Genomic DNA, 139,796 nt, shown 5'->3' with positions numbered 1-139,796 from the left:
ATGCAGATTCATCCAAAATGGCTTAGGATCTGCTATATAGTGAATACCATGGTGGTGATAAGGTACGATCGGTGAAACTTCAAAATCTCATAAGTGAATTTGAATATGCTAGAATGAGAGATTGTGAATTGTTATCTAGCTATCTTACTCATTTAAATGAGATGATTAATCAAATGAAAACATTTGGAGAAACACTTTCAAATGAAAGATTAGTGCAGAAGGTGTTGATTAGTCTAAGTAATGCTTATGATCCTATATGTCTTGTGATTGAAAATACTAAATGCCTAGAAACGATTGAGCTACTAGAAATTATTGCAATTTTGAAAAGTCAAGAGCAGCGTTTGATTTACATTCCTCTTATGCAACTGAGAAGGCTTTTGCCTCTTTATCTGTGGGAAACAATGGACAGAGTAGGAGTAATACTCATCAGGTACAGAAAAATTGGAATCTGAATGGTAAGAAATGGGATTCAAAGTCAAGGTTTCAACAAAAACCATTTGGCACATCTGCACAGAATATGAGCTCATCACAACCTATGGGTCAAACAGGTGCAAAACCTCAATGCAAAGTATGTTCCAAGTTTCATTTTGGAGAGTGTAGACAAAAGAGGAAACCAAAGTATTACAATTATGATAGATTTGGTCATTGGGCCAGAGAATGCACTGCAGGAAAGGCTACGCAAAAGGCAAACTCAGCAAACCAAATGGAAGTGACAGGGAACCTCTTTTATGCAAACAATGATATCTTAGAGACAAATGTGAATGTTCATGGGTCACTTGCATTTTAGAGGGCTCAATCAGTTAAAAGATAAAAATATGGTACATGACTTGCCATATTTAGAATAACACAGTGAAGTATATGAAAGACGTCAACTTGGAAAACAGCACAGAGATGATTTCCCAAGAGAACAAGCATGGAGAGCTAGTGCACCACTGGAGTTAGTGCATATGGATCTTTGTAAGCCTATGAGAACTGAATCTATTGCAAGGAACAAGTATTTCATGTTGCTTATTGATGATCACACTAGAATGACATGGGTGTATTTTCTCAAACACAAATCTGAAGCCCTATGTTGTTTTAAGAAATTCAAGGCTATGACTGAGTTACAATCTGGTTTCAAAGTGAAATGTGTGAAAAGTGACAGAGGAGGAGAGTTCATGTCTACTGAATTCACTCAATTTTGTGATGATTTAGGTATTCAAAGGCAAATTACACTAGCTTACACTCCTCAACAGAATAAAGTGGTGGAGAAAAAAAATATAACAGTGGTGGAAATGGCAAAATCAATGTTGCATGACAAAGGAATGACATACTACCTATGGGTTGAAGTTGTTCATACTGCAGTTTACATCCTCAATAGGTGCCCTACAAAATCTCTGGACAACATCACTCCATTTGAAGCTTATTGTGGAAGAAAACCAGGAATAGCTCACCTGAGAGTATTTGGTTCAATGTATTATGTGCATGTTCCAACTAAACTAAGACATAAACTTCAATCGAATAGCACAAAAGGGGTGTTTGTTAGATATTCAATATGTGAGAAAGGTTATAGAGTATTGATCCAAACTCTAGGAAACTAATTTTGTCTAGAGATGCTATGTTTGATAAAGATTCAAGTTGGGATTGGAAATGTAACATCCCACATCGCCCAGGGGAGTGGATCATGTAAGCCTTATATGTATATTCTCATCTCTACCTAGCACGAGGCCTTTTGGGAGCTCACTAACTTCGAGTTTCATTGGAATTCCGAAGTTAAGTGAGTTCGCGTGAGAGCAATCCTATGATGGGTGACCCACTGGGAAGTTCTCGTGTGAGTTACCAGAAACAAAATCGTAAGGGTGTGGCCGGGGCCCAAAGCGGACAATATCGTGCTACGGCAGAGTCGAGCCCGAGATGTGGTGGGGCCTGGCCCGGGATGTGACCGGAAGTCAACTACTGAAAGTCAATTTCAGTAACCTACTTAGAAGGTCAAAGTGAAGATGTACCTAGAGTGAATGAGATTGAAGAAAGAGCAGCAACTAGTTATGTTCCACATTTAAGAGAATTAACTAGTAGTAGTCAAAACATCACTGATGTCACCCAGTCTTATGATCATAGACCTTTGAAATTGAGAAACTTGAATGATGTTCTTGCTCAGTGTAATCTGTGCATACTGGGACCAGAAAAGTATGAGGATGCTGCACAAGATAAATCTTGGTTGAAGGCAATGGAAGATGAATTATACATGATAGAAAGGAATGCCACATGGAAGCTTATTGACAGGCCAATGAACAAACCAGTTATTGGAGTGAAGTGGATGTTCAAAACTAAGTTGAATTTGGATGGTACAGTTCAAAAGAACAAAGCAAGATTGGTTGCAAAGGGTTATGCTAAAAAACCAGGCTTAGATTACAATGAAACTTATGCACCAGTGGCTAGATTAGACACCATCAGAACAGTCATCGCATTGGCAGCACAAAAAAGTTGGAAATTGTTTCAACTTGATGTGAAATCTACATTCCTAAATAGAGTATTGTAGTAAGAAGTCTATGTGGATCAGCCATAAGGTTTTGTAGTGAAAGGGCAAGAAGACAGGTTTACAGATTATACAAAGCTCTATATGGTTTGAAACAAACACCTAGAGCCTAGTATGGGGAAATTGATACTTAATTTACTAACTGTGGTTTTGTAAGGAGTCAAAGTGAACCTACTATACACACCAAGACAATGGGAGAAAGTGAGATATTAATTGTCTCCATTTATGTGGATGACATTGTTTACACATGAAGCAATGCTTTGCAGGAATTCAAATAAGACATGATGATGAAGTATAAGATGATAGACTTGGGTCTTCTACATCATTTTCTAGGAATGGGGATGATTCAAACAAATTTAAGCATCTTTATTCATTAAAAAAAGTATGTCTCTTCTTTGTTGAATAAGTTTGGTTTGAATGAGTGCAAGTCTGTGACTACACCACTTGTGGGAACTGAAAAATTGAGCAAGGATGATGGAAGTGAATCTGCAAATGAAGAGCACTATAGAAGTGCTATGGGAAGCCTGTTATATCTCACTGCCACCAGACCTGATATTATGTATGCATCTAGTTTACTTGCTAGATTCATGCATTGCCCCCACTAACAAGCATTATGGAATTGCAAAAAGGGTACTTAGGTACATAAAGGGAACACTGGATTATGGTTTGGAGTATGTGAAAGGCAAAAAGGCAGTCTTAATTAGATATTGTGATAGTGATTAAGGAGGATCAATTGAAGACAGCAAGAGTACCTCAGGCTATGCCTTTTCTTTTGGAAGTGGAGTGTTTTCGTGGGCTTCAGTGAAACAAAGTTGTGTTGCTCTTTCCACTGCAGAGGCTGAGTACACAAGTGCTTCTGAAACAACTGCACAGGCTATTTGTCTCATGTTTGTAATTGAAGATTTTTGGGAGCTACAAACTGAAACAACTCAATTGTAGTGTGACAACACATCTGTAATTACTATCATCAAGAATCTAGTGTTTCACCAAAAGACAAAGTATATTGATATAAGGTACCACTTCATCAGGGATGCATTGCAAGATGGAATAATTGATCTGGTGTACTATCCTACAACTGAACAATTGGCAGATATATTCACCAAATCCTTGACTAAGGATCGATTCAACTACCTCAGGAATTTGCTTGGTGTCAAATCAACTCAAAGCTTAAAGGGGAGTGTTGAACTATAAGTTATGAGCTGATTAGTTTTAGTGAATAAACATGAGTTAATTGTGCGTCCACTTATGCTTAAGATTGCCAAGTGTAAGGCTAAAATATGTAAGGCCATGAGTGTCATGTGTGATGATCCTATCTATTACATAGATGACCTAGATGAATGGTTGAGATCAATTTCTAGAAAGAATGATCCAGCTACGCTTTTCTAACTGTTTTTATTCCTCTTGCATGGTGTGTGTGAGAGTGAGAGAAGAAAATATATGGTGAATATTCTTCCTCTGTGATTTGCAGAGTGAAAAGCAGTAGCCATTTCTCGTTGTTTTTTTTTTCTTCTTCTTTGATTCTTTTCTTCCAGAATTATCAATTCAACAAAGCTACTCTTTTACTTACACTTACACATCCTTCATTTACCTGCAAAACAACACAACCAGATGCTTCAAGTTAACTTCATCTTATCAAGAATTGAGTGGAAAATAAACATTCACTAAGGAATAGCAGACAACCAAACAATACAAAGACATTCACTAGATTACAAATTTAAAGAGTGAAAGGAAGTAAGGCAAGGCCTTACTGAGACCAGACAGACAAAAGTAAAGGGTTTTTTTTTTTTTTTTAGGGAGAACCAAGTAAAAGGTTTAGGATATAGAAAAGAACACAACAAAGTCAAAAGTAAAATTACTATTCTCTTGAGGTGTCCCGCATGTGGGTGCACGAAGAGACACGTGTGTGTGTGCCCTACGAAACGCGATAACACATTAGGAATAAACCTAGTATCAAACTTTGCTCTCTAATATCAAGTTAAACAAATAATTTGGGTACGTAATAATTTATCTTTCTCCCTAAAGATGGCATTTATAGTAAAACAAGATGCAAACCTAAAATGAACGAGCAAGCCAAAATAGAGGAGGAGTAATCTTATAATATCGTCCTATTTTCTCACTCTCTGCCGTTTAACATCATGCACAATTAATGTATATAATGTGAAGTAAGTGGTAAAAGTGGCTTCCCACTATCGAAGACACTGCCAATCATGGTTCTTCAATTTCAGTGGTGTCTATCCCCAAACCCCATGTAATGAAACCTGAGAATCTGCTTTCAATTTGGTCCTTAATACTTCTTCCAACTCACCAGCCAACACACGATTCTTTTGGAAAGATTCATCCTTGCTACGTTGATGGGGCCACCGGATGAATGCCATAGCAAGATCCTCGCCTATTTTTCAAAATGATTATTTATCTTTGTACATAGACTTTACTTGTAGAAAACAAACTGATCACCACCACTTGCCATTACAACCACTAACCTTACATTATCAGTGTCATTACCATCACATCATTACAACCATTTTCGCCCCCGCAATCATCATAACCAGCACCACCACCACCGTTGATGCCACCACCACTACCACCTAAAGAAAGTTGAGATTCCACCAAAAAACTAATTGGCAATTTAGGGAATAGCTCAACTCTTTATAGGCCCTTGGATGGTTTGATCCCTCACAGATGTGGGACTTTATCCTTGCATTCTTACACGCCTCTTCCAGTGTGGTGAATTTTAAAGCCTAACAAGTGTACAACACAAATTGAGTGACGTGTAGTACGTGTGGTTGTTGAGCTTCACACGTTCTGCTCTGACACCATAAAGAAAAAGTTCCACCATAAAACCAATTGACAATATAAGGAGTAGCCCAACTCCTTAGAAGCCCTTGCATGGTTTGGTCCTTCATTGTTGTGGGACTTTGTCCTCACATTCCCACCACCATAACCATAACCACAACTGCCACCACTAGCACCACAATTACAATTGCCACTAACATTGTTGTCATTATCATCGCGACCATTACAACCACTAGCACCATAATGATAACTGCCATTACCACTAACATCATCGTTATCATCGCAACCATCACCACCACAACCACCACCCACACCATTACCAACATAACAACCACCTTTACCACCATTGTAACTGTAAACATGAAATTTCCCAAAATTTCAATGCCTACAGTGACACGCCCGACCCTGATATTCTCCAAACACCAGGGTAGGCACGTGCTGGCCGACACCCGAATGTGATGAAGCCATATTAGGATGCATGAGAAATAATAAATATAGACAAAACTTATAAATTTAAATACAATGAATATGCAACTTAGGAACTTGTTCAAAGCATACAACTAACTAGAAAACTAAAAAGAAATAATATAAAATTGAATGAGCAAAAGAATGGGTTATACACCGAGGAGGACTCGATGATGCCGATGCGGAAGTGCATTGACGCTGGGATTGTACGCCTCAATTCTAAATCCTGAGGGGGCACAAAACAAATATGAGTAGACCAAGTTGATATATAATACTGAAACAATTGTCAACATACTAACCCCCAAAGTTTTATGAAAACTCAATAGTATAATATGTAATAGGTTTTCCGAAAACCCTAGCATGCCATAAAACTTCCATGAAACATATATCGAAAAATATGCTAAATAATGGTATCATGTAATAGTATCTCAATACCAAAGCCACCAACCTACGCTTGGCCTAAGCCAATATATGAGTATCATCGCCCTTAGGCCGAACAATGACCACTAACAAAAACATTGAATATATATTCTTTCCAACATAAGTATATATATCTCAAAGACATCTTCATAGCATATAGTCATCCATCATATATACTATAAAAAAGTGTAAAAACATGTTCATAAGTAGTATATAGTCATCCATCATATATACTACAAAGCACACAAGTTTGATAAAATATGGTATTCCAAAATATTCTCCGTAAGCATGATAAACATCAAGTGTAAATCTACTTTACTCATAAAACGTAACCATTAAACCATATTTTTCATGTATGCATTTCTACTAATAAAACATGCATTTTGGAAGGGGTCCACTCACAGATATTTCGTCGGCGAAGAGCCACGCAAACTAGCGAAGACGGAAACGCCATAATAATCGCATCTAAGCACATAAAGAGTCCAATTAATAAAACTCTACCATAATGGTTGAATTTGGGAAAACGGGTGTCAAAAACAGATTCAGGACGTTGAAATTAGCCTAGAAGGGGTCCAGACCGAAAGCCCAAAAAAGCCAACAAAAAGTTAACGTTGATCGGTTTATGGTCAACGATCAAAGTCAACGGTCAGCGTTGACCGAAAGTCAACAATCAATGGGTCGGTCAACGGGTAACAGGTTTGGGCCTAGGCTTATGAAGGTTCGGGCCTAAAGGTTCAAAAGGTTTTGAGTTTTGGGCTAAAAGGTTTTGGGCTTTAGGCTTGAAGGTTATTGGTTTGGGCCAGCCAAAGGGCCAAGTTCCATGGCCCAAAGGATCTAGGTTGGGCTGCCAGTTTTAGGCTGGGTTCAAAGGGTCACGGATATGAGTTTCAGGGTTTTGATCGGGGTGACCCGGTTTTAGGCCAATGGGTTGGCCAGTTTTCTGGGCACATTTCAAATGCCCATAACTTTTTCAAATCAAGTGATCCAAACATGAAAGTTGAAGTACTCAACGAGACAAAGAGAATGATACCTTGTACGACGGCTAACTCGTCGTGGTTTGGCTAGAAATCGCCTTAAAAGTGACGGAGGTCACCTGAAACTGGTAAACTTTAAAAGGTTATAATTTCCTCATTTCTTAGCCAAATTGGACCCATAATAGGTCAAAATGAAGCCTAAGACGAGAGGAATAAGATTATACCTATTTGGAGCCAAAAAGTGGCCAAATATGGCAGGAAAATGCATGCAAATTCACGGGTCTCGTCGAAAAACTGGAGAAGAGTCCCCTCACTGTTTATGGGTTTGTGTGGTTCACATAGAGGGTGAGGGATGATGGTGTGCAGCTGCTGTTGTTGTTATATTTGTGTGTTTTCCTAGAGAGAAAGATTAGAGAGAGTGCATGAGAGAGTTAAGAGAATGAGAGAATGAGAGAGAGATAGAGGTTGAGTGTTTTGGGCCAGGGACAAAACAAGGATGGGTGTCATGCCTCGATCCCGACATGTGTCCAGGATCGACACGTGACCTCGCCAAGTATCAGTATATCTAACATACCCCGCCTTCGGGATATGGGCAAAGCATAACTCAAGAATTAAATCACCTATTAATTTTTCGTATGTTTTATGGCTGCATCTAACATCCTCGTTAGTCTGCCTACGTACCCTAAACAAGGATCAAGCCATTCGTAGTTCGTCATTCACTCCACTCGAACATTCATCGCATATCTCACTATGACTCAATATAATACCATAATTCAAGCATGTAACACCTTAAGAAACATTCAACGAAGCACAATAATATTCTCTAGTCATCTTGCCATTCACTCACACATATGCATTCCAACACCATCCAATAATCACAACAATCAATAACACATACAATACCTTGAAATGCAGGACTAGAGCGACGCAATTCGACCGAAGCCTACATCTCTAAAGTTGAAATCAAATCCAAAGAACCAACAAGTCAAATGATGTGATTTCGGACCACTCAATGAAATCCATCAACATCGGGTTTCGGACCACTCAATGGAACCAAAACACCAAGAGGGATTCCAGACCACTTAACAAAATCCAAACCTAGATACGGTTTCGGACCACTCAACAGAATCGCAGAGTAGAAGGGATTCCAGACCTCTCAACGGAATCCGAGTGGATACAATTCTTAACCACTCAACCAAATCTCAGAGTACAATGGATATCAGACCACTTAATAAAATCCATGGCAGGATACGATTTCGAACCACTCAACGGAATGGTGGATCACGAGGGATTCCGAACCACTCAACGAGATCCAAACAGAGCAGGGAACCAGACCACTCAACGGAACCCCAACGGATACCTAGTTCCGGATCACTCAACAGAACCGAGCGGAAGGCCAAGGGACATATCAACGGCTCGAAGAAACAAAACATGAACTAAGTGCTTAATTTACAAAGGCACAACGAAATGAACAAAACACAAGTACTAAATTAGAACGGGTCAACAAAGCGAGAAATGAAACAATGAAATGGGTTATGAAACAAGCTTTGAAACAACAAACCCCATGATAATGGGTTAACAGTCCACTACTAGCCCTCATATTTCATCACATCATACCAATCATGCAAATCAAATCTTATTTCAAGTATGCACATCAAATTACTTTTCATCGAACAATTCAACAAGCAATTCAAATCACATATCACAGATATCATCAATACACAATTCAAATCACGTTTAATAAACATAGATCAATGACTAATCACATTTCAATAGATTCACATTACAAAATCAAGTGATATCCACAAAGGTTATTAACTATGAAATCAAGATAATAACTATATCAATATCACATATATTAAAGTCCCTCATTGAGTCTCTAGTAATACTAATTTTAGTAATTTAATGATTCGAAACATGTTGACCAAAAGTCAACTCTCCTTCAACAGTGGGGTCCACACCCTAGCTATTCAATTCGGAAGATCCACACATCACATTTTAGATCCATAACTTCCTAAGATTCTCATTATATTCATATAACAACATACTAAAATTTCATTACGATCCATTGGTTGGATGTACACCAATTGCTAAGACTAAGTGGCGGTCAACGTTTAGTTTTCCGAACTTAGAAATCCAATTCAGGAAGATCAGTACGTCAGATTCCCGATCCGTAAGTTTCCATGGTCTTCAAATATTATGTACTATAACATATCAAAGTTTGGTGTCGATCCAACAATCAGATCGTCAATTCATATAAAAATCAAGTGACGGCCAACTAGGCGGTCAAGTACGAAACTATGTTAAAACATCAGAATTTCACTAAATAGATGTCAAATATGGAATCGGGGCATCAAATTTAGCCTTGGATGATCAGGTGGGGTCTCGGCCCATGCGCCGTCACAGGTGGTGATCGGTCACCCCGACTAGCCAAAAAATCTAACTAATTCCAAAAATGACCAAATTTTATAGAAATGTAGAGTTCAATGAGAGGAACAACTTTCATACCTGGGCCGAAGTCCAATTCGGCCGGAAAACACCTCAAATCTCCCTTGATCCATCTGAAACCTTGAAATGGTGAGCTTTGATTCGTCACATCCGCAACTCCGCCGCTCCCAAACTTGTTTGGGCTTTGTTCCTGGGCTTAATAAGATACTAAAGGTGGTGGTGATCAATGGCAAGGCACCATCGCACCCACTGGTGCGGGTTTCACCAAACTAAGGCCAATTCTCATCCATTTTGGGGTGGAAACTGAAGAGGGAAGGCCAGTGTGAAGTTTCCAGGTGATGGCTCGGTGAAAATCGTCGGAAAAATGATGGAAAACCACCGGATATTGCTTCGGGTCAAAACCAGGCCGTGGCGGGGGAAACGAGTCGCGCGGTCACCTAGTTTCCCCTTCTCTCCTTTCTCTCCTTTCCTTTTTTCTCCTTCGTCCGTTCTCTTTCTCCCTCTTTTCTGATTGGCCCCCTTAATCCCACATTCCTCTTCTTTTAATCCCAGCCATCCATCTCTTTCCTTTCTCCATCATAGTCATCCACGTGACGCTTCCAGATTTTCTGGAGCATTCTAGAGTATGGTCAAATAACCATTTCACTCATAATTTGCTCGCTCGTAACTTATTCGTTATAAATTCGTTTCACAAACGGTTTATACCTACGCGTTCGTGAGATCGAGCTCTATTCAAAAATATAAATTGTGACCTCAAAATGCTTACGGATTTTAAATAATTAATTTCCAAACTTCAAACTTCGTAACTAGTTTAATTAAAATCTAAATTCAAATAAATTAATAAATTCCTGAAAAATAATATAAAATCTCAATAATACAAATACGTATATTATAGCAATGAAATCCAGGAACGAGATTTCACAGTGCACCCCTTTTGGGCACACCTATTAAGACCCAAAAATAATATTTTAAACAAATATCTCATAACCCAAATGAATTTACCACAATACCCTTCTGTTCCGAAAAAATCTAGGTCGGGTTGTTACATACAATTACATATATACCAAGCGACCACACTCCACTATAGACACCAACATAATACCCTTACAATTGTTAATACCATCACCATCGCCAGCCCCACTACTACTTCCATCGCTACCATTTTTGTCGCCACCACCTATGACTACAACTACCAACATTACACCATCACCACCACCACCATTGCGACCGCCAACTATTTTGCAATTGTCACCACTATTGCTATCACCAATGCTACCTCTACACCCCAACCACCACACCTTATTATTAGCACCACCACACCACCCTCTCCAACCACTATCCTTAATACCACTATCATTGCCAACCCCACCCCCACACTATGTCTATTTTTGTTACTACATACAATTATATCACTTTTCCATTAAAATTTACCAAATACTTTTACATCACTTTTTTTACTCACAACACTTTTAAAAGTAAAATTTATCAAAAACCCAACTGCTTTAATTTATAGCTAATTATTCTTAAACACAGCAAAAGCAGTATTTTTGAAAAACACAGCAATTCCAAACTGAATGTAAATCTGAAAAGATTAAGAGAATGGAATTTAGGTGAGAGAAAATAAGTTTCATGGGGAACTTAGTTGTAAATGGCAAAAGTACATACATTATAAGAGTTGCGTTTTGTATAATCAAGCCTTGGCAGCCAATATATCAATTAATCAATCAATCAACCTGTCTCAAGATCTGAGTTTGTAATAATGGTGTTTAATCCGTTTCGGACAAGGATTGTCTGTCCTCCACTTCCGGTGCCCTCCTCGTGTCCTCCTGTTTGTGTGGTCACGGTTAAGCTACGTCAACATTTTATATTACTATTCATTTTTGTCTTGTTATATTTATAAAAATAATAATATAAAATATTGACGTAGCTTAACTGTGACCACACAAAACAAGAGAGCACAAGGAGGGCATTGGAAGTGAAGGGCAGAAAATCCTTGTCCATCTGTTTCAAGCATCTAGATGAACAAGTAGAAAACCATTAAGGGGAAGCACCAAGATGAATCTCTAACCACAACCATTTCTTTCTACTGCAACAGACCGACGATATTCCGTCGAGCAGCCCCACTGCTAGATCTTTCCCCCATACTTTTGGCAATCGTTGGACCCTCCACTGTTATATATACAGAAGAAATTAAAGAACCCAAAATTGTTATAGTTAATTTTTAGGGGCTATTAGAGATTAGTCCTTACTAAAGATAATTTTTAGAAAATAAACTAAGAGCTTTTTAGTATCTAAAAAAGATCATTTATTTCAATGCACCATGACATGTTACCTATACAACTACCAAAGTTTTTCCAAGTATTTACATGTCTGCCATCTTTAATGTTAGAACTAGGAAACGTACGCCCCCTTTCTCAGAATCGTAACAGTCCAAGCCGCTTTAATGTCGTGATTTCAACGAGCTGCAAAACGGACGACCCCCACTCTCTCTCTCTAAATCTCTGATTGCACCTGTAATCAATGAAAATTTTCAAATTTTCAAACAGGCTGTTTACTCTCACAAAACAGTATTCCAGTTGTTGTAACCGTCTGGACCCTTGCTCTATGAAAATCTGTTTGAAGCTACGATTGTTCGGCTTCCTTGATTTGCTGCCTGGAACACCACGAATCATTTGTAAGCTACTATTTGTAATTTTCTGTTGTCGTAATCATAAGCTATATGGTGTGGAAAATGTGTTAAATGCATTCATAATCAACACACCGGTTGATACATGTATATCTTGTTGGTATGGTTTGCATGTATTGGTCCGATCAGTGGCGGAGCTAGGAATTTAAGACAATGGGGTCAAAAAATAACTTTCAAAAATCGATCATACTTTCATTCATAATTGTTCACGACGTGTTCTCATATTTTGGAAACGTCGTATTACAACATCATTACTAAAAGAATCATATACATCTTTCTCAATGTACACAACCAAACTATCATTCAGCCATTGATCACCCATCCTATTACGATGTGGATTCTTCACAATTTTCATCACCGAAAAAGCTCTTTCAACTGAAGCAGTCACAACAGGTAAAATCAATGCTAATTTCACTAGCAAGTACACAAGGGGATACTGTCTATCCCTCTTTGTCTCCACCAACTTTTGTGCAAGGTTATTAATTCCTTTCAACGCAGAAAATTCATTATGCAAACGCATATCAAATATATAATTCTTCAGTTCATCTTCAAGAAGTGTGAGCTCCATATCAGAAAAATCCTTTGGATAAAATTCAGCAAGTCGAACTAACTTTTCAATGTCAAAAGCTGAGAATGAGTCATCTGGGCTTAAGCATGCAACACAAAGAAGCAACTCTGTACTTGTCTCATTAAAACGATTGTTCAACTCTTGAAGTTGCTTATCAATAACATCAATAAAGAGATCAACACGGTAGTGATGAAGGTTTGTCAATTTTTCTCTTAAAATACCTCTCCATAACTGTTTTAAATAATACCAAAAAGAGTCAACAACATAATATAACTAAATTATACTACATCTACATTCAAGAACTTTTTTCATGCCCGATGTTATAAATGGATATACGAGGATGATACTCTGCCCCTCTCAGACCTAATTCTAAACTGGAATTACTCTTAGACCTAATCCTTATTTTATTCATAACTGAAATTGAATGAAACCCTAAAAATCACAAGAAATCTAAGATAACAAAATTAACAATGATTGGAAATTTGGAGTGGAGGTACCTAAGGCTGGTTCGGTATGGGATACCGAACCGAAAACAGCATATCAAGTCCCAAACCGACTATTTTCGGGAAGGAAATCTGAGGACCGATCCCAAACCAAAATTTCGGTATTCCTGAAGTTCGGGATTCCCGAAATATTTTGTGTATTTCGGGATTTCCCGAAACCGAACCTGCATTAAAAATTTAAAATCAGAGACTGGTGAATCGATCAAAATTGAAGGTCGAGAGAGAGAGTGCAAAGATAGTCAAACCTTCGTCTTTCTCCTGACCTGAGCCCCCAATTTGAAACCCTAACCTTGATTTGAAACCCCACACATATAAATAATCGCTGGAGAGAATCAGAGGTGGGGATGAATCAGTGGTGGTGGCCGGAGTGGAGAGAGTTTGTCGAAGTCTGATTGTGAGAGGATGGGTGGGTCTTTGAATTCGAGAGAGGAGAGACAGAAAGAGTCTGAGATTTTGGCGAAAGCAGAGATGGAGACTTAGGCGAAGGCAGAGATGGAAGAGAGTGAGATGGGAGAGAGTCTCTTCTTCTCGGAACCTCGATCATTTCCATCCGAGAGACACTTTGTCCAAGGAGTGAGTCTTTAGACACATTTCTGCAACTTTCCTTATTTTAATGTTATATAATAGGCTACGTTTGCAATTTGCTTGATTGTAATTTAGACAACACACAACAGTCATGTGCTTTTCTGCACATTTTGATTATTTTAGTAATATATAATTGATATTGCAGTTTGCTTTTCTGCACATTTTGATTATTTTAGTAATATATAATTGATATTGCAATTTGACTTTTCTGCACACTTTGTTCTTTGGCATGGGAAACTTGAAATTTGAATGGATATGGCGCCAGTGCTATGGTGGAGTCGCGCAAGCAGACGGAAAAGAAAACCTCAAATGTGTTGTGGTGGACCAACTGTTGAATGTTAAAATAGAAAAAGTATTAATTAAAAATTATTTTTTATTTTCTTATATATTGTTGCTGCTTAGCCGAAGAGTTTACATGTGGGCTCACATGTTTCATGTTGGGTCACCCAACTTGAACTTGGGTCAATATTTCTTGGCAATGTGGCCCACGCAATCAAGATTGCTATTGTGACTTTCTGTTGCTGGAGCTGCTGCAAAGCTGCTGTTGCAGTGCTATTAAAGGGGTCAAATTTTTATTTAAAGGGACAAATTACAGATCCATTGGGGTCAAGGGAGCCCAATGCCCCCGCATTGGCTCCGCTAGTGGGTCCGATAAGTTTCACTGTTTTAGCAAGAATTGATTTTTTACAATGCACACCATGTGTTTGTTAAAAGGCCTCTGCGGAGATTTTGTAGTTGTTGGTTCTTGTTTTATTCGGTACAGTCATTTAGGTCCCCTCCGTTCGGTACGGTCATTTAGGTCCCTTCCATTCGGTACGGTCAATTCGGTACGTTTAGTTAGGGACTTTCCATTCGATATGGGTTGTTAGGTACACTATATCGTTTTGTTGCGTTCGATGAGGGTATGGCCTGAAGTCTTTGCTGACTGTGCAATGCCATCCTATATGTTATTGTAATGTTTGGACGGTCTATTAGGTTTGGAATGGTCAGTTATGTTCGTTGTGTATGTTTAGGTCTCTTCTATTCGGTATGGTGAATTAGGTCCCCTCCATTCAGTATGGTCAATTAGGTCCCCTCAATTCTGTATGGTGAATTAGGTCCCCTCCATTCGGTATATTAATTTAGGTACGTTGCGTACGTTTAGGTCCAATCTGGTCTGTTTGATTTGGTAAGCTCAATTTAGGCACACTTAGGAATAATTATGTTTATATTGTAGGTCTGAACAATTCAGTATGAAAAAAGTTGGTACCGTTTGTAGTAATTAGGTTTGAATCCACCTGATGACTTATTTAATACATTGTGTAAGCCCTGATGCTTTTCCATACTGTATGAATCCACAGGTTACAGGAATTATGGCACGAAAGAGGAGGAATGAATATTCATTCCTACAATATAGGTCTAACATGGGGATTTTTGCAGAAGCCTACAAAAAATTTCAAAATCATATCAAACCTATCCACCTAGAGCTTATGGAGAGGACACCATTTTGGGGTTTGTTCAAGACATACAGAGAAGGCATTGCAACAGATGATGCATGGAAGAACGACTACGATGTTATTGATATAATAGAGACATATAATAAGAATCTTAAATGCTTTGATATAGGTGGTAAGCGCTTGACGATAACAGCTGCAGATATTGCTGCCATTTTTGGATTACCTGATGGAGGCAAAACAATTGAGCATGGGACACGATTGTCAGGATCTAGGATGAAATTCATTAAAAGAAATTTTGGCAACCTTGAAAGGTTGACCAAGACTGCTGTGGAAAGTAGGATGATTGAAGCTTGCAAAGGTGGCTCCAAATATGATCCTAAAGACTTTGTTCGTCTCGTGTGTATCTACTTTTGCGTAACTCTCCTATTCTGCAACACAAACACCATAATATCTTGGAAACTTGTGAGTTACTGTGAAGATGTAAACAAAATGAAGGAATATGCATGGTCCAATGCAACTGCAGATTTCTTGGATAAATCTCTCGCAAAGAAGAGCAACTATGTAACTGGTTGTGTTGCAGCTCTACTTGTAAGTTGTCTTTGCCAACATTTCAATATATCAGTTACTTTGATTGGTTAATTGATTGATTGATTGATTTAATTATATTTTGTTTGTTTAAGTATTGGTTATGTGAGAAAACCCAAATCATTAGCCCAATTCATGGAAGGGAAAACATGACCCCGAGGTTCATTCGTTGGAATTTGGCAGCACTACATGAGTTCTTGGATGAGGTTGACCTACGAACAATGGAGGTACAATTGCTAAAAACTTGTTTTCTATTTGTATAATCATTGGGTCATACTTCAACATCATCAATTTACAAAAAAGCAATAGTCCATATACTATTGTGAACTTGTATTGCAGCCATATGAAGAATCAAGTGAAGATGTAAATGCAATACCAGAGACATCGGAATATGTAACAACACACCGACTTCACACCTCGAACAATTTGGTACTCAGTTCAAGGCATCCCACAACAAAATCAGCAGCTGTCATCACACCAATCACGTACCAGAAGACAAGAAATAGTATCACCACTGAATGGGTTGCAATGGGCAGTAATGGGAATGAAAGAGTCTGTGTTGAAGTCACACCAAATCATACATCTGAGAACAAAGCACTTGGTAGCATGAGAAGTTCTATATCAAGCAAGATAGGTCCAAGTGATTTCCCCAATTGGACATTAATACCATCCCAAAGTTTTGACAACAATGCAAGTGAGGCAGCCCAACCTTTGATAATGGTCACCAACATGGAGAATTTGCAAAGGGAGAATGAAAAACTGAAAATGGAGTTGTCCAAATTGAATATCAGGTGTGAGGTTGCTGAAGTAACTGCTGATTTACTGTCCGAATCAGTCAACATTGCTGAAAGTTCCCTTGAAAAGTTACAAACTGAAAAAAAATGTACTTGAAGCTGAGAACCACACGTTAAGAAAGGAAATTGCGGGACTACGTAATGGTGATCTTGAAATTGGAATGCCACCACAACGATCCATGGTAAGAGGACTAAAAAATAAACAACGAAAGAAGGTGGTCTTAGAAGATTTTGAATGCAAACCTTTGGTCAAAAGGATACCACCGAACCGTTCAAAAGGGAAGTGTGATGGGTGTGCACCTATGAAAAAAAACATTGGTCTCATTATTGGAGAGGGAGGTGTTGGTTATAACCAAGCCAACTTAATCAAAAAGAGGAAGCATGAACCTGTTGATGACTACAACAACAAAACAAATGGTACAAACCAGAATGAAAATATTCAAACCATGGTTGAGGACCGCAAAAGGAAAAAACCAATGGCTACACTGAACCCCTCACTTGACATATTGAATAATAATGTTGGAAAATGCCTAGATGGAAAAGACATTGAGAAACTTGACAAATATCTTAGAAGGACTTCGTCCAGGTGAGTCCACATTTATCTTAATTGTTTTAATGCCATGTTGCATGCACTTTATATTTGATGGAATATATTATGTCAGAAAGTATTCACATGTTTGTTCATATGGTTCACCCAAAGTGAACCGTTGTGGGAGGGTGATATGGCTGCTGTATTCAAACAAAATGTTGAGTTCTTACTAAAAGAATTAGGACTGCGCACCTGTGTAAGTTTATCTATTTTAAAACGAGTTAATACATTCAAAGTAACCTATTACTGGTTGGCCTTTATAACTAGTTGAATTGATTTTCAACATGACAAATGTACGCAGGCTATCGATGCATTTTCTAAGATACTTTCAATCCGCCAGTCACTAGATCCAACAAGGAAAATGAAATCGTTGTTTATGCCCACACATTGCTGGGTAAGAGTATGAGTCATATTTATTAATGGTTGAAAGTAAAAACTGACATGGTTTTAGTTGTCAATACCAAGGATACAATGCATCTTTCCATAATTTTCTGCTTTTAAGTTTGGTCGTTCCAGTGGTTGTTTAGCTTTACTCAATTAGGTCAGATTCACTAGTTTGAATTTGCATACAGTTGGTATCTTCTGTTTTTGTCTTTCATATTTTTTAGATGAATTCATACCATTAATATAGCTTACTCATTATTGATTGTAGGAATACATGATACGTGGTCATATCCAACAACTAGAACAAATGTTAATGGATATGTTGATACCAAATCTCGGAATGAGTGATTTCGTTTTCATTCCTTTGAGGCACTAAACTGTTTGGCATTTCACTCTGATGGTCCTTGTAACAAAGGAACGCAAATGGCATCATTACAATCCATTGACAATTGGGGACAAATTAAATGACAAGTGCTACCAAGATGCTCAGAATATGGTAGGTAACAACCACTTCAAATTTGTTTGGGATATTTCCTTTAGAACGTAACATTAACATCGGTACTTGGGTTGCAGCATAAGACGGTGACTGAATTTCTAAAGCGAAATCAAGCAAATGAGAGGTCGGCTTTAACAACAGGAGTGGTAGAAAAAGTGGTTAAAAGGAGAGGGAAAACCATAATAGTGAGGGAGCCATTGAAAAAGGGGGAGAAGGAAACATATAACTTTCTGAGCCATGCAGGTACAGAGTATCCCTTTTCCTTGAGCCCAGTTTGTCCATAACAGGGTGAATCATCGTACGTGTTCTAAATTCTCTTCCCTTTGAAATTGTTTTACTATGTACATGTATTAGTGTTTGATATTCATTTGATGACTCTCAGGGTTGACTGTGCTGTGGCTATTATGTACTACATGCAACATTTAGCAGAGGGATGGCCACTAAAAGGCATTTTTGAGAAGGGTGAACTTACAATGATGAGGGCAAAGATCATAAGCATGATGCTAAATGCACCGGGAGGGAGAGGAAGGAAGTAGTTGGAGCCTTTGTAACCAAAAAGAATAAGTAGCTGGAGTTCTAGTTACATTTCATCAATGACAATAGTATGTTAGTTTTCGACATCTTTATTGGAACGAAAATTATTGTAGTTTGTTTTTTTTTTTTTCAATTATGAATTAACATTCACGAATGTACTGATTAATGATTCCACATCTGGTATGAATTAAATTTCTGATTTCATGATTTGATCAATTAGTTTGGAGTTAATTTTGGTTTGTACCTACAGGGTGCTTAATGACGTCGAAAACAATGAATCGGGATTTCTTAACTATTGATTAGCTGAAATCAAGGGATTTCTTAACCATCGAAAACAGTAAAATGAAAAGGAAATTCGTTTTAATTAGCTGAAATCAAGGGATTTCTTAACCATTGATTACAGTGATACAAAGGAAATGACAAATCTCTAATAAACGTGGCATTATGAGACAAATTAACCATCTGCAGAATATGAGACAAATTAACCATCTGAAGAAAACAAGGGATTTCATTAACCATTACAATCAGCCAAATTGTGGGCACAATTAAATAGATTTGCCATTTGTTGTTTCGTAAAGGAAATTCATAACCGTTGTAATAAAAACGTATCGTACTCATTATTGACATTCCGAAATTAATCAACCATGACCATTGAAATTCACACAACTTAATCATTCGTGAGCCATATACACTGAACCTATATGTCCGTACCTCAACTTTGAAGGGCGACACAGATTGGCGTTGTCATGGACGACACCAATTAACCATTTTTGCAATTGGAGAACTTACGTTTGCTCGTTTCTCTGAGCTTGTGAAGGTGTAGTTGAATTAGTTCAGAAAACTATTATTTTCATTCGTACGATTTGGTATCAACACTTGTGTAGGTGCAGTTGAATAGGTTCAGAAAACTAAAACGAGACACCATTTCATTTAAAAGTAAATCTTTATTCCAAACTCTTTATTAATAACCAAATGGAAACATAGTTCTAGGAGTAACACAACTAAAATCGCTGAAACAAATATAGTTCTATGGCATAAAGAAAAATTGAAAAGATAGGCTCTCAAATTTGGGCTTGACATGTGCGAGAATTATGCCGCCTGATTCGATGACACTTCCCACATGTTATTGGCCGTGATTGTTCGCCAATTGATTTCATCCTCCTAAGCTTTGGCCTCCCAGATTGTTTTTTGGTCAATGGTGGTTCCACAACAATTTCTTCATGTCCGTCAATGTCAGGCTTATCAATGTTCGGAATTTGATATATTGGGAAGGAGTACGAAGACTTGTCGTATTCAGCGGTGAAGAAATCTTCAACATAGTCATAAGGATTTCCGTCATCTTTGATAATCGCAGCCACTGCATGCTCACACGGAAACCCTTTGACTTGACCTACTAATTTCCCAATGCCTGCCAACTTCCAAAACTTGATTAAGGCGCTCCTCCATATCAGGGCATAGAAATGTATTCCAATTGTGCGCTGCTCGGAACCGTTCAGAGTTCATCTCCATCATCTTCACTCTAATACCATCAACCAATTGATAAATTGGCAAAGATCGTTCTTCACATATCCAAGAATTAAAAGATTCTGCAACATTGGACCACATTTCTCCGTACGTATAAAAGGTAATGGTGATTAACGTATGAACCTCATTCCATAACCAAAGATGAAAGAGAAAATAAAAACTGAAAAATACCCGTACCTAGCACCTTCAAAAAACGCATTGGACCAATTTTCTTTTGGAAGACTATCCAAGAAAGTTCTCATTACGGATCCACCTTCATCCTTTAGAACCCTTAGGTGCATATCAAATGCTTCTGGGGTAGGTGCATAAGCACACTTGCAAAACAAATGCACAATATAGTCCCTGAAAATTTTGCCACAAACAGTAGGATATTTACTGAAGACATTTCTTTTCAAATGTTCCAAACAAAAAGCATGATGAGAAAGCGAAAAAATTGTAGCCACAGACTCAAGCAACCCCTTATTCCTATCTGAAACAAAAGTAATTGTCCGTTCCTGCGGTGTCAACATATAGGACAATTGCTCCATGAACCATGTCCAATTTTCTTCATTCTCAAGATCAACCATGGCAAAAGCGAGCGGGAAAAACCCTGCAAAAACCAAGCAAACTCAATGAAAAAGTAATAATAAAGATAAGATAATAAATACACTAATTAATTGCACAAAAAATATATAATTACCTTGGTTCCCATTCTTTCCGGTAGCTGCGAGCAATGTGCCTTTGTAATTATTTTTAACAAAGGTACCATCTAGAAACAACAAAGGCCTACAGAAACGAAATCCTTCAATGCAACCGTAATAAGAGATAAATAATCTCTTAAACCGATGACTATTTGGCTCACACTCTAAGACACAATGAGAGCCCGGATTATGTTCCTTGATTGATTTGACATACCATGTCAATTGTTGGTACGACACTGCCTCGGCACCATGAACCAATGCCTTTGCTTTCATTCTCCCATACCACGCATTGTAGTATGAAATATCCAAACCATAATTTTGTTTGAAATTTTTTACGATGTCAGTAGGTTTGATGAGAGGATTTGACCTAATCTGATCAGCAACTATGGATGACACAATGCTCGAGTTCATCATTTTGCTTCTACGCTCCCTAATACGACCACTGCATGTGTGATTGTTATTTAACCTCCTAATATAAAAATAGCCATTAGTACGACACACCGAGGCATAAACCCGCCAAGGACACCCATCTAGCTTTTTGGTGCATGTTGCAGTGACCCTCTCCTTATCATTCTTTACATAAGAAAACTTGAAACCTACCTCAACTGCATACTTCTTCAATTTGTCTCTAAACTCTGCTACACCACCAACAAACTTTTGGCCCACGTTTGATATATATGATCTCCAAGGATGTGATAGATACATTCTCCCACTAAAAAGGTCGTACCCAATGCACAAGGCTCCCGCTTTACGCATGGTCTGGGAAAGGTGAATGTCGGCTAGCCTTACCCCCATTTATGGAGAGGCTGCTCCCAAGTCTCGAACCCGAGACCTACCGCTCACGAAGGTACTTGACATCGCATCAAGTGCGACCTCTATACATTCTCCCACTAGGTGCAGAAAATTTCCCTAAGAACTCACGGTCATCAGCAGGGATATTGCCCTCCGCCACAAAAGAATTTCTGCATTCGCATATGCTCCTGCCTCAACTATCATGTGATCACTGATATTCATATCAATGCTAGTTTTCTTTTCATTAATCAAAAATAGATGCATCAATCGGACATCCATATCTGATTGTATCAAACATGATGGATGCCCGGGGGCAGCATAAGTAAGATCAAAAGTACCAACAACCAATTCGTCAAACCTCGAACAAACATGTGAACAAACCTCGGCGAATGAAGTGTTCCCAAAAATTGGGAAAGCTACAGTTTTTCCATTGTGGTTACACCTGCCAATGATGGCCAATTCCATTTCTCCTACAAACAAATAAAACATAAAAAAAAAGTGAGTACAATGAACTAACAAAAACTCTCACTAATGCACAGATTAGTAAAACTAAGCCACCAAGTTCCCATGTGAGGGATCATTTAAAAAACAATTCACTTGAGCATTTCATCAAACACAAAATATGCATTGTGTAAAAATCATGTGAACCCCAACACAAATTTGATCAAAGTTAAATCCATGTTTCAACTATTTGAAAAAAGTAAAATTGAAACATTTGAGAGAAATAAAGAACAACATTTTACAGTTTTCAAAACTTACCCCAACTGGTCGGAATTGGTCGGAATTGGTGCTGAAAACCCGAACGAAAAATAGTCTAGTATGCACGAATCACCAGTGAATAGCACAACAACTGCTTCACTTTGATTTGGACCCAAGAGTTTATATAAGAAAATTCTAAAAATCAGGATGATTACTATGAATTGATAATGAGACAATCCAACCAATAAAGAAAAACTGATTTTCGGGATCAATATATAGAAAGGAAGCGTGAACATCGTCATCAGCAGAGAAAAAGGAAAAAACTTCATTGAAGCCGGAGATGGAGAGATGAATCGTAACTGATGCATAGGCGAGGGATAGAGGAATCATAACGGGCAGAGACGCGAGGAATCCTGAACTACAAAACGATTAACCACTTATCTGTACCTAAGGGCAATATAGGTAAACTAAAAATATAATAAATTTGTAGAAAAATAATTAAATATGACATGAACTATATAATCTGACGTGGACATCAGTCAAAGAACTATTTTAAGTTTTTAATCTTCAATATGGTATTATTGAAAAGTTAATCTTATTTAAAGATAAAAATGAAGTTTTCTATAATTTTTATTCAAGCAGAGAAAAGCAAAAGTAGTTAATTCAAATTATCGTATATTGCTATTAATGTAAGTAATATATTAGCACACTTACCACTAGTACTGGGAGCAAGACTGCTGGCAGTTTTAGTAGAGTTGCCTTCCAATTGACCGAAAGCTTGAGCTTCTGGTGATTTAGGATCCAAATGCAAAGTTCTGCGCGCATTCAGTAATTCCATGCCAACCAGAAAATTAAGCAGAAAAAATAGCGTGTCAAAATTAGAATACTACTGCAAAATGGTATGTATGTATGTATATAAAACTCGAAATACTTATGCACGTACGTACCGGGACACTTGGAGACATTGGCAGGGGCCTTGCAAACAGCAGGCAGACCTAAAGCAAGCGTTACATTCATCTGTAGACCGAGTTCAGGATCGTTGCGATCTTTAATTATAACACAAAGGCACTTCTTATTGTTGTTGACCACTTGTTTGAGACCAGTGCAACAGTCTGGTGTAGGAGCCTTGGCTTGACGTCCAACGTAAGGCAGACACGTGGCCATCCCTACCAACTGCTGTGTACATTCCTCTCCGTCTTTTGCTGAATCTGCTGTTGCAAAGCTTGCTGTATAACTTGATGTCATAATTAACAGGACTAGGACCAAGTAAGCAAGAGATTTTTCAGTGTAACCGTCACACGATGTGGTACACCACGTGTCTTTATATAAATTGTGGGTTATATGTGTTAAAAGGTTAATAACATAAAAATTAAAATTTTCCACCACTTGCATAAAAACAAGTGGTGTACTATCTATATTTCCGTCACAACTAGAGTGTATTGGTGGACTACTGGTGGTGTGGCCTTGTTGGATTTTTGGATCGACGGGTTCGCGGGTTCCACTCTAACAATACGATACTATATTAGATTTTTGGATCGGCGGGCCTGCGAGATCTTACTCTAACAACACCGATACTATTACAATTTTATTACGTGCCAAATTTATAAAAATTAAGTTTTATCATAACAAATATCAGTATTAGTTAAAGTGATGTAATCATATTTAAATCCCATTATTTTCTTTTCATCCATCAACGTAGGATTCCAACAGACCTTTGGGTTCATCCAACAGGCCTTTGGGTTCATTCTTTCCAATGGCCACTTCCATTCCATAATTTTCTTTCAAGGCTATTTTTCAGCGCTGATGCCACCATGACATCGTTCAACCATATTGTCGACATCATGCACAACACATCTTATTTCATTAAAAATAAAATAAAAAATAAAAAAGACTTGACAGGGTTGTGGTGATACACACTTTTTTTTTTTTTTACACTCATGTTTTATCTTGTGTATTGTTTTTTTGTTTGATTTATTGTGGCGATACACACACTTTTTTTTATTTTATTTTTTATTTTTTACACTCATGTTTTATCTTGTGTATTGTTTTTTTGTTTGATTTATTTCATCTAATGGGAACACAAATAATAATAAATATTGTGAGGCTAAAAATAGTACGAAAACTTTTTTTCTCAAAGTGTACTTAGTTAGGGCTAGTTTGATATCTAGTTCACTTTCAGTTTCTAGTTTTAATATTTTTGTGCTTAAGATATGAAAACAATAAATAGAAAAAAATATGGTGAAGAAGGATGGTGATAGGAAGGAGAAGAAACAAAGAAGGAGAAATGAATCTTAAAACTTAAAACAACACATAAAATGATTTTGGTTTTCATTTTGTGTGTCTCTCTTACATTATGTTTAGATAAGGGAAATAAACTTTGAAATTTGAGTAAAAGTCAGAATTTATAAATTGACATGCACAAATTCCTTTGTTTGGATCCATAACTATAGAAACTTAGAATTTCTACATTGAAAAAAAACTTGAAATTTGGGATCTCCAATTCCCAAGTTTAAATTCCATGTAAATAGGTGTCATTTCTCAATTTCTATGATTGAGAGTTTAAAAATAACAAATTTCATATTCAATTCCATTGTTATTTTATGTTAACCAAACAAGAAAATTCACAAATTTTAGAAAATAAAATCTCGTCATTTCAATTTCCGTCAATTCCTTAGTAATATTAAATTTCCTCATCCAAACTATGTTTTTACATGTTTCTCACCATCCTTCATCCACAATTCTATTACTCTTATGTCTTTCATGTCTTTCTCCACTATCTCTAACACAAAATGACAAGAATGAAATGGTTATCAAAAGAGTCTTTAGGTGGCATGGTTTTCAACCGAATCAGTAGCAAATGATTTTGGTTCGTCTCTCATCATCCTTTTTGCCTCGATGAGTTCTTCCTTCCTCTAGTTCTTATTTATCTCAAATTCTAACCATCTTGTTCGCTCAATACTTCTCTCACTTTCGACCGGCGACATAATTTAGAATCATTGAGCCAGATGGTGGTCTTGAGTTTGTTGTGTTTTGTAGTATCTCTAGAGGAGCTTTTTCAGTGTGCTTTTCAGGGCTCTTGGTCTTTGTATTGGTTGTGAATCTCTTTGACTGAGGGGTGGTTTGGGACTGAGGTGATTAAAAAAAAAGCACCCATGAAAAAAAGCTGTGAGGGTTTTAGGCGTTTGGTAAACTAAAAAAAAAAGGGCTTATTTTGGAAGCTGCTGTGAGAATAAGCTGAAATCAAAGGAAAAAGCTGAAGCTGCTATTTGCAGCTTTGGAAAACTGGTTTTTTTTCAAAGCACACGGAGCTACAATGCTCCTCTAATGAAAAGACCCACTATCAGACTGCTTTTTTTTTTTCAAAAGCATTTTTACAAAAAAGTTTACCAAACACTCTGCTGATTTATTTCACAGCCGCTTATTCTCACAGCACAGCCGCTTATTCACACAGCAGCTTTTTTTCAAAGCACAGCAATACCAAACCAGCCCTGAATCTTAGGATTTTGCCCCTCTCGTGAAATTTCTCATGGTTCACTTTTATGGGCTTGCTCTGTCAAGCTTTGGAATTTCCCATGTCCCATTGCCCTTGGATATGGTCAAGTCGAAAATTACTCAGACTAAAACTATTGGCAAGCAATACATATAATTGAGATAGGTCATTTACTTTTGCACTCAAGATCCTTACATGTACCATCTAACCGGCTAGAATAAGGGGGAAGGGCTGAGGGGGTCATTTAAGAGTCGTTAAATGTGTCTAGTGATTTATATCGAATATTGACTTCATGTGGAATCGACTTGAAATTATCCATTACAAGATTAAAGCCCCAAAGAGCTCATAGAGAAAATGAAATAACCGAAGAGCTTCATATCCGATTGAATAAGAAAGCAAAAGGATCAAACAAGAAGAAAACAATCCCCAAAATATATATATTTTGGTCCACATGTATATCTTCTTCCAAATCTCTCCCAAACAAATATAAAATCCTTCAAAATCAACCTTTAAATCCCACTCTTGATGACTAAGGCCTTCTGAAATTTCATGATCTACTAAAGAGCTCATAGAAAGAGTAGAACTTGATTCGTTGTAATTAGAACACAATAACAATATAAATTCACTTCATTCCTATTCTTAGTCTATGTTGTTAGTGAACAATTTAGTGGCATGAGTTTTCCCATACCAACTTCTTACTTTTCCTATTCCTAGGTTATCCGATCACTTACTTCTCATTAAAACTTACTTTAAGTAAACATGCCCTTAATGAAACAAACAAACCTAAATCTACAAATAAAAGAAAATCTAAATATTGTTTTATGCTAAAAGCTAACTTAAGAGATAACCTAGAAAATAAAATGTGATTATGAAATTGTCATAATACATTCATATTTTGTCCTTCTCCAACATAAACAACCATAAAAAGAAGACAAAAAAAATGATATTGCATCAACAAAGAAAGAATAAGCCTTCACACATCTCCTATACAACAATTGATGATACAATATAAAAACAGTCTACCTTCTTTAACTCTCATTCCAACCTTATTGTGTTGCACCATGTTCTTAACTATTTTCTTTATTTTCTGAGACACCCTTTAAAGATTAAAATGGACCAAATCCAACAAAATCAATGTAGTAAAAAATCAAAAATTAAAAACTAAAAACTAAACACGACATGTCGTTGTATAGAAACTGAAAACACGTGGTCATGGAATTGTTTTGAGCCGCTAAGATCGATGTAGCAAATCTCTTGAGTTTAATTCGAAGCTCAAGCACGGACGTCCGAAGTAAGACAAGGACTCCACCCTCCACTCTCCGCTCTCACTCTCAGGCTTCGCTAGGGCTAGGCTAGGGTTTCTGAGAATTGGAATTGTAATTGGAATTGGGGCACAGAAACAGCAGCAGCATCAGCAGCTGCAGAAGAATATGGCATCCACCTCCTTTGCACTCTCAGCTCTCTCAATATCACCCTCTTCTGCCTCTCAACCCCACAGAAACCCTATCGCCTACTCTTCTCCCTCCCTTCCCCGCCATCTTCCCCCCTACAACCTATCTACCACTTTTCTCGGCTCAAGGCTTTCCATTCGAATTCCGAATCTAAAGCACATGGCTTCCAAGCCTCGGACGGCCGTCGCCACCGTCCTCTTCAGCCTCCCAACAGCGTAAGTCTTCATCTCCCAAGTGGTGGTTTTGTAATTGTACCTAGATTAAAGCCCAGCCCATCTTAGTGGTACTGTACTGATTGTTTTGTTTTGCAGGAAGCCGGACAGGATTTCTACTGGGAAAAACTCCAAGTGAGTTATTAGTTTCATTTAATTGCATTTCTTGTGTTTCTTCTTTCTTGTGCGTGCCTATATGTTTCCATGTGAATGTGAGTAGTGAGTTATTTATTGAATTTGGTGTTTAGATGGTCCGCCAGAGCGATAAAGTCGTTTGCTATGGCTGAATTGGAAGCAAGGAAGCTTAAATATCCCAATACAGGGACCGAAGCACTTCTCATGGGGATTTTGGTTGAGGGTTAGTCGGCTTCTTTCGAGCTCATTCTCGTCCTTATTTGTGCTTCCATGTTGTTTCATTTTTTATTGATTTTTTGTTATGAAATGTTAAAACGCTGGTAATTGCCCTGCCTTCATAGAAGTGGCTCCTTTTGTAGATAACAAAACGGTTCTGTGTAAGTAATGTGTTTGCTAAGAGAACGTGTGCCTGCACTTTAGCATTTCGAGAAGTATGAATGGCTTTGAACTTGTCACTCATGATTTTATGATTTGATGATGCTGCATCTTGGGTTTATGGAAAAACCACAGAGGAAACAATATTTGTATTTTCTGTCAAGGGAGTTGATTTTCCCACACCCTTTTTAGCCTCCCGCAAACCCCTCTTTGTTTCTAACCATGATATTGAATCAGTTAAACTGAAACAACGAACATGATTAAATAGGGTTGTGTAGGAAGGGATAAAAGGGTGTGTGTTTATGATTTCCCTTCTTGAAAAATGGTATGTTTGAAGTCTTTATTATGGTTCTTGTTATCTTTACAGAAACCAAGAGAGGAAAGCTTGCTCATTTTCAAATCATAAACAAAGAGATTGACTTTTGATACTGTTCTCAGTCTTATTTCTACTTGATCTTTAACATTAACCTTTATCTGGATGAGCTTTGGTTCACTGGATCATAAGTTGTTTATTTCAAGAATCTTACCATGCTAAAGACTCACCTAGCAGCTCCTTCAGTGGCTTCCATGTGCCCTTGCCTCTTTGTCATCGTTTGTTAAGTGTTCTTTATTATTTTTTTTTGTGTTCATGTTAATCAGATATATTACTTTTGACTTCAGGAACAAGCCTAGCTGCAAAGTTTCTTAGAGCTAATGGAATCACGCTCTTCAAGGTTCGAGATGAAACTGTAAATTTACTTGGAAAATCAGACATGTACTATTTCAGCCCTGAGCATCCTCCATTAACTGAACCAGCTCAGAGGGCCCTTGACTGGGCTTTTGATCAGAAACTAAAATCAGGTTGGTAAATTTAGGTTCAGAAAATCTAGTGATGGTGATTTTGTGGTTCTTTGAAATCTAGGATTGTCATCAGTTTCCACCTTTCCCATGTAGACATGTATGCTCTCCATGCATAATTGTTTGGTTGGCTAGTGCATTTTTATCCTCACTTGTTATTGAGATTGTCTTCTCTGATGCAGGAGAAAATGGGGAAATAACAGTAACTCATCTGCTTCTTGGGATTTGGTCTGAAAAAGAGTCAGCAGGTCACAAGATCTTGGCGTCCCTAGGTTTTGATGATGATAAAGCTACAGAGCTTTCCAAATTTGTAAGTTTTAAGCTGGATTTTCTTCTTGAGTAGTTTTTGTTTAACGACTGCTAATATGGCTATTATTTCATACAGATGGATAAGGATTATGATCGTAGCTTTAAATAAGGTATAAGGAGGCAAAAACGCCCCATTCTTCAAACAATTGCTTGCTGTCAAACCTTCTCCTACACAGCCTCCAAAAGATATCGCTTCCTGGTGCTTTTGGTTCAGAAGTACGTCTGCATATGGTGTGTTTCAGGATGGGGATTCGCAAACAATTCATGGAATTCAAAAATTCCATGCAGCCCTTGCTACTCGTGGCCCCATTTTAAACAATCTTTTTTATGTGTACCATAACTTCCCATACGACAACATACTTAGGACTTGTCAAGTTAGCTAAGTGTGTTTCATTATCTACACTTAAGTTCGAATTATTACCGCTTGCATTTAAACCTCCCAAGTGGAGCCAATTAGTAATTTGAGCATGCGATCAATAATGTAGGAGAGGAAAAGGAGTGCAAAAACTATTTTTCTAATTATACCATGTGTTTTGCACATGGTCCGCATGCATGGTAATAAAACCAACAAATGTCATTGCATGAGTAATTTTGCCACTAGGTGTAAATCTCAGGTGCAAATTTTTGGTGGAGTTTAAACGAAAATCGTGATGTTAGCTTTGACGTTCTGGTGGAGCTTGATTCTTTTATACCCACCTCCTCCTCCTCCTCCTTGTGCGCGGCTGTTTATGCCTTTAATTTCTTTTTTCTCTTTTCGCTTTTCCTTTTTCTTTTGCTTTTATCTAATTTCAACCATGATTGATAGGCTGATAGCCAAGCATTTGAAGAAAAAGGGAAACCAAAATGCATACTCGCAGCGAAGAACCGGTAGATCAAAATTCCTACCTCATGGACTCACTTTTTTCTTAAAAGAATCTGCAAAATTAATTTTTCTAAAAAAGAAGAGAAAATATACTTTGTATAAAAGTAGGAGCCCTCTAAAGAGGAGAATTTGCTAGTGCCTAGTGGCCAAGATAAAAAACAAACATTATCATCTGCCCTTGTAGTGTATATGCTTTTAGCTACCACAAAAAAAAAAATACTCACCGAGCATAGGGAATCCCACTTAGTGCCTCGTCATTTTACATGTTATCATAAAGATAGGCGAAAATTTGGTATGCTGGCTACGAGAAAATTTTCATTTTCCTTTTTCTGTGACTAGCTACTAGAAACCTTTTTTTATTATCGATAACAAAAGTCATCAAGTGGTGTGCCAATCTACATGCTATAGCAAACGTGGACAACAAAATTGATATGTTCCACATCTGGTATATTTTATTAAAAACTAAACTCACGTGGTACAATTAGTATCATTGAACGCCAAGCGACCAAGTGGTTACTACCGCAACTGCTACCACAAAAAATAACCCACCTTGTTGGCTGCAGTTGCAATCTCCCAACCCCTCTGATTGTCACCCCGCTTGCACCAAATGACCACCCCCAAAAATTTACTTCTTGTCTTGAAGGCTCGACCAGCAACCCTATTGCCGCCACCACCATGAGAATCTGTCACATCAGTTTTCTTCTTCTGGATCTAGAACTTAGAACTCGTTTGAACGTGCTTTTAAAGTTGTTTGTACCATACTTGACCAATCCCGAAACTACTGAGCACCGGTCAACGTTATACCGTCAAGGACCCAGAAGAGTTTCCCTCCAACCAGAAGGCTAATCACAGCGCGACATGTGTCGACATCAAAAGCCAATCATAGCGCAACACGTGTCAAGATCAGAAGCCAATCACAACACGACACGTGTCAAGATCAGAAGCCAATCACAACACGACACGTGTCAATGTCAGAATGAAACTAGAAACTCTCTTCTATAAATAGAGATCATTCTCTCACAATATTTCCTAATGTCATTTGTACTAAATCATTCACTAGTACTCACTAAAGGAGAGCTTGAACCTATGTACTTGTGTAAACCCTTCACAATTAATGAGAACTCCTCTACTCCGCGGACGTTGCCAATCTGAGTGAACCACGTACATCTTGTGTTTGCTTCCCTGTCTCTATCCATTTGCATACTTATCTACACTAGTAACCTGAGCAATCTAGCGAAGGTCACAAACTTAACACTTTCTGTTGTACCAAAGTCCTCACCGATTTTGTGTATCAACATTTGGCGCCGTCTGTGGGAACGACACTTATTCCCACTCTCTTCAGCTTTGTCAAGCTGGTTTTCACCATTCGTACACTCTCTTTTGACCAGGCATCCCTTTCCAACATGGGGAGCGAAGGAAGCCACAACACACAGAATGACACCCCACTTGCACCTAGTGCGAAGCAACGAAAGAAGGAAGGAAAGAGGGTTGGTCCTCAAACTAAAGTCGATGAGCTAGAAGCTCAGAACAACAAGATAACAATGAAGAATGAGGTCCTCCAGGAGCAGTATGAGAAGCTATTTGAGATGCTCCACGAAACTAGGCATGCTCAAACACGCGAGCTCGTTGCCTTTATGGACATCAACCATCATCTGGGTGCCCTCCAACACGGAGGGTCACCTTCCTTCGACATGGGTATCCCTAATGAAGAGCGAGCTAATCATCAAAACATTGATCAACATGAGACATCTTTCAACCCAGCTGCTTCGACCCGAAACAGGAGAAGTGGAGGAAGACATCTTCTTGCAGAAGGGTTGGAAGGATTGAAAGTCGTTTGTCGTGACTGCTGAGACTTCCTAAAGCAACGTCGAGAGAATCCCCTCCACATATGCTCGAAGATCAATGACCCAATGATTTCTGAAAGACTCGGTCCCCTCCCACAACCCAGGCCATCTGCAAATCTAGGGAAGGAACGACAGGTCCTAGAGGAACATGAAGGTACAAGGGACTCTGAGGTATTCCGACCGACTCGCCCTAGAAGTCAGTACGGCGAGTCCATGGAAAAATCACACGCATTTGCTCAAACTTTCCTACTTCCAAGAGGCAATGGAGACTTACGAAAGAAAATCTCAATGGTACATGACTCCATTCAGGACCCCCTTGTCCTACAGCTCATTGAGGAAGTAAACAAGTTAAAGGCCAAACGTCAGGCCGAGATACCTGACTGGAACCAACCCAGGCCTGGCCCTCTCACAAGGAGGATCCTCGACATCCCCCTTCAAGCAAAGACAAAACAAAAGCTTGGTTTACAACTCTATACTGGAAGGGAAGACCCAATTGAACACCTTAACCTCTTTGAGTCCACCATGGCATATCGGATGCACACCGACGAAGATCGATGTCTTCTTTTCCCCTCCACCTTCTCTGGCGGAGCTCTAAATTGGTATTGCCGTCTTCCACCTGAGACAATAGACTCATTTGAGGAACTGAGGAAACTGTTTGTCTCTCAACATATCTTCCAGACCGATCGCTTGCATTCTGTAGATGACTTTTACACTATTCGCCAAAAGCCGGACGAGTCACTACAAGAGTATGCTGGTCGTTTCAGCCATAAGTATTCTCGCTGCATTGAGGCAGATGATAAGACTACCCTTAAGGCCTTCACGGCAGGCCTACGTGATTGTTTCTTCAAGTACATGATCAATGCCCAACACTTGGAAGACTTACTCTGAGGTGATGGCACAGACTTACAACCATGCATATGCCGAGGCAAGGACATATCAAGGGAAACCCCCCCACAACCACCCCTTATCAGCAAGTAGGGAGTGGAAGCTAAATCCAACCAAATGAGAAGACCTCGACCTTCCAAACGGCAACGGTGCCTTCCCCTGCCTTACTTAATACTTTGCCAAGTCAACAGACATATCAATCTCAGGGCAAAAGGAAAGATTTTCATTCTCAACAGTCTCATTTTAGTAAAAGGAGTAAAGGACACTACCGCGATAACCAAGGGTATCACCATGATAATCACCGACCCCGGGTAGACACGGGAGCTTCGGTCAATATCATGTATGCTGAAGCTTTCAGGGCACTTAATGTAGCTGAACGCTTGCTCGATCGCTCGATTTCCCCTTTGATAAGCTTCTCCGGTGATATCGTGCAACCTTTGGGGAGCATACACTTACCTTTCACCATTGGTATAGGCCCTTACACAACTACCATTACCACTAACTTCCTGGTGGTTGATTGCCCAACGGCATACAATGTCATTTCCAGATGCACATGCTTCAATGATCTCAATGCCATGGTATCCACACATATGTTGTTAATGAAATTTCCAACCCCCTATGGCAATGGTTACATCAGAGGAGATCAACTTAGTGCAAGATCATGTTACAACACTTCGGTCAAGCAACAGCACCTGCAAGTGCCCAAGGAAACCCTTTCTATACATGACCAAGTCATAAAGACCAGCCCAGACGAAGCCAACTTGGATCTTCACGGTGGCAACAGTCAACCCGACGATCCTCGAGATGACTCTTTCACCCAGCAAGCACAGCCCGCTGAAGAGTTGGAGAAGGTTTCTATCTCAAAAGATTATCCGGATCGCATGGTGAAGATTGGCACCACCTTGTTACCACCCATTCGGTTGGCATTGATCTCTTTTTTGTAAGAGAACACTGAGGTCTTCGATTGGTGGTATGAAGACATGCCAGGCATCTTTCCCGATATCATCTGTCATCACTTAAGTATTAACCCCAATACCAAGCCAGTGAGACAAAAACGAAGATCTTATGAAGTTGAACGGTACGAGGCAATGAAGGCAGAAGTTGAAAAACTCAAAGGCATAGGCTTCGTCCGCGAAGTTAATTATCCAACGTGGGTAGCAAATGTTGTCATTGTTAAGAAGAATCCGACTAAGGAAAGTCTTCGTATGGAAGAACATCATTTGCAGATTCGGCATTCCCAATGCAATAGTCACTAACAACGGGGGACAGTTCGACAACAATAAGTTCAAGATGTTCTGCTCTAAGTTCAACATCAACTTATGTTTTGCCTCCCTAGCTCATCCTTAGTCTAATGGACAAGTTGAAGCCATCAACAAAATAATCAAACGAACTTTGAAAACCAGCTTGGACAAGGCTAAAGGTTGTTGGCTGGAATTTGTACCCTAAGTTCTTTGGTCATACCGCACTTCGTATCAGTTATCAACAGGAGAAACTTCATTCTCACTTGCCTTTGGTACAGAGGCAGTTGTCCCAGTTGAGCTTGAGCAAGCAACGTTCCGAGTCTAAAACTACATGCAAAGCAAAAATGACAAACAACTTACCCTCAACTTAGACCTAGTCGAGGAACACAGAAACCAGGCTCACTTGAGGAATTTCGCCTACAAGCAGCGCATCTCCAACTACTATGACTCCAGGGTCAAACCTCGTTCTTTCAAAGTGGGGGACTGGGTATTGAAGAAAAGATTACTTTGCGATAGAGTCCCGAGTGAAGGAACACTTAGTCCAAACTAGGATGAACCGTTTGAAGTCTTTGGCATCAATCGCCCTAGCTCTTACAAGCTTAGAAGCTCCGATGGCAAGACCCTTGGCCATCCATGGAATGCTGATCACTTGAAGTACTATTACAAGTAAACTCACATTGTACAAGTGTTAAGCTTCAGCCGTTCGGCATCCTATGTAACTAAGACTATTTGGCATGAATTCAATAAAAAGGTGATTTAGACAACTCGGTCCTAATCCTCTTACATTCCTAGCAATGAAACACTCAGGTTCAAAGCTTCAACATGAATGCTTCCAACAGGAAATCAAGTCTAAGTATATGTCAACAAGACTATACGAATAAACAAACAGTACTGGACATAACTAGTACATCCAAGTTATGGCTTATATCTAAACAAAGGATTTGCTCAAACATAGCCAGGCATTTATCAATGATAGTGCAAATACTTGGTAATTAACAACAAACTCGTACATCCAGAGTACATGGCACAAGCCACACAAACAACAAACTAGTACATCCAAAGTACATGGCACATGCCACACAAACAACAAACTAGTACATCCAGAGTACATGGCACAAGCCACAAAAACAACAAACTAGTACATCTAATGTACATGGCACATGCCACACAAACAACAAACTAGTACATCCAGAGTACATGGCACATGCCACACAAACAACAAACTCGTACATCCAGAGTACATGCAGAAAAAGAGGGCACTACGAGTCATCCTCATCTGAGGCCGAACCCCTAACATTATCACTCTGCGTTTCAACCCCATCGCCATCACCACCTTCCTCAGCATCTCCAAGACCATCCTTACTTTCCTGAAACTGCTCACTGATACTAGCCTTATTATCAGAGTCATCATCAATACTAGGATCAACTGTGAGGACGAAGGCTTCACCCTTTTGTCGGTACTTATCCATCTCATCATGGTACTTTCAGATAATGCTTCCATTGTCGTAACGCTCAAGGACTGCCATCAATTTCCTTTTCTCAAAATTAGCTACTCGGATGCAGTGAGGTCTATCAGCATCATGAAAGGCCTGGGAACCTAAGAACTCCTGCACAGCAGCATCCTTCTCAGTTGGGATACTCCTCTTCAGCCCAGAAACCTCAACCAAGGCACTATCTAACTCCCCTTTAACCTTGAAAACCTTAAGGATGGATGTCTCCAACTGTTCCTTAGTCGCTTCCAATTGTTTCTTGAGCCTCACGTTCTCACCATTCCGCCTCTTCAAACTCTCAAAGTTTTCATCCTTAAGGCGGATGGCATCAGCCAAAGCTTTGCTCATTTTTCTGGCGTCATTCACAAACTGCTTATTCTCTTTAAACTTTGCCTTGTACCGTTCGACTTCTCGTAATCTGTCATCGTACTCGGTCATGACTTACAAGACAAGATGATCGTCACTACTAGGAAAAAGAGGGGAGAAAGCAAAGAAATAACAAAGTAACACTTACATAAGAAGATAGCCTCATCATCCGATCATGATCTGATTCGTTCTCATCTAGCGGCTCGCCAAGCTCATCAACAGTGGATCGACATCCTGCCTGGCAATTATTGACATATATAAAACTAGTTGGCTGCATGGCAACCCTTAAGTCCTTCCAATGAATACTACCAACCTCTTCCTTGTACTTTCTCTTACGGCTACAGCTAGGGCCACTTTCTTGGTCAGTAGACTCTATGGTTGGAGGAAATATGGGATTGATGGTAGGAAGATGAGGCAACAATCGTCTCTTCTTCCCTGCAACTATGGCAGCAGCATACCCGATGGCCTCAGCTTCAGCTTTCTTTGAGGTAGCAATCTTGAGGACCTCCTTTTGCGACTTAGATTTAGGGGTTGGCCTCACCCGATGCTTACGAGCTTCCTTGTGAAACAAAATGTTGTCTACGGAAACTAATATGGGTGATTTCCCTTTCTTGGCTTTAGTCTCCCCTTTTTTGCCCACTTTCTTCACTGAACAAGAAAAATCAAAGTAAGGAATGCAACTTTGTAAAAGAAAGAGGGGGCAAAATGAAAGACACAACTTACTTGCTCGTCTCTGGCACTCCAACACTAGGGGCTGGAAACCGTACTTTCGAAATAAGGGTCGTAGCCTGCCCAAATGTCTATCCTCTTTGGGCACCCTCAACACCTTCTCTACGTCAGCTAACTCTCATCCAGACAGCTTGATGGTCCCTCGTGTCACAACAAATAGCAAATAATGCAAACAATGGATACATTACAACCTACAGTCTGGAAGTGAGTAAGAACACGTCGCTCAAGCATGACACCTTTAGCATACTCCCAATCATTATAAAGAAAGCACCAACGGTTTTTCCAAGTGCAGAACGCCTTTTTCTTACCAAAGACAATACGCTCTCTCTCACTACGACATGCACACTCGGCATACCCAGTGCATGCTTTCATCGGGGGCATCTTATAGCAGTAGCACCATTGATGAAAGAAATGCTCACCTAACCCACATTCCATCCAAATAATATAAAACCCAATCAAGGTATCTCAAAAACCAAGGTAGAGTTGACCAGACGCATATCCAACGAAAGACAGCATCCGTTGCAACCACGGGTGCAAAGGCAGCTTCAACCTTAAAGTCAATAACATCTGGGTATAGAATATAACATAACCCTTGGGTGGTTCAGAGGCCAATTCTTCATGATGCACCAAACACATTCCTACACTACGGGGGACATGACTGCCTTAGGGCCTCATGTTGCTTTTCGTTATCTAACAAGTTTTGCACTAAATGGTCTGCTGTGAACTCAGAGCGAAATATGGGTATGGCGTCACAAACAACCCCCTCACCCACTGACATGAAGGAGGAAGAACCAATATTGGCTAAAGCTTGGCAATTGCGAAGATCACCCAATCTTGAATTTTTTGTACAAGACTCCAACATTGCAAGCTCAAACCTAGAGTTAGAGTTAGGGGAGCCCCCATCACTAGGACTTCCAAACTCTGACATCTATAACAAACTGAAACAAACTCTATCACCACATGAAAGATCGAAACATAAGGAAGTTCCTAGGGTGTGGAGAGAAGCTCAATCAGTTCATTATGTTCTCAACTAAATACATGAACACTCAAACAATTCAACAAGAATAAAAACATGTGATCTAGTGGAGAAGACTACCAACCTGAAGATGGTGCAAAGCAATGCCAGAATCCTTCTCAACTATAAGAGCACTCTATCTCCAAAAATCACTACAAAATGAGCAAATGAAGACAATGAAAAGAGTGGAAACTTCTCATTCTTATAGGGTTCAACATGGCCAAAGAAATTCAAAATTCAAACCATGAGAAAACCGCACATGGAAAGTCTTCAAACTTCCACACAAGCTAGGGAGTTTTCAAATTTCAAACTTGCAGCACCCCCTCTCCCTCTTAAAAAAAAAGAAAAAAAATGAGGAGGTGAACACATTAGCTTCATCAATTTATGGTGCCAATAAGAGCTTCATCAATGGAGGGCAACCATAATTCTCGAAAGCTTCACACACTCTTGATCAAGACAGTGTGAAGCAAAACCAATTTATGGTGCCAACAAGAGCTTCATCAATGAAGGGCAACCACAATTCTCAAAAGATTCACACACTCTTGATCAAGACAGTGTGAAGCAAAACCAATTTATGGTGCCAACAAGAGCTTCATCAATGGAGGGCAACCACAATTCTCAAAAGCTTCACACACTCTTGATCAAGACAGTGTGAAGCAAAACCAATTTATGGTGCCAACAAGAGCTTCATTAATTGAGGGCAACCACAATTCTCAAAAGATTCACACACTCTTGATCAAGAAAGTGTGAAGCAAAACCAATTTATGGTGCCAACAAGAGCTTCATCAAAGGAGTTCAACCACAACTCTCAAAAGCTTAACACACTCTTGATCAAGACAGTGTGAAGCAAAACTAATTTATGGTGCCAACAAAAGCTTTATCAATGAAGGGCAACTACAATTCTCAAAAACTTCACCCACAAAAGCTTCACCAACAAAAGCTTCATTAATGGAGGACAACTACAAATTCTCAAAAGCTTCACACTATCTTGATCAAGATAGTGTGAAGCAAAATCAATTCATGGTACCCAACAAAAGCTTCAACTCCAAAGTTTTACCTACAAAGCTTCAACTCCAAAGCTTCACCTACAAAAGCTTCAACACAAAAGCTTCACCCACAAAAACTTCAACACAAAAGCTTCACCAACAAAAGCTTCATCAATGGAGGACAACTACAAATTCTCAAAAGCTTCACACTATCTTGATCAAGATAGTGTGAAGCAAAATTAATTCATGGTACCCAACAAAAGCTTCAACTCCAAAGCTTCACCTACAAAGCTTCAAATCCAAAGCTTCACCTACAAAAGCTTCGACACAAAAGCTTCAACACAAAAGCTTCACCCACAAAAGCTTCACCTACAAAAGCTTGACCCACAAAAGCTTGACCTACAAAAACTTGACCCACAAAAGCTTGACCTACAAAAGCTTGACCCACAAAAGCTTCACCCACAAAAGCTTCACCCACAAAAGCTTCACCTACAACGCTTCAACACAAAAGCTTCACCTACAAAAGCTTCAAACTATCTTGATCAAGATAGTGTGAAGCAAAATCAATTCATGATGCCCAACAAAACTTCAACCTCAAAGCTTCACCTACAAAGCTTCAACACTAAAGCTTCACCTACAAAGCTTTAAAAAAAAAAAATATATATATATATATATATATTTTTTTTTTCTTTCGGAAATTCGAAAATTCAAAAATTCGGAAATTCAAAAATTCAAAAATTCAAAAATTCAAAAATTCAAAAATTCAAAAATTCAAAAATTCGAAACTTCGAAAAAAAAAATTACTAAGCCTCCTCTTCTTTGGGCCTAACAACTTTCATAACAAATATATACGAAGAAGGATTTTTGGGCTAGCACTTAGAAAGGAAATGCCTCATTCGTCAACTCCTTCGACCGGAGACTTGGGGGACTCTTACCATATGCTACTACACCTTGATACTCGGAAGTCTCACGACCACTCAGTGACTTGGATTTTTCAAGTCTCCAAACGAGAAGTTTTCCTCACTCGGGAAATTAAGGAAACACTACCTCAACCTACATGCTTCACTCACAAAGCTTCAACATACAAGCTTCAACAAAAGGAAAAATTCAAAGAACTTAGTGAAGAAGTCATTGGTGTATCTAACACAATACGTTGAAATGAAGCAAAGCTTGTTTATTGATATCTCCGATAAGTTACAAATATGTACATATACATGAATCAAAATACACAAACAAGAGGAAACCTTCACAAAGGTTGCTCATGAGAAGTCTCAGCAGTTGGCAAAGCCCCAGAAAGAGGAGGCACCAGGGTGATTATTCAGAGCCTTAATACTAGGCAGAACCTCAAAAGGAGGAGGCACCGAAGGTTGATCATTTGGAGCTTCATTACGCGGTACAACCCCAGAAGATGAAGGCAATAAATGCCTTTGGAACAAACCCACAAACCTCTGATGATCAAGTAAAATCTGACCATCAAATTCCTGCAACTGGTTGAGCTTCCTCTTCATGTTTGTAGCATAGTCATATGCGAGCCTATACAACTGTTTATTCTCAAGCTTGAGCCATTTGATATCCTGTTTAAGACTTATCACTTCAGCCGCCAATGATTCAACTTGGCGGGTTCGAGCAAATACGCGTTGGGCCATATTAGACACAGAACCTACACACTGAACACTGAGAGCCAGAGAATCCTTAACAACCAACTCATCAGACCGTTTTGGAAAGTAGTCTGTTATTTTTTGGAGTGAGAAGGTTCCTGGCCACCACCGCAGCGGTCATATCATTCTTCATCACAAAGTCCCCAACGGTAAGAAGACCAGTAGAGGATAAGAAGGATGGGCGACATATGTTGTCTTGAGAAGGCATGACTGCCTCCTCACCAAAGTTCAAGTCAAAACGAAGGTCGGATAGGCCAGACATTCTCAGAAATGATGAAGAAGAAATGATGTGCAATAAATCTCTGAAGTAAGGGGAAAATTCCTACAAGCAATAACTTTCTGAATGTACTTCTTGCACACAATTGGTGCCCTTATAAAAGAAAGGGCAATAGGGTCGTTGGTTCAAAAATCGAAGAGGCACCACTCTCCGGATTCCGAAGAGGCACCACTTTCTACACGCAACATCAACTCCTTGGGTACCACAGATAACTTTGCCAAAGATCTCTGACAAAGTTTAGACACATAAATTTTGAAGGTCCAGCTACCCTACTATTACCCACAAGGGTAAAAGAACAACACCACTGCTTGATAACTAGAAAGTCCCAATGTGTGTCAACCTCCGTGCTCCGTGGCAAGGCAGAATGTCAAAAATGCCTAACCTTTACTCACATTCGAGAAAACACTCCCAACAAGATTGTTTGCTCAAAAATCGAAGAGGCACCGCTCCCCGAATCTTAAGAGCCAGACTCCCAACAGGATTACGTGCTCAAAAATCGAAGAGGCACCGCCCTTCGAATCTCGAAAGCCAGACTCTCAACATGATTACTTTCTCAAAAATCAAAGAGACACTGCTCTCTGAATCTCAAGAGTCAGACTCCCAACAGGATTGCTTTCTCAAAAATTGAAGAGGCACCGCTCTCCGAATCTCGAGAGCCAGACTCCCAACAGGATTACGTGCTCAAAAATTGAAGAGGCACCGCTCTCCGAATCTCAAGAGCCAGAGTCCCAACATGATTACTTTCTCAAAAATCGAAGAGACACTGCTCTCCGAATCTCAAAAGTCAAACTCCCAACATGATTGCTTTCTCAAAAATCGAAGAGGCACCATTCTCTGAATCTCGAGAGCCAGATCCCCGACAGGATTGCTTGTTCGAAAACTGAAAAGGCACTGCTCTCCGAACTTCGAGAGCAAGATTTCCTTGGATAAAGCTTGTCTGCAATCTTCACACGCAACATCAACTTTCCAGATACCACAAACCATTTTTTCAAAGTGCTCTGACAAAGTTAAAACACGTGAAGCATGCAACTCCTACTACATTGCTATGACCAAGAAGGGTAAAGGAATAACATTACTACTTGTTGTTAGGGAGACTCCTATATATGTCGACCTTCATCCTTCACAGCCAGACAGACCTGCAAATAAAAAAAATGCTTAACTTTTCTTCACATTTGAGAGGGCACTCTCAGCAGAGTCTCTCGAAATACTCAGCTTATTTTCCTCCCGATAATACCTCTGCGAACAAGCCACACCAGAGCAAGAGTATCTCATATCATTAGGGTTAAAAGCAAGAGTATCTCATATCATGCTTTTTCCTTGTCTTTTCCTTTGGCCTTGTTCTTACCTGCAAGATAAAGAGAAAGAGAGCAATCAGTCAGCACTTGGAATCAAGCTTCCAGTCAGGAACTGACTGCTTGGAACCCCTTGCCTGATTACTTACCTGGCATTACTCTCGAGTACTCATCTTCAACATCTTATGCTTCTAGAGAAGATACCACATATGCCTGAGGAACAAATAGGGCAAGTGAGAAGGATACAAGGAAACATGTGGAGACAAGTGTAACAGAACACGTGCCGATACATCCACTACTTTGTCAACAGCAAAAGTATCCCATATCATCAGGGTCGAAAGTACTCTAGATTTGATGAACTTGTTTTGACCCTCAAATTCTTGAGTCAGCCTTATACTCTATAGGAAACCAGAAAACCCTTCAACCCAGTTCAAGAATAAGTATGTGGAAAGTTACTTCTTCAAAAGCAAAAGTATCGCATATCATCTCTTCTCTATTTGCTTCTACTTATCCTTGTTGCTGTTTACGAAACAAGGACAAAGTCGAACCTCCGATCCAGGTTGCTTGCTTGGAAGTCTGATTACTTACCTTGTCTGTTATCTCATTCGGTAAATCTCCTAGCTCGGCGACTTGGGGTACTCCTACTATAGGGTTTGTATCGCACTTGACCAAGCCCGAAACTACAAGTAAGCTTCAAGTGAAATTGATACATTACCTTGTGCATCTTCATCGGTTAAAGATACCACCCCTGGATAGAGGAAAAGTACTTCCAGAGAATATGCCACATATACATATGAGACAGATAAGGCAAGTGAAAATGATACCACACTTCGGTACTTAGAAGTTTTGTGATTACTCAATGGCTTGGATCTTACAAGTCCCTAACCGATGAGCTTCCCTCACTCAGGAACTTAGGGGAGCACTATTTGTAACATACTTGACCAATCCCGAAATTACTGAGCACCGGTCAACGTTATACCGTCATGGACCCAGAAAAGTTTCCCTCCAACCAGAAGGCCAATCACAGCACGACACGTGTCGACATCATAAGCCAATCATAGCACGACACGTGTCAAGATCAGAAGTCAATCACAACACGATACATGTCAATGTCAGAATGAAACTAGAAACTCTCTTCTATAAATAGAGATCATTCTCTCACAATATTTCCAAATGTCATTTGTACTAAATCATTCACTAGTACTCACTAAAGGAGAGCTTGAACAAACCCTTCACAATTAATGAAAACTCCTCTACTCCGTGGACGTAGCCAATCTAGGTGAACCACGTACATCTTGTGTTTGCTTCCCTGTCTCTATCCATTTGCATACTTATCCACACTAGTGACCTGAGCAATCTAGTAAAGGTCACAAACTTAACACTTTCTGTTGTACCAAAGTCCTCACCGATTTTGTGCATCAACAAAAGTGATTGAAAACGCTTTTGGTGAAAATATTTTTAAAACCAATCATTAGTAAAAATGAAACTAAATTCTGGAAAAACACTTAAAGTACTTCCTGGAAGAAGCACATAACTGTGTTTCTTGCAGAAATCACTTTAAGTGTTTTTGGAACCAAAAAACATTTTCTCTAAAAACGATTTCAGTCATTTTAAAAGTACATCCAAACGAGTCATAAATCACCATGATCTCAAAAATTAAGCTCTTTGTTTTCCTTTCTTATTTGATTTATCAAATTTTTTATTATATCAATTAAGAGCTGAATACCAATTTCATGATTTTAGAGAGAAAATTTATGAAAACTTTCAGATTTTCTGGGTTAATGAGCAACGAGGTGAAGAAGAGAGAGAGAACTTATTAATTTAAGGGTAATGTTAGGGAGATTAAATGTGTAAACTAAATTTGCAAACTAAATGATGTGTCACTAATAATAAATAAGCATGTTAATCAACACTTAACTAATAATCTAACCATCAACTTCCATGTCATTTAGTTTACAAAATTTAGTCTATACATTTAGTCTTCTTAGCATTACCCTTAATTTAATTACAATTTTTTTAAATGAATTAATTGGGAACTATACAACATTTACTCTTGGAGTGAGAAATCCACATGCTTAATGTGTCCAGCAGCTAGACTTGGTTTTTTTGTTTTTTGTTTTTTTGTTTTTTTGGAAACTGGAAATATATTACTAGGGCAAAGATGTTAGAGAGCTACAAAGAAAGCCTACACCGAGACCAACGAGGAACAAAGCAACAAAAAACAAAGCAACGAAAGGGATAGGGAGAAAGATACTAGATCCAAGTTCAAGCGTTGCCCCTTCGACTGCCATAATAGATCAAGGGGGACAAGGTAAACCATCTTTATTAAGTACATGAACCAACGAAAATGGAGGTTTGTTAACCCAAGTGATATTGCACATCTCTGTGTTGTTTCGCGACGCCAAAGTATCCACTACCATATTGGCTGATCTTGGAACCCAAGACCAGCAACAACCCTGGAAAGACTCCCCTATCCGTTTAATTGTCGCTAAGGTAGGAAAGGTCTCCCATCTGCCATTTTCCAACGAAGTTGATACGGATGAAATCGAATCCTTCGAATTAGATTCAATGATTACCCAACGGTGTCCCAAAGCAGCAGCCAATTCACATCCTAGCAAAATAGCCAAAGCTTCGGTCGTGGCTGCATTTGGAGCCTGGACCACATACCTTACGGCAGCCACGAACAGAGCCATCGCACCCCTAATCACAATCCCCACAAAACCATTCCACGATGATACTGTCCAACAAGCATCAACATTAACTTTCAGGAAAAGGGATGAAGCTAAGTAGCAATGGAATGAAACCAATCCACCCATGAAGTAATCCCAAGTCTATCAACTTTGTAATTGAGAATTCCGCCAAACCAGATAGTCTCCACCCAAGGGCATAATAAGAGGAGATGTTCAATAGATTCCTCTTGACTATTACATATCAAACACTTCGGTGATAGGGCTGATTTTCATATATTCTCCATCATAGCCAGGGCATGATAAGCAATTCGCCACATAAAGTTACGAAGTTTTGGCGGGGTTCTCAACTTCCAAATAATTTTCTAAATCTGTCTCGATAGAAAGCGAAGAGATGAGGGCCGTTGATCCACTAGGGAACCCTGCAGAGACCTTGCCTAGTGATACCCAGACTTGACCACATACAACCCATTCTTGGTGGACGGCTAAACAAGTCGATCGTTCCTCCTAGGATCCCCAATGTGTGTAACCAATATAACATCATTCTCCTCCACCGACAAGAACAGTTGAAGGAAACTTATGTCCCAAAAACATAAAGTAAGACTGATAAAGGGCATCACCCTAGTATCCCTAATCACTACACCTCCCCACTAGGCATTGGATAACCCAACGGAAGGGAGAAAAGCCACTTATCTACCCACAAGTGAACATTACACCCATCTATGATTTTCCAGTGCGACCCATTCATCAACAGATCCCTACCTACCAAAAAACTGGTCCAAGCCCAAGAGGCCCTACTTCCCTGTTGAGCATCAAAGAAAGAACAATGTGGAAAGTATCTAACTTTGAGGACCAATACCCATAGAGAGTTTGGGTTAGAATCAGCCTTTAACACTGTTTAGCAAGTAAGGCATCATTAAAATCATTAAAGTTCCTGAACCTCATACCCCCATCTTGCTTCGAGAGACCCAAAGTGTTTTTAGACACCCAATGAATTTTCCGCTCCTTACCAACTGTTTCCCACCAAAACTTGGAGATTAGAGAGTCCAACTTATTGCACACCGCCGTCGGGAACTTAAATAAATTCATAGGGTATGCTAAAATCGCTTGAGCAACCACTTTAATTAATACCTCTTTGCCCTCTTGAGAGAGAATGCTTTGCTTCCACCCTTGTATTTTCCGCAAAATAACATAAGCAAGACCTTGCCACTTTGATCTTCCCCACATGGCAGGAACACCAAGGTATGTTCCCGGAGCGGAAACCATAGGCATATTAAGAACTTGTCCCAGCTCCATCGACACTGCCATCGGCGTATTGGCACTGAAGAAAACGCACGACTTTTGTAGATTTACTACTTGGCCCGAAGCCGCACAATAATCTTCAATGATTTTGACCAGATTACAACAGTTCATTCTATTGGCCTTCAAAAATATAAATGTGTTATCGACAACTAAAATATGTGATATTATTGGACCATGCGACTTCATCTTCACCCCTTCCAAATGCTTTTGCTCCACCTCCGATTAAAGCATCCTGGAAAGAACATCATTGACCAATAGGAACAAATAAGGAGATAAAGGATCCCCTTGTCATAAACCTTTTGAATGAGCAAACTTGTTGTCCGGTTGCCCATTAAGAATTACCACAAAGCTAACCGAGCTCACACAACCCATGATAAGCTTCCGCCAACTAGAATTAAACCCATCTTCTCCATAACAACATCAAGGAAATCCCACTTCATCCGATCATATACTTTATGCATATCCAGCTTAATGCCAAGCTCAAACTCACATCTTGTTTTCCTTAGTTTAAGGAAATGGAATAGTTCGTGAACAATCCCTACATTATCTTGAATTTGTCGTGAGAAAGATGCTTGATGGTGGAGCGAACTATTTATGTGGAGGAGGAATTACAGGACATCCCAGTTGAGTATTAGGATATGTGGGAGTTCATAGAAGAGGTCTCTGAGCATGAAAGGGATGCATTGTTGGCCTGAAAAGAGGGAAAGTCTTCCCAAGGTGGTGGCGGCCAGCCTTCCACAGCCACAAATTCACCATGATTTACATCTTTTGGAACTACTGTGGTCTTCGGTCGGACATGGTAGTGTAAGCCTTTCATGGGCTTATTCGGAAATATAGGCCCTCTATGATTTTTCTATCGGAAACTAAGATGAAGGATCATAGAATTGATGGTGTGAGACGATGAATAAGGTTCAAAGACGGTTTCAATGTTTCCTCAATTGGTAAGTCTGGTGGATTGAGCCTATGGTGGGATAACCAATTGGAAGTTTACATCAGTTTTTCTTCAAAGCATGTTATTGATGCTCGGGTGTGAACAGTAGGGGAGTCTCAATGGGTAAGAGTGATAGGGGTCTACGACACTGCTTATCGGGGAGAGAAAGCACTGCTTTGAGATTGGATGAATACTCATTTCAGCCCCTCTAATATTCCTTGGCTGTGTGGCGGCGATTTCAATGAGTTTATTTGGGATTACGAGAAATCTGGTGGAACAGTTGTTTTGTATAATAGGCCCCAATATCTGGCAGATTTTATGAACACGGTGGAGTTGGTTGATCTCGACTTCAATGGCCCCTCCTTCACTTGGAGATGTACTAGAAATTAAGAGCTGGTGGATGAAAGGTTAGATAGAGGGCTTATCAATCAGTTATGGCAAGTTTCTTGGCTGCATACTATGGTCACACACGGTACTGTTTTGGGTTTGGACCATTGCCCTATTATCATCCAATGTGATCCCTGACAAACTGCTAGTCGAAAGTTATTCCGCTTCAAAGTTTTTTGGGCAAAAGAGGAGGAATGCAAAAGGTTGGTGAAAGGTTGCTGGGACCGTCCTTGCGGTGGTGATGCGTTGGATCAATGGCAAAAAAGGATCAATGATTGTCGATCTCAGCTCATTACTTGAAGTAGAAGGAAATTCAAAATGAGGGAACAGAAAATTACGGAGCTTATGTCCAAGCTTGGGGAGCTTCAAAAAGATTGGGGAGCACATATTGATGAGATTCATGAGAAGACAAAATTGATTGATAGGTTATCGGCATAGGAGGAAAGCTCTTGGCAACAAATGTCCAGGGTTAAATGGCTTCGTGAAGGAGATGCTAACACCAAGTTTTTCCATCAATCCACCATGCAACGACGGAGGAGAAATCATGTGATGAAACTTAAAAAGGAGGATGGTAGTTAGGAGGAGCATCTGAGTCGAGTGAGGAAGCTAATAGATGACTATTTCTAAATCTCTTCACCTCTACAGGGATAAGGGAGTGGGGACCAATATTGGAGTGTGTAACTCCGTCAGTTACCGACAACATGAATGAGTCCTTGATGTCTTCAATCTCGGATGTGAAAATTAAAGAAGCAACGCTGCAAATGGGCGGTCTCAAGGCTCCGGGACTTGATGGTTTCCAATGTGTGTTCTATCATTCTTTTTGGGAGAGTATTAAGGAATAGGTTAATGCTCTGTTTCAGATGCTGGAATTTGGGGAGGCTAATCCTCGCCGACTCAACGCAACTCACATTGTGCTTATTCCAAAAGTTCAAAATCCGGAATCTATTTCCCAGTTCCAACTGATTAGCTTATGTAATTATTCTTATAAGATCTTGGCTAAGGTTTTGGCTTCAATATGACATGACATGTGTGTCAACTGCAAAAAATGTTCAATACTTGAACTTAACTAAATATGTATAAAGAGTTGAATTACTCTTAATAACATTATATAATTGTACGTTGGAGAATGGATTATTACAAATGAAAATATAACGAAATAATATACAATACATTAGACGTAAGAATTTCACTACTGATACCACTGAAACTTTTGTAAAATTCAATACATTAAGTGGTTGAAATAATATCGATGATGTTGATTAATCATAATAAACCTAAAAATTTATCAAATTGTGACAAAACCTCAACTTTCCTCTTCATTAAGAGTTGGACTTGTGTCGTGAATTGGTTTTATTGTTCATGTACTCACCTTGTACACGAGAGAGTGAAGCAGAATATGAAAGCCTCTAGGGAATGGGGATGGAGAATATCAAAAAGCAAAAGAAGAAGAGTCAGCTTTCTGCTTTCATGCATCATCTTTATTAGCCATATTCTTTTGCTTTGCTGAAGCTTTTTCAGCCACCTCTAACAGCGGATCTGAACTCCATATTAATATGGTGAATGAGATTTAAAGATGCCCCCAGTGACCAGTCACAGATATATTTCCCCACAATATCGCCCTTTATTTACACATTAATTAATACTAGGTAGACTAATTGTTTAAACTAAATTTACAGATTTTATGATATGTAACCAATAAAAAAATAAACACATTAATCGAAATTTAATAATACAATCATCAACCATCACATCTTATTATTTATAAAATTTAATGATTTCCGTAGCATTATCCTTACACATTAGAATGCATGCAACTCTGGCCCCGGCCCCTGCTTAATAGTTTGTTTTCTTCTCCCATTGTACGTATAAAAATAAATAATGCATTTCCATGCACGAAGGTAAAGTCCTCACATCACATTAAGTAGGGACTTAGATTATCTGTCCTCCCATGTCCTTCTCATCCCTTCCTATTTTTTATGATCACGGTTAAATCACGTTAACATTTTACATTAATTTTTTTACAAAAATAATAAGACAAAAAGTAATGAGAATACAAAATATTGACATGACTTAACCATGACCACAGAAATAGGAGAGGATGAGGAGGACATGGATGGGGAGGGCAAACAATCGAAGTCCATTAAGTAGACCATCTCTATGGCACCTACTTAGTACTAGTTTGGTACTAATGTGCTTTTATAAAAACTGGGTATAAAAAATTGAGCTCAAAAAGGTATTTGGTAAATACTTAAAAACAGTTTACTTAATAGAATCAATTTTTTTTTCAAAACACAACAATACCAAACCAGCCCTTAATTACCACTACTACATGTAGACACAAACAAAATCGCAATCGATCAGTGATCACTGCGTACTATATATAGCCGAGGCAACCGCAAGTCTGCAAGTCTGCAGGCAAGACAAAAGATAGGTAGCCAGAGAAACGATTAGAGATTTCTACACGGAGATGTTGTCACAGCTGTGGTCGTTGCTGGGGCTGCTGACAGTCCTCCAGAATGTGCTGCCTTCCCAGCTGCTCTCCCTCCTCCACTCCCTATACGAGTCCCTCCAAGACATGCTCACCCCCTACTCCTACTTCGACGTCCCCGAGTTCAACGGCTACTGCGGCGTCCACCTCAATCACCTCTACCGCCACGTCAACCTCTACCTCAACTCCCTCGTCAACGCCAACGCCTCTGCCAGTTCTGCCACCTCCTCCTCCTCCTCATTCAATTCCCGCCTCACCCTCTCCCGCTCCAACTCTTCCAACCGCATCTCCTTCACCGTCGCCCCCAACCACTCCGTCCACGACTCCTTCCGCGGCCTCACCCTCTCCTGGACCCACCACGTCGACACCGTCCAAGACTCCCTTGAAGAGAAGCGCTCCTTCGTCCTCAAGCTCCCCAAGCGCCACCGCCACGCCCTCCTCCAGCCTTACCTCCACCATCTCACCGCACGTGCCGAGGAATTCGAGCGTATCTCTCGTGAGAGGCGGCTCTTCACCAACAACGGCCACGCCTCCTACGACTCCGGCTGGGTCTCCGTCCCCTTCCGTCACCCCTCCACCTTCAAAACCCTCGCTCTTGAACCCCAACTCAAGAACCAGCTTACCGGAGACCTCACGGCGTTTGCCGAGGGCAAAGAGTTTTACCACAGGATGGGACGCGCGTGGAAGCGGGGTTACCTTCTGTACGGCCCTCCCGGTTCAGGCAAGTCGAGCTTAATTGCTGCCATGGCCAACTACCTGTGCTATGACGTCTACGACCTCGAGCTCACCAAGGTTTCTGACAACTCGGAGCTGCGAGCTCTGCTCATACAGACCACCAACCGCTCCATCGTAGTCATAGAAGACATAGACTGCTCCCTCGATCTGACGGCTGACAGGCAGCAGCAAATCATCTCCAATTCAACTTCCAAGGCTAGACTGAGATCATCGAGGAAGCAGGCTCAGCAGAAGCAGGACAACGACGAGCAAAACGGCGGAGGGAGAGTGACGCTGTCGGGGTTGCTCAACTTCACGGACGGCCTCTGGTCTTGTTGCGGAGATGAACGCATCATAGTGTTCACCACCAACCACAGGGACAATGTGGACCCGGCGCTGCTGCGCTGCGGACGCATGGACGTCCACGTCAGCCTCGGCACCTGCGGTCCCCTCGCCTTCCGGCAGCTGGCAAAGAACTACTTGGGGCTCGATGCCCACCCTCTCTTCGAAGCAGCGGACGGGTGCGTGAGGTCGGGCGGGGTACTCACGCCGGCCCAGGTAGGAGAGATTCTGCTAAGGAACAGAGGGGATGCTGACGTGGCAATGAAGGAGGTGGTGTTGGCGATGCAGGCCAGAATCAACTTGGGTGTTGGTGGGGGAAGCCGAGATCAACTAGCGGAGCCTTACTCATCGTGCGATGATCAGACGGTGAGGATGAGGTCATCGTCACCGGAGAGCGTGCTGGTGGGAGTGGGTGGTGGGTCACCGGAAAATTGGGTGACGTCGTCACCCCGGGGGATGGGGAGGAAGAAGAAGGCGGCTGCTGGGGCTGAAGCTGAAGGGGATCAGAGCAGCCAGAGGATGAAGATGAAATTGTTAGTGAGGCTTAGGTCTTTGACCAAGTCCGACTCCGGAAAGAGGGGAGTCTGACCCTCCGCTCCTTTCGTAACTCCATCATTTGTTAATTAATTAATTATCTAGTAAATTAGTTTTTTTTTTGTTTTTGATCAAATGATAGATTTGTTATATTAGAGGGCTGATGGGATTTGAATTCATGTCATGGTGTATGAACAATACTAAAATTTGATGAAGTTTAGAAGAAAGGGTTTTTGAACATTAATCCTTGCAAAAGATTAAAATTTAAAAAAAAAACCTGGTGCTAGATTAAATATTCAATTTAATCCCTTGAATGTATTTTTATCAAAATTTACATTCAATTTTTGTTATTTAATGTGTATTTTTATTTAATCTCTCCATATTAAATTTTAATTTTATTAATATGCACATATTTAGTTTTTTTTTAATTAGAAATGAATGTAAATGAGAAAATATTAAAAAAAAATTGTGATACAAAAATATATAAATACATAAGTGTTCAGAAATGATTGTGCCAAAATATATAAAATTGACTTTTTTGTACCGAAATATTTGTATCTACATGATTGTACCGAAATATATCATAATGAACCTAAATTTATGTACCAAAATGTATTATATTGAATTAATATACCTAAGTGTCAATACCGAAATGTATGTACCTAAATGTCAATACCGAAAATGTATGTACCTAAATATCAATACCAAAATGTATGTACCTAAATGTATTTACCGAAATATGATAATTGAATTAATGTACCTAAAATTCGATACTCAAATGTGTGTACCAAAGTATACGTAAGGAAATACATTATATTGACCGAAATGCATTATATTGAATCAATGTAACTACATGTTTGTACTGATGGATATACCAAAATATTCAAATGTATTAATGTACCTAAATAAAGAACATACAAAATTGTTATCGGAATATATATTATAAAAAATTAGTTGCCTAAATGTAGACATTAAAATATATTAATACATTAAAATAAAAATAAAAGGATAAAATAAAACATCAAAATACAACTAATAAATGATATGATTAAATGTGCTAGGGACTAAAATTGGATTTTAATCTTGCATATGGTTATAATCTAAAACTCATCTTTTTTTAAGGATTAAAATGAAGTTTTCTATTAGAAAAATGTCTTATACAAGATTAAAATTTGATTTTAGTCCCTAGACACTAATTAATGTCAGTATATGCATCCAATGTCTTCCTTTTTTTATAATATGTTTCGGTACAGAAATTTCGGTACCCTAGTTTAGCATAATATTTAGGTACGGATATTTCGGTACACTTATTTAGTATAATATGTTTAGGTACGGACTTTTCGTTTACACTTATGTTGACACACCCAGACCCGGAATGTCCACCTAAACTCCGAATTGAGCTGTGTTGGCCAACATAAAGAGGGTGACGAAGCCACAAAGTGTAGTGATGTGGAAAATGCAAGTAAATTTAAACCTAAAAGAGCCTAAATGGAAGAATGCACTAGTGAGCATAAATGAACCCAATTCACATGTGATGTCAGAGCGTAAGTAACGTACAGTAAAGGTAGGATAAAAATTATACCGTCGAAGGTAATCACCTATACCAAAGTTTGGCAAGAATCCTCGTCGACAAGAAATCTCAGCTACTAAAACCTGGAAGGTCGAAAAACAAGGGTGAGTGGGCCTAAAAATAAAGTTTCGTAAAAACCTTTTTGAAAACATAATAACCCCTCGTTGTAAAATAAGTATAGTTTCCAAATATAACATACTACGTATAGTATGAAAATACTTACCATAAACCATAATATCTCAAGCATACAACATTTCACAACATCTCCTAAATAAACACATAATAATCCAGTAATCACAACAACTTGCATAATCAAATATCAAATCAAGTGCTTATCGACATATGCTGACACACGAGTTCATGCAGAGATATTCTGACATGAACAAGACTGGGTGTAACAATGATTTACGCTCTAGCACTGCAATCATGTGAAGACTGGCACTATGCGCATCGCATACGAATCCTAATTGTCTATAGCAATCCAGGATAGGACTAGCACCTACAACGGATCCAAAGTGAGCATGCGGTGCAATGTGAACATACACATGAAGTCTGGCCCTAACCCGGGTGAGTACAAATACCAGTGTAGCACACGATGAGCAAATAATATAATTATGATCATAAAATGGTAAATCAACAATTCTAGTTAGCCCTAACACTATTCATGGTCGTAAGTGTAATTAAAACATCTCATATTAGTATGTATACCTGTGCATCCCGCAGGATTCAGAATAATTTCATAATTTTCACTATTTCGACAATTCTTATAACATCAATTTAATTATGCCATTACGTAGAAAAGACATTATTAATATATGTATGGCAACTAAAATAATATATATATATATATATATATATATATATACACACACACTTTATGAAAGAAAAGATCCACTCACAAATACTTGCGAAATCTTAGCCGTTCGGACGAGTAAAAATGGATCGCTGATGCTAATTGTACCTAAGCATAATAGAGGCCCATTAGTAAAACTCAATTAAAACACTTGAATTTGGAGAAATTGACGGTGGATTCGAAATCAGCGCGTTAAAACATGCTAAGAAGGGTCTCGGGTAAATTTTGTAAAAAGTCAATGAAAAATCAACAGTCAACCCTAAAAAGTCAACTGAGACACCGCGGTAGTCAACTACGTTAAAACTTTGGAAATTAACTAATGGATGTCAAAAACAGACTTAGGGCGTCGAAATTAGTTTATGAGGGTTTTCAGAAAATTTTTAAAAAGTTAAACCAAGGAATATTCCAAATCCATTAGGAAGTGGGCCAGGCCGAATCCTAGTTTAGGGTTAATAGGCTAAAGGATTGGGTTGGCCCATGGATCAGGTTTTGGGCTTTTTTTTTTTTTTTTTTGAAATCGGGCAGGGTCAACCCGGTTGCAAGTTGCCTAATTCGGCCGAAAACTGGGCAGCGAACTAGAGCTCTGTTCGAGCTCAAAACTCAAGCATTTTCAATGAAATAAAAATCTAAATAAAGCTCATGAAGTAAGGGTTCAAAATATACCAATGAGGGACGGAGCTGTGGCCGGAGTTAATTGAAAATTGCGTGCAAAACCTTGGAATCTCGCCGGAAAAACTAGGGAAAACATCTACACATGGTTTCTGTCCTTAAATCCTACAAACACAGGCCTATATCTTCAAAAAAAAATCACAAACGATGAGAAAGGACAAGAGAGGGGGATTCCTAAGGCCTACCTTGGTCGGAAAAATCATGAAATCTCACCGGGAAGTATAACGATGGTGACTACCATTGCTGCATATGTGCATCGAGCACAATATCAAATATATTATGGTACGGACGTTTAGGTACATTAATTAGAGAATAAACAACATTAATGAATTAAAATGTGTATAATAATAAATTTAAAATTTTATGTGGAGACATTAAATGATATATCCATTAGATATTAAAAAAAATATTAATTTGAATTAAGTACACATTAAGGGACTAAAATTAACATATACTCTAACACTAGATTTTTATTAAATTTTAGTCTTCTTAAAGGATTAAAGTTCAATAACCCCTTTATTTTATTTTTATTAACTATTAGAGCTGTTAATTAGTTATGTTATATTTTGGGTGTATGTTGCAATTCCGGTTGTAGGCTTCTAGCAGCTAGCAACTAATAGTAATATACATGCAATAGGAATTAGTTGTGAATTTGGCTTGGAGTAGTGAAGTGACCACTAGAAACATTCGTCGGAAAATAAATAAATGTGACATGTGAGGCAAAACCGGAATGGGAACTACTGGTGTGAAGTGAAGTTCAGGGACTAGGGGAAGTCTCAGAGTAGTGCTCTAATGCGGTGAGAACCCATTATGAGACTTTCTCTATTATATTATAGACTCAAATTTGGAAAACAACAACGTCACTACTCAATTCTCATCTATGAAAACCTTGTGAGTAACTACATCACACCCACCACGTAGTAATACAATCTAGTGATATTAAGAAATTGAAAAAAAAAATGAAAAAAAAGAGATTTACTCTCTTTATTTTCTTTTTAATAGTTAAAAATTGTGTAATAAATAAAATTCTACTAAGAAGATTTAAAAATCACGATTAGGGATGTGGTTACTTTGCCAATTTGTAAAAGTATTTTTGTTTTACTCATGATTCTTCCTCACTCTTGTAATTTGTAAGTGAGAGGTTTTAGATTCGATTCTCGTCAAAGATGATTTCGAACTACATTAATGTTAGCTCATTCTCATCCCTTAGTATTAGTATTAATAATATCGTTTGTACAAAAAAAAAAAAAAAAAAAAAAAAAAAAAAACTACAACACACCCAAATACAGTTAATGCTATACAATGGGATTCTAGGAGCATAGTTATTAGCAAAACTATTATTGTAAAAAATTAAGCATGATATTAATTAACCGAAAGGCCCCTCCTCCTCGCCCTCCTTAGAGCAAGTCCACCCCTAAGGACTTTGCGCCAGCACCCAGCGCATTTATCCACTCAAATGAACAGTAATAGACTGGAGTGAACAGTAATAGGCCAAGGCATCTCTACCCCTAAAAAAATGCGCTGGTACCCAGCGCATTTATTTGGTGTGTTTTTTTTTTTAAGTTTATTTCGGATAAGATTTTTAACCAATTTCAGATAAAATTTCAAATAAACTTAAAAAAAAAAAACACACTAAAATAAAATTACATACTCATCAAATAAACTAAAAAAAAAACACACTAAAATGAAATTACATAAACTCATCAAATACACTTTATTCTTCAACCACAAGTTTTTTGGTATTTTTTTTCACACAAAAAGTATATGAAAGCTTTGGTAGAAAGTGTAGAAAATATTGAAATGTGGTGTAAGGTGGAAGATGAGAGTTAGGTATTTATAGAAAAAATAAATAATTTTTTTTTTTTAAATTTTATGTATTTTTTAATATTTTTTCTGTATGTTTTAATAAATTTTAATTAGTTAATTAACGTGGACCGTTGATCTGTGATCGGACGGTATATTTTAAAAGTAAAATTTAAATTTTTTTTACCGTTGGAAATCCAACGGTCTAGAAAAACTAGCCGTTGGAAATCCAACGGATATAAGAATGCCACGTCGCTGATGGGATCCGGAGCACAAGTGGGCTGACAGCCCTGTCGGCTACTCGCGGCAGCGCCTGCGTGAAGCGCACGCGCCAGGCAAACTGCCCAGCTTCTTGCTCAGTCTGTTTTGGGCTGGGCTCTTGCCCAGCTCGGGCTGGGTACCAGTCAAATTGAGGGGTGGACTTGGTTGACAGGGTGCTGGCCCTGTTTTTCTCCTGGGTCCTGGGCAAATTCCACTCCGTTGGAATTGCTCTTAGATCTAATATCAAAGAGATGATATATGTGGCTAACCCAGCCCAATGAAGTAATTGACTCCTGGCCTAATATGAAGGCCCATAAGAGAGAGGGCCCGCTCATCTATTTTGCGTATGATATAAAAGAATGAACCAGCAACCGTACGTCTTTGTTTGTGTCTTTTTAGACCAATTTTCAAATCAAACAAAACGGTGAGGTAATTTACAATGTTACACTTAAATGGTGTTGGTGTTTGGTATGGGTGCCAAATTGGCAAATTGGCAAATTGGCAGTTGCCAGTTGAAGGAAGAGCAACGTGTTGCATTGTGTGTCATCATGCATGTGTCCATCCCATCTATATGCCACTTGTCCCACCATTCCACCTAACAGAACCTGTACCACTACCAGTCTACCACCACCACCGCTTCATCTAAAACCGAAAGCTTTGAGAAAAATTTGAATAGCACACGTAGTACATCATATATTATTAAATAAATGATAAAATATGTATATTAAAAAATTAATAATTTAAAAATTAAAATATCTCACCACTTACCTAAAAACATATAATATATCATCAATATTCTCATCGCAATAAAAAAACTTCTCGAAAGCTTTCCCTTCCCTTAATCCTTTCCATCACCAAATGTTATTCGATTATTATTCCACTCCACGACACATGACAATTATTCTGCTTGCCAACATACTTTACTTTACTTTACTTTAGTTTACTTTACTTACTGCACGTGGCAGGTACCACCACCAATGTCAGTCACCACTCACCAATCCATATATTATCATTCTCCTTCATCCATGGACCATCTCCACCATCAATAAACACAAACACCACCAACACCAAACAATCACATCTTAATTTGAATTTCACAACACCATCACTGAATCAATCATCGATGGGAGTGGTGATAATCGACGGAAGCACTGTGAGGGACTTCGTGAGTGACGAGGCCCAGTTCAAGAAGAGCGTCGACGACCAGTTTGCCGCCCTCGACCTCAACAGCGACGGCGTCCTCTCCCGGTCGGAGCTTCGCATAGCCTTCGAGTCCCTCAGGCTCATCGAGGCCCACTTCGGCATCGATGTGGCCACCCCGCCGGAGCAGCTGACGCAGCTGTACGACTCCATATTCGACAAGTTCGACAGCGACCAGAGTGGGACGGTGGATCTGGAAGAGTTCAGGGAGGAGATGAAGAAGATTATGCTGGCCATCGCCGACGGGCTGGGCTCCTCCCCCATCCAGATGGTTCTGGAGGACGACGACCAGAACTTGCTCAAGAAAGCTGCAGATCTGGAGACTGCCAAGACCTCTCACTCAATCTCCTCCGCCGGCACTGGCGCTGCTGGCTTGTAGGCTTCTAGTTTCTAGCTAGACTTGCTGGCCTTGTGCCACGTGTGAGTGCTGGCATGGCTCTAGTCTAGCTTAGTGTTCCTCTGTTCTTGTCCCTTTTCTTTTCTTTCAAAAGTTTTTCCTTTTAATACGAAACCTGAAAGTCATCGATCATAATCATAAATTTTTTTTTTTTTTGAACAAATAATCATAAATAAATTGAATGTTAGTCCTACTCTCCATTGTTCATTGGCCTTATGTTTTGGTAGACATTGCTGAATGATAAAATTGATGATGATATCAAATTACGAGATTGGGATTCAAATGTTAATTGTCCTTAATATATAACATTTTGATAACCCATTAGTGTATCATTTTATGTTGTGAGTAATATATAAATTATAAAGGGATCTCAACAAACCATTGACATTTCTTTGAAACAAGTTTAAAATATCACAATATTCAATTTATGTTTTATTCCCCGTAAAATGGCGTAGGCAACATTTTCCTTACATCTATCTACCAAACAAGCCAATGACTACAGTGAAAGGAATAACATTTAATAAGAAATAGTAATGAACGAATGTATTAAGAAAAAAAAAAGTACGAATTATGAGAGATATTTCGGTTACAGGAATGCCTCTTTTCTCCTTGAAATTAAAAAAAAATGAAAAAATAAAAAAAGGGACAAGGTAAAATGTGCCCAAGTCAAATGTTGATTTTTTATTTTATATTTTAAGTACAACGATATATTTTATACTAGAAAAAGAAGGGGTTTAAGCTAAATTACACAATAGATAATTTAATTTGGTATCGAATTCGTTATTTATAAGACTCGAACCTAAAACTTCTCACTTACAAGTAAATATGACTATTGAATAACAAATGTTGATTGTTTTTTAAGTATTATACTAGAAGGAGAAGGGGGTTTAGCTAAATTTCACAATAAATAATTTAATTTGGTATCGAATTCGTCATTTATAAGACTCGAACCTAAAATTTCCCACTTAGAAGTAAAGATGACTATTGAATAACAAATGTTGATTGTTTTTTAAGTACAAGAAAAGTGTGTAATTCTATCTTAATTAATAATTAAGAAATGAAGGTTAGGAGGTAGGAGTGAAAGTGGGGGATATCTGAACTGACAGGACAGGGCTGGTTCGAGTGATAATACATCAAACATGTTTTCTGCTCTAGGATAGTTAGGCCATCTCTAACCGAATGGTCCAGAGGGCCAGAGGGCTGAAAATAGCCCTAAAACCGTCTCCAACCGAGGGCTAGGCTAGAGGGCTCTGGAATTTGGGAATGCCCTATAGAATTTCAAAGGTCCAAAGGGCCAAAGGGCTGGCTCTGGCTGGTTTTTTTTTTTTTTTTTTTTATAGTTTTCCCATTGTTGTCGGTTATAACCACAACAACAACAACAACAAAGCCTTTTCCCACTAAGTGGGGTCGGCTATATGAATCCTAGAACGCCATTCCGCTCGGTTTTGTGTCATGTCCTCCGTTAGATCCAAGTACTCTAAGTCTTTTCTTAGAGTCTCTTCCAAAGTTTTCCTAGGTCTTCCTCTACCCCTTCGGCCCTGAACCTCTGTCCAGTAGTGACATCTTCGAACCGGAGCGTCAGTAGGCCTTCTTTGCACATGTCCAAATCACCGGAACCGATTTTCTCTCATCTTTCCTTCAATTTCGGCTACTCCTACTTTACCTCGGATATCCTCATTCCCAATCTTATCCTTTCTCGTGTGCCCACACATCCCACGAAGCATCCTCATCTCCGCCACACCCATTTTTTGTACGTGTTGATGCTTCACCGCCCAACATTCTGTGCTATACAACATCGCTGGCCTTATTGCCGTCCTATAAAGTTTTCCCTTGAGCTTCAGTGACCTATGACGTTCACACAACACGCCGGATGCACTCTTACACTTCATCCATCCAGCTTGTATTCTATGGTTGAGATCTCCATCTAATTCTCCGTTCTCTTGCACGATAGATCTTAGGTAGCGAAAAACGGTCGCTTTTTGTGATATTCGCTAGATTGCTCCGGTCATTAGTATGGATAAGTATATAAATGGATATAGATAGGAAAGCGAACACAAGATGTACATGGTTCACCCAGATTGGCTACGTCCACGGAATAGAGGAGTTCTCATTAATTGTGAAGGGTTTACACAAGTACATAGGTTCAAGCTCTCCTTTAGTGAGTACAAGTGAATGATTTAGTACAAAAGACATTAGGAAATATTGTGGGAGAATGATCTCATAATCACGAAACTTCTAAGTATCGGAGTGTGGTATCGTCTTGACGTGCCTTATCTGTCTCATAGGTAGATGGGGCATCTTCTCTGGAAGTACTCTTCCTCCATCCCGGGGTGGTATCTTTAACTGGTGGAGATGCACAAGGTAATGTATCAATTTCACTTGAAGCTTACTTGTAGTTTCAGGCTTGGTCAAGCGCGATACAAACCATGTAGTAGGAGTCCCCCAAGTCGCCGAGCTAGGGGATCTGCTGAAAGAGGTGACAGACAAGGTAAGCAATCATAGCTCCGGCTGATTGTTCACAGTCTCCCTATCTTGCAGGCAGCATGAAGGATAAAAAGAAGAAAATGAGAAGAGATGATATGGGATACTTTTGCTTTTGAAGAAGTAACTTTCCACAGGCTTATTCTTGAACTGAGCTGGAGGGTTTTCTGGTTTCCTCCAGAGTATAAGGCTGACTGAAGAATTTGAGGGTCAAAACAAGTCCATCAAATCTAGAGTACGTTCGACCCTGCTGATATGGGATACTTTTGCTTTGACAGAGTAATGGATGTATCGGCACGTGTGCTGTTACGCTTGTCTCCACCTGCTTCCTTGTATCCTTCTCCCTTGCCCTATCTGTTCCTCAGGCAGATGCGGTATCTTCCCTGGAAGCATAAGATGTTGAAGATGAGTACTCGAGAGCAATGTCAGGTAAGTAATCAGGTAAGGGGTTCCAGGCAGTCAGTTCCTGGCTGGAAGCTTGATTCCAAGTACTGACTGATTGCTCTCTTTCTCCTTGTCTTGCAGGTAAGAACAAGGTCCAAGGAAAAGACAGGGAAAAAGCATGATATGGGATACTCTTGCTTTTAACCCTGATGATATGAGATATTCTTGCTCTAGTATAGCTTGTTTGCAGAGGGATTATCGGGGGGAAAGAAAGCTGAATATTTCGAAAGGCTTCGTTGGGAGTGCCCTCTCAGATATAAGGAAGGGTTGAGCATTTTTGCAGGTCTGCCTGTCCGTTGGGGATGGAGGTCGACATATATAGGAGTCTCCTTAACAACAAGTAGTAATGTTATTCCTTTACCCTACTTGGTCATAGCACGGTAGTGGGAGCTGTCAGCTTCACATGTTTTAACGCTGTCAGAGCACTTTGAAAAAGTGGTTTGTGGTATCTGGAAAGCTGATGTTGCGTGTGAAGATTACAGACAGCTTTATCCAAGGAGATTCGGCTCTTGAAGTTGGGAAAGTGTTGCCTCTTCGGTTTTCGAACAAGCAATCCTATCGGGGATCTGGCTCTCGAGATTCGGAGAACGATGCCTCTTCGATTTTTGAGAAAGCAATCATGCTGGGGGTCTGGCTCTCGAGATTCGGAGAGCGGTGTCTCTTCGATTTTTGAGAAAGTAATCATGTTGGGAGTCTGGCTCTCGAGATTCGGAGGGCGGTGCCTCTTCGATTTTGGAGCAAGCAATCTTGTTGGGAGTGTTTTCTCGAATGTGAGTAAAGGTTGGGCATGTTTGCTAGTCTACCTTGCCACGAAGCACAGAGGTTGACACACAGGGACTTTCCAATTATCCAGCAATGGTACTGTTCCTTTACCCTCTTCGATTTTTGAGAAAGTAGTCATGTTGGGAGTCTGGCTCTCGAGATTCGGAGGACGGTGCCTCTTCGATTTTGGAGCAAGCAATCTTGTTGGGAGTGTTTTCTCGAATGTGATTAAAGGTTGGGCATGTTTGCTAGTCTACCTTGCCATGAAGCACAGAGGTTGACACACAGGGACTTTCCAATTATCCAGCAGTGGTACTGTTCCTTTACCCTTGTGGGTAATAATATGGTAGCTAGACCTTCAAAATTTATGTGTCTAAACTTTGTTAGTGTTGTTTCTTTGCTATTCTTTTACCCTTCTTGGTCAGAGTGATGTAGTGGGAGCTGCAAGCTTCACGTGTTCAACTTTGGCAGAGAACTTTGGCAAAGTTATCTGTGGTACCCATGAGCTACTGTTGCGTGTGGGAAGTGGGTGATTGAACAGTAAAACTCATGTGCTTTCTACTTCACCAGAAGTCTTCGACCGAATGCCCATAATTTCCGCAAAGCTGAGTGTGCGTGTGACAGGTGCTGACAAGGCTGGAAAAGTAGGTGCCTCTTCGATTTCTGAGATCCGCCCTCGTGGTCTCTGAGCAGCCAGCTTTTGAGAAAGCAAGCGCCTCTTCGATTTCTGAGATCGGCCCTCGTGGTCTTTGCGCAGCCCAGCTTTTGAGAAAGCAAACGCCTCTTCGATTTCTGAGATCGACCCTCGTGGTATCTGAGCAGCCTTGCTTTTGAGAAAGCAAACGCCTCTTCGATTTCTAAAGCTCCGTCGAGTGCAGATTTTTATAGGGGCTGGCATTAAGTTCCAAAGCACACTTGAATCTCCACCAGTAGAAGCTTCATTCTTGCACTTCTAAGATCTTGATTTGTCCGACCTCTTCTCTCTTCAACACCTTTGAAAATGTCTGGCCCCTCCGACCGTCGTTTTGACTTGAACCTTGTTGAAGAGGCAGCCCCGCCTTCTCCTGACAACATATGGCGTCCATCCTTCGTCTCCCCTACTGGTCCTCTTACCGTTGGGGATTCCGTGATGAAGAATGATATGACCGCTGCGGTGGTGGCCAGGAACTTTCTCACTCCTAAAGATAACAGACTACTTTCCAAACGGTCTGATGAGTTAGCTGTTAAGGATTCTCTGGCTCTCAGTGTTCAGTGTGCAGGTTCTGTGTCTAATATGGCCCAACGCCTATTTGCTCAAACTCGCCAAGTTGAATCATTGGCGGCTGAAGTGATGAGTCTCAAACAGGAGATTAGAGGGCTCAAGCATGAGAATAAACAGTTGCACCGACTCGCACATGACTATGCTACAAACATGAAGATGAAGCTTGACCAGATGAAGTAATCTGATGGTCAGGTTTTACTTGATCATCAGAGATTTGTGGGTTTATTCCAAAGGCATTTATTGCCTTCGTCTTCTGGGGCTGTACCGCGTAATGAAGCTCCAAATGATCAACCTCTGATGCCACCTCCTTCTAGGGTTCTGTCCAGTACTGAGACTCCGAATACTCCCCCTCCGGTGCCTTCTCTTTCTGGGGCTCTACCGACTGCTGAGACTTCTCCTAAGCAACCTTTGTGAAGGCTCCCTCTTGTTTGTTTATTTTGACTTATGTATATGTACATATTTGTAGCTTATCGGGGATATCAATAAATAAGCTTTCCTTCATTTCAACGTATTGTGTTAAATACACCAAAGCCTTCTTCGCTAAGTTCTTTGAATTTTCTTTTGTTGAAGCTTTGTGAGTGGAGCATGTAGGTTGAGGTAGTGTTCCCTTAATTTCCCGAGTGAGGAAAACTTCTTGGTTTGAGACTTGGAAAATTCAAGTCACTGAGTGGGATCGGCTATATGAATCTTTGAACGCCATTGTGCTCGGTCCTGTGTCATGTCTTTCGTTAGATCCAAGTACTCTAAGTCTTTTCTTAGAGTCTCTTCCAAAGTTTTCCTAGGTCTTCCTCTACCCCTTCGGCCCTGAACCTCTGTCCCATAGTCGCATATTCTAATCGGAGCGTCAGTAGGCCTTCTTTGCACATGTCCAAACCACCGTAACCGATTTTCTCTCATCTTTCCTTCAATTTCGGCTACTCCTACTTTACCCCGGATATCCTCATTCCTAATCTTATCCTTTCTCGTGTGCCCACACATCCAACGAAGCATCCTCATCTCCGCTACACCCATTTTGTGTACGTGTTGATGCTTCACCGCCCAACATTCTGTGCCATACAGCATCGCCGGCCTTATTGCCGTCCTATAAAATTTTTCCTTGAGCTTCAGTGGCATACGACGGTCACACAACACGCCGGATGCACTCTTCCACTTCATCCATCCAGCTTGTATTCTATGGTTGAGATCTCCATCTAATTCTCCGTTCTTTTGCAAGATAGATCCTAGGTAACGAAAACGGTCGCTCTTTGGTATTTCTTGATCTCCGATCCTCACCCCTAACTCGTTTTGACCTCCATTTGCACTGAACTTGCACTCCATATATTCTGTCTTTGATCAGCTTAGGCGAAGACCTTTAGATTCCAACTCTTCTCTCCAAAGGTTAAGCTTTGCATTTACCCCTTCCTGAGTTTCATCTATCAACACTATATCGTCTGCGAAAAGCATACACCAAGGAATATCATCTTGAATATGTCCTGTTAACTCATCCATTACCAACGCAAAAAGATAAGGACTTAAGGATGAGCCTTGATGTAATCCTACAGTTATGGGAAAGCTTTCAGTTTGTCCTTCATGAGTTCTTACGGCAGTCTTTGCTCCTTCATACATATCCTTTATAGCTTGGATATATGCTACTCGTACTCCTTTCTTCTCTAAAATCCTCCAAAGAATGTCTCTTGGGACCCTATCATACGCTTTCTCCAAATCTATAAAGATCATGTGTAAATCCTTTTTTCCCATCTCTATATCTTTCCATCAATCTTCGTAAGAGATAGATTGCCTCCATGGTTGAGCGCCCTGGCATGAACCCGAATTGGTTGTCCGAAACCCGTGTCTCTTGCCTCAATCTATGCTCAATGACTCTCTCCCAGAGCTTCATTGTATGACTCATTAGCTTAATACCCCTATAGTTCATGCAATTTTGTACGTCGCCCTTATTCTTGTAGATAGGCACCAAAGTGCTCGTTCGCCACTCATTTGGCATCTTCTTCGTTTTCAAAATCCTATTGAAAAGGTCAGTGAGCCATGTTATACCTGTCTCTCCCAAAACTTTCCACACTTCGATTGGTATATCGTCTGGGCCTATTGTTTTTCTATGCTTCATCTTCTTCAAAGCTACAACCACTTCTTCCTTCCGGATTCGACGATAAAAAGAGTAGTTTCTACACTCTTCTGAGTTACTCAACTCCCCTAAAGAAGCACTCATTTCATGTCCTTCATTGAAAAGATTATGAAAATAACCTCTCCATCTGTCTTTAACCGCGTTCTCTGTAGCAAGAACCTTTCCATCCTCATCCTTGATGCACCTCACTTGGTTTAGGTCCATTGTCTTCTTTTCCCTTGCTCTAGCTAGTTTATAGATATCCAACTCTCCTTCTTTGGTATCTAGTCGTTTATACATATCGTCGTAAGCCGCTAACTTAGCTTCTCTCACAGCTTTCTTCGCCTCTTGCTTCGCTTTTCTATACCTTTCACCATTTTCATCAGTCCTATCCTTGTATAAGGCTTTACAACATTCCTTCTTAGCCTTCACCTTTATTTGTACCTCCTCATTCCACCACCAAGATTCCTTTTGGTGTGGGGCAAAGCCCTTGGACTCTCCTAATACCTCTTTTGCTACTTTTCGGATACAACTAGCCATGGAATCCCACATTTGGCTAGCTTCCCCATCTCTATCCCACACACACTGGGTGATTACTTTCTCTTTGAAAATGGCTTGTTTTTCTTCTTTTAGATTCCACCATCTAGTCCTTGGACACTTCCAAGTCTTGTTCTTTTGTCTCACTCTTTTGATATGTACATCCATCACCAACAAGCGATGTTGATTAGCCACGCTCTCTCCTGGTATAACTTTGCAATCCTTACAAGTTATACGATCCCCTTTCCTCATTAGAAGAAAATCTATTTGTGTTTTTGACGACCCACTCTTGTAGGTGATCACATGTTCTTCTCTCTTCTTAAAGAAGGTGTTGGCTAAGAAGAGATCATATGCCATTGCAAAATCCAAGATAGCTTCCCCATCCTCGTTTCTCTCCCCAAAACCATGGCCACCATGAAAACCTCCATAGTTGCCTGTCTCCCTGCCCACGTGTCCATTTAAATCTCCTCCTATAAATAACTTCTCCGTCTGAGCAATTCCTTGCACCAAGTCTCCAAGGTCTTCCCAAAATTTCTCCTTCGAACTCGTATCCAACCCACTTGAGGTGCGTACGCACTAATCACATTGATAAGTTCTTGTCCTATTACAATCTTGATTGCCATGATTCTATCTCCTACCCTCTTGACATCTACAACATCTTATGTCAAGGTCTTGTCCACGATGATGCCAACACCGTTTCTCGTTCTATGGCCCCCTTGCTCATTTAACACTGCATCCGGGTGCCGATGGAGATACAGCGACCCTTGCTCATTTATCACTGTGCTCGGGCCACACAGCGCGCCACTTACGGGTGACGCCCTAGCTTTAGCGCAATTTTGTTCTGAATTCATTTTCATAAGGATTCGACGTGATCATGGAGTGCCGGCTGTCGACTACCTGACGCCCTCCCCCTCCTCCTTTATCCGGGCTTGGGACCGGCAATGTAAGTACATAGGCGGAGTTGTTGTCGGTTATAACCAACAGAATTAAAGAAGGATTTTTTAGTACTGTCGGTTATAATCGACAGTAATAGTTATTCAAAGATATTTTTTTTAATTACTATTTGTCACATCCCCGCCCGGGTCCACCACATCCCGGGTCCGCTCTACTACCGCAGCAAGATATTGTCCGCTTTGGGCTTACCATTCCCTCACGATTTTGTTTTTGGGAACTCACGAGCAACTTCCCAGTGGATCACCCATCCTGGAAGTGCTCTAGCCACCTTCTCGCTTAACTTCGGAGTTCCGACGGAACCCGAAGCCAGTGAGCTCCCAAAAAGCCTCGTGCTAGGTAAGGATGTGAATATACATTTAAGGATCACTCTCCTGGGCGATATGGGATGTCACACTATTAGTGTCAGTTATAACCGACACTAATAGTTTGAAATTTTTTTAATATAACAGCTAGTAGCCATTGTATTAACTTTTTTTTTTATATGAATTTAACCTTCTTTTTTTCCCTTTTTTTTCCTTTTCATATGAATCAAATTTTGTTTCATATTTTTTTTCAATTCTATTTTACAAAATTTGTTTCTATTTTTTTTAAAATTCTATTTTTTTTCCTATAACTTCTATTTTACAAAATTTGTTTTATATTTTTTTAAAATTCCATTTTTTTTCCTATAACTTCTATTTCACAAAATTTGTTTCAATTTTTTTTTAAATTCTATTTTTTTCCTATAACTTCTATTTTACAAAATTTGATTCATATTTTTTTTCATATAACTTCTATTTTACAAAATTTGTTTCATATTTTTTTAAATTCCATTTTTTTTCCTATAACTTCTATTTCACAAAATTTGTTCCATATTTTTTTTCAATTCTAATTTTTTCCTATAACTTCCTAGGCCATTTATACAACATTAAATTAAATTAAGTAACATGAAACAACATTAAACAATATGAAACAACATTAAATATGTCACAGCCCGTTCCGGAGATACTTTTAACGGGAATGTAGTATGACGGAAGTACCCTCGATGGTTTTAAGGTATGTGTGTATGTGCTATATTATTTGGACTTATATTGCATCCCTAAACTTTTGGAGAAAATAATTTAGGTTGGATTAAATTTGGATTGTATTTTGTGTGGTTAGGGATTAAATTTGTCATGTATGGTTGTGGTTGGACCACACACTCGCATAGGACCTCCCTCCTTCCCCCGTGCCTTCTCTCTCTCTCCTCCCTCACTACTCTCTCAGTTTCTCACTCTCTCCCTCTCAAATTGTACGGACCTCACCACAAAACCCTGAAACTTCACGAATCGAAGGTGCCAAGGGCACCATTGTGCTCGTGAAGACTCTACGAACTCAAAGACACCATTTTCAGGTAAGGAATCCTTCGTTTTCACGTTGAAAACTCGAGGTCCGAGTTTGGCACTATTCATGAACTTTTTGTTGGTTGATTTTTAGGACAATCCAAGCTCACAGTGAGCTTAGTGAGGTCCCAAGGAAGCTCGGAGTGCTTCGTTGGAAGGATTTGGACGTCGGGATCACGAGGGTTAAGTTTGGCCGGTTTTGCTTGGATTTTTCCGGTGAGATTTAGTTGTTTTTGAAGCTTAAAAGTAGTATATTGTGATTCTACATGTTGAGGGCTTCAAATTGATATATTATAAGAAGAAAATGGTTGAGAAACGAAGGAGAACGAAGCATTTGAAAATTCCCCAGTTTTCCGGCCACCGGAAAAACCAGTCCGGCGAACTTGCGAGGAAGAAGGTGCGCGTGGACCCGTGCCTTCCTTGGCGCGTGGGGGCGCGTGCCACATTAAAAAAATTATTTTAAAAATTTGTTGACGTCCGTGACGTCGAGTAGGTCAATGTGGTATATTCATATATCCAATTTGAGCACCGTATGAGAAGTTATTAAGAATTGTTGGTTAGGTGCTTTAAATAACGTTTTATAGTTTCGCATTTAGGTGAAAATGTGAATTGACGATCCGACCGTTGGATCGTCACCAAACTTTGATGCGTTGTAATACGTAATATTTGAGGATTATAGGAATTTACGGATTGGGAATCCGATTTGCGGATCTTCCGGAATTGGAGTTGTAAGTCCATAATATAGAATGTTAACCGTCACTTAGTTTTGTTAATTGACGGAGATCCGACCGTTGGATGGTAATGAAATTTTAGGATGTTATCCTAGAGATATATTGTGGACCTCTGAAAGTTATGGATTTAAAATCTGAGTGGCAGATCTTCCGGATCGAACTTCGTAGTGACGTATTTTATATAAGTTATATTCTATCGATATGAATTCTGAGGTTGGATTTTATTATTGTTTTAAGCGTCGATCGTCATGACGCCTTGGAGTATTGTGCTAGGGAGTTGTAGGGCGAACTCCAGGTGAGTGGGCAGTACTTTCTATTTATACCTATATACTATGAATTTTCCCAGAAATTGAGTTTTAATGAAAGTATGTTTCTAAAATGCCATGCATGCATGATATGAATGATATGAGCTATATGAATTGATAATTGATGCATATATATATGTGAATTGACGCGGTGGACGCACAGGTGAGTTTTATTATTATTCAGATGAATTATTTTATATGAATTGCATTGAAAGCTCATAACCTGCCCCTAGGTGTTAGTGCTTATATTATTATTCACCACACCGCACGCTCGTCTTGGATCCAAGTAGGTGGATGTCGTACAGACCATGTGAGGGTTAACATGCTAGTCGTACATATCACTAGATGTGATTCCGACTAGTGGGTGACCTTAGTTATGCGCGCTGATGATTGATGAGAGAAACACTAGAGCGTATTTATACACCTGTCATCGTACATACTACTATATGTAGTTCCGAGTGACGTGCAGAGTTGAACCGTACAGGTCACCGAGGTGACTCCGGTTGGATTGGATGTTGAGCTTTAGAATCAGTCGTACATGACCACTTCAGGGTCTCCGGTTGATTTATTTTCACCTGATTTATATTGATGCATCTATATTATGTTTTTGGACACTTGGCATGGCATATTTTTCTGAAAAATGTTAAAGGATAGTGATTTGAGATATTTGCTTATATATATGTTTATATATATGCTATTTTCTGGGAAAGTATACAGATTTTACAGCGAGGGGTTATAAATGTTTTAAATGAAAGATTTTCGAAAAGCTTTGTTTTGCTGACCCACTCAATTTTGTTTTTCGCCCCTCCAGGTTTAAGTTAGCAGAGCTTTGGTGGCCACGAGGAACCCATCGGCGTTCTGACAGAATTCACAAAAGTAGGACTCACCCTCGGGGGTTTCCATTTAGTAATTGTATTTTAAGAGCTTCCGAACTATGTAAATGGTTACGTCACTCTCACGTGACGGCCAGCACGCCCTCCTTCGGGACGGGGTGTGTCAAAATAACATTAACCAACATACAAATTATACAACATAAAAAAACATTTAACAACATGAAACTTAAACAACATTTTTAAAAACATTTAACAACATAAAACTTAAAAGCCTACTCCATGTTTCTTTTGGCCCAAAGATGTGCAACAAGATCCTGTTGTAGGTACTTATTTGTGGCATGAGAACGTATCATTCTATAGCGCCTCATGTACTCATTTATAGAGATACTACCAGTTCTTTGATTGAAAGGCAAATTAGGCCCATCATATATTCTTGCTAGAGCCTTTCTTAACCTATTTGGATCTTCTTGGTCATCATCGGACTCTCTATCAATATACCCATCTCGCTCATCCTCCACTATCATATTGTGTAATATGATGCAAGACATAATGATGGAGTTCAAATTTTCTCGACTCCACCCTCTTGCCGGCTCGCTGATGATCTTCCACCGTGCTTGTAGAATACCGAAAGCTTTCTCAACATCTTTCCGGTATGCCTCTTGGTGTAAGGTAAACAACTTTCTGCGTCATTCCTAGGGTTTGGAATTGCTTGGACAAGTGTCGCCCACTTTGGGTAGATGTCATCTGCCAAGTAATACCCCATACTGTATTCACGGCCATTGATGTAATAGTCAAGTTGAGGTGTTTTACCTTCCGTCAAGTTATTAAAGAGGGGTGAACGCCCAAGAACTGTAATGTCATTTTGGGGTCCAGGGACTCCAAAGAAAGCATGCCAGATCCATGTGTCATATGAGGCAACTGCCTCTAACACAACAGTTGGCTTTCTCGACCTTCCGCTAAAGCCTCATTGCCATCCAGTGGAACAGTTCTTCCAATCCCAATGCATGCAGTCTAATGACCCTATCATGCCCGGAAACCCACAGTCTTCAGCTTTGCGAATGAGCCGATTCAGATATTCTTGATTTGGCTCTCGGAGGTACTCGTCTTTGTAAACCTGAACAATTGTGTTATAAAATTGTTCAAGAGTATTAAGGCATGTAGACTCAGACATACCATGGGTTTCATCCATCGAATCAGCTGATGAGCCATAGGCCATCATTCGGAGTGCAACAGTAACCTTCTGATGAGGTGAGAAACCAGGGCAGCCAGTTCTGTCCCGTTTCTGTCGAAAGTATGGATTGACTTGCTGGACATCACGAAGTAAACACTTGAAGACATAATGCATCATCCGGAAGCGACGTCTGAAATCCTCTTCTGTGTACACCAAGTTGGGGTTGAAGTAGTTGTTCATCAGATTGGCATGCATCATCGCTCTGTTTCGTGGTTTGTAAGAGCGACCAGCAACAAAGCCACCCCATTGAGGTTGTTCCTCAGTTGGCTGACACACCATGGCCGCATCCATGTTTTTTTTGTTGCGCCTTACTTGAACTTCTTCATCAGACTCCTTATCTTCTCGTCTCATTTGCGCCCATTTTGCTTCCAATTTGGAATTGGATAAGGACCCTTAATTGGAATTGGATGAGGATCCAAAGTTGGAATTCATTGCAAACTTGAATTGAAAGAGATTGGATTGCAAGAGATTGAATTGAAATAGATTGAATTCAAAGTTGTGTGAATTATAGCCCAATATCCACCCTATTTATAGCAAAAAAAAATTCAAATCCAACGGCTAGCTGACGTCAGCATGATGTCAGCTACTAACGGCTAGCTGGCGTCACTTAGCCGTTGGATTTGAATTTAAATTGTAGTTTTTAAATAATAAATTATGTTTGGCCCTATGACCCTTTAGCCCTCGGTTGGAGACGGAGACAAATATGGTCCTGTACTGTTCATTAAAATATTAATATCTTGGGGAATCTTGGAGGGCTAGAGGGCTAAAACGAGCCCTCTGGCCAACCCTCGGTTAGAGATGGCCTTAAGTTGAGACTTGACTTAAGAAACCTTCAAGGTGAGAAAGAAAGGGATGAGGATTCTATACCCTCATATTCACATCCTCTTCCATCCCCTCCTCTCACATATTATTTTTTGTTTTATTATCTCTATAAAAAATCAATATAAGATCTTGACGAGGTTTAACTATGACAGTTCAAATAAGAGGGCATGGAAGGATGGAGAGATTAGGAGGATAGAGAATCTTCCTCCGAAAGAAAGTGAGATGGTATGGATTGGACGCAATAAACTTTTATATATGGATAACGCTGCGAGGCTGATTTTGTAGATACTATTTGTAAATTTAATGATGTGTCACTAATAAGAATGAGTATGTTTTATTAATCTAATCATCAACTTTCATATTATTTAATTTATAATATTTTATCCTTTGAAATGTCGTTGTAGCGGTATATCTCAAGTAATTTATTTATCTAAAAGTCATTGAAATAATTTTTTTGAAGAAAATTAAGGTTTTATTATAAAACTAATTGATAATATAAATAGTAGCTTAATTATTTATAAGTATATGCAAGGTTCATTCTCTCATTAATGTGAGATTTATTTTCCACACACTCCTTCACGTTTACGAATTTTAAAGTCTAACATGTGAACATTACAAATCATGTGACATACAACCAAGGAAGAAAATATCGGTAATATCGGAAATATCGGTAGTCCGAAAACACGGAAATATCGATGGAAATATCGGTAAAATATCGATATCGATAAAAATTACATGGAAACCACGGAAATTGTAAGAAAAACTTGGAAATTTTTAATGAAACTTTGTAGGATGTTTATTTAGTCAATTATCTATTAGTTTATCACAAAAAATTGGAAGGAAATGCATTGCATGATGGATTTAACTGATTTAAGTTGATTATATAGCGAGCTGGCAAACATTGTGAGTATAGAAAATATGTAGTAATTAATGAAAGAAGTTTAAACACACCATAATCATTTATATATAATTAATTAGTACAATATTTGGAGGTTTTATTTAGGATATTAAAAAAAAAAGGGAAGTGAATAAAATGATGAAGAATAATGTGCCGAATTTGATACTTTAAATTTCTTACACATAAGAATAAGTCTAAACTTTAATTTGGATGCCGATTATGTTTTTTCAAGTTTATATAAAGTAAAAGAATTGAATTTTGGAAGCCAGGAGTGTGTCAATTGAATTTTGGCCGGCGTGCAAGGTATCAATCTCTTCGTCTCGTCGAGTAGTACAACTTTCCTTTTTGTTTCACTCAATTTCGTTGAGTATTGAAAAAGTTATACTCATTTGAATCTTACCCAGATTCCGGCGACCTCAGTGGCTTTCGAGGCAATTTTCGGCCAAACCACAACGAGTCAGACGTCGTGTAAGGTACCATTCTCTTCGTCTCTTCGAGGGCTACAACTTTCCTTTTTGTTTCACTCAATTTCGTTGTGTATTGAAAAAGTTATACTCTTACCCAATTTCCGGCGACCTCAGTGGCTTTCGAGGAAATTTCCGGCCAAACCACGGCGCGTTGGCCGGCGTGCAAGGTATCAATCTCTTCGTCTCGTCGAGTAGTACAACTTTCCTTTTTGTTTCACTCAATTTCGTTGAGTATTAAAAAAGTTATACTCATTTGAATCTTACCCAGTTTCCGCCGATCTCAGTGACTTTCGAGGCATTTTCCGGCCAAAGAACGACGATTTAGACGTCGTGTGAGGTACCATTCTCTTCTTCTCTTCGAGGGCTACAACTTTTGTTTTTGTCTTGCTTGATTTCGTTGAGATTTGACAAAGTTATGGCCGTTTAAAGTGGGTGTAAAATTTCGGCCAAAATTCTGATTTTCTCTCCCATTGGGGGAGTCCCACATCGCCCATGTGAGGGCAGTGAGCAAGCAATTTTGCCTATAAAATCCACATTCCCCCAGCTGAGAAAATCCTAGCTTGATTGGCCTTTGGGCTATGATCAAGTGAAGTATGTGTTGAGTTTTCTCAACATATTTAAGTATTTTTTAGTATTATGTTACGATATTATCGATATTTATTGATAATATTGAAAATATCGTGATATTATCGATAATATCGTGATATTTTGACGAAATTTTTTTGGATAGTTAAAAAAATTTCGGATCTTCAAAAAAATGATAATATCGGCGATATTTCGCTGATATTATCGATATTTAAATCTTTGCTTATAAGCACATGCAATGTTCTTTTTTGCATCAGTGTAGGATTCATTCTCAACACTTTCTTACACATGTATCATAGTCTTTTGGAATAAACTTTCCTAAACATCATCTAACATGCTTGTAATTGTTTCTGAAAAATTACAAACACTTTCTAATAAGTATAAATTCTTTTGGTTTCATGTTACATAAAAAATTGAAAGTGCTTTTGATCATATATATACTTTTTTGAAGAAACAAATATCATATACTTTTTTTCCAAGGCACTTCAACTCCAACGTGTTTCTAATGAAACCACTTGTAGAAAAAAGTTTAGTTATTAACAAATATGCTTGCTACATAAACAATCTCAAAGAGCACTTACTTGTAATACAAACAAAATCACATGAAACGTGTCTAACTTCAAAGAGATTTTTTAATGTGCTGGAACATGGGCGATATGTCATATGTTATTATATAAGACAACTCCAATGGTCGAGGTTAAAACCTAAATTTTTAGCCCAAAAAATTTAGGTACTAACATAGAAACAGTGTTTCTCCTCAAATGTGTTGGACTAAAATTTTAGCCTGAAATGATTAAAGAATAATTTTACCCTGATTTTTTTGGTAACTTTTTTGAAAAGTAAAATTTATGTAGATTATCCTAATTTATTTTGATGAACATTTAACCTAAACATATTTAAATTTTGATAAATAATGAAAAGAGTGTTACTAGTCCCACCCCATGGTCCTATTTTCCCACCCATCTTATAATTTCACCCATCATTAAAAGTTAAAAATGAAAAACTCTCTTTTCCCACCCACCCTTATTCCTAATATAACCTTTTATATATCTCTAAAATATTTTAAATTTTATTTATTAGAATATATAGGATATATATATATATATATATATATATCTTTAACAAAAAAAATGATAAAAATCGGTTAACCATCCCAATTCCAAAACCATTGAAGCAACAGACCTCCAAACCCCATCTGCACCACGATCCCCAATATGGCAGCCACACCAACACCCAGGCTCCACCCCATCCAACCCTCGCAGCACCAACATAGCCTCAAAACTACTCACCTCCATGGGTTTATCCATCTTCCTTCGCTGTACACAATCTCCTTCACTGCCGGAATTGGATTAAGATTGTACATTCTCATAAGATACAGGGAAAAGGAAGGAGTTGAAAAGAAGGTAGCCATCATCGACACCGCCGTGAGGGAGGCATGTGGTTGTGCACTTGTTGTGGTTATAATAGTGAGAACGGGGTGGGAGTTTTCTGATTTTTTTCGTTTTTTCTACTATTTTAGTTTTTAATGAAAAAAAAATATAATGCTTATTTGACAAAATACAATTGGTTATTGTTTAGGTCCTTACGGTCATCCTCTGAAAAGACATAGTTGTCAATAGAATTTTCACATTTAAGTGGGGTGGGGAAATAAGAAAAAGGGGTGGGTTTAACACACCTCTAATGAAAATTACTAACCCTACCTTATTCTTGTACATATGCACCACATGAAAGAACATGAAAAACGCACAACATAACCCATTCGTAAACACAAATGCACCTAGGTGCATAGAAAGAAAAAAAAAGGAAGAATTGTTTGATGAAAGCAGATTTTGTGTGGATGTTTGAACAATAACATAGGTATTTATAGACTTCACGGGTGAATTTTAATTTAAATAAAATTTTAATTGTTTTAACCGTTGAATTTAATTTTTGCTGTTAAAAATTTGTGCATATTCAATCTCAACGGTTGGATTAAATGTATTTATTATTTTGATTTTTTTTAAATTGAAGTTGGACCGTCTGTTGAACCAACGAACAACCACGAGGGTCGTTCGATAAAAAAAATTAGTCATTGGTTTTTCCGCAAGTGACCGACATGTCATCAACTGGGTCTCAATAACTAACATTGACTTATTTTCCGGGTCAAATTTTCCCCAAAAAAAATTTGATCCAAAATATATTTTAGTCCAATGATTGGAGAAGCTTAGAGTGAGTTTAAAATCTTTTTTATTTTTATTTTTTAACAAAAGATAGTATATACACTAAGGGAGTGGAGGAGTGAGCTAAGTCTGACAGGGGACTTACCAAAATAAAGTGGTTCAACTTCATCTTTAGCGAGAATCAAACATAAGATCTCTCACTTACAAATGAAGATGAATACTAATAGATCATAATACTAAGTAAACGAGTAATATTAAAACTTAAAATTTTGAGTTTTAACGCTACCATTGGAGTTGGTCGGGGATAATTTTTTTTCAAGTATCCATGATTGATATTTGACACATTTGCTCGTGTTCAGAAACACCGGAAAATCTTCCAAAAAAAAAAAAAAAAAAAAAAAAAAAAAAAAGAAAAGAAAAGAAAAGAAGGGAAAGACCGGAAAATCCCCTCTGCTTCCAATGGATTTGAGGGAACTTGAGTTAGGTGGGAGGAAAAACGTAATGACGAGAATGCCCTCATATCAGCAAGCCCAAGTCCAAAAGAAAGTCCAAGAAGTAGTCCCCCTGCACTGCTGCCTGGTGGTGAGTGGGACGTCCCTGGCCGCCTCCTCCTCCCTCCTCTTCCTTCCCCTGCATTTTCCAAAAATTGCCAGAAAAAATTACCAAAAATTGGTGAATATCAGATTATGGATGATCACCATCATCAGACGTTCTGGTGCCACGAGTGCGACATGAGCGTGAGCCTCCTGCCTTTGCCCACTTCTTTTTCCCGGGAGAGGGAGAGGGAGAGGGAGAGGGACACTCTTCTCTGCCCTCACTGCTTCAGCGACCTCTTGGAGCTCATGGATTCTGATTCTCTTCAGCACGACTCCCTCATCCTCCAACCGCCACCACACCAGCCACATCCCCACAGCGATAACTACCTCCTCAACAGCCCATTCCTACATCGACTCATCCACCACCTCTCCACCCACCCCATCAACCACGACGACCTCCTCCCTTCTGCCACCGCCTCTTCCTCCTCCGTTCCCCCTTCCTCCCTCCCTGCCTCCAAGGCCTCCGTCGACTCCATCCCCACCCTCAAGATCACCTCCTCCATGCTCGATCGTGACCCTCTTCTCCTCTGCGCCGTCTGCAAGGAGCAATTTCTCCACTCCGTCGACGCCAAGCAGCTTCCTTGCAACCACCTGTACCACCCCCACTGCATTCTCCCATGGCTCTCTTCCCACAGCTCTTGCCCCCTCTGCCGCTTCCAGCTCCCCACCGAAACTCAGCACCACCAGCTTCAGCTTGGCCACCATACCCCCTTGCGCTTCAACTTCGACAATGACGACGACGAGGACCTCAACGATTGGTTTACGGAATATGGGTCCTCCTCCTATGGAACCAGTCTCCGTCCCAACTACATTTCGGCCGGTGGAAGACACATGGCCAACCAAGCACATTTGGGTCCTGCCGCAGCCCCCAATTTCAATGCCAATGCCAATGCCAATGCCGATTCTTCCTTCAACGGTTGGTTTGTTTTCCTTTTCATTCTCTTTGTCGTTAATCAAATCTTATATTGTTGTTGTCTGCTCTCTGCTGTATGTGTGTTGTATTGTATTAAGTTATGAATTGCATTGCCTTTTGCTTGCATCTCTCTTAACACCCAGCTTCGTCTTTCAGCTTACTGAGTTTCTTTGATTGTTTTCTGCTCTGTACTTCACTAATCAAACAAATCAACGGTCTTATAGCTTTCAGCAAACATGATCATATCTTCTAGTCGTAATTAGCAGTTCCAAAAAACAAAGCCACCGTTTCAGACAAGTCTTTGAAGAAAGTTGAGGTCCCACCATAAAACCAATTGCCAATATGAGGAGTAGCCCAACCTCTTATTACCATGCATTCTCAACAGTCTTAACATGGACAATTCGAGATACATACACCCATTCACTACATTGCATCTAAAATTTTACAATACTTTTAAAGGAATAAAATTTAGTGAGTGTTGCTAGTTCGTTGGCTACCAAAGACTCATCATATTCATATCAATGAAAACATTATTCAGGTTTTAGATAGTTTCCAACAGTTTCCTCCATGATTTACTATACAACGTTGAGATTCTTGGATATAGAGAAGCAAAAAGCATTGGCCTTTAAGTAATTAACATTTACTGGTGTATTGGTGTATATAAATTATAAAGCTATGATTAAAACTAGAAAAGAGTTGATTTTTATGCAGGATTACTGAGTTGTAGGGTTAGAATACAATAGTAAACAATATTATGTATGGGTATGGACAACATTTTCCTGGGTTCCATTTTAGATCATACCAGATTATGCTCCCAGTGAAGTCAAGTCTCTGCAACTGCCAGTTGAGCTCATTTTGACTGTTTTGTGTGGGTGGCTTTAGTGTTATTCTTCTTCAAGCTGTTTCCTAGATGCTCCATTTTTTAGCTTTGTTAGTACTATCATGCCTAATTTATCATGGCTGAAACGTATGATCAGTGGTCAATAGTCTAGTCTGTTTACTTTCTTTTTCCTTTGGGATGCCTTTACAGGGTCTGTCCTAGAGACTTGCAAGGAAATCTACATCATTAAGAAATGACAATTGGTCAAAAAGAAAAAAAAAACTTGTAAAAGAAATATATTATTGAGTTTCAAAAGTTGAACCTTAGGCTTAGGGACATTACATGGTAAAAATTCTTATCATCGGATAAGCATACTAGGAACATATACTAATGTACTGATTTAACATGGGAAGAAGATTCAGGCCTCCACATTGAGAAGTTGTAGGGGGAAATTATATCTGTAGAGTTGAAGAAATAACTCTACTAGAAAACCATGGAAGCTTTGGAATTTGATGCATTGCATTTCGTAATATTTTGGGCCTTTCTCTTTTGAAAAAAAAGGACCTCTTTACAATGACCAGGAATGCTTTTTTTCAGATTTCTTTTTCTGTTCAAGGTAACATAAGTTGCCTCGTGTATCACCTTCAAGGTTCTGGCAAGTGCAGCCTGAAGTTGGGGTGAAATCTTGTTTTCTTTATTTTGCTTTGTTATTCTAGTAGTTTTACTCCAGTAAAAAACAAGACATTGAAATTGTCTGCATGGGGAATCTTTCGGAACATATCCAGCCTAGCTTTCTATGCTTAAATAGTGATGGCCCGAGTGGGGTTTACTTTTTATGTCACCTGAGGTACATTTTATCAATTTTGAAAAGATAAAAGAGCAAGTGTTGTAGTTTGTAGATTTAACTAATGTATCTATTTGAATATGTGAATGCAGGGAATTTATAGCAGAAGTGTTTGAGGAATGTTGATTGTCTTGATAAAACTCAAGTGTAAATCTGCAGAGGATTGTTCCTTGGTGTAGGTCAACTGTCCCCATCTCCCCCTTTCAGAGCTGGGGGTTCAATTTTCAGTTAATAAATGGAAGGATTGTCCGCCTCTTTGGTTTGGTGATGCATGAAATCAAAGTTGTTTTGAAGCAGTGGAGTTTGTGAGGTGCCTGTGGTGATGTGTTGTGGATGTGAAGCAGCTTATCCACCCAGGAATGCAACTTCTGTTTTAACAATCCACGGCTTTACATTGTGCATTGTGGCCGCCTGCCTTTTTTTTTTTCTTCTTTTTTCCTTAATTCTTTAGTTTTTTCGAGCCTAAGCCTCTTAGAATTAAATGTGCTAGTATGTTTTTTGGTTAAGAGGATGATTGAAAAGGTGAATGTATATAAGCGGATGATTGAAAAGTTGAATGGATATGATATTTGGATTTGACGATTTCCAATTTTTCCTTTAGAAATGTGATATGAATGGAGAAAAACCGTTAAAAAGGAATGGTCAAGTCAATTAGGTTTCATGTCAAGGCGTGAAAGAGAGAGAGAAATTGGTTTTGCTAAGGACCAAGTTCAAGTTCAAGTTGTGGCTAATTTTATGGTAGAGCCGTGGAAGGAATCACTAGAACGAATTCAAACTAGTTGCCTCCTTCCCTTCCCTTTCCTTGCAAACTCACATTTATTCATATATTTACAGCTCAGCTACTGGTTTACTTTTCAACTTTCAATAAATGGTCAACATAATAAGCACGTAAGCACAAGTTCTAGATTGTGACGGCAAGTCAAAAAGGTTGGCTTGCTTGCCTTCCAACATCCCATGCCATGTTTTCCATGCTCCATTTCCCCTCCCCTCCCTACCTCCTTCCCTCCCGCTCCATAATCCCATCTCTATATATATATATTTATGAATACTTGTTTGGATATATAGTTTTGCTTCCAATTCATTCATTCATTCACTCGTCCACTTCCACCCAATTAAAGTTGTCTGATTTAATTTTGGGAAATTATGATGCTGATGATGATGGAAAGCAGCTTCGCAGATGTGCTGGTGAAGGTAGGCATGTTCATCCTTGTTCAGGCCTTGGTATATCTCATCCTTTCCAACTCATCCAATATCTTCTCCAAAACTACCAAGAGGTCCCACAGCTTCAAACCAGCTCGCTCTGTTAGTATTCGCCGGATGCTTGCTGCTCTTTCTGACTTACCCGCCGGCGGCGAGCTCTCTCCTTCAACAAACTCAACGGACATGAACACGATGATGATGCACTCCCCTAACAGCAAAAGTAGTATCCAAGAAAACTCAACCGCTCGATTTTCCCAATTAAATTAAGCACATATGTATATGTGACATGTATGTCCATTTGAATTTAAATTTGTTTTTTTACACAAGATTGTTAATATTCTAGGCTAGCTATAGCCCCCACACCATTTTGCCTAAATTTGTTTGTGAGTTGAGAGATTATTCATTTGTTCTTTTGGTTTAATGTCTTGTAATATGTAATACTGGGTGTATATTGGTATTAGAATTTTGAGACATTATTTTGAAAATTGGAATGAATTTTGATACCTGTGTGTGAATGCGTGCGAGCACGCTAGAATCCAAAAAGTAATTAAATTTCACAAGGAAACCAGTCACCACCTATGATCTATCCACTAAATCCACGAGCTATTGAAATAAATTGAAAAAAAATTGCAAGTGGACAAGGGCATGATCGATCATTGATCACACTCCTAAACCAAGCGCTAATCAGAAATTCAGAATCAGTTCAAGGCTCAGGAGGCCAGGATCATCTAGGCATGGAGCTAGGCTTGTGGTCGTTCCTTTGCATACTTGTTACGGCTAAAGTTTGGGTAGAGCTCGCAAGTACTAGTTTACTTTGGTGGTTAGGGTATTTCTTTCTTCAACTCAATGCGTCTAACATTCAAATCCTCCCCTCCTCCTAATTACTTTAGTCTAAAGAAGGCTTTGAAATTGCACTGTACAAATGAATAGTTTTTGGACCCCAATTTCAATCTATTTACGGACTTGCCATTCACTAAGGATTTCGGCTGGGCTTTTTTCTTTTCAGATTTAGTTGTATGAGCTTTTTGTGGGTTTGGGCTGTGACTGGGTTGGTGGGTTTTGTTTGTGGTTGGGTTTTTCGGAGGGATGGCGACACGGGCAGGCCTAGCCTGCAACGATGCCAGCGAGAAGAGATGGTAGGTGTCGTGTGATGAGGGAGAGAAGAGAGAGAGGAGTTGTCCGATGGCATAGAGAAGAGAGAGGGGTCGTGCGACCAGAGAAAAGAGAGAGCAGGACTCCTGGAAGGAAAAATTGGAGGAGAGAGGGAGGGGTAGGATGAGCAAAGCAATAGGTAGGGCTGCCCGGAATTTGATTGAGGTTTCATCTGGTTGTGTTACGGTTGCGTAATCTGTGGTTTGCAGCGACTGTGATCATTTCCTGACAAATGTATGGAGCTGTGTTCTTTTTGGTGGGGAATTATGGTTGGTGATGTTAACAATGGATTGAGTCTTTCTGTTTGGTATGATTATATCGTTGAACAAGCATGGTTTTAAAGTGGATGCAGATGACAATTTTGTTTGCACGAGAAAATGGTTGAGTTAGTGGTTTTTAATCGTTTAATTGTTGTGCCTTTGCTATGATCCCTGTTCCAGCGGTGTTTGATTGGCGCAAATAGATTTTCATTGTTGTTTCTTAGCTGTTATTTTTGTTGCTGTTCTGTGAGTTAGTGTTAATGGCTTTGCTGTGTTTGCGATTTTCAGGAACTTGGATCGTTGGACAGAGCACTTAGCCCTTTGGCTTTTGAGGTATATTTATTTGCGGTTGTTATGGTGGAATGTGCAATCGTTATGTCTTAAGTTGAGCCTGGTTCTTTAATAAAAACAACCAAATGTATTGAGTTTTGCATGTGTTTTGCGTGAGAACACCAAGTTGTGATGTGTTCGTTGTTGTAAACATTATCAGCAACTTTGGCTTTTCATGTGTTCGCATGATAAAAACGGCTAATATATTGAGTTTGAAAATAAGGGTTTGGGGTTCACTGTCTTTCCATGTGTATAATTTTACCCTATTTTTCGTTTCTTTATAATTTCAATTATCTTTCAACAACCTAATCACTAAGCGTATTAAATTCATTGACCAGGTGATTTTGGATTCAATCCAAAAGTTCCTATTTCTCAGATTGTGTTGTATGTTCCTTTGTGGTAGTGAGATTGGTAAATAATTGCATTTTACTAAAGTATTTGACCTGCGTGTTCTGAACTTTTGAGCTCATTTCGTCTCTAAAATGTCCTCTTGGTGCTCTTACTGTGATCGTTCTTCTATTTCTTTTATTCAAAATGTTTTACATTTCTCATTTAATTGGTGTGCCATGCCCTACTTCAGTTTGTATGTTTTTTTATTTTTCGGTTATCATTTGCCATCTCGCTTCAGTTTAAGTTGTCCTTTCACCTTAGTTTATTAGACCGCAGCAGATGTTATTATGAGACCATTATATTGTAATTGATTCTGATGACGGAGGTTTATCGGAGATGAAGGATAATGCTTAAGCTTTCAGTGGTTAATATCTCTTGAGACTTTTGATTTCATTTATCTTATTGACCTTCTCTCTCTTTTTTTTCTCTCAACAGTTGGGATGAGTGGGTAGGGTTGGATCGTCTGATGAAAAACACTGACGAGACTAAGAAGAAGCACGAGTACCTCAACCAGAAACAGGGAACAGACAAGAATGCAAAGCTAATACGCACAACACATACTAAACTAAGAAGTTATCATGGTTGGGTTTATCATCTTTTAACATTTCTTTTGTTGTTGCCCAATCATGAAATTTGGATTTATTCTTGAATGTTAGATGTAGGGTGTGTAATTCTGGCATGTGACATGAACCATCCTATTTTTGGGCGAGCTTTGAGGTTTAACGGTCATACCCTTCATAGGGGTAAATATAATGGATATGGGATACTGAAAAAGTAACAACGTAGTTAACTAATTTACCAACATGCATTCTTCATTTACGATCATAACTTGAATACGGTTCTTGAATTAGGATGCCAAGAGGTTAGGTACTGAAAATATATCCTGTTTTATTAACTTCTCTTGCAATTTGAAAGTGTATATAATCTGCTTTGTTCTTACTGTTGGTATGAAATTATGTGCAGCGTCAAGAGGGAAGAAGCGAAAGAATGACTCTGTCTGTAAGGTATACCTCCAGGTCATTATACATATCTCTCTGTTCATATTATTTCCTTTTGATTCTTGCTAAATTATTGGGTTATTATATTTGTGTACGGATATTAGTGTATTTGGTAATTGGATTTCGATAATTGGAGTTCAAATATTACATTGTTATAGAGATACCAATTTCTCATATAATTGCAATTTGCATGTAGATATGTGTCATTTGATTCGATCACAAAATTTGTATCCCTTTAGCTAATAGTATGTTCATTTGCTGAACTAGGTTGGCTTTAGTTTTAGGTTTTATTATGCGGTATGCAGTTGGTCCGTTCTTGAACATATTCTCAATTTAGAACGAGAGAAACTAATGATTCTTCTCAATGTTTCAGATGGGTTTCTATAATGCGAATTTCGTGAGGTTCATAACGCTGATTTGATTCTCTCATAAGAAAGGATCTCCTCTCTGGCTTTCTGGACCAAGTCGTCGAAGCTCTCTCTGTAAGTAATTTCTCAGCCTTTTCTTCATATTTACCCCCGTCGTAGTAAAATCGGATTTCTTTGGTTAAATTGATTGCGCCAATCAGTTCATTTGCTTTCATTTTCTTAATTCTCTGCTTGGTTGCTGGGAAAGTGTTGGAAAAATGATTTAAATTTACTTCCTTTTATGTTTTCGACTTCAATCTTTGTAGTAATTGTACCTAAATGAGCTGACTTTTGTTACAGTTTTTGTGGAATTCCATCTTCTCTCTGTTATCTGATTGATCTAATTGATTTAAAATGTATATAAAAAGTGACTTCATTTTTGTTTTTTGCTCTGTTGACTTCTGAACTGTTTAATTGGATTCATTATCGAAAAAGCTGATTTTTTTAATATTTTTTTTATTTTTTTATTTTTTTTAAAGAAAAATGATTCTTGAATGCACAATGTTGATGGGTTTTTATTGCCCATCTCAAAGACTGATAAATTCACTTTTAGGGGAACATGCCTAGCATTTTTTTCCTGTGCTTTGAGCTGCAAATGTATGAGGGTTGGTCTGAATTGACGAGCATATATTTTGCGTATGCAAATGTATACTAATTTAGGATTTTGAGCATTGTGGTGGTATGATCTCATGATAAAATGTTCAAGAATATATGATTTTTTATTCTTTTGATTCAGTATCATGACTCAATTGCAAAGCACTAAACATTATAGTTAAATACTTGCATGCTAATGGTTTGGTGTAATGGTAACTCATTTAGAGAGAGAAAGTGGCAGCAGTAGTGGGGAAGGAAGAAGGACCATTCATGTTTCTGTTATCATTTCTACCATTCGAAGCTTGGGGTTTGGCTTTGGCTCCATTAGCTGTTGAGGTAATTATTAATTTGTAATTTTTTTTTCCAGTATTCGGTGAGTTTGATCATATGGGTTTCACTGCTCAACCCTTCTCTACCATTACGAACAGGTTCACTTTTTAGGGTGGGTAATTTTGTGGTTTGAAAATTATGTGTTAGAAGTGCAAGTTTGGGCTTAGAAATGGGTTTTCTGTTAAAATTTCATTTTTGTGATTTTGGGGGTTTTGTTTCAAGCAATCTCATCCTTTTAATCGGACTTTTTCCAAATTTTATTGGTGGGTGTTGGGTGCTTTTGAATTTGGTGAAATTTGTGATTTTTCAGTGCTTCAATGGTGTTTTGGAATGATTGGTATTTTGGTGTCAAATGCAACTACTTATGTGGATCTTAATTTGTAGATATCTAAGAGTGACAAATGCAACTAATTATGTGGATCTTAATTTGATGATTCATTTCTTTCACTCAGTGTGTCAGGAAATGAGTTCAACCATGGATTCGTATACATTGAAGTCCACATCAGATTTGTCTGCTCTCTGACCTGATTGAGTGAGGGAGGAGGGATAAAGCGCAGAGAGAATATGACAGAAATTGAGGAGAAAGCCCATGCTTGCAGAGAGTTCGTGAGATCTGAAGCCCATGCCTTGATGAACTCATTTAATTTGAGCACACAGAGCTCAAATCTGGTGTTCAAAAATAAGGCGGAGGCCACGAAGTTCTCAAATCCAAGATGAAAAGGTATAATCCACGCCTTTGCAACTATTTGTGTCCTTGATATATATATGCCATTAGTTGTTAAACAATAACTTTGTATGATTTTTTTTTAAGTTTATAATTTTGGTCTGTGTCTATTCCCTCAATTCTCATCCCCCCCCCCCCCCCCGGCATCCCATCTTTGTCATTGTCCATATTCTTCTCTGTGAATCAATGTCAATGTTTAATTTTCATGGGCGGTGCAAAAAAAATTTGGACTTTTTGTGATCCCACAACCCCACCCCCACATATAATTGGCTTTAAAGGGTTCTGGGTTCTGTTCTTTTATTATTTGTTTCTCTCTTTTGGACCAAAAGGGAGATTCTGTTCATTATTTCAAAGTATTATTATTTTTTAGAAATTTGAAAGATTGTTTCAAACATTTATATATAAAAGCAATGCAGTTTGGCATATCAAATCAACCTGCAGCTTTCCTGGGACTCTAATTCTTAGGTGAGTTCTTCTCTTTCTCATTTTATTGATGCTTTTTTGTTTTCCTTTCATCTAGGTTCTGTAATTTTCATATAGTTTTTTGTTCTTTTGATGCATTTGCTGGTGTGATCTTCTAACTGCTGAAGTTTATAGAGCATTTCAGTTAGATATTATTATTAAAGATTGCAGCTTTGAGCTTTTTTTCTCCTTGAATTTTACTGTTTGATTCTTGGGTGTGTTTATTTTTCTTGCTCAACAATTTTTTCTAATGCCATCAGCTGTGATGGTTAATATTCTGAATTCGTCGACTTTGATATGATTAGACTATTGCAATTAAGCATTTTGATTAGATTTCAGCAAACAACATAAGATTAGTGTGCTGGAATTCAATAAGATAGAAGTTAATAGAACACTTTGATATGCAGGAAATGCTCTGTTTGAATTGATAATTTGACACAAAATGGCCATAAAGACAATTGGTCTTATTAATGGTTGTCTTCCAGAGGAATTAAAGAAGATACCTTTTATATGCAGCTTCTGAATGGGGGGGAATTCAATGTCTTATATTGTCAAATATAATGTTATTGTGTATGTATTTACTTTGCATAAACTTGGTCTCACTTTTGATTGAATTGTTGCAGTTCTTGGTATAAGGAGCTACAACGCCATTGAAGAAGTGAGAGGCATACAACAATATTTCTTCAGTCTGGTATGTCATTTTAACGATTGGAATTCCACAATTTCATTAGTTTTGATAATTTCCGGAAGAAGAAGAAGGCCCTGTGTCCAAGTTTTTAAAAGCACACTTTGTAATGCTTCAAAATTTCATGCCTTTTTCAGGAATTCAGACAGGCAGGATGCGGATACTTCTGACTTTATCAAGGTTAGTGAATTATGTGGTTTCTCCACGGGGTGTAGTTTTATTGTTACACTTTGTAAAGCTTCAAAATTTCATGTTTTTTTTCAGGAATTTAGTAGTCCCTATCATCATCAGTTTGTCTGCTATTGCAGTTAGAGAAACATTCCACAGAAGAAGGCGGGGTTACACGTTCAGTTTATTCACGCAAAGAACCAGTATGTCGAAAAATATATGTTACTCGATTCTTAAAAACTTTATGGCATGACAAAATAAATTTACAAATTGCTAATTTTTCTGTTTTGTATAAAACCTTTGTTCACTCTACCTGAACAGGTACACATGTTAAGTTTTCTTTCATCTTATCTTTGCCACAGAAAGCACCATCAAAGTTTAAACTTTTTATTTATTTTTTTTCAATTGGCTGTTGAGGAAGGGATTGTTGTTGGTGGATGAAACCTTTAGGTAATTATTTGTTGCTTATTGAACTCCCCCAATCAGGAGTTTTGACTCGGAAGAAGATTTTGATGATGACAGATACTAAATTAAATTTTGGCTCAAATTGTATTGAAAATTGCAGTTCGAAGCAATTTTTATGAGGAAGGAGGATGAATCCTAAACATATGTATGAATTTAGTCAATTTCTACATGCTCCATTCAGTAGATGAATTGTAAACATATGAATTTCAAGCACCTGAATTGAATAGATGCTTTTAATTCTTCTCTCATCTAAACCTTCGATTTTTCTGCAATTTTATTTCTTTGTTGTTTGAATATATGGTTAAACTTATTTCATTAATTGTTGATGCCGCGTGTTGATAATCAAGGAAAGGTAGGGGTGCGATGGTTGTTTTAGTCTATAGGGTTTCGAACGGATTGGGTGGGTTAGGGAGACTTTCATTTCCTTTCTTTCTATGAGCTGCAGAGGGACTCGGTGAGAGCATGCCATCAGGAGAGAGAGCGGGAGGGATAGAGATAGGGATTTGGTTAGGGGAAGGCATGCGGCTTGCAGAGAGGAGGAGGAGAGAGAGGGGGAGGAAGGAAGGGTGATAGCGATAGGGATTTGGTGAGGGGAAGGCATATGGCTTGCAGGTAGACAGAGTCATAGGGGTGTACGATTCAAGAGAGAGAGAGGAGATTGCATGGTTGCATCACTCTCACTACCTGCACTCCTGAGGCAGGAAGGCCTGAGATTGAGGACAAAGGTAGTGATTGAAGCCTTTTGTTGCTGGGAGATCGTTTAGAGGTAAAAACCCAGCTTCTTTTTTATGTTTTATTTTATTTTTCTTCTTCGTTTAAATCTATTAGTTCTACTTAAGGAATGAATTATGATCAGAATTTGTTTCAGGGAATGGGAAAGCGAAATTCGAGAGAGAATGTCGAAATCGGTTAGGATCGAAGATAAAGATGGAGATTTCGACGGGTCTGCTTGGCTGCTCATACTGACGACATGTAAATCAGAGCCGGTGAGAATGGCGGCGGAGAAGCTCAAGTCGACCCAGAGTTGGGTTTCTGAAAAATGAGAAAGGTTTCTGTAACATGCTCTTCTTCTTCCTCTTCATCTTCTGGTATGCTTCTTTCCCTCCAACTTTGCAAATATTTTTGTTTAAATGCTAATTGTTTGCTTGGTTTGTTTATTTTATTTTACATGAATTATTGTTTATGAAGTGGGTAGGAAGAATTGGAGAAAATGATGAGGGAGAAGATCAAGATCAGGAAGATCAACTACTTGCCAGCAAGGCAGGTGACCTTCCCTGCAAATCAAACAAAGAAATTAATTTTGATTTGATTTCATTAGAAACCGCGAAAACATAAGTTATATTTGGAACAGGTTACGTACGTTGTAGCCTTTGGGTGCCACTGTCATGACACAGAGAACAAGCGTTTAAAATATGAGATTACGAACCTGACATGGCAGAATCTGTTTCAGCAGCATTTAACGAGTGGTGTAACTCAAGCCTAACAGCAGGTATATATATGTTTCATTTTCTATTTTGTCAACTGTCTGCAGAAACTTCTCCTTATGTTACATATGCTCGGATGTAAATTTTGAATGTTTCTTCTAACCTAATTTGTCTGATTCAGACGTGCCATTCTTCTTGGTTCATATTGATTCAAATTCACACGCTACTATCATCTAAAGGATTGGGAAACCTCCCAAAGTGCTGATGATGTTCACAAGGTCTGTTCGTTTAACTTTTAATTCGAACTATAGCTAATCATTTAGGTGTCCGGGAAATTGGAATAATTTTTTAGCTATTTCTGGGTTCAACTTTCTTAAAAATGGTGCATTATCAATGAATGGATCACGAAAGGTTGTGTTTTCAGTTTATAACCATAAATATTATCCATGTAATTTAAGCTTTGTTATCAGATGGAAATTGATGTTTAATAGCTGTAGTAAAAGAAATATTGCTTTTGGTCATGTTGGGTGACCTCCTTTCCACGAGATAATTAGAAATCTCCTTTGAACATGGCTCTTTTAATTTTTGTTTGTAAAGTTCCAGTTTTCTTCTCATTTTCATGTGACGAATCATATTAATGTAGAGAACCAGTGCGCCGACCAAAGAAGTTAAGGCTGCTCTCATTGATAGCAATTGGGACATTGGTCAGAACCCCTTTCTTCCCATTTTTGTTTATGCTAATTTGAATCGGTTATGTGTGTGTATATATATATATATATTTTTTTTTTTTTTTAATCCTTATCAAAGTTGGTTTCTTTAATGAAATGCAGAGGCTGCTCAGAAGGAATTGACGAGGAGAGGGAAGGTTTTGGCGTTGAAAAAGTCATCTCGGATGGCTGCCGAGGGCTTGCTGGCTCGGGCTTAGCATGAGAACATATCTTTTAATACTTGGTAAGTGTGATTGATATGATTCCTCCATATTTTTTTAGTTCTATTTGATTAGTTGTTATTATAAGTATATGGTTGCGTACTTAATTTCAGTTGTACTTTTTTCCCCTTATTTCCTCTTCCTCTGCTTCGCTTTTGCTGCTTCTTCTTCTTCGTCCCCCTTTTGGTTCCCCCTCTCTTACTTTATTTCTTCTGATATTTTCTCTCTTGCTCTCTTCAAAATCCCACAACAGTCTTTGGAGTTGGAGGCTTTTGCTCTGTTGGGTTTTTTTCCAATAACTCAAAGGGCCGAAAGGTATTCCCTTTTCATATTCTTCTCTCCCAATTTCTTTAGGGTTAATATCAATTTTCTTATGCTATTTGCAATGATGCTTTTTAGGGTTTAACTAATTGATTTCACAGATTCATTACAGACACAGTAAATAGTACATTTTAAATTCATATTTCATAACTTGGTTGCTTGATATGATAACACAGTAAATAGTTACATTTTAAATTCGTATTTCATAACACAGTAAATAGTTACATTTTAAGTTGCCGGCTCTGTATCCTTTTTGGTTAGTTTTGTTTTAATCTCATAATCTATGTTTCTTTATCTCAATCATCAGTGGTATCTGGTTTGCAAGAAATTGAGGATAGGATAAGGGAATTGGAAGTGAGCCTGGTGCGAGAGGGTCTTATCTCAAGGACTCAGAGAAGGCTGAGATGTATAAGAAGCACAAGGAAAACCCTGAGGTTTATACTGTTGAGAGGCTGGCTAAGGATTATAGGATTATGAGGCAGAGAGTGCATGCTATTCTTTGGCTCAAAGAGCTTGAGGAGGAAGAGGAGAAAAAGCTTGGTCGTCCTTTAGATGATTCTGTTGAGCTCCTGCTTGACACCTGCCCAGAGTAAGATATCAATTCACAAGCATTACTTCTATTATATACAATGGGTCATGTAGTTCTAATAATTTTGTAATGATATCAATTATTCTGTGCATACTTCATACTGATGGTAAAGGTTTCCTGCTGCGTTAATTGTAGTCGCAAATTTATAAGCTTAGTGGTGCTTGGCTGATCTAATAGCCAGATTTTATTTCTCATAGTGCATAACTCCTTTCCTCTTTTCAGATTTTTTAATTCTCATGACCGCGAATTCCACGTGGTATCCCTTCCCTACAAACCTGATTTCAAGGTTATGCCAGAGGGTTGGGACGGTACCACCGGAGATTTGGATGAAGTTCATTGTGAAATCTCAAAGAAAGAAAATGAAATGTTGTATCAAGAGTTTGTCCAGAGAATGAACTTCAACAAAATGAAAGTAAGTTCCATAATCCTGACTTTTCCATGAGAAAAGAAAGCAATCCAACATTAATAATTAAGAAAAAAGCATAGTTCTATACTACAAAGTATTACTGCTATTATTGGTGTTACTGTTACGTCTCTCATTATTATTAGCTTTTCTTTCTCTTTGTTCATATTTTTGTCTTCGAGGATGAATCATTGGAAGCATAATATGTTTTTGCATCATGCTTTTCTTTTTCCCACTAAAGTGGCATCAATAGTTATTGTATTTCTCCTCTACATACCTCTTTATACGAACAACTGATGGACTTTACAGTGTACAAGCAAACTGGTTATGAGAGTATTAAGTGGGTTTCTATAAGACAAGGTGATAGATTAGCAAGTCTTAACTCAGTTTCTTCCTACTAATTGTGCAATGTCTTTACATGTTAGCTTAGTTGAATGTATATAAAAGTCAAGCTGCTTATCTTATCGACCTCATTCACTCATGTGCCCCTCTGTTCATTCATGATTGTGTTGAATTTATTCAAGTTAAATGTGTCTTATTCATGTAGTTACGCCTGAAACAGTGGTTCCCGCTGCAACGCGCGGGCTTATTTTCTAGTGTATATTAAAGTAGTGATGTCGCTTGTATTTTAAGAAAAAGAAGTTTGTTTGGGGGAAGGGGGCGCGAGTAGACCATTTACGTGGTTCAATCTTCCATGAAAAGGCCTAAACAAATGAAGGGATGAGTTTTGGCCCACTACATACGTGTGTACCTTGTCTAAAGATCGATCGTATCGTGTGGGTTGTGGTTGTACGCCTGCTGAAAATAAATGTATCATGTGGTAGCTCGATAAATCAGTAGTCTCGTGGTCGTGGGGACAAACAAAACCACAAGTGAAGTAGAGGCAATCTAATCTTCAAGGGGACCATCTTGCCACGTGAAACCAAGAATTAGTTCACTGGGCCTTCCGTCTTCTCTTGCACGGGTTTGGTGTGTTGCAGCTGATTCCGTCGAATTGTTGGCAGACTTGCAGTAGGAGTGGTGCCATCGTCCCTAGTACGGAGATGATTGTCTGCCCTCCCCTCTCTGTATTCTCCTCATACTCTTTTGTCTTATTATTTTTATAAAAAAATTAAGACCTTATCGGATAAATGGTATCCGTGGTCATAAGGTATTCGGAAGATAGTTCTGTAGTAAAAAAATTTGAATTTAAACCCTAAGGTCTAAGTGTGTTAGGATTTATGCCCTTCCGTTACGTTCCGTTAACCCCTCATCTCACTCTCTCTCTCTTCCCTCCCCCAATGGATGCTACTCCATCTCCGTTGACTACCTCCATCGGAATCGCTCTCAGACCTGCTCCTCCTCCTATCCCTATCCCTATCCCTATCCCTATCTCTTTCTCTATACCTCTCTCTGCTCCTACTTCTCCGCCTCGAATGCCTCTCTCTGCTCCTGCTCCGCTTCCTCGAATGCCTATTCTCTCTCTCCGAAACCCCAGCCGGTTGCCTATTCTCTCTTTCCTCCGCTCATTCGGCCTTCTTCCTCTTGAGCTTGTTCTGTATGGATTCAATCTGGACGCCTTAACAAACTTACTGAGTAAGGAAGACGAGGTGGAATACAGCAGCGGTGAGCCGCGCTCAGAGGCATTTTTGGAATCCAAGTTTGCGGAAGAGAAGCCGAGGCCTTGTTTGAATCTGGCGGCTCCTTTGCCGCGCCGAGTCAGCTTGTATTATCAGGTCTGGTGTGACGGGTTCGGGGCGTTGGTTCCTTCTCCCCAATGGATTGTTGGTCCCCTTCTCTCGCCGTCGACGACGAGTTCGAGAAGCTTGCCATGAGAATCAACCCCCCGATGTAAATTCACTCCCCCATTCGTTTCTGGGATTTTTCGGGGTCGAATTGTTTGTTGTAAAAAATTGGCTTTTGCTTGTTTTCTTGAAATATCAATTTTTCTTGAGCTGAAATTCTCCATTTTTTTACTGTTTTCTGATATGTTTTCTTGCTGATATGGGAATTTTAGGGTTACAGTTGATAATGCATCAAGCAGGAAAGCCACTTTGATTAAGGTATCTGACTGAATTTCTTTTATTCGGGAGGTCTGAGAGCGATTCCGATGGAGGTAGACGACGGAGATGGAGTAGCATCCATTGGGGGAGGGAAGAGAGAGAGAGAGTGAGAAAAAGGGTTAACGGAACGGAACGGAAAAGCATGGGTTTAAATCCGAATTTTTTTACCACAGGAACTATCTTCCGAATGACCATTTATCCGATTAGGCCAAAAATTAATATAAAATATTAATGTAATTTAACCGTGATCGCACAAAATAAGAAAGCATGGGAAGGGTATGGGAAGGGGAGGTATCACCCTAACTGCGGTCTGCAACATTAACGTTTGCACTAAAGTGCGTACGTGCACATCATATTAAGTTGCATGCAGATGCAGACCCTCCAATCATTGTACCTGTATCCGTGCAGTGCATGCCCTTTTCTTTCTTTTTTTTTTTTGTGTGTGTGTGTGTATTTTTTTTTTTAATTTAATTTAAATTTTTTTTTTTCTGTCGCTAGATTTAGCCGAAAGCCTTCAAATGGGGAATGGAGGAGGATGAGGGATCTTACCTTTCTATGGTTATGGCCTGCAGCAACTTGTTCAATATTAATACTACTACCTCCTTTATATAACAATTCCTCCATCTCTCTCTCTCTCTCTCTCAACTACGCGGGGAGATCATCCACATCGTTGTCAGGCGACCTGCAGAGTGAGAAGATAAACGGTTTGTTGGATGGTTTCTCAGATTCGGATGGCTTCATCGAAGAGTTAAGTACTGGATTTCCTTAACTTCATTCATGATTAACATCTTCCTCCATCCCCATGGATTTACTTAGAGATGAATGACTAACTATATCATCTCTCTAGAGAGTTTCTTAATTAAGTAGCCGTAGCTAGTGCAAACTACGTATAATCCCATATCAGCAGTTGTAGAACAAGGGACATGAGAAAATGAATGATCGTTCATCGGAAAGATTACACACAACTACGAACAATTGCTAAATTGCTCAGTGAATACAATTTAGCCATTTATTCCTTCGATAATACATAATATAGGTTACAAGGAAAAATGTTTCTTTCAGCATAAATGCCAACAAAGATCAGAGGAAATCTAAAAGTACAAAACCAACATCTTTTTTCTTGTCCTGGCTCAAGTATCTCACTGCTTGCTTATCCAGATGCCAGCAGCCCCAGTAACAAATATCACCAACATGTTCTTTCCACTCTTTAATGAGAGGCTTAGATCGGCACTACAAAATATGACAGACAGCTCTGTTTATGCTCTCTGCGTCCAAGTTTATATTCTACAGAACCTGCAGATACAGTTATTCCATTTTGTATCACTCTCGCTAGATTAAGGTGGATCAAGTTTTTACCACTAAATCTGTAGATGTTTCCTTTGAAGAAATTGGCAATATAGAATTTCGTGAATGGAGGTCATACCAAGCATTAGCCACCAATATGTATCATAGGCCTATTCGCCGTCTTCGCAATGTCAAACATTCCGGCGTGCGAAGCTTTCTTCCTCTTTACCTATAGCAAACATGAAAAGAAGGCTTCAAAATCCATAACAGGAAAGCTTGAAAGCTGAATTTTGCATGAGAACATGAACTTTTGATCAAACACAAAACAATTCGATCGTTGAAGCATTGAGCATTTCTGAACAAATTATCATGCACATACCGCTGACCCGATTATTTCTCTCAGCTCGTGATCATCAGCACCATCACGAAGAGGATCTCTTAAGCTGACCTGCAAATTAAACATCTTATTTTAATAACAGGAAAGTATTATTTAAAATTTCTGTTGCACATATTCCTAATGCTTTAACTTAAAGCTAATATAAGTAGACCACAAACAAAACCAAAAGAAAAACAAAAGAGATTAAAAAAAAAAGCCTCGTGGAGAATAAATATAGATTTAGGAAGAATAACATACAGATAGAGGATCTTCATCAAAAATAAAGAATCACACTTTTACTCTGGTGTTTCTTGAATTTCTTTTATTGCTTGTTAAATTTCAACTATGATTTTGTGAGCTTTTGGTTGATGTGCAGGAGAAAATTTTGTGTTCATCAAAAATTTCAGTTCTATAGATGTAGTCCAGCAAAGTTGCCAGAAAAGCCTATGATCTTCTGTGAGATAAGTCTAGTGTCACTGTCCGTACTGATCAGCACCCCAATTTCAGAGATCCCTTACCCTTCATGGCTATCAATACATCCCAGTTCAGTACCCATATATTATCTATTAAATTTGGACTACAATGGCTTCTTCCCTTTAATAATTTTGAGCACATAGCCTATCCGGTAATAGATATGAAAAACCTAAAAAAGGGAGAAGCTTCTTATAGCCAGAATACTAAAATGTGGACCACCTTTACCCTGAGCTACAAAAATTTAAGGGTAAGCATGTTTGAGAAATATGGAGGGTGGCTAATAGCTACCAAAGGCTACCTTAATAACAAGAAGTAAGGAGTATAGTACTACTACTAGGTGATTGTATATAACTATAAGAAGATGGAGCACAAAATCCTTAATAGGAAAAACCCTTGCCCTTAAACCATCTAAAATCCCAATACAAAGAACACAAAAGGACACAAAAACCTAATGATAAGTGCTACTATGGTACTATGAATAGTAACCGAGCACAATCTTTTCTTTTCCTTTGTATGTTTCTGGTCCAGTCCTGTATCAGTGGTGCACTAAGCAAACTTAGCACTTGACTTGCAAAAAAGTAAGCATCAATCTGTCCAAAAAGCTAGATGGATTGCTTAAGCAAAAATAGCATATGCATAAATCCCTGAAAGTATTCTTAAGAGTCCATGGCAGAAAGAAAAATATCGGAAATGATGATGCTAGTTTACTGCATATAATACTTGTCAAATTCTAGTACTAAGCCAAAAGCTTAAACAGGGAGACAATTCACCTCTGAAGGACCAAACAAGCAAACTTTGAAGTTCCCATCAGCTAAGAGTCGCAGTCTATTGCAACCCGCACAAAAATGCTCAGTCATTGATGTGATAAAAGAAACTACTCCAACATGTTCATCTACCCTGAAATTCTTGGCCGTATCTGTTGGGTGATCCTTAAGTCTCTTTAGACCTGCAAAACGCTTTACCTGTTCATTAATAGCAAGTGAGGTGAGGGATGTATAAAGGCATTAAGAAATCAATTTGCAGGATTCTTAGTCAGAGTTCTACCTTACCACTGTATCCAACATTTCCGAGTAGGGTACAAGTTTTTTAACATTCCAAACATTTCCATCAAAAGGCATGAATTCAATGAATCGAATGTTAATCGGTTTATCACGTGTCAGCTCTACGAAATCACAAATTTCATCATCATTGAATCCACGCATCACCACGCAGTTTACCTGAATAGAATAGAAAGCATATAATGAATGGCACTTGTGCATGACAATGTATTAGTGTATGCAAAGTTCAGAGGAAATGAAAATAGTATTACAAGTTTGAGAGAAAGAAACATACTTTAACAGGATTATATCCAAGTTCTATGGCAGCGTTGATTGATTCCATAACCCGTTGATGACCTTTACGCCTGGTCATAAATTCGAACTTTGCAGGGACCAACGTGTCTAAGCTAATATTGAGAGCAGTAAGGCCACATTCTTTGAGCTTGGGAAGTTTTCTTGCAAGAGTAATTCCATTGGTAGTAATGGCCAGCGTTTTCAATCCATTCAAGTTAGATAAGTTTAAACATATGTCTTCAATATCTTTCCTTACGGTTGGCTCCCCTCCAGTCAAACGAATTTTGTCTACACCTGAGCTTACAAACAGCTTTGCCAAGCGAAGAATCTCAGTCTGTGAAAGAAGTTTAGGGCTGGGGGTGAGCTCCACACCGTCAGCAGGCATACAGTATTGACAGCGGAGATTGCAACGTTCTGTCAAGGAGATCCTCAAGTAAGTGTGGAGCCTCCCAAACGAGTCGATTAACATATCAGAAGCAGGATTGTCTTTAGGAAGACGTTCTGATAAGTTAGCGCTAGAAGTAGCGAACATCCTTGGCGTGGATGCATTCATTTGATGGGGAAGTGAACCGTTAGCATGAATAATTCCAATTCCGGGGGTGGAAGACGACGCAGTTTCCAAGTGGACCTAATGGAAAGAGTATAATTTCGATAGTCACAAATATATAATTCTCGCTCAGAACAGATATGAGCATCAAGAAATGAAACTAGTGGGTGCTTGTGAGAGTTAAGTGCATATGCCTCCTATCACAGACAGAGTCTGTGTTGAGTATTTGGAAGCAAAACTAAGGGAGTCGGGGAATTCATTTTTGCATCAATTGATAACGGAAATCAAATGCATAAGCAAGCAAGATAAAATTAGAAAAGAAAGAAAAAAGGGGTAGAATTGCAGACTAATTTGACTTCAGCTAATACATAGATAGATAGAAGAAAACTAAAAAGTGGCGTGGCGTGGCGGTAGCATCCATGGGAATACAAAACAAAGCAAAGCATAGCAAAGAGAGATACATACCAAGAAGCAACTGGAATTGGAAATTGAAACCAGGCCCAATTCCAAAGCCGAGCGGGCAAAGCTGAAATGGTGACGACGCTTCATCATCATCATCATCATCTGATGGTGGCGGCGGCGGCGGCGGCGGCGGCGGCGGCTGAGGTATGAAAGGCTGCTAAGGCTTGGCTGAGGCGGAATAAATACAAGAGAGAAACCGACCCTCCCACCCTCTTCCCTAAATAAATAAATTCGTAGTAATCGTAATCTAATTTTGGGGGTGATGGATATTTTGGGTTGGGATGGGAAAAGGGAAGCTTTGGTGGTCTCGTCTGCTTCTCCATTTTTTTTCTTTTCAAGCGCCGAAAAGCTAAATATTTTGGGGGTGACATTTGAGTACACCTTTCTTTGGAGACTCGTGCTAATTTTGAGGTCATCATTTTAATCCATGACCTAATCTCAATAGGAGGATAAATTCGCCAATTGGACTCAAGTAGTCGGCCCAACCCATACTCATTCTACTAAATATTGGAAACAGACACGTTTTTGATGTTTTAATAATTTTAAAAACCAAGCGCACTTCTAGATAACACATACGCACTATTTGTCCTTTTTTTTTGGTCCTTTTTTGTTGTCTAAATAAACAGCTTTCAAACTAGATTTTTCTGAATTTTGAACGGTCAGCAAAAGGCATCAGATACCCAAGTGATGTTGATAGCCATGCGCTGGCCGCCCTTCATGCGTTGCTCTACCTATTTCTATTTGCTCTCCTATAATATAAATATATTGACTTTGAATTTTTTCAATAAAATATTAATATTAGTCCAAGTCACGTTCTTAATTTATTATGATATCAAATATCTTTCAAATGTTGAAATATAAAATCTGCCACTTATAAATAAAAAATTATTAAAGTGTAATTTTCTTGTAAAATAATTTTGTTAGTCGGTAAAATAGACAATTGATAAAAAAAAAGATGGAATCCTTATCAAATGTGCAGAGGCGTGACTGTTTTTTTTTCTTCCTAATGTATTGTTTAAATAACTAAAATATAAATATACCAGAGTGTAATGTTAAAACAAAAAAGGGACAAGGGGAAGAGAGGGGTTTGAAACTTTGAAAAGTAAACGAGGGAGCGGCTGCGTTTGATTTCGTGGTTGGTCTCAAATTACCTTTAACATTCATATTAAAGTAGGATTCTTTCTTCATTTTTTTTCGTTTTCATTTTCCCCTCTTTTATTTGAACGGTTACAGTTAATGCACGTTAACATTTTATATTAATTTTTTATAATAATAAAAAAATAAAATAAAAAAAATGTGAGAGGAGATAATGAAAGATGATGAAGAGAGGGGAGAGAAAATCCTAATCCCTTCAGATTCCACTACTATTTCTCTGACTTTTGAGTTTTGACTCACTCCGTCCCTAGTCTCTACGTACTTTCCTTTTTTTCAGCCATTTTGAATTTTCAAGCGCAACTCCAAAATTAAATTGTAATTCTCTCCTCGACTCTTCTTTCTCTCTGTCTTTCGGGTTGGGTTGGGGTGGGCTGGGCTTTGGAATGTTGTCTGTATTTTGTGAAATTCATATTTAATACGTAATTGAGTTGGTTCGGTGCAGAGTACGGCAAGAGAGAGACAGGTGATCGATCGGTGCAGTCATCGATGGTGTTCTTCAGGAGCGTCACCGCGCTTTCCAAGCTCCGTTCCCGTCTTGTGAGTTCCTTTTCCTTTTCCCTTATTCAGACTGAAATCGGCTTTTTATTATTTCTCAGATTCATTGGAATTTTTATTTTTATTTTTCTGGAACCAAATGTGATTGTGATTGTGATGGCGATCGCTTTTGGTTGCAGGGGCAACAGTCGAGTCTCAGAGATTCCGTCAGATGGATCCAAACGCAGAGCTCCACTGATCTTGTGAGTCCTTTTCTTCCTTGTACAAGATAGACTCGACAGTCCGCTTATGAATCAATAAAATATCTTATTAATCGACTCAATTTTATTACTACATGTACATTGGAGCCTCTAAATTTTCGCACTCATATTTTCTCTTTCATTTATTGCAAAGTAGTAACAAACTTGCTCATGACCATCATTTTGGTTGTGATTGTGATTGTGTTTTTGTTGCCAATGCCATGCAGGAACTTCGTTCTCAGTTGGCTGAATTGATTCCTGAACAACAGGTTTGTTGTACGGCATTTACTTTCACAATGGTTGCGTTTTCTTATTTTTAGTTACTCATATGCTAAGATAGTTCGGTTGAGTCGATATGGTTTGAGTTAGTTTCTTTTGGTGCGTTCTTTGTTTATTGAGATGCCTGGGTGTAATGTATGGGTGAGAATCCGTGCTTTCCATCTGCTGCAAAAGCAGTGTATCTGTGCTGAAGAGCTATCTTTAACTCTTAACTTCTTTTCATTCTTTTATGGGAATTAGATGTGGAGAAAGGTTTGAATAGAGGTCTTATGTCATGTCTATTTCAGTTAAAACAGTTTTTATGACTTTGAGCGGTTCTGAGATCTAAAAAGTAAAACAATTACTTATATAGGAATATTAGATATGTTAATATTATCACACCTTTATTTTCTTTTTTGTTTTTTGTTTTTGTTTTTTTTTTTTGTGGTAACAGGAACGTCTGAAGAAACTCAAGGCAGATTATGGAAAAGTTCAACTGGGCAATATCACTGTTGATATGGTAAAGTGTCTTTCTTTCATAAAGAAATTGTAAAATGTTTCTCTTTGTTATCAGTGGAAGAACTTAATGATTGTACTACTAAAAGCCAAGTAGTGAACCTTTATCTGATCTTTGTTATTTTTCTTTTGAATAAACTCTTGATTTTGGACTTACATATGATCATAGTTTGTAACTGTGTGTGGATCCGATCTAAATTTGCGTAGGTGATTGGTGGAATGAGAGGAATGACAGGGTTGCTGTGGGAAACCTCCTTACTTGATCCAGATGAGGTCTGCATTTGAATCACTCAGCTTGAAACTTTATGAATCAATGTGGATAAATTTCTGATAATTCTAACAGCAAATTGAAAAGATTATGTTAATAGGATGTCTTGGCTACTTTATGCAGGGAATTCGCTTCAGGGGTTTGTCAATTCCAGAATGCCAGAAAGTATTACCAGCTGCAAAGCCAGGTGGAGAACCTTTGCCTGAGGGTCTTCTGTGGCTGCTTTTAACAGGAAAGGTATAGTTTTTTAGGGCATTTTCCATCACAAGATATTTTTTGAAGGTGCACTCTTGAAAAAATACAAAGATTCATTTACTGGAATCTGTATCCACACAAGATATCTTGAACTTCCTATACACGTTCTGAAATATTTAGCCTTAGCTGAATGTCATCGTTAATGTCACAGTTCAAATTTGGACAAAACATTTGTTGCCTATAACATGGACTGTATTTGTATTTATTATTTATGTGGCTTTGTTTTCTTTTTTGCTTTGTGTTTGTTTTGGTATATCCTAACATTGAACACACCTTTTGCCTTGCTTATGTGTCATAGGTACCTAGCAAAGAGCAAGTAGATGCATTATCCAAGGAATTGAGGACTCGTGCCGTAGTTCCAGGTTCGGTAGCTTATATTCGTCTATTTTGATACCCATAATTTTATTAATGAAAAAAATTATTTGTCTTCATAAGAAAAACCAAATATTTATAACGACTCCAATTGGCCACCTTAGAGTGGTCATAATATGTGAGAAGCCTGCCTACCGAAGATGTTTGTTTCACTTGATATTTGTATCTAGAAAGGCTTTTATGTGATTGAAGTGCTTTGGTTTTGATCATTAATGCAAGATTGCTCCTCATATATATATAATTCTCCGTTGCAGATTATGTGTATAAGGCCATTGATGCTCTGCCTATTACAGCACATCCAATGACCCAGTTTACCACTGGTGTCATGGCCCTCCAGGTTGGTATATGGGCTACTCAGGGTTGCATTATACTCATATTTCAGTTATTTTACGTTTGCCCTTATGCCATAATCACCGTTTGTCAAAATCAGATTTAGTGTTCTGTATTCATGCATTTAATTTCGTTTCTTGGTTAGCCAAATTGTCTTTCGTGGAACCCTCAGGCTTCCAGGTAACTGTGAAATGGAAGGTGGGGCATTTCTTTTAGGCTTTTCCCTTAGCTAAGGGTGCGTTTGCATATGTGAATAACTTGATATTTTGTAATCGTAATACATCATTGATGATATAATTTATGCCTAATTTTCTCATTATTACCCGTCTTGAGTCTTGATCACTTGATTTCAGACATCCAACTGCAAAGTATTATGATTACTTGTTTTAGGGTTTGTATAAATAAGTGTTTTAAAAAACACACCCTGAGGCGTGCCTAGGTGGCTTCGTAGGCGGCGGGGGGGGGGGGGGGTGAAATCGCCTCTGCCAAGTGGGAGTAGGCGAAAACTCCCCTAGACGTGGTCGAGGCGCGCCTGAGGTGTTCGATTGGGCCTTTTTTTGTTTAAAAGTTGCCGGAATCTGGAATTTTTTTCGGTTGAAATCTGAAAGTTTTAGTTGTAGAGCCGTTGCACTTTGAAGAAGATGAAGAAGACAGTGTTGTTTGGAGCGATTTATTTTGCTGATTTTTCGTTTTTTTTTTATAATTTCTTTGGCCTTTTTTTTTCTCTTTAAACTTCGCCATTGACAGTTGTTCACCAGCTATCCAGCATATTCCCCAATATATTCTTTTTTATTACACTTTATGTTTAATATTATTTTATAGATTTCAAGAGACTAAAAATAATACATTTCTATAAAAACATTAGTCTTTACTAAAAAATGTGATTGGCCAGCAAGAAAAAATAAGCATTTTTTTGTTCATTTTTTGGTAATGTTAAATATATACTAAAAATCTCAAGTCCCTTGAGGCTTTGCCTCACGCCTCAAGGCTTTCGTGAGGGGCTATCCATGAAACCCATCGCTTGTGCCTTCGCCTTTTAAAAATAGAGGAAAAATTGCTGTACATTATGTAAGATTGAACTTGAGAGCTACTACTTATATGTAAGAAAACTTAGTAGGAGTGTCGAGTCCCCAGATTTTCTCTTCATAAACTTTTTCTGAATATGTTTAATGCGAGATTTTGTTTATGTTGTAAAATTTCCTAATACTTTCTGAGATAAGAACTTAATAGACCTGAGTTTACTATGCAATTTTTTCTATCACAATGAGTTACATACGACAAGTAATTAGATGAAGTCCTTGCTTGGGCTTGGTCTGTTTTGCTGTACAGTTGTCAATTAGTATTTGTCACAAAAGTCTGATGCATGCTACTGATTATGTGGTGCAATACCGCGTGTTGTCTTTCATCTTTGTTCTTGTTGTTCTAGAGCTAAGGAGGCTAATTTTTCTGAATGACTATTCCTTATTGGATCATTCAGTCTGCTTCAGTGTTTCTTTTGTCTTTTATTGATTGTATTTCTTCGTAGGAGAATGAAATCTTATCCATGTGAATGAAATAATTAATTATTTCATTAAAAGGCTGGCAGTACTCATTTACCAGATTTTCTGAGTATCCCTAGTATATGCGACTAAATATCCCACTTTTTAATACCGCTTTCAGGTAGAGAGTGAATTCCAGAAGGCATATGAAAAGGGGATACATAAATCAAAGTAAGTTTGATTTTATATTTTCTCTTTAACCTAAGTCTTCCATTACTGTTTAGACATCTTAACATATGGTATTTTTAGGTACTGGGAGCCAACTTTTGAGGATTCACTTAGCCTGATTGCACGAGTGCCAGTAGTAGCTGCCTATATTTATCGAAGGTTAGTAAAGCAGATGACATCTTCCTCATAGTTATAGGCTTCACCTTGTGTTCTTTCCACACACACACACACACACAAAAAGTTTAATATTGTGAGTTGTGCATGTTTTAGAACAGCATTATCTAAATCTGTGAAACTTTTGTGTGTTAAAAAGTTGTTTCTTATGTACGATATTCTCAACCGACTGATGGTCAGTGGCATTATTTCTCTTCTTCCTTCTTGTGGTTTGAAGAATTTTCAAGGATGGAAAAGTAAAACAGATTGATGATTCTTTGGATTATGGTGCAAATTTTTCACACATGCTGGGTTTTGACGATCCCAAGGTGCATGAGCTCATGAGGCTTTATGTCACAATCCATAGGTTTGTATAAACCTCTCTTTCCAGGACATTTATGATATATTATTTTGGTTTCAAGTTATATGACTTTTTAAGTAATAATGCATTACAGTGATCATGAGGGTGGGAATGTCAGTGCTCACACGGGACACTTGGTAAGCTACCCAATTTTTGTTCTTTTTTCCCTTGTTATTTTCTTATACATCGGTAATGAGGACTCTAGTTAACATCATTTCGTCTTGAAAAATGTGAATCATGTGAGTTTGATCGATAACTTGATATTTATTCCAATTTTGGATGCTGATGTATATGTTCTTTGATGTTACCTTCTGAATACAGGTTGCTAGTGCACTTTCAGATCCGTATCTTTCATTTGCAGCTGCTTTAAATGGCTTGGCTGGCCCACTCCATGGTTTGGCTAATCAGGTATTATTTTTTTCTTTTGTCTGGTTGTTTCCATCTGTCTATTCTAATAAAAGCGGGAACTATATTTTGTTTATCTAAAAATGGTATTGCTGTTTAGAAAGGGTGCATGTTGCAACATGTATTCTTTTTTCCTCATACAGAACTGTTTTATTGCAGGAAGTATTGCTTTGGATAAAATCTGTGGTAGATGAAGTTGGAGAGAATGCAACTACACAGCAGTTGAAAGATTATGTCTGGCAAACGTTAAAAAGTGGGAAGGTAAAGCCATTAACTTTTACCTAAATAATCTATTTAGATATGGCCCATGTTTAGTTTATTCTCTTGTTGTACCAAACATGCACGGTTGATTCTTAGCTCATGAATTTATTATTATTTTTGTATGGATCTATTATCTAATGAGCAATATGCATCTTTGCTCATTGACATTTTCTGCCAGATAATTGGCTAAACCATTCAATCTTTGTCAGAACTCGTCTACTGAGCTTAGTACTGTCATCCGACAGATAAAATAAAATAAAATAGGTAGTCATAACTAATAGGTGATTGACTATTCTACCTGTGACTTTGTAGAAGTTTTAAACTTGCAAAGGAAGTTACCTCGTCAGACCTGATTAGCTTGTGTTTTCATTCCCTAAGCAAAATGGACTTTCACTTTTCTTGAATCTTCACTGTTTGAAATATTTTTGAAACTTTGTTTGACGCCATAGTTTGATGAGCTGCTAAATTCTTGTCTCTAGTTGTCACCTCTCCTCTTTTTCTCGTATTGCAGGTTGTTCCTGGTTTTGGACATGGAGTCTTGCGTAAAACAGACCCACGATACACATGTCAAAGGGAGTTTGCATTGAAACACATGCCTGATGATCCACTGTTTCAGTTGGTAGGTGTAACCCTGATTGCACAAGGGTGTACGCTTTTTATGCACACTACTAATTGTAGTTGTGATTGCATCCATCTTTCATGAGCTAACTTAGCCATTACCTTAAACAGGTCTCCAAGCTTTATGAAGTTGTGCCTCCCATACTTACCGAACTAGGCAAGGTAATTTGATAACTTTATGAAAGTAAAATATGTTATATCTTTGCCTCTCAGAATATACTGTCATCCTTTAGATTTGAAATTAATGATTTTATGTACCGACGGAAGTGCAAAATCTTTTATTGTGCTTGAACTAGGATCTTTCGCTTAAAGCCGAGTGAGAAATTGATAATTTTTCACAATCATTATATCTGTTTTTTCCATTTAAACTGAGGAGCAATCTGATGCTGATTGTTTCTGGGATTTATCATGTTCGTAGGTTAAAAACCCATGGCCCAATGTAGATGCACACAGTGGAGTTCTGTTGAACCATTTTGGTTTGACTGAGGCAAGGTATGATATTTCATGTTATTATTTCTTACGTTGTTCCTGGTGATGGTCCATGGTATTCTGAAGCGGTACCTGTTTGGAGATGATAATGTACTTGAAATTCAACTGTGGCAGATATTTTACTGTTCTCTTTGGTGTATCGAGGAGTATAGGGATTGGTTCTCAGGTTCGCTCCCTCTCTCAAGTTCTATTACAAATTGTTAAAATTTCATTATCTTAATGTATTGTCTTGGTTTGGTTTGGTTTGGTTTGTTTCAGTTGATATGGGACCGAGCTCTTGGTTTGCCTCTCGAAAGGCCAAAAAGTGTAACGATGGAATCGCTTGAGAATTTCTGCAAGAAAGCAGCTTCGTCTTGAGAAATGGAGTGCTGTATCACATTGTTTGAGTAATAAGTGCTCCCGATTGATGGCTTTGTGAAGGATGTAACGGTGGTGTAAAAATTTCAGTTTCTGTTGGTTTTAGTTGAGAAATTGTTCAATGAAAACCTTAACACGCACACACTTGAGCATTTTCAACTACTTTGAAGGAATTTTGAGGTGACATAGGCGCAGGGGGTTTTGCTGCTCTTTTAATAGACAGATTGGAGCTATTTCGAATAAATCGTATAGTTTAAAGACTTCCACAAGTTTTATGCATTTTATTTTATACGCGTGTTCTGCTCTCTCCGCTTGCCACTTGGTATGAATTTGCAAAAAAGAAAAAAAGAATTATGTTGTTAATTTATGCCTTGTCCTCTTGTCCTTGTCGTCGGTTAATCTGGTAAACTCCGTGGTTACTTTTACCTACATCTCTTGTTCTTTTTGGCCAATGCCTTTTCTTTTTCTGGTCCGAAGAGAACAAAATTAAAAAGAATTGTGTAAAGCCTAGCCCCTGGGTAGTGGTGGTTACAATTCTCACCCGACTTCCTCGAACTCCATGTTTAACCGAAAAAAAAAAAGTTGTGGTGTGTGCATACTTATTTTTACCTTTCATATACCTCTTTAAATTTTCGATCGATAGATAGAATGAATGAAAGAAGATTAATTGTAAAAAATTAACAAGGATATGTGAAAGATAAAAATAAATGTGTGAATAATATCATCCGAAACAAATTAAAAAAGAAGAGGAGCTCCACATAATTTCCGAAATTATAAAAACAAAATAAAGGAAAAACCAGTTTTGGACGGATGGAAAAAGGTAAAAGCTTTGCTGGGAAGTGGTAAAAACTTGAGGCCCAAAAAAAATAAAATTATTTTGAAGAAAGTCCAAACGTGTGATACTTGGTTGTTCGTTGTGTGATTGTGTGGAAGTGCAGGAAAATGGCAAGATCTGTGTTGTTGGGTGGAGGCGGAGCGCCACCATCCCATAATTCCGATTGCCGGCGGCTTCTGCTTCGTCCAATCGCGGTAGCACCTCAGACTTCCCTCAAACTCGGCGCCGTTAAAGCAGCAGCAGCACCACCGACTATCCATTGCAGGTAGTTTAATTTCCCAATTCTGAGGAAAATTGTGCATTTATTATATCCTTTGTTTGCGGATGAGAATCAAGACCTCTAGTCTAGTTTCAGGGCATTCTCTGGTAATTGAATTGGGGAGTAAAAGTTGGTTAATTGTAATCCAAATTTAACAAAACGCCTTGTATGAGATCTTCCTTCAATTTGATTTCATGGCAATTTGTCTGTTAACTTTCACCCTAGTTTATACTTTTTGACGGAAGTTAATGATAGGGACCAATGGTGCACGTTTTGCTAAACTTAGGGACCTCAGTTATCAAATTTTTAGTCATGAGAGCAATTGTAAACCATGGTAAAAGTTGAAGAACTAATTTTCACAAATATAGACATTATGTTGATGTAATGTAATAACTTTAAACAATCATGTTTTAGTTAGCTAGCCTACAGCGGCATTAAACATTCGTGCTTTGACAAAAAATAAGCCTAGGGTGCTGCTCTCAATAACATTTGACTTCATTTATATCACTAGGACCCCAGATTTCAGAAGAATTGTTACTTTATGGATGAATGCTTTTTTGTCACTTGTTTACTTGCTGGGTCACATCCAAATCCAATGCGGATGGACTGTTTTGATCTTGTGGATGGTGTCCGTCAAGGAGGAAGAAAGTGCTTCATAACCATGGCCATGGGGTCTCAATATATACCTTGACAACTAGCACTGTTTTCCGCGGTTGGTAGTTACTTTCTGAACAATTGATTTGAGTATCGTGGTTGGTACTTCATTCTGTAAACTTACATTTGTTGTTTGCTTGATTAGTTGTCTGAACAAGTAGAAAATACGACGGTTGTTTGTCATATACTGTATTTGTACGTGTCAATTTTTGGTCAACTATAATAGGTTTGCTGTATAGTATCCTAATTTTAGCTTCTTTCTTTTAACAGGTTCAACAAGAATGTTTTGGGATTGCAAATAAAGGAAACGAGGCACGCCGTGTCTGCATCAAACTCCAACCCTCCAGATGGAGATTGGACCAAGGATAAATCAGGTGAGGTTGAAACGAATGATGCTGCTCCCCAGGGCCCTCCTCCGCTAACCATTTTGGCTGGATTTCTAGTCCTTATTCTCGTGTTTTGGGTTCTTGGATCGATCCTAATGTGGGTGATTAGTCTTCTTTTTAGGTTGCCTCCGTCAAAATAGGAACATAATTTCGTCTCAACTTTGTTCGATCGTTATGCTGAAAAGCATGTACTAGTCCGGTATTTATGAATAGCAGACGTGTTTTATTGGATTGCATATTTGTGATTCCATTCCTCGGTGTTTGTGTGGACTGAATTGGGTGGATGGATGGTGCAATGTAAAACCTGAAACCTATGTAGAATCAAATACAACACCTGATAAAGACACATGGTTACGTGCAATGTATTGTATTGTCGAGTAGTCAAATACGTCAATCACAATTGAAAGATTGAGGAGAAATGCTCTAACTACCTCATCCAGATGCTGAATCGACTTCGTCGGATAAAAGTTAGATGTGGGGTACTGATCAAGTTTGCCATGGATGCATTGCATTTTGCATGATACAAGTCTCAAGTCTCCAGTCTCTGTGCTGTTTAGTTGCATGTCCTGATCGATAACAAATTAAGGTAAGTGATTAGGTTAGTCATACATTTAGTGTACATGATAAAAGATAAGTGATTAGTCTTAATCAATGGGACCCACAACACAATGACTAACATATATAATGTATAATGTGTACATAAAAATATATATATATATATATCATGACATCTGCCATCATCCAAGTGACCATTGTTTGGTCTGGGTTTATAATAGATACTGAAATTATTGGTGTCACTTTCTCTCTCTCATGTTGGATGGTTTTCGTGCTCTTGCATGCTAATTACCAGCTGATTTTTTGAGCCGATAGAGAGAGTTTATATATATATATCTTTTGCTGATGCTAATACGTTCCTAACTTTTTTATGTTTTTCCTTTACAGAAAACAACTTTACCACATTTTCTCCATTGCTTTAAATTTGTCGCTTTATGTCTTTCTCCACGTGCCTTCTTTTGTTAAATTAACTAATTAATTAACACCACCTACTTGTATGCATGGATGCCACATATCAATTTCATAAAATGAGCAGTTTGCTCTAAAAGTTTTTATTTTTCTATTTATAAGAAATATGATATTCATTCATACAAAGAATAAACAAGTGCATAGAAAGATACCGTGCATTTATTTCGACGTCAGTAAAAACCTTGCAGCGGCCTTGCCGGGTCATATAACACGTACTTTAAAGTTTAAATTAAGCTAGCAAAATAGGTTTCCAAAAATTACCCAACCATAACATAGAGAAAATCAGTGTTGCCATATAAAAAAGGTGCATGTTAAGTTAGGTATCAAAGCTGTAGAAAGCAAAAGGTAACTTATTTAAAGGGATCGATTATTAAATTTAGAAGATACTTTTTCCACAGGTGAGCCAATAGCATAAACATGGATACATGCAGGGTAACCAAATATTTATATATATGTCACCATTGTCTTTTGTAGGCTGCAAAGTTTGGTGGATGATGGGACCCTGTTTTCTATGTATAGCCGTCTTTGCTCTTACCAATCTTATCTTATCTTCGAATATCATATTCCCTAAGGAGATGATTAGCATTTTATGAAAAAGAGCTTCATCTGTTATTTCTTGATGCCTAAGTAAGTAAGCACCACTTGCAAGAAGAGAAACTTTTCATGTAAAAAGATCATCACTCATCCAGAGAGATGTAAATGTGATTGTATTTATGTCAGATTTCTACAATAATTCTGTTGTAGGGTTTCAAGATTAAATATGGATTTTCAAGTAAGAAAAAGAATAAAATGAATAATATACGCAACCATGAAGTGTATAATTAGATGAATTGTGCATATTAGAATTGAGAGAAAATGAGCAATAGTTTTTTAATTATGATTGAATTATAGCTTTGGTTCTTAATTTAAAATCTTATTAAATAAAATTGACAAAACCATAAATGCATATATTTTTTTCTGCTACACATTCCTCTTTAATTATATATGTTGTTTTTGTTTGATTTATTGAATTTGATGACTAGAAACAACTTAAAAAATTGTGTGTCGAAATCATCCCCTCATAAAATTTGGAGCATTGTTCATTTCATGCCAATTCTGTAAGTTATCCAGCACAAGATAAAAAACATGAACCATTCTTTCTCTTAATCATCAACAAGAATCATATGATGACTAAACGGTTTGTAATAAAAAAAGGAATAGTTCTTTCGGATTAGTTTGTTTGTAAAGACGAACAAGCAACGATAGAAAGATTTCACCAAGATGGACCAACAAGATACAAGAGGTGCTAAATGGTTATATAAAACTTCATTTTAATCCTTGGTAAAGATGACTTTTAGATTAAAAGTTTAAAACCATGAGTAAGATCAAAATGTGTGCTTGTTGTCCTTTGTTGAACCATGTCCCACGCCTTTCAACATATGTTAACATCTGCCGAATGCTAATGAGACCCTTTATCGAGTGATGTCGACGCATCCTATTGAAGGATATTGACTTGTCTTGTTTGAGATATGTCAACAGGACATTTCATTGAACACGTTATAGGCACGAAAGGATCCTGTATCAATTTTCAAAGGGTCCTGGAAGTACCTTCACCAATTCTTAGACTGTAGTGGATTCTAAGACCACCCAAGTCCCAATATGGATTCACATGATCTTGTATCAATTTTCAAAGGGTCCTGGAAGTACCTTCACCAATTTTCTTAGACTCTAGTGGATCCTATAAGACCACCCAAGTCCCAATATGGATTCGCCTCTGGATCCAGGATTTTGGAAAGAAAGATAAGAGTCATAGAGAGATAGAGAGTTAAGAATGACTCTTTTTTATAGGATGATAAATAGAACAAACGGTTCGAATTATGATATATTCGTATATAAGGAAGAATGACTCTTACAAGTAGTTTGGCTTGTATAATGTCTCATCTATAATAGTATAATGTCTCGTGTATAATAGTATAATGTCATGTAAATGAGTAATTATATAGAAAAATGATATTCATACATTTATTTTTGCACCTTTGTTAATTTTTTTGCTATTGATTTTTTTCAATTTATTCGATCAAATGATCAAAAATTAAGAAAAGTATGAAACAAGTAAAAATAAATCCGTAGATAGCATTACCGATAATATATGGGCCCAAACTAGAAAAGAGGAGAGAATTCACAAAATTTGAGACGGGTTTGGGTCGTATGTGTCTGACGAAAAGGAGAAATAAACAATTTGATTGGGAAGTGGGGGAGGAGGGGAGAATGTAACTGAACGACAAGGGATGGTCGTAAAATAAAGAACATAGGACGGCCGACCTCGCCCCACCACGCGCCTCCCTTTCAAAAGTACAAAAAGAAAAGGGATTTTCCATGTCAGATTCTACAAGTGCCCTTCATTTTTCTCCAACAGGCCCCCACACCAAGTACCAATCAATAGTAGCCATTGTACTGGAAAGACGTCATCTTCGGATCTTTTCAGTCAAAATCATCGGAAGTGATTTGAACCTTTAAAATTTTATTCAATAACAAAAAATTATAATTTGTTTGTTATCAAAATAAGTAGACCGTTAGATAAAAATTCAAAGTTCCAAATCACTTGATCCGGTGAGGTGTAAGAGATCCGAATCTCTTTCCCATTATACCAGATCGCAGAGAGGAGAGAGAATACAGAGATAAACTAAAGTGAAGACGTGCCCCATTTACCCATTATACCAGAATTGCGTCGACTTGGAGACACTTCGTAGGTCTAGATTTATGTAGTGTATGCTTAACATTTTATTTATTTGATAACAAAAATGCACTCTGCCACTCTCTCTCTAAAGTGTCAGTGTCAGTGTCAGTCTCTCTCTCAAGTCAAGTGTGTGAGAGGAGAGAGAGTGCATGTGTTTATTTTTACTTGCTTTAAATAAAAGCGCTTTTCTTTGTTCTTTCTTCTTGCTTATTTCCTCGTCTTTCTTGTTCGCTCTGCTTTCCCCTTGCTCCTGAAACTTGCCAGAAGTTACACACTTGCTCCTCCCTCACCATCATATCATATGCTGAGCGTCTCTGTGGCTGCCCAGACAATCTCAGTTGCTTTCAACTACAAGTAGAAATTGGAACAAAGGTAAATAAATCAAATCAAATCTTTCTACTTTGTATGTTTTCTTGTTTTGGTCTAGAAAGCTTTCCTTATCTCCCGCAAGGGCAAGGGCAAGGGCAAGGGCAAGGGCAAGTGCAACTGTGCAAGGGGAAGGGCAAGGTGGTTCGTTTCATTTCTCATCTTTTGGATTTCGATTTCATTCTGTTTTGCTGCTGCTAAAGAGTAAATACACGACTTGGAATATATGTTCAATACTTTCTTTTGAGGGTTTAGAGGTTTTGTTAATGGAAAGTAGGGAACTTTACTCAAAACATAGAGTTAACTGTTCGATTAGAATTAGACTCGGTTGAGCCTACTTCGTGGTTTTCATTGATTGCGATTTTTGAAATTTTTAAGACCAAATTTCTCTGCTTGCGTGACCCCATATTTACTTGGCATCCCAGTTGGGATTTTGGTTCAGTCACACCGATCGTTATGCGATTACGGAATTATGGGACTTCCCTCTTGTCCTGATATATGCATGTGTCATTGGTATCAACAGGTACACAACTTAGTTTGATTGGTCTTCGGGCTTAAAGTCTACTGATGGCGTATAGAAGAGGAGGGTTTGACGGCCAGCCGCCGAGGCGGATTCTGCGCACCCAGACTGCTGGGAGCTTTGGAGAGACCATGCTGGATAGTGAGGTGGTGCCTTCTTCCCTCTTCGAGATTGCTCCTATTCTCCGTGTTGCAAACGAAGTTGAGTCCAGGAATCCAAGAGTTGCCTATCTATGTGAGTTGCACTTGTTTCCTCACATCGTACACTTGTATTCTATTATCTATGTGTGTGTTTAGGGTAATGTTATCTTGCTCGATATATGACATATTATGTGGCCAAAGTGTCAATTTGAACTACACATTTAAATCACGATCCACCTAATTAGTAGTCTAAATTGACACTGTCTTATATACATCTCTTGTTTTTCTCACTCGTGAACTCTCAGTTTGTTTTTGCTATTTACCCCTTATTGTACTTAACAAGACAGGTTATGTTTCCAAAAATTTCATGATTGGACAATCTTTCGATAAATTCAATGGATTTTGTATGTACTTTATTATATGTATAGGAATCCAATCCATGTTAACGTCTATGTTGGAATTAGGTCGGTTCTATGCCTTTGAGAAAGCTCACAGACTAGATCCCACATCTAGTGGACGTGGTGTTCGCCAGTTTAAAACTGCACTTCTTCAGCGTCTAGAAAGGGTAAGCTTTAATTTCCCTTGGTATTTCCAACAACTTCATGTTTTCAGACATGTAATGGTCATCCAATAGCACTAGCAATAAACAAATAGGCATAAAGATAGAAATGATTCGTAAATAAGTAAGTAGAGTTTAAAAAAGAAGAAGAAATGACGTATGAATCATAAACGGTAGATTATTCTAAAAAAAGAAATTGAAAAATAATATGAGGACTGGAAGTTCAAAGTCCACATCGGACATGTTAAGGAATAAGTAGGTTTCTTCTGAAAGAAGTTCATAGTTTCTCGGAAAATATCCATTTTCTAATTTTTTCCAAGGATAGCTATTTCATATTTGGAATTGAGCAGAGATATTACTATTGTGATTTCATTCTTATCAGGAAAATGAAACAACACTGGCAGGAAGGGCAAAGAGTGATGCTCGGGAAATGCAGAGTTTTTATCGAGATTACTACAAAAAATACATTCAAGCTTTGCAGCATGCTACTGATAAAGCAGATCGGTCTGTCTCTAGGAGTGTAGACGTGTTCTTTGTTTGATTGAAGAGTTGCTACGTTGTTTTACTTTAGGTTCTTAAGCTTCTTTTTCCTTACACAGGGCACAACTTACAAAAGCATACCAAACTGCTGCTGTTTTATTTGAGGTTTTGAAGGCTGTCAATCAGACGGAGGCTGTTGAAGTAGCTGAGGAGGTGAAATATAATTTTTTGACCAGCAAATTTTGTGCAATACTAATCTTTTTTATTTGTTTCCTTCGTTGTAAGAATATCTGTATTTTTGGTCCTGTAGATTTTGGAAGCTCATACCAAGGTTGAAGAAAAACAGCAGATATATGTACCTTACAATATCCTTCCTCTTGATCCTGATAGTCAAAATCAGGCGATCATGAGATATCCTGAGGTTTCAACCTGTTCATGTAGTGCAATTTTTTTTATAAATTTCATAAGACTACAGGTAAAACATTGCCTCTTGTTGACAGATTCATGCTACTGTTTCTGCACTCCGGAACACCAGGGGTCTTCCATGGCCGCAGGGCCACAAGAAGAAAGTAGATGAAGATATTCTAGACTGGCTTCAGGCCATGTTTGGTTTTCAGGTGCGTGACTAATCAAACTGAATGTCATAAATTACTGAGTTTTTCGTCTTTCATCAGCAGGTATGCTCTGCTCATTAATGTACAGAAAGATAATGTGGCAAATCAAAGGGAACACTTGATTCTGCTGGTTGCTAATGTCCACATACGGCAATTGCCCAAGCCTGATCAACAGCCCAAGGTCTTTACCCTTCTCAGTTGCTTTATATTTCCATTTTCTGAACTTGTTTCCATCCCTTCTTACCTTACTTTATATGCCAAATCTTTTTCTTTATAGTTGGATGATCGAGCTTTAACGGATGTGATGAAGAAGCTTTTCAAAAATTACAAAAAGTGGTGTAAATACCTGGATCGGAAAAGTAGCCTGTGGTGAGGAATCCTATTTAAAACATAGTAATTTACTAATTTAGTATAATACCGATCTGTTCTTAGAAATGTTAAGTGGATTAGTGATAGTCTTCTATAAGCGGCATTAAACTTGCTTTGTTTACTCAGTGGTTATAGTAATTCAATGCAATATTATGATGTTCTTCTTTCCTTTTGTTCCATTCTATTAACACACAAACGCTGCTTTTAACTGGCAGGTTGCCAACTATTCAGCAGGAAGTACAGCAACGAAAGTTGCTATACATGGGTTTATATCTTCTTATATGGGGAGAAGCTGCAAATTTGAGATTCATGCCAGAATGTCTTTGCTATATTTATCATCATGTACGCTTTAAGATGTCTTTGTTACCTTGCTTTATATTCCTGCAATGCAATTTAAAAAGCTTATACTTTACACATCTTGTAGCATTGTATTTCTTAGAAAGTATAACATTCTTTTTCAATTGGAAGGGTGATAAACCTCTTGAAGCTATGTAATCTGTCTGTAGGTCAGTGAATTATGCCATTTTTATGATATATGTAATTAGAGAGGCAAGTTAGTAAGTTACAATAAGTTCTTAAACTTTATCTTATCTGCTCAGTGTTTCTGTTAAACAATTTCATAAGAAATCACAAGGTTATTATATACTAATGAGTTTAAAATGATAAATTTTCAGGTTCAAAGTTATTTTACGGGAAACATTTGACAATTTCATGTTTTGTAGTTATATATATTGCATAAGTTATATTATTCTTACCATGTAATCATTATCATTCCTTAGCCAAGCCGTAGTACTGGGGATAAAGCCTATGTTATATTTAGCAGTTGTACTTTACACTTTGCAGATGGCATTTGAATTGTATGGAATGCTAGCTGGGAGTGTTAGTCCAATGACAGGTGAGCACATAAAGCCAGCCTATGGTGGAGAGGATGAGGCCTTTTTGTCAAAAGTAGTCACTCCAATATATGATACAATAGCAAAGGTGTTGCTTCTGCTACCTTTATTTGATTCACTAGAATTTCTTGCTGCCCTTTTGACATCTTATTGAGTCATAGCTCGCTAAATTTTTTGCTTGTTCTTTACAGGAGGCTAAAAGGAGCAAAGGAGGAAAATCAAAGCATTCCCAATGGAGAAATTACGACGACTTGAATGAATATTTTTGGTACATGTTTTTCGTTGTTTATGTTGCTTTGTCCAATGAAAGACTGTACATTACTAAAACATTTTGGTATGAAATTGTAGGTCAGTTGATTGTTTTAAGCTAGGCTGGCCTATGCGTGCAGATGCTGATTTCTTTTGCCCGCCTATCGACGATATTCAAGTTGACAAAGATGAGGTAAGCTGTAATTGTGGTTGTGGATATAAAATATTCTTTTTCATTCTCTCGTTGTTGTTCATCCATGATTTCAGTAGATCACTACTGAAACCAGGGAAAACTCAGTTGTGAACTGTAGCAATTCAACCATAGGTATCTGTTATAATAATATTTTAAAATTTAGTTAGTCTCTATAGGAAAACTTAAAAGCTTCCACTTTTGTAAATGTTTTAAGCGGGAATCAGATTAATCAGGTCAAAAAAAGTTTTCTTTAAAATTACTAAATCTATTTTCTTTCTCATCATACTCATTGGTTTAAATGTTTTTCTTTATTTTGGAAATTTATGATTTCAGAGAAAGAAACCGTTCACTGGGGATCGATGGATTGGCAAAGTCAACTTTGTTGAAATACGCTCATTTTGGCACATTTTCAGAAGTTTTGATAGGATGTGGAGCTTTTATATACTGAGTTTACAGGTAATTTTTATTTTTCACCTCTCCCAGACCCTGCGTAAAGCGGGAGCCTTGTGCACTGGGTACGACCTTTACGACCGACTTATTTTCTCTCCTATGTTTTTGTCTATTTAATCTTAGGACTTATGTGAAAAATAATAATTTTTTTTAGGCAATGATCATTGTTGCTTGGAATGGGTCGGGGGACTTAGGTTCCATGTTTGAGGGTGATGTCTTTAAGAAAGTGCTGAGTATCTTCGTAACTGCTGCCATATTGAAGCTTGCACATGGTAAATAAAATCATGTGACTTACTATTGCTATTGTTGGTTTATTATTTTTATTTAGTTTATCAAACAATTCACATCCAAATAATTTAAGGCAATAACATAAAATAACATACACATGCAAAATCCAAGATGGAAGAACTATGTGACTTAGTCCAGCAGGAAAACCACAAAAGCAAAGAAAAAGAACAAATAAGACACCATACAAGACTTGATTTTGGAATTTGGAGTTGCACAAGACTCGTTCAAGGACCTTCTAAATTTTGTAATTAACTGTTCTTTCATCTTTTCATTTTCTTTTACAGCTGTTCTTGATTTAATTTTGAGCTGGAAGGCTAGGCAAAGCATGTCATTCTTTGTCAAGCTAAGATATGTCTTGAAGGCTGTTTCAGCTGCAGCATGGGTCATTGTTTTACCAGTGACTTACGCCTATAGTTGGAAAGATCCTCCCGGATTTGCACGGACCATCAAAAACTGGTTTGGCAATGGTCCAAGTTCAAATTCCTTGTTCATTTTGGCTGTTGTCATCTACTTATCTCCAAACATGCTCTCTGGATTGTTGTTTATGTTCCCATTCATTCGCCGGTTTCTTGAAAGGTCAAACATAAAGCTTGTGATGCTCATGATGTGGTGGTCTCAGGTATGAGATGGACCTTGTAAGAAAATTTCTATAAATCATTTTGTGGGGACTGAAGCAATAACCACTTGCTTCTGGATATGATGCCTCAATCGATCATTTCCCAGCCGTTTAGTTTTTGTTCTCTTATTGCTTCTTCAGCATATCACCTCAGTCTAATACATCATTTGATATCTTGCAGACTCGGCTTTATGTTGGAAGGGGAATGCATGAAAGCTCAGTTTCCCTTTTCAAGTAAGCAACTAAGCATACGGCTGTTGATTTATCTTTTCTTTCTATTGGACGGCTTGGGCTAGATATTTATCTCTCATTGTTACTGACTGATTTTGTTTATAGGTATACCCTTTTTTGGGTTCTCCTGCTTGTGTCAAAATTAGCCTTCAGTTACTATGTAGAGGTATTATTTTAGTCCATCTTCAACTTTCACAAGCATCCGCATGCTGCTTTAAAGAAGTTTGTGATAAATGTTTGTATACATTTTCTCCCTCATGTTTTGCATACCTTATGTCCATGTATATTTAATTTTTACTCTGGTGACATAGAAGGATTTAAAGTCTATTTGGGTATCAGAATACTGATAAAGGTCGTACCCAATGCACAAGGCTCCCGCTTTACGCAGGGTCTGGGAGAGGTGAATGTCGGCTAGCCTTACCTCCATTTATGGAGAGGCTGCTCCCAAGTCTCGAACCCGAGACCTACCGCTCATGGGCGAAGGCACTTGCCATCGCACCAAGTGCGACCTCTGGGTATCAAAATACTGATGAACTAGAAAAATGCATAATAAACTTATGATGTTGTCACACTTATCATGTTGCCACAGATTTTATTATATGTAATCATTTATCTAATTTGAGTTTTATCTACTACTTTTGAAAAATAGCAGCCTGTTTGAAATGCTTCAGTATTCTTGTCGTAGTGTTGTGTAAAAGATGAAGACAAATGTTAGATTGGTGGTGGGCAAGAGGAAAGTGTTAGATTCTGGGAGGATTTGTTGCTGGGAGAACAGCCTTTGAAGTCACTTTTCCGCGGGTTTTAAGGTTATCCTAATTTCATAGTATAGTCAGTGCCAGGCTTGTATTTATTTCTTTTTCTTCGGGGAGTTAGGATTTTGGATTCAGAGGAATTTAAATGAAGTTGAGGTAGACCAATTATCAGCCTTGTCTACCATTGTAGAAAGTTCGTTTGTATGTAGTCAGAGAGGATTTGAGGTGTTGGTGGCTGGAATCCTCAGGCAAGTCCTCCTGCATGTCATTGTTCAGATTTTTAGTTGATACTTTTCATCTATCAGGCTTTAATCCAGCTAGGGAGATTTGGGAAGTAAAGGTTCCTACTGAGGTGAAGATTTTGGGATGGCTAGTGGCTCACAAGTATTGTGCGATTTGGTTGGGGTGCCCGTTTGGCCTACATGGGTATCCGTTAGTAGTTAGTTATGTGTCAATGATGATGAGTGGTGTTAATTGGGGTGGTGATGGTGATGATGGAGTACCCATGGTGTACCTTGCCCATCCCTACTCACAGAAGAGTTAATACATGTGAGTTGCTTAAAAAAAGGAGACTTAATTGTTGTCTATGTCGTAGTTCGTGTAGTATATTAGACCATCTTTTTGTTCATTGTCCAGTAGCTCTCTGTTTGTGGCATTTATTATTCAGGGAGGTTAAAGTGTGTTGGGTAATGATATCAAATGGGTGCCATTCCTTGCTTAGTGAAAGACTTACTATTTTTGTTAGAGAGGAAAGAAGGCTGGAGTTTTACGGGGTTTATGCAGGATTGCTATCTTGTGGACGGTTTGGATGGACAGGAAGATGAGGAATTTTAACAATTATAAGGGGGAGATGGTGGGGGTGGAAGAGCTTTGGGAGAGGGTGAGGCTTCTGTTTTCACTTTGGGAAACCGTTTCATCATAATTCAGGGATCATTCTCTTCCACTATTTGGCTAGATCTGAAGGCAGCTATAGGATAATCTTGGTTGAGGCTTTTGTAGATGTCTTTCTTGTGTGATAAGTTGTATATTTTGGTTCATGGTCAACTCCTTTTGAGTTTTTGTATTTTATTATCTGTTAATAAATTTGTTTCCCCTGAGAAAAAAAAGTTGGTGCAAAATTGATTGAATAATGTCATTTATTTTTCTTTGTTACAGATTAGGCCTCTTGTAAAACCAACTAAAGATATCATGAGGGTTCACATAAGGACCTACCAATGGCATGAGTTCTTCCCTCAAGGTAAATGCACGAGTCGAATAAACTTCCTTGTATTATTCAGATGGTTTATGATGTCATTATTTGAACCTTTTCAGCTAAGAATAACATTGGTGTGGTGATTGCGCTATGGGCTCCCATTGTTCTTGTATGTTAATCTTTATCGCATTTTTACGTCAGTGTCTATCATCCACTTTGTTGTGTTCATTTTACTAAACAAGAAGTTATTTTAATTTTCTCTGTAGGTATACTTTATGGATACTCAAATTTGGTATGCCATATTTTCAACAATATTCGGGGGTATATATGGTGCATTTCGCCGTCTTGGAGAGGTTTGTGGAGTTTTATTTTCTCTATAAATCATATTCCTTATGTTAGTTTCTATATTGAATCGATGAAGCTCAATAAGTCCAGTCTTCCATGGCCCAACCATCACTTTGGGGGATTTTATTTGAAAAGTAAAAGGAACCTGGATTGTTAGAATGACTTGATATCGAGTCATGGTGAATCTACAATGGACTCTCAATGCCTCCATTGGGGTTTATTTTAACTTTTAACTTTTCCCAGTATGATTTCTTAGGAAAAAAATTGGAGATATATTAATAGACACTGTGAGGTTCTTGCCGTTTGACAGCGAGAAAACTTGGCTTTCTGCAAAATAGGGAGTGTGATCCTCAGTTAGTCAATACCAGCAGTGTTTTCAATAGAATTTCTCGTACATGGTAGTTCTTTTTTCTCTTTTTCTTATTGTGACGACAAGTCAAATCTTCAGATTTTGTTTATTTTTTCATTGAAGACTGGCTCTTTTATTATTGTAGTCCCAACATATACCTATATATCTGTATTTATAGATCTACAGTAGATGATTCAAATTATTGAGCTACAAAAGCAGAGTGGGCTCCATGAGCGATCCCCTTTTCCGAAAGAAAACTTGTGTTCCTTCTCTGGAACATGGTTAAAAGCACGAAAGAGTTTCTTCCTCTCACAATTTATTTGCTACATTGAACTTAACATGAAGTTATTGTCTAGAAATTCTAGACTAAGAAGTACAATACGGTCATCTGCTTCATGTGTTTTTTCTTGCACTAATTGTAGGTTTTTGGAACTTAAAAAACCTTACCAGATGTTTCTTTCTTTCAGATTCGAACACTGGGAATGTTGCGATCTCGATTTGAATCACTGCCAGGTGCTTTTAATAATTTTTTGATTCCAGTGGAAAGGATTGAGCAGACTAAAAAGAAGGGAATACTAAAAGCCACGTTCTCTCGCAAGTTTGATAAGGTTTGATCACTGTTCTGCCTTCAATACAGAAATTGGTACCTTTCTTTGTTAAGCTCTGAAAGAACATTTGCGTCATTGTATCTTGGCTGCTTGTTTCAGACCCCATCTAGTAAAGAGAAGGAAGCAGCAAAGTTTGCACAGATGTGGAACGAAATAATTAGCAGTTTCAGAGAAGAGGATCTGATAAGTGATAGGTAAACATGCAAGGAAATGCGTTCTTTAGTTTGGAATGAATGTTGATTTCCAATGTTTTACGCTATGGATAAAACAGTTGAAGTTAGAGTACTTGTTTTTGTTTTGCAGGGAGAAGAACTTGTTGCTCGTCCCATATGGGGCTGACCCAGATTTAGCAGACCTCATCCAGTGGCCTCCTTTTCTGCTTGCTAGCAAGGTCTGTCTTATTATGAATTTTTTTTCCATTAGTCTTACCAAGACCATGAGCGGTAGGTCTCGGGTTCGAGCCTTGGGAGCAGCCTCTCCATAAATGGGGGTAAGGCTAGCCGACATTCACCTCTCCCAGACCCTGCGTAAAACGGGAGCCTTGTGCACTGGGTACGACCTTTTTAGTCTTACCAAGACCAATAAATGTACTCACTTTGCACTAATTTTATAGATCCCAATAGCACTGGACATGGCAAAAGACAGCAAAGATAAAGACCGTGAGCTGAAAAAGAGAATGAGTACTGACAATTATATGCGCTGTGCTATTCGCGAATGCTATCTCTCTTTTAGAAGTATTATTAACTCTTTGGTCAGTGGAGCTCGTGAAAAGAAGTGAGTACAATTTTACTTGAATTAGAACTGAAATAACAGAAAAGGTAACTTCATCTGCCAGATTTTGTTATCTTCCTGATGTTTCCTTTGCCCAGGGTTATAAGTGATATCTTCACCATAGTTGACGATCATATTGACAAGGGAAATCTGACAACAGAGTTCAATATGAGTGCTCTTCCAAGTCTCCATGAACAATTTGTTAAGTTAATTGAATATCTGGTATTCTTCTTTGACAATAAACTTTCACATATATCTGTTGATGAATCAAGGTAGTAGTTAGTCCCAACCATCTCTTTCTGATGAATACAGATGGAAAACAAACAAGAGGACAAGGACCAGGTCGTAATTGTCTTGCTTAACATGTTAGAGGTTGTGACAAGAGACATAATGGAGGATGAAATTCCCAAGTAAATGACTTTGATCCCAATATCTCAAATATGTAAAAAAATTTGACGTTCCCCTTAATTTTTCCTTTATATATATATACATACACACACACACTAGAGAAAATTTTTTATTTTTGTTTTTGAAATAGAAGGAGAGAGGAAGAGAGTGATAGAGAGTGTGGGAGTGGGAAGGTTTTTATTTTTATTTTTTATTTTTTATTTTTTTAATTAGAGATATGTTAGGATTACATGTAAGTAAGGCTTTGAAAAAAAACAGCAAAATTTGGTTGCATGAAATTACATTTCTGTCCCATATTTCTTATTCATGTTATGTTTTTATTAGAGGGTTAAACTGGTAATTTCATAGGGTTTTGGTTGACAATGAGTGGTTTATTAATTAGTAGATATATATATATATATATTTTTTTTTTAATTTATTATTATTTATTTTAATGCAGCTTGCTAGATTCAAGTCATGGATCATATGGAAAAGATGAGGGAATGACACCCCTTGATCAACGGGATACATATTTCGGTGAACTGAATTTCCCATTCCAAGTGTCCACAAAAACAGCAGATTGGAAAGAAAAGGTAATGTTTCCTTAAGAATATTTTGATTTCAGTGCTGTTTATAGGATTAGCTGCAGGCATCTTGCCGTTGCCCAGAATATTAATGCTATTTATGTTTAGAGGACGACCCCTTCTAGTGTAGGCCTTTCCTATCTGGTTTCTCAGTCCGAAAATTTATTGTTCATATCTTCTTATATTCATATATTTTCTCTCTCCTCATAATTGAGTCCATTATCTTCTGCAGATCAGAAGGCTACATCTATTACTTACAGAGAAAGAGTCTGCTATGGATGTCCCATCCAACTTGGAAGCAAGAAGGCGCATTTCTTTCTTTTCCAACTCGTTGTTTATGGACATGCCTCCCGCACCTAAAGTTCGAAATATGCTTTCGTTCTCGTACGTTCTCTTCAATTTAGACTTTCTTAATTGTTTTTTCATTTTTACTTTTACAGGTGACCAGTAGTGTCAATTATTGTCATGCCCTTGGACATAGGATAATTTTTCTTTATCATTTCTCAAGCTGAGGCTGTGATTATCAGCCAGGTGTTGACACAGGATATGAAGTGGATAACTTTTTGTACTAAACCAGTCTGATCAACTAAACCATTTGCAGAAGCGTAGACAATTCATAAATTTAGCATCATCACTACACCATTGTGTCACTGTTGAGTGTTGAGACAAGAATGGAAATTACGATGTTGAACTGTACTTGACACATCTTCACATTACTATCATGTAAATTGCAAAGTGGAGTAACACAAAAGTTAGCACTAAGATGGCCATGTATGCACACAATACTTAGTTTCAAGTAAATTGCAAGTTGGAGTAACACAAAATTACCAAATTGAACTCCAACGACCATGTATGCACTAAGATATATGTGTAATAAAATACTGTTAGTTAATCAGAATAAACAATGCCCAATCGATTTTCATCTTACACAATTGCATATAATCTTTCAAGTGAAATAATCTATAAGTTAGGGAGATATCTTTTGTTTCATCCTGAACCACTTCATAATAACAATAAGTTGTAGAAAATAGTATGGCAGGTGTATTTATCCTTTTTGGGGAGTAAATTATTTTGATAGCTATATTTTGCCTGACATGGTTTTGATTACTCCATAGGGTTTTGACACCATACCATTCAGAAGAAGTTCTTTTCTCCATAAATCATCTGGAAAGGCAGAATGAAGATGGTGTCTCTATCCTCTTTTACTTGCAGAAGATCTTTCCAGGTTAGTTGTTTTCTGTTTATTGTTTTGCATTTTGTCTGAACTACTTTTTTTGTATTTATTAATCCATGATTGATTACAGATGAATGGACTAACTTTCTTGAGCGGGTCAAGTGCGAAAATGAGGAAGAACTCAGAGCAAACGATGAATTGGAAGAGAAACTCCGTCTATGGGCATCCTATCGAGGCCAAACATTGACAAAAACTGGTATAAGCAGATGCAGATCTCTCTCCTTCTCTTTAAAACTTGATTGATGTGTTAATTTACTTATGTATGATTTGAGTTGTCTTCTCCTATTCTCTCAATTAAAGTACGAGGTATGATGTATTACCGGAAAGCTTTGGAACTTCAGGCCTTCCTGGATATGGCAAAAGATGAAGGTAATCAAGCTTAGTTGGTATTGTATATCTTTAATTACCAATTACCATATCTCTTGTACAGTTAAGTTTCGGAATGCTGATTTCAATTTTCCTCATTATTAGAGCTAATGGCTGGCTATAAGGCTGCTGAATCAACTATTGAGGAACACTCAAAAGCAGAAGGGTCACTTTTGGCACAATGCCAGGCGGTGGTCGATATGAAATTCTCATATGTTGTGTCATGCCAACAATATGGAATTCACAAGCGATCTGGGGATGCTCGTTCCAAAGACATTTTGAAACTTATGGCAACGTATGTTCTTTAGTATCTAGTTAAATACTTTTTTCTGTCTGTGAAATGTATACTAATAGTGCAGTCTAATAGATTAAGCAAACTTGTGCTTGGTAGTTATACTAACCAAGGCAAAGCTTTAAATAGATCACAAATTAAAAAAGAAGGTCCTAACGATTTTTCAGGAAAAATATTATTTGAGGTTAAAATGGTAAGTGGACGCATAATTAATATAACCCAAAAAAAAAAAAAAAACCTATTTGTATCCCGTTATTTGATAAAATTTGTTGGTTACTATTGGTCCCAAAAGTTCCAGCAGTTACTAAATGATTGACCTCTTCAGGTCCAACTTTTGCTCCTCCTAATTGAAAAGGAAAAAGAATGTTGTGTTTTAATTTTCAATGTGATGATATTTTAAGTTTAAATACACTTGTTGTCATGAACTCAAAAAGTATGCTTGTGGAGTTTTGTTGCTTATAGAAGCAGTCATGTTTATATCGCTTTATTTTCCCTGTTGCAGTTATCCATCTCTTCGAGTAGCTTACATTGATGAGGTAGAGAAAACTAGCGAGGATAAATCCAAAAAGAACGTTTGGAAGGTCTACTATTCGGCTCTTGTAAAGGCGGCTCCTCCAACTAAGTCAGTTGATTCTTCTGATCCAGTTCAAAGGTTGGATCAGGTAATAATTTGAATAACGTTCAGTATTGGATAGTGGCAGTACTTTTATATGGAAATTTGAGACCTCTGTGGCTGAGCTTCATAGACCTGTAAGAGATTCATGCTTCTAGTGTTTGTTGTTTTATGGAAATACAACAATAGGCAACTCTAACATTGCAACACATCTTCTGTACATGAAAATGCTTTATAATGGATTGTCTAAACCTTCTTTTACAGGATATTTATAGGATAAAGCTTCCTGGACCTGCAATTTTGGGAGAGGGAAAGCCAGAAAATCAAAACCATGCCATCATTTTCACACGTGGGGAAGGCTTGCAAACAATTGATATGAATCAGGTACACACACAAAAGATCATATGTACATGCTTTGTGCTGACAAATAGAGAACAAGAAGGGTTTAAGTGAACGATACTTCTCCAATATGGAGGATGGGCTGTGAAAGGGATCAGAAAATGTAAAGTACAAATTACATTAAATCAGACTTTTCTAGAATGTTATATCAATCTTAACTTCTTAAGTCAACCCTCCTATAGTTGAGTTAATCTTGTTTAATTAGGCTAAGTATGCAAACACTTTGTGTGTGCCTGAGAGAATGTATATACTATTAGTGAACATAAAGGAGAGTAGGCATGTGGGGCCATAGAGAGGAAGGGACAATGAAAGATGTGGATGAATAAAGTCACTGGGTTTAACCCAATGCTGAGGGTTGGGAGGGTGACGGGTAGGACTAGGTTAGGTCCAGGGTTCAGAACCTTCAAACGTAACCCAGAAAACGAGGTGGATGAACTCTTTTACCTGCTATTAATCCTCACATTTAGAGTAGCTAGCACTACTTTGTGTGAAGTGAGTTGGGTTTTTTCGGGAAAGAAAGTTTGATATGAGATAAGACCGCCACACTAAAATAGGGTTTTGACATCGCTTACTGTATAGGTATGAATTCTGTCTGCTTGTACTTCTTGGAAAGTTGGAAACTCAGTCTCCTAGTCTAATGACATTGTTGTATCTATTCAACAGGATAATTACTTGGAAGAAGCATTCAAAATGAGGAACTTGCTGCAAGAATTTCTTGAGAAGCATGATGGTGTTAGATTCCCGACAATACTTGGACTTAGGGAGCATATTTTCACTGGAAGGTATATGTTGTTGCTCTGAAGCAGGATTTCCAGTGCAAATAGTAATTAAGACTGGATTTCCAGTGCAAATAGTAATTAAGACTCCATAGATATTTGTTCTTTGGTGAGCGTGCTTGTGGCTTATCATATCTTCTGATAATTTTGCAGTGTTTCATCTCTTGCATGGTTTATGTCGAATCAAGAGACTAGTTTTGTAACTATCGGGCAGAGATTGCTGGCTAATCCTCTGAGGTAAGAGTCTTGAATTTCGATTATTTTCCTTTTGCAAAACTTCTGGTATACTATTCGAAAATATGTTTACTTTATTTTTGCAATTTGCATCCAAAATGAGATTTAGCTGTCATAATGTGTTACCTGTTTGTTCGATGCAAGTCTCATACCGACTGTGATTTTATGCAGATTGCATGTTTTTCATATCCAACATTCATTCAGTTCATATTAGTTCATTTGTATGAGGTGGCGGATGATATTTGTTTACTCTTTTGGTTTGGTAGGAATGGTCATGTTTATTTTCAGTCAAAAGTAAAACAATTTTTTTTTTCTTTCATGATCATTCATGCTATTTTGTTTTTGTTAAATTTGATCCCCTCTCAGGTGGTTAAAATATGTGAGGATGTGAAGAATATCCCACATTGTAAAGTTAAGAAACCTTGCATGGGCTTGAAAGAAATTGTGATATTCCCCACATTGCCAATTTTTTTGTTTGGACCTCAACTTCCCATGTGGTATCAAACCCAAGTTTCTCCACGTATAAAGCTCAATGGTCCCACGTGCTCCATGTCACCCAATTAAAATTGATTACATGTTAGGCTAGAAATTTCTGTGCACATGAGGGGGTGTGTGAGGATGTGAAGGCACATCGGAAAGCTAAAAAGCCTTGGGCAGCTTATAAGGAATTTGCCTGCTGACCCCTCCCCACCACACAAACACACACAAAATTGGCTGTATTACTGAATGTGTACGCCAAACTTCTGGCAACATACTAGGTTAATTTTAGAAAATGAATCTTATGTGTGCAATCGTAACATTAGTTACCTTGCTTTAACAACCACCACAACAACAACAACAACAACAAAGCCTTATCCCACTAGGTGGGGTCAACTATATGAAATCATGGAATGCCATTGCGCTCGGTTTTGTGCCATGTCTTCTGTTAGATCCAAGTAGTCCAAGTCTTTTCTTAGAGTCTTTTTCCAAGTCTTCCTAGGTCTTCCTCTACCCGTTATGTTTAAGTAATGATCGATTACTAATTCTTGTTCCTCTTTTAAACTCATATCCCAATATTTGTTGGAATAAGTGTACGCAAAAAATTGATCAAAAATCAGGGACAGATAGAGCTTGATTTTGTTATGTAGATGGAATTGTTAACGTAAGTGTATGATGTTAGATGTTTATTTTTGTTGTGCTTTTCTTGATGCTTTTCCAGACACACAATCCACAACTTTTCAGTTACCATACGTTTTCTTATCTAGTTGAAGTCTGCTGAATCCAAAATTGTTGTTGCCCATTCAGAGTTAGATTCCACTATGGTCATCCAGATGTATTTGATCGACTGTTTCATCTGACTAGAGGGGGTATCAGCAAAGCTTCCAAAGTCATCAACTTAAGCGAGGACATATTTGCAGGCATTCTTATTGCTTTGTTTAAGACTCCCCCCCCCCCCCCCCCCCCCCAGAATGATAGTGAACCAATTTAACATATTTGTTGTCTGCAGGTTTCAATTCTACAGTACGTGAAGGCAGCGTCACTCATCATGAATATATACAAGTAGGTAAAGGACGAGATGTTGGCCTCAACCAAATCTCAATTTTTGAGGCAAAGATAGCTAATGGGAATGGCGAACAGACACTGAGTCGTGACATCTATAGACTTGGGCATCGATTTGATTTCTTCCGAATGCTATCCTGCTACGTCACTACAATTGGTTTCTATTTCAGCACTTTAGTATGTACCCAGTCTACCTTTCTCTTCAATTATAATATAATCCTTTCCCGTTATCTCAAATGTTTTGTTTCTGGTTTGACAGTTGACTGTGCTTACGGTCTATGTTTTTCTCTACGGTCGCCTTTATCTTGTTCTCAGTGGACTTGAAAAAGGATTGAGTACTCAGCGAGGTATTCGAGACAATAAACCTCTTCAAGTAGCTCTTGCTTCTCAGTCTGTTGTGCAAATTGGATTTTTGATGGCCTTGCCTATGGTTATGGAAATTGGTTTGGAAAAGGGGTTCCGTACTGCACTTAGCGATTTTGTATTGATGCAATTACAATTGGCTCCGGTGTTTTTCACATTTTCTCTTGGTACAAAGACCCACTATTATGGAAAGACTTTGCTTCATGGAGGTGCAGAATACAGAGGAACGGGTCGTAGCTTTGTAGTGTTTCATGCCAAGTTTGCTGATAACTACAGGCTCTACTCTAGAAGTCACTTTGTCAAGGGCATTGAGTTATTGATTCTGCTTGTGGTATACCACCTATTTGGCCGTTCATATAAAAGTGGAGTTGTATATATTCTCATTACAATACAGATATGGTTCATGGTTGGAACATGGCTTTTTGCTCCTTTCCTCTTCAATCCATCAGGGTTTGAGTGGCAAAAGATTGTTGATGACTGGACAGATTGGAAAAAGTGGATAAACAATCATGGAGGGATTGGTGTATCACCAGACAAGAGCTGGGAATCCTGGTGGGAAAAAGAACATGAGCATCTTCTGTACTCCGGGATACGTGGCATCGTTGCTGAGATATTATTAGCATTGCGCTTTTTCATTTACCAGTATGGGCTAGTCTATCACCTTAACATCACAAACAACAAAAGTTTCCTGGTATATCATTTCTTGACCTATATATATGCATTCCAAATAACTGTTTTATTTATTATACGGGTGTATTAATTTACTTTTCAATGCACATGTAGGTATATGGTGTTTCGTGGCTCGTGATCATTCTAGTTTTGTGTCTGATGAAGGTGCGTAGTAAAATTTCTGGACTCCTAATATATATCTTGAAGCAAAGCCATATTTCTCTGTTTATAGATTTATATTTATTGCAACATTGTATGATGTCAATCATGAGTTGTTTTATGGGCATAACTTACCACGCAGAGGCTTTCTTTGTTATTGCACTGAGAAGAAACTGAGGCATTTTGCATTTGCTTTGGGTTTGAAAATTCAAAATCTGTCTTTTGAGAAGTTAAGGAAATATTTTCTTTCGTGTATTTTCAGAAAAATAGTTCACACGTTTGCTTTCGTTTCATGTACTTTCAGAGAAAAGTCCCGTTGACTCTTTTCTTGCATATTTTGCATGCAAGGAAAAATTTACTTGGTTTTTACTAACTGTTTTGTTTGGCAGACTAAATGTATGAGTACGACAATGAAAAGTAAATTTGCTGCCTTTTATTTGACAGTTTGGCTCAACTTTTTCAGGCTGTGTCTGCTGGAAGGCGACGATTAAGTGCAGACTATCAGCTTTTGTTTCGACTGGTTAAGGGATTTATATTTATTACATTTTTAGCCATCTTCATTACCTTAATAGTGGTCCCTCATATGACACTTCGGGATGTTGTAGTGTGCATTCTTGCCTTCATGCCAACTGGATGGGGATTGCTTTTGGTTAGTAAATTGTTTTTCTCCGTTTCTCTGTGTGTTATTTTGCAAACTTACTCTTTCCTGTTCTTCTCAAGTAATTCCATTGTTTTTTTGTTTTGTTTCTTACAGATTGCGCAAGCTTGTAAGCCACTAATTAAACGAGCAGGGTTTTGGGAATCAGTTCAAACACTTGCTCGCGGTTATGAAATAATCATTGGATTGCTTCTTTTTACCCCGGTTGCATTCTTGGCTTGGTTTCCGTTTGTTTCCGAATTCCAGACGCGAATGCTCTTCAACCAAGCATTCAGCAGAGGTTTACAGATCTCACGTATTCTTGGAGGACAAAAGAAGGGCTCTCACTCCTCCAACAATAATGAATAGTTGCATTCAGATTCCAAAGGGATGGCCTCATTTATCTCTCGATGTAGATATAGCACCATTGCTTGCTCAAATAGATAACTCTCTTTGTAATTTTGTTTTCTTGGAAGCATTAGAATATATGTAATGAAATACACAGGTAAATGTATATTTTTGCCTAAATTGACAATTTCAGACCTTTTGACGTATATTTTAGACACCATCAATTTGTGTTTGTAATTAAAAAAAAAAATCATTTGATGAATAGGGGCTTTAGCTAGGTGAAGGTGATGGCAATGGAGTTGAAACTTTAGGCAAAAAGTAACGTGAAAGTCTTTCAAGGATTTCAACGAAATTTTGATAGAATTGACGTCGAAGATGAATTTGTTGTTCGGAGCAAAAGGATAGGGTTGAAATTGATTGAATTTGAAGAATGTGTTTCGAATGGTACTGGGACTATTTGTGATAAAAAGTCTAATACCTGATAGCAAATCGCGGCAGGTCGCAGCATCAAACTACCGAGTGTAGAGCGACTAGATAGATCCACTATATAATATATAGATGTTTACTTCATCAATTTGGGTAGCTTTTTCCCCCTTCAACAGTAGTAACAATTTTCATTTCGAAATACTCTCGAATGCAACGCTACAAGAACCAAAGCAATCCAGAGGTTATGATAATTAAGGGAAGACAATCACACGCCAAAGTAGTACATAAACCGCCGAATAGCAAAATTAACTCCTAAATAATCTATCATCATGATACATAGTAATTTAATAAGCGATCGATGACGTAAATTGCATGCGAAAATAAAACTGAACGTTCAAGATGAGATTGAATGATCGTCATGTTGGTGGTAATCTTGACCATCAGCTTCAGCAGTAGACCCAGCAGCCCTCTGGGGAAGACCCTCCGCAGAGATCGCTCATTATTCGTTTGCCTTGATCGTGATTTGGGGGCAATGAAGAATATCGGAGAGTGAGGGTGTGCTCATGATGATGCGCATGACCAAGAGTTTCAGGCAACGCAGCGCACTGGAGATGGAGATCGTATTTGCAGTGGACGCAGTGGAAGGCGAAACAATTAGAGCCCTACTCAGCACAGGCATCGCATTTGAACTCGCCGTATTCGTAGGGAGGGTTGGAGACGAGAGTGAGAGGGTGTTGGGGGTGAGACTTGTGTTTTATTTGTCGGGGGAGCTCGAAGCACAAGTCGTGGAGGTAAAACTGGCACTTGGACTTGCTGCATTTGTAAGCTGTAAGTACCTGAGTTCATCATCAACTCCAGGTCACATCCCGAGCAGATGATAATTTCATCATCTTCTTCTTGCACTTGAAATGAGCACAACTCATGGCGGTGGCTGAAATGCTTCACCATCGCCACTGCCATTGCATCGATCGATCTTTCTAAGTCTCTCAATCGGTTTCTCCTTGGATTGGATGATCAACGTTCTAGTTAATTTCTTACGGATTAATCAATAATTATAGATGATGAAGAAGTTGAAGTAGATACGTTAGTTGTGCTCACATCGTGCGGTCAACTAATATGTGGTCATATAAAGTGGTAGGAATAACAAGATTCGATTAATCTGTTTTGTGTAAGAAATATGAAGAAAGTTAGTTTCACCGTAATATTAATCTCTAATTTGATAATATGAAAGTAGTTCAACCTCTTAGAAGGTTTGTACTTTCAGTCTTTCATCAATATGACTCTTTTACTTTTACATCCTCAAACCCCTCACATACGTGTGGTTAACGTTCAAGTTAAGCACGTGAATAATATAATGAGGTAACAAGGAGCACATGTGGTTGTTGGGCTTCACACATGGAATAACCTAATCTGATACCATAAAGAAAATTGAGGTTCCATCATAAAACCAAGTGGCAAGTTGGGGAGTAGCCCAACTTATTGTCAAGCTTTGCAAGATCTCTCCTTTGGGGTTTAACAATTTGAATCGTCTATTTTTCAAGTTACATTTCATAGATCATTCTTGCAAAATATTTGCCAAAATAGGAAATATTTGAGACATATAATTAAGTTCAAAGAAATTGACGAGCATTATATTCTAAGAAACATTGAAATTTCATTATGACAATTAAATGACAAATAGTTTCGGATCAAATTGAATTTTGATAAAGATGATAACTCGAGACTTACAAAATACACGATTTAAATTATTGAAATTTGATATAGAGTGGATCACACAACTAATCTTCATTTTAAAAAAAAAAAATTGAATCCCTTCCCTTTGGTCAGTATATATACATACACACACTAAATAAATACAAGATTTCATTTGACTTTTGCATGTCCTTTTCCACTCTTCTTCTTAATTCCTTGTATATATCCTCGTGTAGCATGAAGTGGTTGCGGATGTATAGGAAGACAATGTCAACTAAACTGATTGGTTTTCGTAAGTCTTCCAAGGTGCTAATTTTACTTGATACTTTCCAACTTAGATACCACCATGAAAATATGTGTTTATTCTTCTTCAATATAAAGGTATTACATATATATGGTTATAGTTAATTTAGGTGAAAACTAACCGTTGGCCTCTCTAAAACTTTAAACATTAGTCATATTAATTTTCATGGTGTCATCAGGATCGTAGCTCCTGATTGATATCATTCAAGATAATTTCAGTGAATATGCTTAATAATTTTGTAGTTGTAGCCTCTTTCCTTCTTTTCTATGCCCCATTGGGGAGATATATCAGAAACAACTCTTGAGTTCGATGATCGGACGATCCAGTACGATTGACTTTAACAAGGCTTGCTCTTTGAGAGATAGGCTCATTGACTTGAATGCGTATGATGTCACCCTACAATTTCCAATAAAAGAATAGATTTCACCAGCCTCATTGCTTATAAATAATTTCAATTTGGCATATATATATTGTATTGACGCAGCAGTATGTCGGATTATATTTAATTCCACTAGGCATAATTCGACCGATGTTCATTGTACATAGTACAGAAGGGGACGAAATTATTATAAGAGCACAGATCAAGAAGGAAGCTAGCTAGAGGTCATCTGAAAGACAAGTTCCTCCCTCTGTGCTTGTGTGAGAGAGTGAGAGATGATCATGCAGGTCGCTGGTCAACCTCAACCTGAGGCCGTGCTTCAACATTTTAGCCACCCACATCCCTTGATCCTTTCCAATCTTCATCACCCACATCCCCAGCAAATCTCAAACGGGCAGTGGCTAGCTACCTCTTGTTCAGCCTGCAAACTGGATGCCTCTGCCGGATGGATTTACAGTTGCACGCCATGCAATTACTTGCTCCATGTCTCATGTTCACAAATGCCTCAGCAAATTACGCATCCATGTGATGAGAATAAACATGTCCTGACTCTGCTCCCAACCCCAATATACTCTGATGGGGTCTTCAATTGCTGTGCATGCAATAAGCACGGAAATGGATTTTCCTACCACTGCGGAGATTGCAAGATTGATCTCCACACAACTTGTGCTTCAAAGCCGTTGGTTCATACTCACCACTCCCACCCTCACCAACTCGTTCTCTCCTTCTCACTTCCTCCAGGGCCTACCAGCAGCAAGACCTTCATCTGTCATATATGCAACCAAGTTGGGTACAAAGAGTGGCTCTACTTATGCCATCCTTGCGGTTTTGTGGCTCATTTGGCCTGCACCACCGCCGAACCAATTCAACTAAATCAAGCAGCACAACTGTCATCGCCAGTTGTCGTTGGCAGTCCGTATAATTATCAGACAAATGCTGCTTCAGGTAGTCCTCACGATCTCCAGGTCCAAAACTATGGACCACAACCAAATATTATTAGTAGTAATAATAATGGAATGCAGAGCAGTGTAGTATATGGAGGACAAGCCGCTAATACTGTACAACCTTTGAATAGAGGGAGAAGTGTTAAGAAGCTGGGAAAGGCTATTGTAAACACAGCACTTACAGCTCTTATCGGTTTTCCTGTTTTTGGAGCTGCTGGTAATTCTCAACCGCAACAACAAAAAGTCCAGAAGCAGCAACAACAGCAATTCCAGCAACCGCAACAACAACAACCGCAACCATTCCAGCAACAATCGCAACCATTCCAGCAACAACTGCAACCATTCCAGCAACCGCAACTGCAACAATTCCAGCAACAACAACCGCAACCTTTCCAACAACAACCGCAACAATTTCAGCAACCTCAACAATTTCAACAACTGCCACAATTTCAGCAACCCCAACAACAACTGCAACAATACCTGCAACCACAAGAACCCCAACAATTTCAGCAACCGCAACAACCACAACAATTGCAGCAACAACAGTTTCAGCAGCAGCAACAGCAGCAGCAGCAGCAGCAACAACAACAACAATTGGTGGGTGGTGGTCTTAGTATTACCATTGATTTTGGAAGCACTACTGCTAGTGCTACGGCTACTGTGATAAAGTTTGTTTTGTTTGGATGTTTTTGGTTATAATTTTGGATCGGTTTCTTGGGGTTAGAATGGCAGAGAATTGAGAGAATATTGGAGTGTTGTTTTCAACTTCAAGGTTGTGCAGAAAATGCAGCAACCATACTTCATTAAGTAGCGAAAATGTGTAAGAGTATGACACATTTCAATCACCCATACTTGTGTAAAAGAGTTGGTGATAAGACAATATTTAAACACTAAATCACCTTACTACTCCAGATTAAATCCTAGCCCTTCATTGGGGTTTAAGTGATCTAATATGGAGTGTACATTTGTCATTCACACATTTAAAACAAAACTAGCCGATTTGAGGCCAACCCTTCATTTCTTCTTTGCAGACAACACCCTTTGCTGAGGAGCCCTTTGCTGCCTTCGACCCCTCGACTCCAGGAGCTGGTTAGCTTCCAATACTCCCTTCTAAACTGCTTCTAGGAGTCATTCCGAGCAAACCCCTCAGGTAATTGAATCTCTCCTTCGGTAGTGCTTTTGTGAATATGTCTACGATCTGATCTTCTATGCTGCAATAAATTAGCTTGATTGTGTTGTCCTGTAATGCCTCTCTGATGAAATGATATCTTCTTTTGATGTGCTTTGTTCTTTGATGAAAAACTGGGTTTTTGGTCATGGCAATTGCAGAGGTGTTGTCACACAAGAGTGGTGTGGCATCAACCTGTAATTCGCCAAAATCCTTGAGTATAAACCTTAGCCAAATAGCTTGAGCCGTTGCTTCTGATGCACTCACATGCTCCACCTCGCTGTGGACAGTGCAACACTTTGTTGCTTCACAGAGGCCCACGAAAATACCCCTGATCCAAAGGTGAAGGCACCAAATAGCTTGAGCCGTTGCTTCTGATGCACTCACATGCTCCACCTCGCTGTGGACAGTGCAACACTTTGTTGCTTCACAGAGGCCCACGAAAATACCCCTGATCCAAAGGTGAAGGCATAGCCCGATGTGCTTCTGCTATCATCTTCACTGCCACCCCAGTCACTGTCATAAAATCCAATTAGGATAGTTGACTTCCTGTTGACCCTAAAAACTACCAAGCCTACGTGGCGCGCAGGTTGAGTAATCTATAAGCTAACTACGTCCTTCGGTTGTGTGCGGGGAGTGATAACTCGTCGGCCGAGCTTGGCCGAGGAGTAAAATTTGTTGATGTTGCGTTTGGTGGCGCTACTGACTTCTGCGTCTTGCGATTGTGGCCGAGAAAGGAACATGTCTCGGCCTCTTGGGTTCTCGAGCCTGAAGATAAGGCTACTATTCTTACGAAGTTCACGAATTGTCGTCGTCAGATTCGGTCACAGTGATGGTATTCGTCAGAGTAAACTCACGCCGAATCAACACCAAAGTGTAAGGGCACAAATACTCAAAGCGGATATAAGTCTTAATAGTGAACGTGGTTCGGCCATCGGAATGCCGAACTCTAAATCCCACTTGAGAGTATCAAATCATAAAATAACTCGGCGTGCAATGTGCCGAGCTCAGTAAACTGTAACACCTCACTTCGCCGAAAAGGCTAATGAGATGACATCGACCAATAAGGATTCAGAAATCCTTCTCGACCGAGACTTGGATAGGTAACCAACCGTCCTCACCGCAGTGTTGTTGATGTCAACGGAAGATGCTGCGAGATCAGCTGATTCTATGGTGACAGAGTTATCTATGCCGACTGAAGATATCACCGGTTGCTTTCACAGTGCTGTTGATGCCAATGGAAGATGTGTCAGCGAAAAGAGAAAATAAAAATCTTAAAGTTGTTGAGAGAATTTGCGCAAGGCAGTTGTGTGTTGAATTGGAGGGGTTCTTTCAACGTTGCACCGAGCCTTGTATTTATAGTATTCATATTTTCTGCTTGGCAAGGTCTGACAATATTTGTAAAGTCCAACTGCAACTTAAACTTGTGAAAAGAAATTTGATCCATATCAGAGGGCTATGCTTCAGACTGTCGTGCCTTCTCAAACAAATCAAAAGCCTGTCAAGGCTTATCACATCATCTGACCAAATAGTGATAACCATTATTATTATTATTATTATTATTATATATATAATAGATATTTGGGAGACTCACGGCATAGCCGTATAGGCATGCAAGCCTACTATATATATATATATATATATATAATAATAATAATAATATAGTAGATATTTGAGAGACTTTCGCACGCACGGCATCGCATCATACTGATCATCCCATTACATCCTTGTAGAATTGCTCCATGCGGTTCTGTATGCAAGATAGAATCACATAACCTCAATTAATTCGAACTCTGTTGTTGTTGCCTTCATTGGAGGTAATGAGAATCCCACTTATCCCGTCTTAAAAAGAAAATGAATCATATTGAAAGATAATTATTACGATAACGATCATAATAACAAAACTATCTTCATCTTTCATCCAACGGTTAGGAGCTAGCTCTCTCAACGGCCTCGATTGCTTGGGCCGATGGTGTAAAATCAGGTCCAAACATTGCCTCCCAGTTTCCCTGAGCTTCGGCTCGTAAGCCGAATGGTTAAGGAAATTAATTGTTCGTGACCAACAAAATCCCATCGTATCGCCGAAAAAGAAACTTTGTTCCTCGGCAATAACATGTATGTTCTGCCAATGCTGCAACCTTCCTCGACAGTCACAACTCCAGACCACGCTTGGCAACCTTGCCAGAAGGTCGAGAAGGAGAATAACTGGGGTCGAGGACAAAGTAAAGCCGAGAAGAGCTGGGGTCAAGGTCGATAAAAACCGTTCTTGGAGCTCGGCCTGTCGATATATACATATCTATAAAGGTAACATGATTGTCTAAGGTGATTTGCCAGCCATGCAGTTGGCCTATATATATATATATAAAGAACTTGTGCCGAGTACCAGTTCGCCGAGCTCGGCATGTATGATATAGGTCGAGAAGAGTTGGGGGTAAAGGGCTGAGAAATTAAAAAAATCTTACTTGGCAGCTTGTGTTCTCGGCCATGCATATACATATATATATATATATATATATATATATATATATATATATATATATATATAAATCCCAATGGCTTGTCTCTGTCATGTGATTACATATAGATGTATAGATATACAGCTACCATGCACCTACTCTGTTTTCAGTTTGGCTGGACCTTTCGAATCCCAATACTTATATATATATCCATGACGTGCAGACATCAAGATGAAAAGCTGAGACAGTGTGCATAAAGTATGTATAATTTGTTTTTCTGACCTTGAATCTGCCAATGCTTACAGGGCCACCATATCATCTTCCTGATTCTCTCGACCTCGGCCTAGCCTTTGTTTTTTATTTTATTTTTTTTTTATTTTTATTTTTTTTTATAATCCGCAAACTCTTGTTGCCCCCTTTATTTTCTTAAGTATTGGCTTAATTAGCCAGATGATTAAGAAAATAATTTATTCATGTCCTTAATAAAAGAAAACAAAAGTGGCCGAACTAATAAAGAGGAGGAGGCCAACGATGTTTTATTCCAAGCCGAGATCTTTGTATATCAACACAGCCAATCAAATTTTGCATTGAACCGAATAAAAAATCATCTCCAAATATGCTCGGCTTGACAAAAGTTTTTTTAACATCGGCCACCGAATGTGTTGAACAATTAGTATGCCCCCAAGCATAATAATTTCGCCGATTTCGGCTTTTAACTCGAACAACTTAGCCGAACGGGATTTCCCCATATCAGCTTTATCACCAATAATCATGTCAATTGGCGTAGTCTCGACGTGTAAGACCATGTCTCCAATTACTATATCAATTGATGTGGTTTTATGGTCTGAAGCCGTGTATCGGTCTTGTTTGTCATTGGAACACTCCTCTGACGAATCATTTTCCAAGTTGATTTGTGACTCAGAGATTTGAACTTTTTCTTCTAGGCCTACCACACTATCAGTCTCAACCGAAAAAATAGGTGGCCTTTGTTCTTCGGTCAAATTAACAATTTTCTTAGGCCGAATATTGGTTGTGGCCGGAGTGGAAATTTGCCCCCCGGCCTCTTGCCTTTCAGAAATTCTTCCCAATCTCTCGAGAAGTTGTTTTTGCTTCTTTAATAGGCGATGACACTCATCCCATGAAGCCTGATCGAGATAGATCATGTGAACTTCGTAGTTTTAGCACTGTGTCCCACTGGGCGTGCCAAAATGTTGACCCTAAAAACTATCAAGCCTATGTGGCGCGCAGGCCGAGTAATCTATTACTATTGATTTTGGAAGCACTACTGCTAGTGCTACGGCTACTGTGATAAAGTTTGTTTTGTTTGAATGTTTTTGGTTATAATTTTGAATCGGTTTCTTGGGGTTAGAATGGCAGAGAATTGAGAGAATATTGGAGTGTTGTTTTCAACTTCAAGGTTGTGCAGAAAATGCAGCAACCATACTTCATTAAGTAGTGAAAATGTGTAAGAGTATGGCACATTTCAATCACCCATACTTGTGTAAAAGAGTTGGTGATAAGACAATATTTAAACACTAAATCACCGTACTACTCCAGATTAAATCCTAGTTCTTCATTGGGATTTAAGTGATCTAATTTGGAGTGTACATTTGTCATTCACACATTTAAAACAAAACTAGCCGGTTTGAGGCCAACCCTTCATTTCTTCTTCTTCCTTCTTTGATGCAGACAACACCCTTTGCTGAGGAGCCCTTTGCTGCCTTCGACCCCTCGACTCCAGGAGCTGGTTAGCTTCCAACATACTGATCCCTCCTCATTGTCATTGGAATACTCAGCTGACTATATCAGTGGATGTGCAGACTATGTCAGTGGAGATTATACCTACTTAGTTTGAAAATATTATTATGTACTTCTTTGATAATAACAACAAACATTCACGAATGTTTATACATCTTCATCTGAAGTATGCGCTATCATTGTAAAGTTTTTACCTTGAGATTGGGATAATTACACAAGCATTAGGTCTTTTATAACATTTTTCACTTTCAATTTTGATTTAGCTTCAAATTTGATCCCATGATGTTTCCGTGATTAAAATAAACATGGATGCAGGTGTTGAAGATGCAAGCCAACATCGAAAACTTTACAAAATAAATTACAACTTCACTCTTAATTGCACTGCAAAATTTTGTGATAAACTAACACATGCCGGCTTTGCAAGTTATTAGTAGTGTGTATTTCGCTCGACTCTAAAATCTTG

The 139,796-nt window shown here is 38.5% G+C and overlaps 15 protein-coding genes, 4 long non-coding RNA genes and 1 pseudogene across 31 annotated transcripts; 15 read left to right on the top strand and 5 right to left on the bottom strand.

Annotated features, from left to right (window-relative positions):
- Window positions 1-5,308: 5,308 nt before the first annotated feature.
- On the bottom strand, window positions 5,309-5,966 carry LOC126603755 (uncharacterized). Its single transcript, XM_050270716.1, has 2 exons — window positions 5,929-5,966; window positions 5,309-5,660 (listed from the first exon to the last, which is right to left on the bottom strand). The coding sequence occupies exons 1-2, from the start codon at window positions 5,964-5,966 to the stop codon at window positions 5,309-5,311; spliced, it is 390 nt and encodes a 129-aa protein (XP_050126673.1).
- Window positions 5,967-11,620: 5,654 nt separating this feature from the next.
- Window positions 11,621-23,715, bottom strand: LOC126584774 (non-specific lipid transfer protein GPI-anchored 14-like). The gene is made up of 3 exons (XM_050249115.1): window positions 23,414-23,715; window positions 23,185-23,285; window positions 11,621-11,784 (listed from the first exon to the last, which is right to left on the bottom strand). Exons 1-3 carry the CDS (start codon window positions 23,713-23,715, stop codon window positions 11,699-11,701), a joined length of 489 nt encoding a protein of 162 aa, XP_050105072.1. The 3' UTR covers window positions 11,621-11,698.
- LOC126584738 (uncharacterized) lies at window positions 12,056-18,884 on the top strand. Its single transcript, XM_050249070.1, has 9 exons — window positions 12,056-12,289; window positions 15,298-15,981; window positions 16,074-16,205; window positions 16,318-17,358; window positions 17,473-17,557; window positions 17,663-17,755; window positions 18,014-18,241; window positions 18,319-18,539; window positions 18,624-18,884. The coding sequence occupies exons 2-4, from the start codon at window positions 15,310-15,312 to the stop codon at window positions 16,867-16,869; spliced, it is 1,356 nt and encodes a 451-aa protein (XP_050105027.1). The 5' UTR covers window positions 12,056-12,289; window positions 15,298-15,309; the 3' UTR covers window positions 16,870-17,358; window positions 17,473-17,557; window positions 17,663-17,755; window positions 18,014-18,241; window positions 18,319-18,539; window positions 18,624-18,884.
- LOC126584748 (uncharacterized) lies at window positions 19,724-21,840 on the bottom strand. Of its 2 annotated transcripts, XM_050249090.1 has the most exons (3): window positions 21,580-21,628; window positions 20,979-21,448; window positions 19,724-20,888 (listed from the first exon to the last, which is right to left on the bottom strand). In XM_050249090.1, exons 1-3 carry the CDS (start codon window positions 21,588-21,590, stop codon window positions 20,410-20,412), a joined length of 960 nt encoding a protein of 319 aa, XP_050105047.1. In that variant the 5' UTR covers window positions 21,591-21,628; the 3' UTR covers window positions 19,724-20,409. The 2 variants fall into 2 exon arrangements, with proteins under 2 accessions (XP_050105047.1, XP_050105037.1); XM_050249080.1 differs by having other exon boundaries at window positions 20,979-21,840.
- LOC126584761 (uncharacterized) lies at window positions 21,863-22,883 on the bottom strand. 2 transcript variants are annotated; one of them, XR_007610107.1, is made up of 2 exons: window positions 22,531-22,883; window positions 21,863-22,241 (listed from the first exon to the last, which is right to left on the bottom strand). XR_007610107.1 is itself a non-coding variant. In XM_050249103.1 (2 exons), the coding sequence occupies exons 1-2, from the start codon at window positions 22,858-22,860 to the stop codon at window positions 21,889-21,891; spliced, it is 528 nt and encodes a 175-aa protein (XP_050105060.1). In that variant the 5' UTR covers window positions 22,861-22,883; the 3' UTR covers window positions 21,863-21,888. The 2 variants fall into 2 exon arrangements, 1 of the variants encoding a protein (XP_050105060.1); XM_050249103.1 differs by having other exon boundaries at window positions 22,686-22,883.
- Window positions 23,716-27,211: 3,496 nt separating the features above from the next.
- On the top strand, window positions 27,212-29,695 carry LOC126613725 (ATP-dependent Clp protease ATP-binding subunit CLPT1, chloroplastic-like). The gene is made up of 6 exons (XM_050281304.1): window positions 27,212-27,626; window positions 27,723-27,758; window positions 27,872-27,981; window positions 28,794-28,973; window positions 29,153-29,280; window positions 29,356-29,695. The coding sequence occupies exons 1-6, from the start codon at window positions 27,391-27,393 to the stop codon at window positions 29,386-29,388; spliced, it is 723 nt and encodes a 240-aa protein (XP_050137261.1). The 5' UTR covers window positions 27,212-27,390; the 3' UTR covers window positions 29,389-29,695.
- A 19,851-nt stretch (window positions 29,696-49,546) lies between these two features.
- Window positions 49,547-51,432, top strand: LOC126583322 (AAA-ATPase At4g30250-like). Its single transcript, XM_050247666.1, has one exon. The coding sequence runs from the start codon at window positions 49,699-49,701 to the stop codon at window positions 51,361-51,363; it is 1,665 nt and encodes a 554-aa protein (XP_050103623.1). The 5' UTR covers window positions 49,547-49,698; the 3' UTR covers window positions 51,364-51,432.
- A 6,011-nt stretch (window positions 51,433-57,443) lies between these two features.
- LOC126613821 (uncharacterized) lies at window positions 57,444-58,255 on the top strand. Its single transcript, XM_050281425.1, has one exon. The coding sequence runs from the start codon at window positions 57,589-57,591 to the stop codon at window positions 58,042-58,044; it is 456 nt and encodes a 151-aa protein (XP_050137382.1). The 5' UTR covers window positions 57,444-57,588; the 3' UTR covers window positions 58,045-58,255.
- Window positions 58,256-61,704: 3,449 nt separating this feature from the next.
- LOC126598499 (uncharacterized) lies at window positions 61,705-62,135 on the top strand. Its single transcript, XR_007614862.1, has 2 exons — window positions 61,705-61,809; window positions 62,026-62,135. It is a non-coding gene; the product is annotated as an uncharacterized LOC126598499 (long non-coding RNA).
- Window positions 62,136-72,982: 10,847 nt separating this feature from the next.
- Window positions 72,983-73,584, top strand: LOC126598504 (uncharacterized). The gene is made up of 3 exons (XR_007614864.1): window positions 72,983-73,253; window positions 73,362-73,414; window positions 73,516-73,584. It is a non-coding gene; the product is annotated as an uncharacterized LOC126598504 (long non-coding RNA).
- A 2,879-nt stretch (window positions 73,585-76,463) lies between these two features.
- LOC126598460 (uncharacterized) lies at window positions 76,464-79,753 on the top strand (annotated as a pseudogene).
- A 450-nt stretch (window positions 79,754-80,203) lies between these two features.
- LOC126598478 (uncharacterized) lies at window positions 80,204-80,849 on the top strand. The gene has a single exon (XM_050264842.1). It carries the CDS (start codon window positions 80,308-80,310, stop codon window positions 80,629-80,631), a length of 324 nt encoding a protein of 107 aa, XP_050120799.1. The 5' UTR covers window positions 80,204-80,307; the 3' UTR covers window positions 80,632-80,849.
- Window positions 80,850-81,569: 720 nt separating this feature from the next.
- Window positions 81,570-86,509, top strand: LOC126598492 (uncharacterized). Of its 2 annotated transcripts, XR_007614859.1 has the most exons (9): window positions 81,570-81,655; window positions 82,065-82,109; window positions 82,932-83,077; window positions 83,460-83,500; window positions 83,868-83,976; window positions 84,721-84,831; window positions 85,278-85,546; window positions 85,966-86,014; window positions 86,419-86,509. It is a non-coding gene; the product is annotated as an uncharacterized LOC126598492 (long non-coding RNA). The 2 variants fall into 2 exon arrangements; XR_007614858.1 differs by having other exon boundaries at window positions 81,582-81,655; window positions 82,932-83,500.
- Window positions 86,510-86,638: 129 nt separating this feature from the next.
- Window positions 86,639-90,013, top strand: LOC126598487 (uncharacterized). The gene is made up of 11 exons (XR_007614852.1): window positions 86,639-86,706; window positions 86,842-86,876; window positions 87,005-87,067; window positions 87,282-88,095; window positions 88,198-88,417; window positions 88,525-88,593; window positions 88,681-88,818; window positions 88,935-89,031; window positions 89,397-89,457; window positions 89,584-89,704; window positions 89,935-90,013. It is a non-coding gene; the product is annotated as an uncharacterized LOC126598487 (long non-coding RNA).
- A 53-nt stretch (window positions 90,014-90,066) lies between these two features.
- Window positions 90,067-91,160, top strand: LOC126603749 (protein GAMETE CELL DEFECTIVE 1, mitochondrial-like). Its single transcript, XM_050270714.1, has 3 exons — window positions 90,067-90,081; window positions 90,341-90,591; window positions 90,814-91,160. The coding sequence occupies exons 1-3, from the start codon at window positions 90,067-90,069 to the stop codon at window positions 91,031-91,033; spliced, it is 486 nt and encodes a 161-aa protein (XP_050126671.1). The 3' UTR covers window positions 91,034-91,160.
- A 2,859-nt stretch (window positions 91,161-94,019) lies between these two features.
- On the bottom strand, window positions 94,020-97,900 carry LOC126598414 (GTP 3',8-cyclase, mitochondrial). Its single transcript, XM_050264786.1, has 7 exons — window positions 97,514-97,900; window positions 96,503-97,129; window positions 96,220-96,387; window positions 95,941-96,132; window positions 94,700-94,768; window positions 94,460-94,549; window positions 94,020-94,329 (listed from the first exon to the last, which is right to left on the bottom strand). Exons 1-6 carry the CDS (start codon window positions 97,610-97,612, stop codon window positions 94,466-94,468), a joined length of 1,239 nt encoding a protein of 412 aa, XP_050120743.1. The 5' UTR covers window positions 97,613-97,900; the 3' UTR covers window positions 94,020-94,329; window positions 94,460-94,465.
- A 919-nt stretch (window positions 97,901-98,819) lies between these two features.
- On the top strand, window positions 98,820-106,017 carry LOC126598326 (citrate synthase, mitochondrial). Of its 2 annotated transcripts, XM_050264686.1 has the most exons (20): window positions 98,820-98,980; window positions 99,108-99,202; window positions 99,340-99,402; window positions 99,627-99,668; window positions 100,112-100,177; window positions 100,381-100,446; window positions 100,565-100,678; window positions 100,995-101,058; window positions 101,323-101,405; window positions 103,058-103,107; window positions 103,186-103,263; window positions 103,496-103,624; window positions 103,713-103,755; window positions 103,940-104,026; window positions 104,183-104,284; window positions 104,796-104,903; window positions 105,014-105,064; window positions 105,321-105,394; window positions 105,506-105,557; window positions 105,650-106,017. In XM_050264686.1, the coding sequence occupies exons 2-20, from the start codon at window positions 99,152-99,154 to the stop codon at window positions 105,746-105,748; spliced, it is 1,422 nt and encodes a 473-aa protein (XP_050120643.1). In that variant the 5' UTR covers window positions 98,820-98,980; window positions 99,108-99,151; the 3' UTR covers window positions 105,749-106,017. The 2 variants fall into 2 exon arrangements, with proteins under 2 accessions (XP_050120643.1, XP_050120650.1); XM_050264693.1 differs by lacking the exon at window positions 98,820-98,980 and having other exon boundaries at window positions 99,020-99,202.
- Window positions 106,018-106,577: 560 nt separating this feature from the next.
- Window positions 106,578-108,132, top strand: LOC126598471 (uncharacterized). The gene is made up of 2 exons (XM_050264838.1): window positions 106,578-106,848; window positions 107,767-108,132. The coding sequence occupies exons 1-2, from the start codon at window positions 106,691-106,693 to the stop codon at window positions 108,020-108,022; spliced, it is 414 nt and encodes a 137-aa protein (XP_050120795.1). The 5' UTR covers window positions 106,578-106,690; the 3' UTR covers window positions 108,023-108,132.
- A 3,668-nt stretch (window positions 108,133-111,800) lies between these two features.
- On the top strand, window positions 111,801-130,412 carry LOC126598203 (callose synthase 1-like). Of its 5 annotated transcripts, none has more exons than XM_050264673.1 (44): window positions 111,801-111,993; window positions 112,085-112,131; window positions 112,511-112,741; window positions 113,112-113,212; window positions 113,589-113,710; window positions 113,806-113,899; window positions 113,997-114,107; window positions 114,187-114,303; window positions 114,389-114,481; window positions 114,578-114,669; window positions 114,885-115,011; window positions 115,513-115,650; window positions 115,754-115,830; window positions 115,911-116,004; window positions 116,338-116,460; window positions 116,609-116,726; window positions 117,027-117,361; window positions 117,540-117,592; window positions 117,695-117,755; window positions 119,497-119,578; window positions 119,653-119,702; window positions 119,800-119,886; window positions 120,695-120,835; window positions 120,935-121,029; window positions 121,139-121,226; window positions 121,449-121,609; window positions 121,705-121,828; window positions 121,919-122,016; window positions 122,454-122,586; window positions 122,810-122,961; window positions 123,693-123,802; window positions 123,882-124,007; window positions 124,112-124,180; window positions 124,283-124,472; window positions 124,972-125,131; window positions 125,347-125,466; window positions 126,145-126,263; window positions 126,411-126,494; window positions 127,776-127,888; window positions 127,978-128,207; window positions 128,290-129,084; window positions 129,177-129,227; window positions 129,685-129,870; window positions 129,976-130,412. In XM_050264673.1, the coding sequence occupies exons 3-44, from the start codon at window positions 112,555-112,557 to the stop codon at window positions 130,225-130,227; spliced, it is 5,859 nt and encodes a 1,952-aa protein (XP_050120630.1). In that variant the 5' UTR covers window positions 111,801-111,993; window positions 112,085-112,131; window positions 112,511-112,554; the 3' UTR covers window positions 130,228-130,412. The 5 variants fall into 5 exon arrangements, with proteins under 5 accessions (XP_050120630.1, XP_050120627.1, XP_050120628.1 ...); XM_050264670.1 differs by having other exon boundaries at window positions 112,079-112,131; XM_050264671.1 differs by having other exon boundaries at window positions 112,073-112,131.
- Window positions 130,413-133,126: 2,714 nt separating this feature from the next.
- Window positions 133,127-139,585, top strand: LOC126598344 (uncharacterized). 5 transcript variants are annotated; one of them, XR_007614803.1, is made up of 3 exons: window positions 133,127-134,548; window positions 134,983-135,101; window positions 139,265-139,585. XR_007614803.1 is itself a non-coding variant. In XM_050264715.1 (2 exons), the coding sequence occupies exons 1-2, from the start codon at window positions 133,283-133,285 to the stop codon at window positions 139,325-139,327; spliced, it is 1,329 nt and encodes a 442-aa protein (XP_050120672.1). In that variant the 5' UTR covers window positions 133,127-133,282; the 3' UTR covers window positions 139,328-139,585. The 5 variants fall into 5 exon arrangements, 1 of the variants encoding a protein (XP_050120672.1); XR_007614802.1 differs by lacking the exons at window positions 134,983-135,101; window positions 139,265-139,585 and adding an exon at window positions 138,993-139,049 and having other exon boundaries at window positions 133,127-134,723; XR_007614797.1 differs by lacking the exon at window positions 139,265-139,585 and having other exon boundaries at window positions 133,127-134,771; window positions 134,983-135,376.
- The last annotated feature ends 211 nt before the right edge of the window (window positions 139,586-139,796 follow it).

This window comes from Malus sylvestris, chromosome 2, assembly GCF_916048215.2.
Source record: "Malus sylvestris chromosome 2, drMalSylv7.2, whole genome shotgun sequence".
Lineage (NCBI taxonomy): Eukaryota > Viridiplantae > Streptophyta > Magnoliopsida > Rosales > Rosaceae > Malus > Malus sylvestris.
The sequence above is the reverse complement of the archived record's forward strand: the minus strand, read 5'-3'. Positions and strand labels throughout refer to the sequence as shown.

Coding starts and splice junctions, on each gene's coding strand:
- LOC126613725 (XM_050281304.1), top strand. CDS start 27,391: ATGGCATCCACCTCCTTTGCACTCTCAGCTCTCTCAATATCACCCTCT. Junction 27,982..28,793: donor CATGGGGATTTTGGTTGAGG/GTTAGTCGGCTT, acceptor TTTTGACTTCAG/GAACAAGCCTAGCTGCAAAG. Junction 28,974..29,152: donor TGATCAGAAACTAAAATCAG/GTTGGTAAATTT, acceptor TCTCTGATGCAG/GAGAAAATGGGGAAATAACA.
- LOC126598344 (XM_050264715.1), top strand. CDS start 133,283: ATGATCATGCAGGTCGCTGGTCAACCTCAACCTGAGGCCGTGCTTCAA. Junction 134,549..139,264: donor AGCAACAACAACAACAATTG/GTGGGTGGTGGT, acceptor TCTTTGATGCAG/ACAACACCCTTTGCTGAGGA.
- LOC126598414 (XM_050264786.1), bottom strand. CDS start 97,612: ATGATGATGATGATGATGAAGCGTCGTCACCATTTCAGCTTTGCCCGC. Junction 96,388..96,502: donor TTGGATATAATCCTGTTAAA/GTATGTTTCTTT, acceptor TATTCTATTCAG/GTAAACTGCGTGGTGATGCG. Junction 96,133..96,219: donor CGGAAATGTTGGATACAGTG/GTAAGGTAGAAC, acceptor ATTAATGAACAG/GTAAAGCGTTTTGCAGGTCT.
- LOC126584761 (XM_050249103.1), bottom strand. CDS start 22,860: ATGATTCCTCTATCCCTCGCCTATGCATCAGTTACGATTCATCTCTCC. Junction 22,242..22,685: donor TGTCTCATTATCAATTCATA/GTAATCATCCTG, acceptor ATTTGTTTGTAG/GAGAAATGGAATTGGCCATC.
- LOC126598326 (XM_050264686.1), top strand. CDS start 99,152: ATGGTGTTCTTCAGGAGCGTCACCGCGCTTTCCAAGCTCCGTTCCCGT. Junction 100,679..100,994: donor GGCTGCTTTTAACAGGAAAG/GTATAGTTTTTT, acceptor TATGTGTCATAG/GTACCTAGCAAAGAGCAAGT. Junction 103,264..103,495: donor GCTGCCTATATTTATCGAAG/GTTAGTAAAGCA, acceptor TGTGGTTTGAAG/AATTTTCAAGGATGGAAAAG.
- LOC126598203 (XM_050264669.1), top strand. CDS start 112,555: ATGGCGTATAGAAGAGGAGGGTTTGACGGCCAGCCGCCGAGGCGGATT. Junction 116,727..117,026: donor CATATTGAAGCTTGCACATG/GTAAATAAAATC, acceptor TTTCTTTTACAG/CTGTTCTTGATTTAATTTTG. Junction 125,467..126,144: donor AAACAATTGATATGAATCAG/GTACACACACAA, acceptor TCTATTCAACAG/GATAATTACTTGGAAGAAGC.
- LOC126603749 (XM_050270714.1), top strand. Junction 90,592..90,813: donor CTGCTTGACACCTGCCCAGA/GTAAGATATCAA, acceptor TCCTCTTTTCAG/ATTTTTTAATTCTCATGACC.
- LOC126613821 (XM_050281425.1), top strand. CDS start 57,589: ATGGGAGTGGTGATAATCGACGGAAGCACTGTGAGGGACTTCGTGAGT.
- LOC126583322 (XM_050247666.1), top strand. CDS start 49,699: ATGTTGTCACAGCTGTGGTCGTTGCTGGGGCTGCTGACAGTCCTCCAG.
- LOC126598478 (XM_050264842.1), top strand. CDS start 80,308: ATGATGCTGATGATGATGGAAAGCAGCTTCGCAGATGTGCTGGTGAAG.
- LOC126584738 (XM_050249070.1), top strand. CDS start 15,310: ATGGCACGAAAGAGGAGGAATGAATATTCATTCCTACAATATAGGTCT. Junction 15,982..16,073: donor GTTGTGTTGCAGCTCTACTT/GTAAGTTGTCTT, acceptor TGTTTGTTTAAG/TATTGGTTATGTGAGAAAAC. Junction 16,206..16,317: donor TTGACCTACGAACAATGGAG/GTACAATTGCTA, acceptor CTTGTATTGCAG/CCATATGAAGAATCAAGTGA.
- LOC126603755 (XM_050270716.1), bottom strand. CDS start 5,966: ATGCACTTCCGCATCGGCATCATCGAGTCCTCCTCGGT. Junction 5,661..5,928: donor ATCATCGAGTCCTCCTCGGT/GTATAACCCATT, acceptor TCATGTTTACAG/TTACAATGGTGGTAAAGGTG.
- LOC126584774 (XM_050249115.1), bottom strand. CDS start 23,715: ATGACATCAAGTTATACAGCAAGCTTTGCAACAGCAGATTCAGCAAAA. Junction 23,286..23,413: donor GTCTCCAAGTGTCCCGGTAC/GTACGTGCATAA, acceptor GAATGCGCGCAG/AACTTTGCATTTGGATCCTA. Junction 11,785..23,184: donor TCTTGCTCCCAGTACTAGTG/GTAAGTGTGCTA, acceptor TATATATAACAG/TGGAGGGTCCAACGATTGCC.
- LOC126584748 (XM_050249080.1), bottom strand. CDS start 21,774: ATGGGGGTAAGGCTAGCCGACATTCACCTTTCCCAGACCATGCGTAAA. Junction 20,889..20,978: donor CGGAAAGAATGGGAACCAAG/GTAATTATATAT, acceptor TGGTTTTTGCAG/GGTTTTTCCCGCTCGCTTTT.
- LOC126598471 (XM_050264838.1), top strand. CDS start 106,691: ATGGCAAGATCTGTGTTGTTGGGTGGAGGCGGAGCGCCACCATCCCAT. Junction 106,849..107,766: donor CCACCGACTATCCATTGCAG/GTAGTTTAATTT, acceptor TTCTTTTAACAG/GTTCAACAAGAATGTTTTGG.